At 44.8% G+C, this 132,330-nt stretch overlaps 4 protein-coding genes and 1 non-coding gene across 29 annotated transcripts; 1 reads left to right on the forward strand and 4 right to left on the reverse strand.

Annotated features, from left to right (window-relative positions):
- Positions 1 to 12,327: 12,327 nt before the first annotated feature.
- ZNF8 (zinc finger protein 8) lies at positions 12,328 to 25,634 on the reverse strand. The gene is made up of 4 exons (XM_045532926.1): positions 25,472 to 25,634; positions 20,509 to 20,635; positions 20,146 to 20,241; positions 12,328 to 14,086 (listed from the first exon to the last, which is right to left on the reverse strand). The coding sequence occupies exons 1-4, from the start codon at positions 25,535 to 25,537 to the stop codon at positions 12,663 to 12,665; spliced, it is 1,713 nt and encodes a 570-aa protein (XP_045388882.1). The 5' UTR covers positions 25,538 to 25,634; the 3' UTR covers positions 12,328 to 12,662.
- Positions 21,930 to 22,033, reverse strand: LOC123624938. The gene has a single exon (XR_006730293.1). It is a non-coding gene; the product is annotated as a U6 spliceosomal RNA (small nuclear RNA).
- A 5,843-nt stretch (positions 25,635 to 31,477) lies between the features above and the next one.
- On the reverse strand, positions 31,478 to 48,097 carry ZNF544 (zinc finger protein 544). 6 transcript variants are annotated; one of them, XM_045532920.1, is made up of 8 exons: positions 48,049 to 48,097; positions 47,544 to 47,691; positions 41,066 to 41,465; positions 40,059 to 40,252; positions 39,883 to 39,940; positions 37,079 to 37,205; positions 36,744 to 36,824; positions 31,478 to 34,097 (listed from the first exon to the last, which is right to left on the reverse strand). In XM_045532920.1, exons 4-8 carry the CDS (start codon positions 40,133 to 40,135, stop codon positions 32,113 to 32,115), a joined length of 2,328 nt encoding a protein of 775 aa, XP_045388876.1. In that variant the 5' UTR covers positions 40,136 to 40,252; positions 41,066 to 41,465; positions 47,544 to 47,691; positions 48,049 to 48,097; the 3' UTR covers positions 31,478 to 32,112. The 6 variants fall into 6 exon arrangements, with proteins under 6 accessions (XP_045388876.1, XP_045388877.1, XP_045388878.1 ...); XM_045532921.1 differs by having other exon boundaries at positions 47,529 to 47,691; XM_045532922.1 differs by lacking the exon at positions 48,049 to 48,097 and adding an exon at positions 47,815 to 48,042.
- Positions 48,098 to 51,784: 3,687 nt separating this feature from the next.
- ZNF274 (zinc finger protein 274) lies at positions 51,785 to 69,710 on the reverse strand. Of its 4 annotated transcripts, XM_045531904.1 has the most exons (9): positions 69,523 to 69,710; positions 68,600 to 68,931; positions 68,058 to 68,135; positions 67,159 to 67,285; positions 66,305 to 66,400; positions 57,436 to 57,918; positions 54,780 to 54,874; positions 53,574 to 53,700; positions 53,028 to 53,239 (listed from the first exon to the last, which is right to left on the reverse strand). In XM_045531904.1, the coding sequence occupies exons 3-9, from the start codon at positions 68,088 to 68,090 to the stop codon at positions 53,202 to 53,204; spliced, it is 999 nt and encodes a 332-aa protein (XP_045387860.1). In that variant the 5' UTR covers positions 68,091 to 68,135; positions 68,600 to 68,931; positions 69,523 to 69,710; the 3' UTR covers positions 53,028 to 53,201. The 4 variants fall into 4 exon arrangements, with proteins under 4 accessions (XP_045387857.1, XP_045387858.1, XP_045387860.1 ...); XM_045531901.1 differs by lacking the exon at positions 69,523 to 69,710 and having other exon boundaries at positions 51,785 to 53,121; positions 68,600 to 68,860; XM_045531902.1 differs by lacking the exons at positions 68,600 to 68,931; positions 69,523 to 69,710 and adding an exon at positions 68,441 to 68,591 and having other exon boundaries at positions 51,785 to 53,121.
- Positions 69,711 to 90,645: 20,935 nt separating this feature from the next.
- On the forward strand, positions 90,646 to 109,577 carry ZNF329 (zinc finger protein 329). 17 transcript variants are annotated; one of them, XR_006730153.1, is made up of 6 exons: positions 90,675 to 90,698; positions 107,425 to 107,525; positions 107,863 to 107,906; positions 108,250 to 108,291; positions 108,968 to 109,087; positions 109,316 to 109,577. XR_006730153.1 is itself a non-coding variant. In XM_045532449.1 (3 exons), the coding sequence occupies exons 2-3, from the start codon at positions 92,018 to 92,020 to the stop codon at positions 103,859 to 103,861; spliced, it is 1,716 nt and encodes a 571-aa protein (XP_045388405.1). In that variant the 5' UTR covers positions 90,671 to 90,698; positions 91,977 to 92,017; the 3' UTR covers positions 103,862 to 105,035. The 17 variants fall into 17 exon arrangements, 3 of the variants coding, with proteins under 3 accessions (XP_045388406.1, XP_045388405.1, XP_045388407.1); XR_006730152.1 differs by lacking the exon at positions 107,425 to 107,525 and having other exon boundaries at positions 90,654 to 90,698; XR_006730151.1 differs by lacking the exon at positions 107,425 to 107,525 and having other exon boundaries at positions 90,669 to 90,698; positions 107,863 to 107,946.
- Positions 109,578 to 132,330: the final 22,753 nt, after the last annotated feature.

The following is a 132,330-nucleotide window of genomic DNA, read 5'->3' on the forward strand; positions in this document are numbered from 1 at the left end:
AAAGCAGCTCTAAAGCAGCCAGGGCCACTTTGAGCACCATGTCATGGCAAGAAAGTGCTGAGACACCCAGGAAAGTGCTGGGCACTACCCTCTCCCCCAGTAGTTATCTTGATAGCTGCCTAGTCTACTTTGTAACAATTTTGCTGAGCACTCCAGGCTAGCATAGTGTTTCTGTGATGGGGAACCTGCATTTTCCCCTTATCTTTGAAGTTATATTGAACCTTGGGACTGGCTTCTGGCTAAGGGAACGTGGACAGAAATGATGGACTTTATGCATCATATACCACTTTCTCACTCATCAGCAAGCTGGAGAGAAGAGATTCAGCAGAAGATTCCAGGAGGCCATAAAGAATGGTGGAGACGCAAGATAAACGGAGTCTGGGCCCTGAGTTATTGTTTGGGGAACAGCCTTCCAGGAGGGCCACTTGACCCATTTCAGTCTGTGACATGAACAAAAACTAAACCTGTCATGTCAAGCCACTGAGATGCTGTTAAAGAAAAAAAAATTAACGCTAAAATCATGGGTCTCATGCAAATTTGGTAAAATGAGCATAGGTTAAAGATGTTAATTTAGGAACTGGGCATGCTCTGCTCAAGTCTGTAATCCCAGCCACTCTGGAGGCTGAGGTGGGAGGATTGCATGAGGCCAGGAGTTTGAGACCAGCCTGGGCAACATGGCAAGACTCTGCCTCTAAAAAACAAAAAAGATGTTAACTTGATAAGAGAAACAGTAAGGTGTTATCAGTCCTCTGAAGATGGGGGAAAGGACCATAAGCGAAGAATACAAGGAATGCAGTTCTAGATGCTGGAAAAGACAAGGAGATAGATGCTCCCTTAGAGCCACCAGAGGGAGCTCAGCCCCACCAACATCTTGATTTCAGCTGCTGATACTGATGTCAGATTTCTGGCCCCCAGGACTGTTGGAGAATACATTTCTGTCGTTTTTAAGCCACCAAATTTGTGGTAATTTGCTACACAACCACAGGAAACTAACACACTATCCTTCAGTTCTGCTTTTTTATGTGGACTCCATTATCTAATAGGTTCTTCCTTCATGGGGACAAGAAGGCTGCAGCTCCCCCAGGGGCAGGTGCTCACAGCTTCAAGTTCGAAGGAAATACAGGCACTGTCAGTTCAGACCGAATTCCCAGCCCTGGCCACTCCCAGGCCCAAGGTGGTCACGTGTCAGCCCGAGTAAATCCTGAGGCCAGGGGGATGGACTGTCCGTGCTCTATGTCTGAGTCATGTGCCCTCAGCAGTCCGAACCACCTGAGCTGGAAGTGGGGGCTGCGCCTACTGAGCGAGACTCCGCGGTGGGAGAGCCCAGTGGCCGGAAGCGAAAGCGCGGGACGAGAAGCCCGCGATCTCCCGGCCTGCGCCCACCACCCCGGCGACCCCGCAGTCTTTGTGAGAGCGTGGGCCCCCACCGGGGTGGTAGAGGCAAGGCCCGAGCCCGACAGAGGAAGGGGCGGGGCGTATCCACAGCAACACATGACGCCACAGTAGCGGGCGGCGGCGCCGTCCCCATAGGAACCAGGAGATGCGCGCCAGCGACAGAGCCGCGGCTGCGCAGGCGCAGTGGGGAGATCAGCGGGGCCCGGGCAGTGCCGCCGGACGCAACTGTGCCTGCGCCATTTCAGAGGCCTGACCTCCCCGACCGCCCTCAATTCCCCACGGCTCGAGCGCGGGTGCTGGCTTGTCTGGGGCTGCGCCAAGGGGACGCTGGGGCGGGCAGAGGACGGTGAGCCGGGTGGACGGCCGCAACACAGCCAGCTCGGACCCGCCCCCGCGACTTCCGCCGCCTCCGCCGCGCGGGACAGGGCTGAGGGCCCTCAGGGGCCACCGAGAGCTAGGCCTCCGTGCCGCCCCGAGCGGCCCGGAAGTGGCTCAGCGTGGGGCAGAGGTGACGAGGTTGGGGCAGGAAGGCCGTAGTGCGAGTGTGCGTGTCCCTCTGTACGCTCTGGTCCGCAGCTCGCTCTTTGTGAGCCTCCTAGTTCGCTCCCATAACAGCCGTTCCTCCTGCGTGTCATAAACAGACGTAAATTCTGGTCTCTCCAGTTAGGCGGAAGGCCAGAGTTCACCCCAGATGCAGAGAAAAGAAAGAATGTCTCGTGATTAACTGTGATGATTATCTGCTAGCATAGTACAATGGGTGAATAATCAAAGTGACCTAAGACAGGTCCTAGATCCAAGGGAAGGGGAAGTCGATTTAACAAGACTGCCCAGCTACATGAAGTTAAATTTTACAATGCTTATTTCGGTTGTAGGAAAATGTACTTTGTTCTAACTGATGCTATCTGCTTCTGTAAACCTGCTTACTTTTTACTGGAGTGTTTGAAATAGTTAATCAGATAGGACCAGAAGGTCTTTAAATGATCTCATAACCTTAAAATTGGAAATTGTTACCTAAGATGCCCCAAGGTATATATGTTTAATGTTCTATATGGTACAATGGTAAAGGATATATAAGTTGTTACAAAACTTGTACTCGGGGCTACACTCCGAGCTTAGTAAAATTCCCTGCTGGAGAGTGTGCCACTGGCCAGCTAATAAAGACTCACTAAATTTCAATCAGTCTCTTGTGGTTGACTTTCTCGCTCTGGTCCATAACACTGCCCATTGTTCTTTCACTCACTCATCATTCCTATGGCTTTGTGGTTCCGCCCTAAGTGCCCCAGGCCACCCGCGCAGGGCCCCTGAGCTTGCTCGGCCCGTTCCACCTGCGATCCCCAGCTGGGGCTTTGTGACCACAGCCCCATGCCCAGTGTCCAACCCGCGTTTGGTCGTCCAGGCTGGGCCCTGGGGGTGGGGGCATACACATAGCGTGACCAGTCAGATGAGTGCCTGTTGTTGGGAGATAGGACCTGACCGTCACGTGGTGAGCAGGCGTTCAAGCACAGAAAGGGCACAGGGGCTGGCTGTGAGGACGGTGGGGAGGCTGCAGCAGTCGGGGCAGACAGGAAGGACCTTGGGGGTTCGGATGCTATCCTACAGTGAGGGCAGTCTCCTCTGCCAGGGAGCCCTGTTAGAGGGGTGGGGGACCTGCAGCACAGGCCCTGCGTGGTGAGGGAGCCCAGCCCTGCCCCACCCTTGTTAATGAACCCACAAGGGAAACTGTGTTCTCAGGGTCATTTGACCAGTGGGTACAGAGCTGGGGTTTGAACTCGGGATCCCTGATATCCTGTGGTCTTTCCTGCACATGGGGCTGCCTCTCACCATGACTTTTCCAAACTCTAGAAGAACTGTGAGCACTGAATGCAGATAGGGACTGGTGAGAAGCCAGCTTCATGCACTACTGGTGGGGGTGGTCAATTAGAATATCTTTGGCAAACAATTTGTCAATATATTATAAGAGCTTTAAAATGGCCATGTCCTCTGGCTCAGTATTAATGCTACTTGTCAGAATCCAGCGCCATTTCTAGATGGGGGTGCTACTGACATTCAGAAGGGAACAATACTTCCTTCTGAGGCCTGTCCCTCACACTGTAGGACCCACCCAAGGATACAAGTAAGCCCCTCCCCCAGTCACTATAACATCCAAATACATTCCACACATTTCCAGATGATTCCTGAGGTGGCGGTAACACTATATACCCAGGTCCAAACCACCAGATCAGGAGAAATCTTCTGAAGATTAGACAAAGGTAAATGCTAAAACATTATTAATAATGAATTTTAAAAAGGAAAGCAAAGCTAAACGCCTAAGACAAGGGAGAGACCAGTAGGTAAATTAAGTTATGAATATTTACAGGACTTGAATCTTTTGTAGCAGTTAAAATGAAGCTCATGAGTCTTTAATGATATGAGACAATGCTTTTGCTATAGTGTTAAAGAGTCAAGATAAGAAATTGTATAGAGAATTCAGACAAGTCTTTGCTATATACCATCTCCCTCCCAAAATCTCTCTCCATGCTCTGATGGCCTGGGCAGCAAGGGAGGGTTTAGAGCAAGGGGTGGCCCAGTCAGGGTTAAAAGACACCCCCTCCCCCATTGCTGTGTGGAGAGCGATGGAGCAGGCAACAGGAGGCAGGAAACCCATTAGGAGGTGGTGGCCCTAGACCAGGATAAGGAAGGCAGGGCAGTGGAGGGAAGGCAGCAGGAGCAGGGTGTTTTAGAGGGAGATGTGTTTTCTGGAAACATCTAGCCCTGTGTCTGCCACCTGTACCAGAGTGACTGCTACCCCACTATCTACCTCACCTGGCAACTCTGGTTCTATCTCCTGACCCTTTGCTGCATCTCCAGGCTGCTTGGCCTCAGCAGCTACTGGGTAGGGAGGACCTCTGGTTTCAGTCCTGAGCAGAGGTCCCAGGTTGCTGGTGATTTTTGCAGAGACAGGTTCCTATTTCCAGAGTCATTGCCTCCTTCCCTCTACTCATACACAGTGGTGGAGCTCTGGGCTCCTGGCTTTTATTTTGGGGGCCCAGGCCTGGAATCCTGGAAAATGAAGTATGATGAGCACAGGCAGCAAGCAGCAGGTGTGGTTACAGCCATGCATGTGCTCCTGGGGCAGACATACAGATACGTCCAGGCTAGGCTTTTCACAACCTAGGTCCACCCATGGCCTCCTCATCTCAAATTAAAAACATATGTTCAGGCTGGGAGCAGTGGCTCACACCTGTAATCCTTACACTCTGGGAGGCCAAGGTGGGAGGATCGCTTGACCCCAGGAGTTCGAGACCAGTCTGGTAATAGGGAAACCCTGTCTGTACAAAAACAAACAAACCCACTACGCAAACAAACACCTGTACATGAATGTTCACAGCTGCATTACTTACAATATCAGAAGAGCTGAAATCAACCCAAATGTCCATCAACTGATGAACGGGTAAACAAACTGGTCTATTCATATAATGGAGTATTATTCAGCCATAAAAAGGAATGAAGAACTGACACATTGACGGACTTGTGGACTTTGAAAACATGCTCAATGAGAAAACCCAAACACAAGAGACCACATACTGTTTGATTCCATTTGTATGAAATGTCCAGAATAGGCAAATCTAGACACATAAAGTAGATTAAGGATTGCGGGAGGGTAGGGTGGCGGAGGGGGGAGTAGAGAATGGGGAATGACAGGTAAGGGGCATAGGGCACACTCACACACCTGAGGTCACACCTGCACACACAGCTGGTGTCAACACCTGCAGGACAGCCCCCCCCAACACAGACGCATGCGCGGTGACCCTTGCCTGAGACACATGACCGAGGTCGCGCCCCCCACACCCCAAAAGCGCACGCGCACCGGTCCCCTCACCTCGCTCTCACGGCCTGGCCATCCCTGGGTCCACGCTCCCCTCATGGGCTCCGCCCGCCCACTTGGTCACTCCAGTCATTGCGTGCACACTCGGCCGCAGGCGCCTCTCCGTCCCTCACATTCACACTCGCTGCCCCACGAGAACTGCGGACTCGCCACTGCCGCAGCCTCCTCAGAGTCAAACGACCCGACAGCCCGCGAGCAAAGCCCCGCCGCGCACACCAGCGGCAGGCACTTCCGGCAAGCACTTCCGCTGGGCCGCGGTGTCTGCCCAGGACTTCGCCTCCCAGAAGGCCCTGCGCACCGCGTGCCTGGACCCGGCCTGGCTCGGGGTGAACGGCCTTCTGGGAAATGGAGTGCATAAGGCAGCAGCGCCGGGGAGGGTGCGTGGGAGCTGCGGGGCGTGGGAACCCGTAGTTCACACGCGTAGTTTTGTGTGTTCTTTTAAATATACAGCGTAGGTACTGTTTTCTCTCTCTACGCACACGTACACACATAGATATAAAAGTATATAGTTTCGGGATGTTCTTTATCCTGCACCTTGTATATCCTTCAGCAGATGTCCCCAAAGAACACGTACATTCTTCCACCCATCCAAGAAACGACGTTGAAACCTAATCCAGTCCATACGCTAATTTCTCCTGTTCTCTCAGTAACGTTTAAAGTAGCTATTATTTTTTATTTAAGCACAAATTAAAAACTACGGATTGCACTCTGTTGCCCCATTTCGTGTTGGCTTCAATCTAGAACGGATCCTCAGCTGCTGTTTTTTAAAATGATCTCGACAATTTTTCATGTATCCAATTTAGATTTCTCCATATAAAGTATAAAAAAATCATAATCAGATTTTACACACTTCTGTTTTCTTCCATTGACTCTGAACATTTCTCCACGTCATTAAACATTAAAAAAAACCTAAAGGCTAGTGTTCCATTGTATAAATTTACCGCTTCTTTATCCTTCCCTCTCCCCATTTAGCTGGAATTTGAGCAACTATAAACACATACAGTGAACGTCCCTGTATATTCCTTTTTCTGTATGTCCGTGACTCCCTAAGAATAATGGGTAGCCCTGTGTGATGCAAAACATCTTCCTTAATTAAGGGATGTTCCTGGTTACATTGTGGGCCATGAAAATTCCATCCATATGCAGCAGGCATGTGTGATCTGGTAGGGAAGACTCCAGATGTACAAGCTGACCCAGGTCACTCTTCCTTATTCCCACTACAGTCAGATAATCTCAAGGTGGAATTCAAAAAGTCCTCTCAGCCACCTACCTTTAACGATGGAAATGTAATTAGTGAAAAGTTGAAACGTGGCTAGTGAATGAGGAACTGAATTTCATATTTAATTTTAATTAATTTAAATTACACCTAAATAGTTGTACCATACTGGACAGTGCATTCTGGAAGATGTTCACATTGGATCTTCTTACAAGAAACCTATGGGAGACTGCTTTTCAGACTGGATGCAGATTTCTTCCCAGTTACCACACTGCAGAAACAACTTGAATGCCTTGGAGGATATGCACAGATACCATTGGAAATGGAGGACTAGGCTGTTGGCCACCAGTTGTACGTAGGGGGTTCTCATAATTTGGGCTGACTGATACAGGGGATTTAATCAGGTAACTTGGAAATTTATATGTGCACTACAACCACCTTCCAGGAAACTTTATCTAATCTTACATCTTTGGTGTCATCAAAGAGTTTAAGCTGTTTTACACTCAACTGATTCCATTAACTGAGCACAGACACACATAAGCATAAATAAAACAGGTATGACTAAGACACACAGTCTCTACTCATGTGGACATTCTGGTAGGGATAGGCAGACAGTAAACAATGAAACAAATGATCAAACTTACTTTGAGAGTTGAGATTTTAAATTTAAATTTATTTTTTGAACTGGTAATACTTTTACATGTTTCAAAATTCCAAAAATATAAAAAGATATAGCATGAAAATTATTCCTCATCACTGTCCCAATTCTCTTCCCCAAGGGCAACCAGTATGCTTGTTTACTTTTTACCCTTTCAGAGATTATATGCGTGTGTATGTGTAAGCAAATGCTTCCTCTTTTACACAAATGGAAACACACTATACACTTTTACACCTTGCTTTTTTCCCATTTAATGTATTTTGGAGCTCTTTCTCACATTAGTACAACTGAGCATCTCTAATCCAAAAATATGAAATCCAAAACACTTCTGGTCTCAAGCACTTCAGATAAGGGATACTCAACCTGTATATAAAGACAGTCTTCATTTTAAGGCTGTGGTCTCCATTCCATCATAAATTACTTAGCCAGCTCCCCATCGTGGACATGGAGGTTATTTCCAAATTTTTACTTTTAAAATCAATAGCATAATGAAGAAAACCAAGTACAGTCTGTACACATACAAATATATCTGCAGGGTTCATTCCCAGCAGGTTTTGCTGAGACAAAGGTTTATATATTTGTAATTTAGATAGCAACTGATAAACTACCCTCCACAGTTGTTATCAATTTATACTCCCACTGGAAATGTATGGGACCTCTCCCCTCCCCTCACCACATCCCTGTTGAAAAAGCTCAAAGTTGGCAAAATACTGGGTGGAGGACACATTGTTACAATCCTCATGAAATTTTAAAAGCTACATGAACTTCATGGAGAAAATCCTCAAAAGATAGTAAGAAGCACACGTTACAAGAGAACTAGAAGGGATCCCCCACTTTTTTGAGACAGTTTTGCTGTCACCCCAGGTAGAGTGCAGTGGCATCATCACAGCTCACTGCAACCTCAAACTCCTGGGCTCAAGCGATCCTACTGTCTCAGCCTCCGGAGTAGCTGGAACTACAGGCGAGGACCACCATGCCCGGCTAATTTTTCTGTTTTTTGTAGAGACGGGGTCTTGCTCTTGCTCAGGCTGGTTTCAAACTCCTGAACTCAAGCGATCTGCCTCAGCCTCCCAGAGTGCTAGGATTATAGGCATGAGCCACCGTGCCTGGCCAGGATCCCACATTTCTAAATGCTAGTTAACTATACACATATATATGCCTGTGTGTTTATAAGATTTAGTGTACGCTATATGTATGTGTATACATACATATATTTTAAGAAAAAGTTGCAAGAAAATGAGCAAAATCTCAATGGTAATGGCCATCTAAGGATGGCTGAAGAGGAAACAAATTTTATAGTAAGTTTTCATGCTTTTTTTACTTTTGTGCATTTTCTAAGTTTTGCTACAAAGAATTTGCATGTCTTTTATAAATAGAAAAACTACGTATTCTCCCTAGTTACATAATTTCCCCTGAGGAGTTTCTTATCTGTTTCAAAGTATCTACAAGGAAACCAGTAGGAACATCATGCCTAGAAAACGTGAATTGAAATGAGATCGCCCACCGCTTGTTCCTTCTACTTAATGTGTTTGGCCCCAGTTTACCCAGTGGGGCTGCTACAACCTCAGCCAAGTGCGTTCACTCTGAGAAATATCAAAACATGATCCCTTCAGGATCTGCTGTTTTGGGGTCCAAGGTGGAAGGAATGAGGCAATCACAGGCCTGGCTTCCAGAGCTGCCTAGAACCATGATGTTATTGCCGGGCCTTCCTTTCCAGAGCCGAGGAGCATGTCTCTCTGGATTCCCAAGTCTGCACCCCAACTGCTGGTGGGGCAGAGAGGAGGAACAGTCAAAAGTGAGACTCTGGTCTCGGGCTGTCTGTAAACATTCTGGCTAGGCCACTTGGTAGCATGTCACTTCCCCTCTCAGGGTGGTGACAGTGGGGATGGAATGACGTGAGCAGATCAGAGATGTTTCCATGGCAAAATCGATAGCACCTCTGACTCCCCATGGAGTCAGGAAGGGGAGAGGTCAAGGAAGATTAATTTTCTGGCCTTAGTGATGAGATGGCAGGTGGCAAGAGTTCCCATGAAAGAGACCAGGAGAGGGAAGACTGGTTTGGATGGGAAAACGACAGCTCTGTTTTGGGTATGCTGGGTTAGGGGAGCTTATTGCACATCCAGGTACAGGTGCCCAGAAGCCGACAGCTGCTGTCTGGCCCTGAAGCTCAGAACTCAGAAGCACTAGATTCTGACTTGGGAATGAAGAGCACAAAGCCAGGGGGTGGATGACACCTGGGGAGGTCCTAGAGCACAAGATGGGCACCCAGGACAACACCCCAGGGACCTCGACATTTAGGAAGGGTGAGGGGAGGATGAGAAGTCCTTGACGAGTCGGAAGGATTCCCAGAATGCAAGAGGATGGAGCCTTGCAAAGAGAACAGCAGGCTCGACAATCCTGGAGATGAAGACAGACGATGCCGGGAGGTGACGGCATGCAACCATGGCCACAGTGGTTTCTGTGAAGCCTCAGGGGCAGACAGAGGGGCTGAGGTGTGAGCTGGGGTGAAGGAAATGGGGAGCACAGATGGTTCTTCCAAGGAGAAAGATGGCAAATGCTGCCGTTGCCTATCCATCACTCACTTCCTGAGACCTTTCTCTCCTACCTGGCCCCATCACAGAGGTTAGAAAGCCAATCCCCCTTGTTATCAGGGGTGGCCCTGCAACCCAGCCTTGACCAGAGACATATGTGGGCATGTGCCAGAGGCTTCTTGAAGAGCCTTTTCTTTGAAACATCATTGGAGAGATGAGTGTGGGCCTGCCCTTCCCAACCTTTTTCCAGTCTTGATTGCAGATGCAATGGATGGGGCCAATGTAGTCTCCCTGTGACTATGAGGGAAAGGTTGAGAGAACTACAGAAAACATTGGCTCTAATCTTCGGTGGCTCTGAGCCACTGAAAAGTCAGCCTTCAAAGCCTAACTGGTTTAAGCCACTGTCAGCTGGGTGCTGACAACAAATTCCAACTCCACTACTTCTTAGCTGTGCAACCTTGGGCTGAATACTTTTGTTTTAGTTACTACTAACTTTTGTCCTGTGCCTAATTTTTCTTATCTTTAAAGTGGTACTATCTCACAGAACTATTATTGCAGCACTGTCTGAAGATGCACCTTTTCTTAGCTATACAAAGGGAAGGTTATCTGCTAAGAATGAAACGGAGGTGGTGCAGGCCAAGGTGAGGACTGATAAGGGAAGTACCTGAAGACCACCCAGAGGAAAAGGGAAGTGCAGAGAAACAAACCCAGGCCATTGACAGGGTTTTGAGGAACCCCTAGAGATGAATCACAAAGCTGGCTCTGAGCACCCTGGGAGCCAGCTCTGCTCTGATGAAAACTTCCCACATCCAAAGAACAAAAAATGACAAGAGAAGTCAGACGGCAGTGAGTTCTGATGCTCAACCATTCTGACAGGGTTATGAGAATTGCTGCTGTTTTCCCAGAATGATCACTCTTCAGTTCAATTCTATACCCTGCTAATCCAACATTTCTTCTGCAGTTTATTTTTAGGAAGCAATTTTTACACGTTGAGATGTACTGTGATCAATTTTCCTTCCCTCCAATTTTTGATGTTGATTAGGATGCAACTGTGACGTTCTGCATGATTGCAGCATATGACTGAGTGTGTCAGTGAAACAGGCATTTGGCTTATGGACAGTCAATGATTTGTTTAAGTTAGAAAGTAGGCAGGTTTAAATCCTTGGTTTTTATATCCCTTGTGCTATGAGACACCAAGGACCAATACCTTGATATAGTGTTCTTTCTGTGTCAAGAACAGCATGGACAAAGGTCAGGAACCCTTGCTTTCCTCAGGAGAAAACCTGGAGGAAAGCAGTATGATGATGAAGGTGGAGCTTCCCACTATGGACACTAAAGTGGTCATGTTAGAATATCCTGCTTCATATAAAAATGTGAATGAAAGTCTGGCTTTTCCTGGCACTGAGAGTTGGGAGAAAGATCTTCCAATGGTCCTCCAGCAGAGGTACTAAGCAAGGTGGGGGAGATAAGCTCTGAGAACAGCAGGAATCCAGCAGGAGTCACACAACCTCATGAGGTCCCTCAGCAGGGTGTGACGGGCAGGCTCAGGGTGGGGACAAAATTTAGGTTATTCTGTTTTTGTTTGCTTCAACAAATACAAGACTAAAGTCCTGCCTTTTAGAGATGAAATATGGATGAAATAATATGATTTCTGGGACTGATGTGAAAATAATCCAGTCGCAGGAGAGGGATGGGGATACCAGTGAAAATATATTATTCATGTTTTAAAATGTCCACAATAAATGCTAAAACATTATTCAGAAAAATAAGTAGATTCTCTTCCTTTCTTCCTATTATGAATGCTACAAGATTTACTAAAAACTACATCGTGTATAAACTAGCTGATGACACCATTTGTTAAAATCAAACTTATATGATTGTTAGTACAACCCTGACTAATCAATTTTCAGAGGTTAGAAAACAGTGGCTATATTGCAGGGCTGGGTTTATGCCAGGGCTTCTCCACCTTGGTACTATTGACTTCTGGGGCTAGATAATTCTTTGTTAAGCAGTCTTGGGCACTGTAGGATGCTGAGCAGCATCCCTGGCCTCTACTCACTAGATGCCAGTGGCACCCTTTCCCCCAGTCACTGCAAACAAAAACATCTCCAGACATCACCAAATGTTCCCTGGGGGCAAAAGCCACCCAACTGAGAACCTCTGGCTCATTCTGAGGCAATGGCTTTCAAAAGAACTTGTGACATTGCCCTCACCAACCACAGAATGTAGTGCAATTATATGGGGGCGTCTATGTCATATGATTTGGAGTTGTGCATGGTTGAAATGAAGGCAGGAGCTAAGTATATTGCAATGACTATGAAGCGCAAAGCTGGCCCCAGTGGACCATGGACACAGGTGTGAAACAATCCGCAGTATAGAAAATCAACTTCACACATAAACACAATTGCTGCATGCTTGGAATTTACAAAGAATTTTCTAGAAATGTGATGACGTTTTCTTCAAAACTTATCCAACAGTTAGTCACTACGTTGTAAAATTAAATCCCATACAGGAATGCCTGTCATGGTATTTCCTGGCTAACACCATAGCCTGTACCAGTCCATAAACAAAAGACTATTGCCCGAGGTCTCCTGGTATAACTGGGCCCACACAATGACAAGGTGAGATATCGCACAGACTCAGCACACATTACTCTATCACATTACTCTACCATAAATTACTTTCACTTTAATTATCCTTTACAAAATGGGGTGTATATTGATTTTTTGACATGACACATGTGAGTATGTTTTATTACTTGTTAACTCATTTTAGAGTAACAAAGGGAACACTACAAAATATCTGTTGTTAAAGGGTGCACTTAGTTTGATAGATTTGGGAACCACCAACCTCAGGTGTTTGGGAAGCACCATTTCCACATAAAGTCAGAAGTCATCATCAGTATTTCCACTCCTAGCCCCTCTTTCCATGATTCCACCATGTGGACTCACCACATTTTTGTACCTGTAGTTAAAAGTCACCTGTAGAGTTTGCCTTCTATATGGATTCTCTGATGTCAAATAACATGGAAGCTCCCACAGAAGGCTCTTCCACCCCAATAACGTGCACGGGGTTTTTCTCTTGCATGATTTCATGGATGTCAAACAAGGCCAGCGCCCTGTTTTCTGGCTGTCTTGCCTTTGTCCCACCTGCAGAGTTCTCCCTTGAATTCACGTGCTGATGCCGGACAAGGTGTGAGCTCCGGCCAAAGGACTGTTCACGCCGTCGGTTACGCCCACGGGGCTCCTCCTCTCTGGTGTGAGTTATCTGGTGTCGGATGAGGTGAGAGCTCTGAATGAAACACTTCCCACACTGATTACATTTAAAGGGCCTGTCGCTCTGGAGAGTCCTCTCATCTTGACTCAAAGGTGGGTCACAGCCAAGGGCTTCCGTCCATTCGTGCTTCATCAAAGCTGGCGTCTGCTCAAAGATCAGCCTTTGGCGGCATTCAAATGGCTTCTCCCCAGCGTGCTTTCGCTGATGCTGGGCCAGGGACGAGCTGTGTCTGAAGCCCTTCCCACAGTGGTTACACTCATAGGGCCTCTCCTCGGTGTGAGTTCTCAGGTGCAGGAAAAGGCAAGTGGTCCGAGAGAAGGATTTCCCACACACGCTGCAGGTGTATGGCTTCTCTCCAGTATGTGTCCTCTTGTGGCGGCCCAGGGATGAATTCTGGTTGAAGGCTCTCCCACAGTCCTGACACTCATAGGGTTTCTCCCCTGTGTGAATCCTTCGGTGCACGGTAAGGTGTGTACTATGGCAGAAAGATTTCCCACATTCAGCACACTTATATGGCTTGTCTCCCGTGTGGATTCGCTCATGTTGAACAAGGGAGGAGTTCTGGCTGAAGGCTTTCCCACACTCTTTGCACATGTAAGGTCTCTCTCCTGTATGAATCCTCTTGTGCACTGTGAGGTGTGCGTTATGGTTAAATGACTTCCCACAGTCAGTACATTTGTATGGTTTATCCTGCACCTGGTTTCTTGCAAGTTCTGTAACTGGAACGGCCTGACTGGAAGCTTTGAGGCAGTCACTGTTTTCACACAGCTGTTTTCCTGGGGATGCTGTCTGCTGATCGACTAAGCTTGAGCTATGTTTCGAGTTTGTAACCTGTGAGTCATAAGTACAGAAACAGTCTTTCCTAGAAATCTCTGGGAGTGGATTTGGGTTTGAACTCAGGACACAGTTTTCCCCTAGTCTGAGAGCTTCATAGCCTTCATCTTGAATTGGTGCTTCCTTGAGGCCAAATTCCAACTGCTTCAAGTTATTCTGCTCCTGGCCCTTTGACTCCCAGTTTTCCCCTAACATGGATGGACAAGGAGCATCTCTAAGGAATCCTTCCCTTTCCATGACATGGGCTGGCTCCTCTTCAAGAAGGCCCTGCTCCTTGGGTGATGCCTGGCCTTCTCGTCTAGGCTCCCAGACTAAAAGAAAACCAAACAGCTCTGAGAGGTTGAGGGGAAAAAAAAAGTGGGGACAGGCCCCCTCATGTTACTCAGTTAGGATCCTAGCAACCTACCTTGGCAAGTCCCCTGATTCTCCTCTTTTTTCTTTCTTTCTTTTTTTGGAGACAGAGACTCACTCTGTCACCCAGGCTAAAGTACAGAGGCATCATCATAGCTCACTGCAACCTCAAACTCCTGAGCTCAAGTGATCCTCCTGCCTCAGCCTCCCCAGTAGTTGGGACTACAGGCGCTTGCCACCATGCCCAGCTAATTCTTTCTATTTTTAGTAGAGATGGGGTCTCCTCTTGCTCAGGCTGGTCTCAAACTCCCGAAATCAACTTATCCTCCTGCCTTGGCCACCCAGAGTGCTAGGCTTACAGGCGTGAACCACTGCACCTGGCCCTCCTCTTATTTTGACACCAAGTGCCCTGTCCTCAAACATGTCAACAAATATTTATTGAGCACCTGCTGTTGGCCAGGTACTGACAATGAAGTGAAGCTGTACTGGAACCTAACTTACCACAAACTTAGCACCTTAAAACAACACACGTTTATTATCTTACAGTTCTAGAATACAGAAGTCCTAAAATCAAGGTGTTGGCAGAGCTGGTTTCTCTTGGGGGCTCTAGGGAAAAATGTTTCCTTGCCTCTTCCAGTTTCAAAGGCTGCCTTCATTCCAGGACCCATTCCTTCACCTCTAAGGCCAGCAGTATAGCATCTTCAAATCTCTCTCTCAATGACCTCTGCTTCTATTGTCTTATCTCCTTTGCTGATTGACCCTCCTGCCCCATTCTTATGACTCTTCTGATTACACTGGGCCCACCAAGTAATCCAAGATAACCAGGTCTGGGATTAGCACATGGACTCCATTGTGGGCCCTGCTTCATTCCTTTCCCTCAGCCCTTTTGAGCCCCCCTCACCTCCTCCAGTCTTGCCAACAACACATATTCATTCTTTCAGGGTCCATCTCATGACACAGAGTGTCCACAGCCAGTACCTAGAGCTGACAGGTAGTAGGTGCCAAAAATACCTGTTTCAGTGAATGCTGGAGGGACACACTGAGGGAACAAATGAACAAGAGCTTGACCACAGGAGAGGTGCCAGAGGAGCAGAGACAGGCCAGGTACTAGGCTCCCTGCTCTTTCTCACCTCTGGCCCCCAAATTCAACTCTCTGCATAGCACTCAGAGGATTCTCATAAAATACAAGTTGGCCCATACAAAAACTTATACACGAATGTCCACAGCAGCGCTATTCATATAATAGCCAAAAAGCAGAAACAATCCCAATGCTCGTCAACAAACAAAACGTGGTCCATCCATACAATGGAATATTATTTAGCTATAAAAAGGAACAAAATACTGATACGTGCTACAACATGGATGAACCTTGAAAACACGCTAAGTGAAAGAAGTCAGACACAAAGGTCACATATTGTAAAATACCATTTATATGAAATGTCCAGAACAGGCAAAAACACAGAGACAGAAAGTAGATTAAGGATTGCCAGGGGCTAGGGAAGATGTCGCTAATGGGCAACTTTTGGAGTGGCTGCTACGGACTGAATGTTTGTATCCTCTCAAAATTCATGTGAGGGTATTGGAGATGGGGCCATTGGAAGGTGATTAAGTCTTCAGGGTGGAGCTTTTCTGAATGAGATTAGTGCCCTTATGAAATACTAGAGAGCTTGCTTCCTCTCACTCTTTCTGACATGTGAGGACACAGTGAGAAGGCAGCCTTCTGCAAACAAGCAATGGACCCTTATCAGAAAGTTAATCAGCTGGCATCTTGACCTTGGACTTCCAGCCTGCGGAACTGTGAGAAATAAATGTCTGTTGTTTAAGCCACCCAAGCTGTGGCATTTTGTTACGGTAGCCCAGAATGACTAAGATGGTGATGCAATATTCCGGAATTAGGTAGTGGTGAAGGATGCACTTTAAATGGGTGAACTTTATGTTATGTGAATCATATCTCAATAAAGCTGTTAAAAAAAACCAAACAGATCCATCCACACACCACCACAAGTCAGCCCTAGTCGCTCCTCCACTCACCTTGCATGTTACTTCTGGTCATGGACACAACACCCCTCACTGAGCTCTCAGCCCCTTCCTCACTCTGCTCCCTGCTGCCCCCTGCTGCCTCCTCACCGTTCCTCCAGTAGGTCCCCACGGTCCTCCTCAACCCTCTGCATGTGCTGCTCCCTCTTCCTAGAACCCTCACCCCAGATATCTGCCCACCTCTCCCTCATGTCCCAGCTTGCTGTCACCTTCTCAAACAGGCCTTCTTGCCTGTCCTGGCCTCTCCTGTTCATGAGTGCCCTGCCCTGTCCTTCCCAGGTGCAACTTTCTTCACAACCTTATCACCACCTGATATTGGTAACCACTTCTCAGACCCCGCTCTCCCTCAATGCTAAGCAAGGGCTTGGCCTCATCTGTCATTTTCCTTGCTGCATCCACAGTGCAGGAAGCAGCACATGGTAGGTGCTCAGGAACCTCTGCTGAACAGGCCCTGAGCCAGGAGACTGGCTGGGAGATAACACTGGTGATACTATTAGAGAGATTTAATCCAATGTACCACCGACCCCTATAAAACTCTTAGAAGAAAACATAGTCTCCAGTCGAAACTAATGATGCCTGTGGGAAGAGCATGGAGGGAGACCAGGAGAAGGGGGACTGGAGGCCACTAGTGAAGGGTGAACTGGCCTGGCCGGGAACACAGAGCATTGAGGCTCAAGTTTTGGCCTGCATCAACCTGGAGACTGAAGCCACAGTGCCAGCTGCCAGGAAAACCATCAAGCCCAGTGTTTGGGAAGCCATGGTATCCCCACCAAGAGAGGTGAGCAGCTGATAAAGAGGAACTGAGAGAAGACCTGGGACTGCAGTCAGCCAGAAGGTGACCTGCAGCAGATGAAGCCATGTTTCCCACAGAAAAGAAATAGTAATAAATTAAGCAAGACGAGTGCAGGGGCCAGGGAGGGGCTTGAGATCACGCAGCCAGCCCCAGCCCACCAAAGCATGTGGGTGCATCAGGAGTGGGGATATTCCTGGACCACGATTCTTTTCCTTAAAAAACAAAAAAACCAAAAAAACCCAAAATACTATTCCCTCTTTTAATCAAGTATGTGGGAGGCTGAATAATAGCCCCTCAAAGATGCCTACGTCCCAATCACTGGAACCTTATGTAGCAAAAGGGACATCGCAGCTGTAATTAAGTTAAGCTTCTTGAAATGGGAGATTATCCTGTGGCCCTAAATCTCACCAAAAGGGTCCATGTAGGAGGGAGGCAGGAGGGCCTGAGTCACAAAAGGGGATGTGATGATGGAAACAGTGGTCAGAGTGATGTGCTATGAGGACGGAGGAAGGACCCATGAGCCAAGGAATGTGGGAAGCCTCCAGAAGCCAGGAAAGACAAAGAAACGGATTTTCCCCTAGAGCTGCCAGCAGGAACCAGCCCTGATGAACCTTTGGACTGCAGACCTCCACAACTATGAGAAAATAAATCTGGGCTTTTTCAAGTCACCTAGACTGCAGTAATTTGTTACAGCGGCAATAAGAAACTAATACAAAGTAGTACATGAAAAATACGTTTTTCTTTTAACATAAAGCCTTGAAAATCTTCTGCTTCTGGAGTATTGACAATTGTCTGGATCCCTCCACCACCCTCAGCCCCCTGGAGACAGGGTCAAGCTCTGTCACTCAGGCTAGAGTGCAGTGGTACAATCATGGCTCACTGCAGCCTTAAACTCTGGGGCTCAAGTGATCCCCCAGCCTCAGCCTCCCCAGTAGCTGGGACTATAGGCGCACACCACCACGCTGGGCCAGATGTACATTTTTTTCATTTCTTATAGAGATGGGGTCTTGCTATGTTGCCCAGGCTGTGGATGTTAATTTCTTGAAATAGCCTGTCCATCAAAATTTTGACCCCATACCCCTAACCTGTACAAGCAGGACATTTTGCTTAATATTTATGGCACACATTTTATTATTTTTGCTAAGGCTACTCAAGTGAAGCAGTGGGAGTGGAGAAGGAACAAATATGTAACTGGTTATGAATTAGTTATAAACACCACTGCACTTGGACCAGCCTCACATATTATTTTAGATCCTCGATTTAGTTACAGCCTAAGACTTGTGGGTCAAAGGCATTATGTCCAGGAACATAATTTGCTTCTGACATAAAAGTTTGAAGTAACAGCAGTTACAAACAATAAAAGAGGCAGGAACACATCAAGGCCTGCTGCAGATTCAGCCCCCAACCCCACCCCAGAGTAGCTCATACTCTGTTGTGGAGATACATTTGTTTCCATGCAGGATCAGAAAGACCTAGGTGTCATTAGAAGCATTCAGGTGGGAGGTTGACCTGCAGGCACTGCTGGTTGTATATCCTTTGACCAGATCCTACTTCTTCTAGAATGTGGTCAGGGTACCAACACAGCAACCACAGGGAAGGAATTATGACTTGACTAAGCCAATTATGACAATCTAGACCTACCTCCCCTTTCCAGCCTCCCTAGCAACTAGGGTCAGGGCAGGTGGAGGTGACCTAGTCCTGCCCAAAGAGACTCCAACGAGTAACATCTGGAGTTCTGACAAAAGGGGACAGATGTGGCTGGCACCATTCTTCCCACTTCTTCCCTTCCTTCCTGCCTGGAGCACAGATGTGATAGAGGAAGCTACTGTAGGCATACTGTAACCCCAAGGATTGCCTGGGAGAATCACAGAACAACTGGCTGTGGCATCTCTGAGATGCCTAACCAATGCCAGCAGACTCGGGGCTCCTGCTTTGTGAGAACTATGCTTCCCTCTTGCTTTTAAGCTGCTCTGTCCTGGTTTTAACACCTAAATACAATCCTTATTGACAACAGAATAGAAGACATGTGTGGGGCAAAGGTTTACAGACTCTGGACATGCAAGAACAAAATGGAGAAGATGAAGGCCAGGTTCACACATCAGAATGATCCCATGGAAAGGGCATGCTGACAAGGCTGGTGAGAGAGGGAACGACCTGGAAAGGAAGACAGAGCAGAGGGAGAGGCAGGGGTGGGATTCTGTCCACTGGAGAAGGGGTGAATGGTCTCTGAGCTCAGAGGAAGGGGAACACATGTGAGAAGGCTATGGAGCACCATGCAGAAAAGAGTTAACAGGGTAGGCCCCAAATTGCCATTTTTAGAGAGGTGTGCTCACAAGGTTGGTCCTTGGCTGAATCTCGGAATTTGAATGTGGGGAGGGTTTCCATCACTACTCTAACTGGTAGGAGTAGTTCACTGCACCCACAGTTTACACACACAACGTGGTTTATTCCGAAACCACTGGCTTTCTCCCGGCAGTCTGGAATCTTGGTCTGTGCTAGGCAGTGGTGTCTATTGACTAGCCCCAGTAAAAACCCCTAACCCCTCACACTGAGTCTCTAACAAGCTTCCCTGGCACAAAAGACTTCTCATGTGTTGTCACAACTAACTGGTTGGGGAACTAAGCATGCCCTGTGTGAATCCATAGGTAGAGGACTCTGGAAACTTTTTTCTGGTTTCCTCTGGATTTCATCTGATGGGCTTTTTCCCTCTGCTGGATTTGCTCTGTATACTTCCGTTATAATCAATTGTTGGCTGGGTGCAGTGGCTCAGGCCTGTAATCTCAACACTTTGGGAGGCTGAGGCAGGAGGATCCTTGAGACCAAGAGTTTGAGACCAGTGTGGGCAACACAGAGACTCTGTCTCTACAAAAACTTAAAACATTAGTCAACCACAGTGGCATCCACCTGTAGTCTCAGCTACTTCGAAGGGTGAGGCAGGAGGATGGCTTCAGCTCAGGAATTTGAGGTTACAGTGAGCTATGATGGTGCCACTGCACTTCAGCAAGGGGGACAGAGCAAGACTATCTCTTAAAAATAAAAAGTCATAGCTATGAATATGACTCTATGCTGAGTCTGTGAGCTCCTAGAAAACAGGGTGGTCTTGAGGACCCCCATACACCACCCTTTCCATGATCTCCTGTGGCCTCCTGGTCTGCTCCTGTTAAGGGCTCCCACTTCGTGAGTTCTTACCTGGACAGTGGCCCTGGGTGGTTCCTCTCTCTGCCACCCACAGCTCAGCTCCTTGTTCCAGCTGGGAGATGACTTCAGGTTTGGGAAGCTCAGGACCTAGACACAGGGAAAGACACGGGATGTAGAGCATTGGTTTGGAGAGAAAGAACCAGCCCAGGCTCCAGTCTAGACTCCTGACTGTCAGGACACGTGGGCACCTGACAACAAAGTGAAGGCTTTACATTGGGACAAAAAAGGGTAGACAACCCCCTACATGCATGTCTCACAGGCAGTGAGAACCCAAGGTCATGTCCTCACACCAGTGTCCTCACAACCTATAACCCAGGAAGAATCAGTCATCACAGCTTGAGAAGCAGACCTTACCTATGGAAAGCAGGTGCCCAAAGGTCTCCAGCATCACGTCACGGTAGAGGGTCCTCTGGGTAGGGTCCAGCTGCCCCCACTCCTCCTGTGTGAAGTCCACAGCCACATCCCGGAAGGTCACTGGCTCCTGAAAAATCACACACATTTTCTCAATGAGTTGGACTGTCCCCTTCAGAGTTCTCTGGCAGTGAAGAATGGGGAAAGAGGCAGGTCAGTGTTCTGAGGGAGTTCACGTTATCAGCGATGGGAATCAGGTCTCACTGGGAACCTATTAGGTCACTACACATAGGTGTGGGTTGTACAGCGAGGACATGTGAGAGGATCCAGCAAGATCAACAAAGTCAATCACAGCTGACCTACAACTGATCAGACAGTGAGGGTGGCAACAGATAGAGATGACCTAAACCACTGGCTTGTAGGTTTGTGAGCTAAGGAAATAGCTACTGTTTAAAGACACCATGTTTTCAGATAGTTTGTTACACAGCAACAGCCAATGAATACATTCACTAATCCTTAGATACAAAGTGAGGTTCATTATCCTCCCTGAAAATAGGGGTGTATGGTTGGGGTCAGAAATTTACCTGCCTTCAGGGCCAGGCAGGCTCAGGTGACAGAAGTGGGGCAGTTAAAGAGCCCACAAGGGCACTTACCCTGCAAGTAGTGGGGCTGGAGATGACAGGAGTATGGCCCCTGTCTCAAAGGGTAGCAGGGACTTAGAACTGACTGATTACAGAGAAATACAGGCCCCATGTGGTCAGAACTGCCAATCTTTACAGAGAAGCTGGAAATTAGGTCAGATTTTTATGTGAAAAATTTCATTTTTTTTTTTTTTTTAGACAGGGTCTCACTATGTTGCCCAGCCTAGAGTGCAGTAGTATGATCATAGCTCACTGCAGCCTCAAACTCCTGGGCTGAATCCAAGTGATTCTCCTGTCTCAGCCTCTCAAGTAGCTAGGACTACAGGAGCATGCTGCCATGGCCGGCTAATTTTTAAATTTTTTTGTAGAGACATGGCCTTGCTATGTTGCCTCGGCTGGTCTAGATCAGACTGGGTAACTAACACAGACTGGGTAATTTATACATAAAAGAAATTTATTTCTTACAGTTCTGGACACTAGGAAGTTCAATATTATGGCACCAGCATCTGGTGTGGGCCTTCCTGCTATGTCATAACATGGCAGAAGGCATCACATGGTGAGAAGGCAAGAGTGTGCTACTTCAGGTCTCTCTTCTTATCAAGTAGTCCCATCATCGAGACTCCGCCCTGATAGCCTTACCTAATCCTAATTATCTCCCTAAAGTAGCATCTCCAAATACCATTAACATATGAATTTGGAGATTAAGTTTCCAATACATGAAAATTTGGGGAACACATTCAAACCACTGTAATCCCCTACATCACACCATATATAATTTTTAAAAAATATATGGAATGCTTCATGAATTTGCATGTCATCCTTGTGCAGGTGTCATGCTAATCTTCTCTGTATTGTTCCAATTTTAGTATAGATGCTGAAACGAGCACCATATATAAAATTTAACTCAAAATGAGTCAAAGACATAAGTGTAAGAGCTATAAAACTCTTAGAAGAAAACATAAGGATAAATCTTTGCAATTTTGGAATTGGCAGAGGATTCTCAGATATGAAACAAAAAGCACAAGCAACAAAATATAAATAAATTGAACTTCATCAAAATAAAAAACTTGTGCTTCAAAGGACACTATCAAGAAAGTGAGAAGACAACTCACAGAATAGGAGACAATAATTGTGAATCACATATCTGATAACAGACTTCTATCTAGAATATATAATGAACTCCTACAACTCAATAAAAAGACAACCCAATTAAAATGGGCAAAGAATCTGAATAGTTATCTTTACTTTAAAGAATATATAAAAGAAGACATACATGTGGCAAATAAGCACATGAAAATACGTTGAAGATCATTAGTCATCAAGGAAATGAAAATCAAAACCACAAAGCAAACACTTCAGTTTAAAAAGGGTATTCTGGGCCTGGTGTGGTGGCTTATGCCTGTAATCACTGTGCTTTGGGAGTCCAAGATGGGAGGATCACTGGAGGCCAGAAGTTTGAGACCAGCCCCAAAGACACAGCAAGACCCTGTCTCCACAAAAAAGTTAAAAAAATTAGTCAGGCATGGTGGTGTGCACCTTTTAACCCATCTACTCAGGAGGCTGAGGTGGAAGGATTGCTGGAGTTTGAGGATGCAGTGAGCTACAATCACATCACTGCACTCCAGCCTGGGCAACACAGTGAGACCCTGTTTCTAAAAAAAAAAAATTGAAATAAATAAAAATACATAAATAAATATAAATATAAACAGTATTTTTTTAAAAAGAAAAACATGAGATTTAAAAATACTAAGAAATTTTAGTATAGGTGGCATGTGGTTCTGACAGGAAGCATGTAGAAAGAAGCCTTTGGTTAGGAACAGAGGTCTCTGCTCCCATCCTGTGTCTTCACCTTCCACTCAGAATGCCTGCCAACCCTGACACATGCATCCCATGCCTCCTGCCCCCATCCACCACCATCACCCGCTCTGTGTGGGTCACTGGTGACAGCTCAGATACCAGGTCCAGTGAGTACTGTTCTGTCCCGGCTACAAGACCTCACAGTGGCATCCCACAAGTCCTTCATGCCTCCTCTTGGCTTCCTTCTTGGAATTCCAGCAGAAGCCCAGTCCTTGCTGTTTTGTTACTTTTCTTGCTGTTCCATCTCAGATCCCTATAGTCTCCCTCTTGTCATGCACTGCTGGGGCCCAGAGGGAAGGGGCTGTGCTCAGATCTCCCTCTTTCATACATTCTACCACTGCTGACCAAGCTACCACATCATCAGCCAACACCTAGTCACTGGACCCCACCCCATTCTTTTTCCTACTGCCTTAGCTCAGCTGTAGGTACCTCTCCTACTGCCAACCCTCAGATGCATGAGTGGTTTTCTTCAACCCCATTTCAGTCCTGCTTAAAACATTTGAATGGCTCCTTATCACCACTGGATACAGGATGACCCATCTCAGCTTGGCTACAGTAGACTAAATAATGGCCCCTAAAGATATCCAGCTCTCTTAGTTCCCAGAACCTGTGAATACTACCATATATGGCAAAAGAGACTGTTAGATGTGATTAGGATTTTAAAACAGGGAGATTACCCTGGATTATACAGGTGGTCCCTAAATGCAATCACAAGTATCTTTATAAGAGGTAGAAAAAGGGAGATTTCACTGTAGAAGACAGAAGGCAATGTGACCACTGAAGATGCTACACTGCTGGCTTTGAAGATGGACAAAGGGCCACAAGGTAAGGGAATGCAAGGAGTATAACTCTTATAGCTGGAAAAGGAGAGGAAAAGGATCTTCCCCTAGAGCCTCGGTAGGAAGAGTGGCTCTGCTCACACTTTGATTCCAGCCCGGAAAACTGACCTCTAGAATCATAAGACTATGATTTCAAGCTATCAGATTTGTAATGATTTGTTATGGCAGCCACAGATAACTAATGCACTGGACCTCGAGGCCCTCCACTTCTGGTCCTCTCTGCCTGTGATGGCCAGCCTCCAAGATGGCCCCCCACCAAATATCTCTAGCCCTTGTGCAGTCCCCTCCTACACTGAGCAAGGCTGACTTGTACAATTAATAGGATACTGTGGAAATGACAGAGTGTGAATTCTGAGCCCAGGTCATGAAAGGCACTGCACCTTCTACCTTGCCCTCTCCTGGATTACTTCCTCTGTGGGAAGCTGGATACCATGTTGTAAGGGCACCCAAGCAATTCCACAAAGAGGCTCACATGCAGAAGAACTGAGGCCTCCTGCCAACAGTTACATCAGTGAACTATGTTGGAGGTGGATCCTCCAGCCTTAGACAAGTCTCAGGTGGCAACAATTGGGGCTGACATCTTGACTGTACCTTCAGGAGCCTGGGCCAGAACCATCAGAGATGTCATTCCAGGATTCCTTTCAGAAACTGTGAGATATTTATTGTTGTTTCAGACCATTAAGTTTTTGAGTTCTTTGTTACACAGCAACAGATTACTAATACACTTCCTCTCAGGCCTTTCTTACTGCTCATTCTCTGCTCCCCAATCCACAGCAAGAACAAACTGAAGTGTAGTAACATTTCATGCAAATTTGGAATAACACACATCTGAAAAACCTGCCATGTACGATTACCAATAATCTCACTTTGTGTACCAAATCTGAAATAATGCAAATCCCCATAAACAAACCAAACACACATACACAGAATGTACATAATTTCAAAGTTGCAGAGCTTAAGGAAGTATGAATTATTTTTGGTTTCTGCCACGAGGAGGCAGCATTTTATGAACACAGGCAGCAGTCACTTTGTCTAGAAAGGCTGGAGCTTTGATGGCCAGATGGCCTGGCAAACACTCGCCACTCTGCAATGCAGTGCTTCCACAGTCCCTCGGGGGACGACACTGGTAGTCGCTCCCCTCACACTAACTCGGTGTGTTACCCGCAAGAGGTTGTGCCCCACCTTCACGGCAGGGGGTCCACAACGCAGGAGTCGGGGAGGGTGTCTGCTGACTCCACGCACTAAAACATCTCTATTTGATAACGCCCGCCATCTTGGCGCTCGGCCGACGCTAGTTACAGTCACCCGTCATCACGGTGAACACCTTTTCCCGGCTGGGGACGGTGTCGGGGGCAGCACTGCTGAACGCAGGAGCAGGGAATAGCCCTCGCCCCGTCTGAGGGCAGGAAAGCCTGGACCACCCCGGCGCATGCGCACTCGGGGACCAAGCGGCCCGGTTCAAATACCGCCTTCGCTCTTGGCTGGCCAAGCCAGCGCCTCAGTTCCCCCGTGTGGAAAGGGTATAATGGCCGTGCCGTCCTCACCGCGCGTCGCCAGGTTAAAGGGTCGGGCTCCCTCGGAGACGCCTGGCCCGGACCCCGCTGCCATCGTTACTGTTATTATTGTTACCTGAAGCTGGGCCAACGCCGGCCCCGCGGCCATCACCACTGCTGCCGCTTCTTCCACGGGGTCCATCCTGAACCGATGGGTCGAGGACAGACGGCCAAGGCGACTCCCAAATCCGAAGGCCGCCCTAGCCGACGAGACCACCCGACTCGCCGCCAGCCGGACAATGGCGGCCGCGCTGGAGACGCCGCGACTACAGGGCCCAGAAGGCAGTGCAGCGAGCCGCAGCGCCTGACCAATGGGAGCTTCTGCCCGCCGGGCCTTCAGCCAATGGGAGCGTTCTGGCCGCCGGCCAATGAGAGCTCTTAGCGGGTTGGGCCAGCGGGCACTCAGGGCCGTGGTACCCGTCTTGGCGCTGGGGGGGCGCTGGCGGGCAGCGCGGGCGGCGGCAAGGGGCGCGGGTGGAGCAGCTGGGCTCGGATGGTGACCGGTACGAGATGTCCAGGCCTGAAGTCCTGGGGCCTATTTGTCCTAGCTGGAAATGCGCTGCAGGCCTGGGGTTTTTCCCGCTTTGCTCTGTATACTCCCGTTTTACTCAAAACATACACGCATCAAAATTACTTTAACATTTAAGCATTTTGTTAATATAAGAGATGAGAGAGGGGGTGGCTAGTGACTGGAGCGGGGCACATTGTTTTTCCATGGGGGGTGTTCAACTTGTGATGTCATTTTTTGTGGGTTAGAGTCCTTTAGAAAGTATTAGAAAAGAAAAACTAAAAAGCTGATGTTCACCAAGATGCATTCAAACCAGAACAAATTTTGTTTTGATTAAAAACCAGGCATGTTGCAAGGAAGAGAGCTGCGTATCTGCGTACCTCTACGGGCTGATGGTGTAGTGGGGAGGGACAGGAAATAAACCACAACAGGACTGTTTGCACCATGCTGAAGGTCTGAGGGCAGTGATGTCACCAGTAGGGACCCCGCAGCTGGCTTTCAAGGAACCACACTCTCTTCTATCCCTCTCCTCCTTTTTCTGTCTCTTGTTCCCTACCCTCAGGCCCTGTAGCCCCTGCACCCAAGCCCAGCCCAACAGGGTCAGCAGTACCAGCAGGATGAGCAGGTGTTAGGTGTTAAAAAATTATGGGAGGCCATTGTTTTCCACTGAGCTCCTGCCCTAGGCCCCAACAGTACTGACCAAACCAAAATTGAGTCACTCATGCTAAATGCCACATAATCAAACTGAAACTTTAAGGAAGCAGGTATATCCCCAAACAGACCAGTTTTTCCTGAAAACAGGAAATTCCAGCCTACCTAAGTCAGCATAAGGAAGGCCCCTCTGCTTTTAACCCTTAAAAGACAAATTATAGGCTGTTAACCAGCTTTTCCCCTCTTGTTCTAGTTCCTTGTTTCCACCTTAAAAACCCACTGTTCTGCCATTGCCCAGTGGGACCTCTCATTCTACTTTGTAAAGTAGAAGCTGTCCCAATTCATGAATCACAAATAAAAGACAGTTAGATCTTTAACTAAATTTTTTGTAATTTTTTTTTTTAATTTTATTTGAGACAGAGTCTCGCTCTGTTGCCCCAGTTAGAGTGCCATGGCGTCAGCCTAGCTCACAGCAACCTCAAACTCCTGGGCTCAAGCGATCCTCCTGCCTCAGCCTCCCGAGTAGCTGGGACTACAGGCATGCACCACCATGCCCTGCTCATTTTTCTATATATATTTTTAGCTAGCCATAATATTTCTTTCTATTTGTAGTAGAGATGGGGGTCTCACTCTTGCTCAGGCTGGTCTCGAACTCCTGAGCTCAAACAATCCGCCCGCCTTGGCCTCCCAGAGTGCTAGGATTACCGGTGTGAGCCACCAGGCCTGTAATTTTATCTTTTGATATGCATCTTCATTCACCTGAGCAGGTGGCAGTGGTTGCTGTGGGAACCATAGATCAAGTAGCCTTCCAGCAGACCAAATCTGACTTCTACTGGGAGTCCAGAAAAGTTTTCAGGCAGTATCCCCTTCTCTGTGGGCAGAGAAGGTACCAGGAGGATCTATTGCCTTCCCCTTACCAGCATCCTCCAGGGGATGGAGGAGTGGGGTGGAGGTGGGAGTGCAAGAGTCTCTTAGCATCTCCTGTGAAGTCTGTACGTTCATTTTGGAACCAGTCACTGAGCTCAACTTTCCTTCTAGATCTAATAGTGCTGAATCTGTGATTTGTGATGTTCTGTTATCATTTTTTCTTTTCTAGTACTTGTTTTGTTTTTCTCCTTATCTATTCTGGCTATTGCAGTAGTTCTCAAAGTGTGGGTGAGGGGGGTTCCCAAGACCTTTTCAAGGAATCACTGATTTCAAAACTAAGTCCATAATAATAATGAGACATTGCCTTTTTCTTGCACTCTCATTTTCTCATGCATATAGAGTCTTCCAGAGGCTACTGGCTGAGTAATGTTGTAACAGATTAAAGGCACAAACAGCAATTGGGAATTCAGCTGCTTTCAGTCAAGCTAGATATTGAGGAGATTTGAAAAAATGTAATACAATGCAACTCTTTTCACTAATTTTTGTTTTGGAAAATGTAAGTATTTTTCATAAAGTAAATGCTTTTTAAAAACGATATGTTGTGTTAGTCTGCTAGTACTGTGGTAACAATGTACTGGATGCTTAAACAATACAACTTTACTGTTTCAAAGTTTTGGAGGCTAGAAGTCTGAGATCAGTGTTGGCATAGTTGGTTCCCTTTGAGGGCTATGAGAGAGAATCTGCTGCTTCCCTTTCCTTAGCTTTTGGAGGTTTGCTGGCAATCTTTGGCATTCATGTTCTTGTCTCTGACTCCTTCACATGGCGTTTTTCCGTGTGTGTGTGTCTGTGTGTCTCCAGATTTCCCTTTTTATAAGGACACCAGGCATATTGGACCAGGGTTCACCCTAATGACCTCATTTTAACTTAATTACCTCTTTAAAGCCTGTCACCAGATAAAGTCACGTTCTGAGGTACTGGGAGTTAGAACTCCAACAAATGAATTTTGAGGGAAGACAGCTCAACCTATGACATATGTGAACATATAATGGATTTATTTTGAAAAGTTAAAATAAAATATATTAAAAATTTCCTCAGTTTAAATTCCTATTACAGCAAATATTGATAGATATTTACTACATAAACAAAAACTGTTTAGGGGCCTCAGTGATTTTTAAGAGTATGAAAAGGTCCTGAGACTTAAAAAGCTTCAGACACATTTACATTTGTCTATAGAATAGGCATCTTTTTTTTTTTTTTTTTTTTGGACAGGGTCTTGCTCTGTCCCCTGTGCTACAGTGCAGTGGCATCATCATAGCTCACAGCAACCTCAAACTCCTGGGCTCCAGTGATCACTCCTGCCTCAGCCTCCCAAGTAGCTGGGACTACAGGCACCATGATGCCTGGCTAATTTTTGTATTTTTGGGCATCTCACTCTTAGGCTGGTCTTGGACTCCTGGCCTCAAGTGATCCTCCTGCCTTGGCCTCCCAGAGTGCTAGTATTACAGGCGTGAACCACCTTGCCAGGCTTAGAAAACTTTTTGTAAAGCAAATTTTGGTAATAATTTTGTATTAAAGCCAGTGGTTTGATATGAAGTATTTTAAAAAATTTAAATAGATTCAGATTTTTACTTCCTCTTTGGCCAAACAGGTGTTTTGGAAGATATTCTAAAATAGCCACAATTAGTAATTTGTAATTTTGTTGTGCTAGTAAAGAACATGGTAATGCAAAATGTACTTTTTTGGGTTTTACGTATGGATGATCCAGAGGATAATCAGGCCCTAGGAATGCTTGTGAAGGTGATTTCTCTTTAAACACAAACCTTCAATAAGAATTTACTGGGCTGGGCGTGGTGGCTCACACCTGTAATCCTAGCACTCTGGGAGGCTGAGGCAGGCGGATCCTTTGAGCTCAGGAGTTCGAGACCAGCCTGAGCAAGAGCAAGACTGCCGTCTCTACTAAAAAAAAAAAAGAAAGAAAAAAATTAGCTGGGCCTGGTGGCACATGCCTGTAGTCCCAGCTACTTGGGAGGCTGAGGCAGTAGGATTGCTTGAGCCCAGGGGTTTGAGGTTGCTGTGAGCTAGGCTGATACCACTGTACTCTAGCCGGGGCAACAGAGCCAGACTCTGTCTCAAAAAAAAAAAAAAAAAAGAATTTGCTATCTCAGGCTCACTCTCGTATTACTATTAATCCAAGCTTGTAGGACCTTTGAGCATCCACTTTGCCCTCTATTCCTTAAGCGGTTGCGGATTAGTGGGGATCAGGGATCAGGAACCCTGACGGGCTCAGCCTCAATCATGTGCCTAACACTGGGCCAATGAGAATGACTGAGAGGACCAGGGAAACTCTGATAGACTCAGCCCTGGTCACATGTCAAGCTGTGGGCCAGTGGCTATAGTTAAGAAGAAGGAGCACTCTGATTTGCCCAGCCTGGGTCACAGGGTCATACCTGTGGCCTCAGAGTAGGTCTACTAGGTGGGAGTTGTTACAAGTGTTTCCTAATGGAAGGGACAGTTTTTATGGATGAACACAAGAAATTTCTCCATTTTATTTTGAATGCTAGCCGTAAGCCACAGTGACTACGTAACCAACAGAAATCACGTTTTTGTATCACAGGACAGTATTGCAGATATCTTGAAATACCATTTCACTCATGGCTACAAAATTATGGTAGTTATTAGGAGTATCACCAAATCATGTAATTTAATTCATTAATAAGGAAACTTGACTATTACTTTTTAAGTATTTTGATAACTCCACTTAAATATAATTGGCGCTTTTTTTTTTTTTTGAGACAGAGTATTGCTCTGTTGCCTGGGCTAGAGTGCCGTGGCATCAGCCTAGCTCACAGCAACCTCAAACTCCTGGGCTCAAGCTATGCTCTTGCCTCAGCCTCCTGAGTAGCTGGGACTACAGACATGTGCCACCATGCCTGGCTAATTTTTTCTATATATATTTTTAGCTGTCCATATAATTTCTTTCTATTTTTAGTAGAGAAGGGGTCTTGCTCTTGCTCAGGCTGGTCTCGAACTCCTGAGCTCAAACAATCCGCCTGCCTCAGCCTCCCAGAGTGCTGGGATTACAGGCGTGAGCCATCATACCCGGCTGCCTAACTTTCTTATTTAGTCGTTCAAGAATTTTACTTTTAATTTCAAAGAGTGTGTTCTTATTCTCATAGATTTTTTTTGTTCCCCCCAGAGAAGCTTTGTGTTATTTTTCATTTGTAATCCTTTCTTCATTCACTCTTAGAATAACAGAACATTTTAAATATTTGGTTCTTAACATTTTCTTTGAGGGTTGGTTTTCCTGTTTTAGCTTAGATTCTTTCTTTCACGTTGGAGGCTTTGTTCGTTGCTGCCTCCCAGATATTAAAGAGGCCACCAGAAAGCAGATGGGACAATAAACAGACGGGTGCGAATGGCTCAACAGCATGCTTTGCTTTGGGGTGACAAATGGCAAGAACCAGCTATTAGGATAAAAGTCCTAAAATGCCAGAATAAGACAGCCCTTGCACTAAAGCAAAGGACACTAGATTCTCTAGTCCCTTGGACTAACTTTTTACCACATAACTCCTTCCCTACTTTATTTTTTGCTTACCCACAGCCAGATAATTACTGCCAAGCAAGAAAAAAATGGGGAAGAGTGTGCATTTCACAGAAGAACCCTGCTTTCCCACCTGGCTGTCAGTCTACAGCTCTGCTGGGGGCCACACCTCCACCGCTGCCCCTCCTCACCTGTTTCTGGCCCCAGCCTTTCCCGTTCTGCATCTCCAGGCTACATCCCGTCAACCTGCTCCCATCTTGCTTAAGTTGCAGTGACGGCCTCCCCCACTCTCCTCACTGCTGTTGATTTACTTCCTTCTTTCAGTGAACATGTTGCTGAGTGGACCTACTTAGCCGACCACACGTGTGCATGTCTTTATGTGATTGTAACATTCTGTGTACACACAACTTTGGGTCCTGTTTTCACTTCACCTGGTGAGTATTTTCTATGTTAACATGCCACCAGTTCTGGTTAGAATCTACCTGAGCAACAAAGTTAAGTTAAAGCACAACGGATTCTCTGAAATACTCAGTCTACTTTTAATTCCAATAATAAAATCACTGTGGAATAGTTCCCAGACCCAGGCCTCCTTCAATTTTTGTTCTTTACTGCTGGTTTACAGCAAAGATGGCTGATTTCATATTTCATCACTAAACTCTAACTTCCTCATGTAGTAGTTTAGAGTTTTCAGGGCTCTGCAGCAAAAATATTTTCCAGCCTACCATCATTTCCAGGAATGTGTTAAATGAGGACAGTGTCTGATCATGGTCCTCATAGGTTGTTGTTTTCACTAAATATATCATCTGGAGAGTACAGCTCCACCCTGTGTTTCCTAACTGCTGCCAACACCTCTGACTGAAAGCTTTTCATCAGTGGTCATATTCATAGCTTCTCATCTAAAGACAACAGTACACACTTTTTGGTGTGTAAATAAATCACACAGGCTGCTTTCAGAAACTGCAGATACCCGGATCTTACCACTAGAAACTCTGATTTAGTAAGCTGGGGATAAGCTTAGTAACATGCAGTTTCAGTACACGTCAGGCAATTCTGACTTACACGCTCATTAGACTCCACTCTGAGAGTCCCACTTTGGTCATCTAATTTCTAATAACAAGGGCTTGGCAGGGAACATTCCCATCTTGATTATTCATAGGGTTTCTTGCCCATGAGCTTTCTCATGTTGAATAAGGGATGTATTGTAACTGAAAGCTTTCCCACATTCATTACATTCATACGGTTTCTCTCCAGTATGAATTCGCTGATGCCTAGTAAGTTGACACCGCTGGCTAAAGGCTTTCTCGCAGTGGTTGCATTCATAGGGTTTCTCTCCTGTGTGTGTTCTCTCATGTTTAGTAAGGGTTGACCGATCATTGAAGGCTTTCCCACAATCAATACATTCATAGGGCTTTTCTCCAGTATGCGTTCTCTGGTGTTCAATGAGTCGCGATCGCTGAGTGAAGGCCTTAACACACATGCTACACTGATAGGGCTTCTCTCCAACGTGCATTCTCTGATGTACAATGAGGGGAGACCTCTGGCTGAAAGCTTTGCCACAATGACTGCATTCATAAGGTTTCTCTCCAGTATGTGTCCGCTGATGCACGACCAGCTGAGATTGCTGACGAAAAGATTTCCCACAATCATTACACTCATACGGTTTCTCCCCAGAATGAATTCTCTGATGGGAAACAAGGTGTGAGCTCCCTGTGAAGGCTTTCCCACACTGATGACACTCAAAGGGTTTCTCTCCAGTATGAGTTCTCTGGTGCTCAATAAGGTGCGAGCTCCCTGTGAAGGCTTTATCACACTGACTGCATTTGTACGGCTTTTCTCCAGTGTGAATTCGCAGATGCCTAATGAGTTGAGTGCTTCGAATGAAGGATTTTCCACACTGGTTACATTCATAAGGCTTCTCTCCACTGTGAGTCCTTTTATGTGCTATGAAGTCAGAGCTTTGGCTGAAAGACTTTCCACAGTGAGGGCACTCATAAGGTTTCTCTCCAGTATGGATTCTCTGATGCACAATGAGGTTAGAGTTCCACCTGAAGGATCTTCCACATTCAAGACATTTATATGGTTTTTCTCCAGTGTGAGTTCGCTGATGCCTAATAAGTTTGGAACTCTGGGTGAAGGATTTCCCACACTGGTTGCATTTGTACGGCTTCTCTCCAGTATGTGTCCTCTCATGTACAACAAGGTCATAGCTCTGGCTGAAAGATTTCCCACACTGAGTACATTCATAGGGCTTTTCTCCTGTGTGTGTTCTCTGGTGTATAAGAAGCTTAGAACAACAGCTGAAAGATTTTCCACACTGATTACACACATATGGCTTCTTCCCAGTCTGAATAATGTTATAGTCATTAAAAGATGAGGCCATGGAGGAATCACAGCTACCCTTACATCTGAAGGGGGCCTCACCAGCGTCACTTCTTTCCATTTGTGCTAGGCACAAACCCTTACAATAGGCTTCCCCACATTTGTCACACTCGTACTGCATTCCTCCAAAATCTACCTGCTTGTGTTCTTTCAGAGACACGCTGTGACAGAAAAGGTTTCCATAGTCCTTACAATCACTGCTATGTTCTGCTGAAAAAATTCTACCATGAAAACAAAGGGAGGTACCAAATTTGAGGGAGTCACTACTGACAACATATTCACACGGAGTTTTATTTCCTGTCTCAACGTTTTCAAGTTTACTCAAGTAGATACTCTGACAGAAGGCTCTGGCACACTGACAATTTTCACAGGGCTTCAGATCTGCCCAGGCTTTCTCATGAGTAATGAAAACTGAATTTTGTTTCAACCCCTTCACCTGTGCATTGAGTTTCTGGAAATGTTCATTTGTAGGTAATGTTGGAGGTAGAAGGCTTAAACGTAGACGATGACCTACCCTAAGTTCATGCTCACGATGTTCCCCTTCAGCAAACAGTCCCTCCAAGGTGGGACTCTGCCTCACAGATTCCTCCTGGGCTTCTTCTAGACAGTCCCTCTGGTCCTGCATGTTTCCTAAAGGCTCTGGCCAGGGGTGCTCACCCTGAATGCAGTGATTCATTTCCATGTGGTGGGATGGTTCTTCCCTAGTGTTACCTTTCTCAGAAGCTGAACTTTTCTTTTCAAGTGTAGCCTTGCAGTCTGAAAGAAATCCAGAAAGCCTGTGTTACCACAGAAGCATTAGAGAGGGAGGGCGGGATGAGGGCAACCGCTGAGAATGGATGGATCAGCAAACACGAAAGCAGTGGTAAAGTGTGAAACACAAGCAAAGCGGAAATCCACAGAAAGAACTCTGTCTGCCAGGTGTAAGGCCATTCACCATAGGAAGAAAATACATATGTCCTAATCCCCTGGTCCCTATGAATGTGACCTTTTTGGAAAAAGGGACCTTGCAGATGTAACTAAGTGTAGGATCCTGAGATGGGGAAATTATCCTGGATTATCCATGTGGGCCCTAAAGCCAACCACAAGAGTCCCTGTGATGAGGGGCAAAGGGATTTTGATATGCACAGAGAAGGTGATGAGAAGTCAAAACACAGGGAGACTTGAAGATTGGAAATGTGGCCCCACAAGGAATGGCACATTCCACAGAAGACGGAAAGTAAGGAACAGATTTCCCATTTGGAGCCTCCAGAGGGAGAAGAGCTCTGCTGACACCTTGATTTCAACCCAGTGATACTAATTTAAGACTTCTGACCTCCAGAACTTTAAAAGGAGAAATCTGCACTGTTTTAAGACACCAGACTAATGGTAATTTGTTACAGCAGCCACAGGAAACTAAGAGAGCACCTTAACTAGTGCTTTGTCCTAGAATCTCAGTCTTATGTTCCAGTTCTGGACCTCATACATCTCAAACATCAAAACTGATGTAATATTCTTTTTATAAAAACAAGAGAATAAAGCAAGATGACATAATATTCTTAATGCACTAATTCTCCCATTTCTTCAGGCTGCTCACAGAAAAAAACTCTGCAACCACTCCAGAACTGATCCCACAGACTCTGCAGAAGAGTGTTTTGGTCCTGAAGCAGCCACATGGGCTGACTGGCTGCAGCTGGCCTTCCCCACCTGACACTTCGGACAGGTCTTTAGACTGTCTGAAGCTTCATTTTCCTGGGCAGTAAGCCAGTAATGAAAACACTCAGCTTTCAAGGTTTACTCTGAGATTAATGAGTTAGTGTTCGAACCTTGCACGGTGTTTGGCACTGTAAGCACACAACACTGTTGACCTCGCCATCCTTGTTATTGTCCTAATGGAGATTCCTCTCTCTGGTGAAGACATCTGGCTTCCAAAAACGAGTGTTAAGAGGCTCTCAGCTCAGGATCCTCGTCTGGGTCATCCACGGTTTCCCCTTCATTTGTCATTCTGACCACTCTGGCCATGCAGCTACCCACGGCTAACACTATTCAAGGCCTGTGCTCAAGTCCCCATGCTTCACGAGCCTCCAAAAAGCAAGGACTGTCCATTTGGCAAACATTAACCACACTCTCCCACCATCCCTTGACTTCTGGGAGGACGATCCCTTCATGTCAAAGACCTTTTTCCCTCTTGGACAAGGTTCTCACCTACACCGAGCACCCCTCACACCCAACACGGTTCTCATCCCCAAATCTCTGTGGTTCCTCTAGGAAGACACCTCAGAATCCCTGGGGGAAGGACATTTTCAAATGAAACAATGACCCAATGAAGGGGTATCTGAGGACGAGAAGCATGGAGGAAGTCTTTGGGTGGCTGAGATGTGCCCAGGTTGTGCCTGGCTATTAAAAACCGGAATAAGGACAGCAGCATCTCCATCAGAGGAGTGAAATGAGGAAGCCAGAGTGTCCACACAGGCCAGCCAAGATGAGAGACACTGACAGCAAACACTTCAGAATGATGTTGCCTGAGGCAGGGTGTGCAAGGCGTGGCACAGGGAGGAGGGAGAAGGCAAGCACCTGTGGGTGCATCTTCAGAGGAAGAAATAAGAGGCAGCAGGCAAGAGAGTGACAAGGTAAGAAAGGGAAGGAAAACTCAAGATAAGTTCAGATAAATTCAATGTCTCCAACCTGGGGAAAATGTGAGAGGGTGGTGTGAAGGATACAAATGATGCACTTTGCTAAGTGGTCTGTTAATTAAAAACAAAACAATTAGCTGGGATGAGGAACATGTTCCAACATTGGCGGAGGGTTCCACAACTCTGGGAATACACTAGAGGCCATGAATTACATCCTCTAAACGGTGACCTACATGGTATGTGAGCTATAGCTTGATAAAGATTTGAGAAAATAAAGCACCGAAGTTAAGATGGCACCCTAGGACACAGGAGGCTCCATGGGATGAGAAGAGGTGGGAAGATGGGCCCAGGAAAGGGTTCTTCTGGGAGGGAGGGGCTGTTGCCACTCCCTGGATGTGCAGGTTCTCCCAGAGAAGGGGTGACGCTCAACCACAGGGCAATGGCTGGGCCTGAAGGGAAGTCCCAGGAGCTGCTGGCCTGGGTGGAGGACAGGATGAGGGGGCCTGAAGACCCCCAAACCAGAAAAACAGACAAGGCAGCTAAGCAGTAACAGCCACAGGGGAGACAAGACTAGGTGCAAACTCATGCTTGAAAAACGTCTGATGATAACAATGTGATTCCCTTCAGGATAGGTGGACCCAGATGGGAATGTGGCTGCCTCAGCTCGGCCACAGGCATCAGGGAACACCCAGGGAAGCTCCCCCAAAGGCTCCGTCCTTAGACCCCTGGCTCCGTGGATAGTTCTTGGCCTGTCATCAGCTGCTGAGCTGCTTCTCACAGAGCCTGCTCTCACCTCGGGGAGGCGGCTGCCCCACCCTGCACAGGTCATCTTGTTCCAGCTGGGAGATCACTTCTGGCTTGGAAAGCAGAAGCCCTGGTTGGGAGAAAGACACAGGCTTGGAAATGAAACAGCATGGTCCTGAGCCCACCCGCAGCCCCCAAGGCCATGCCTAGGAAACTCCCCACTGGCAGGATGACAAGTCACAGACCTGCCCCAGGGCAGAACAAGTGGCAATGCCTGGGACCTGCTTCCAGAGTGTTCCAGCGCACCCAGGAACACCTTCAGAACTGCTACAGCTTTGAGTCCCACAGGCAGAAACCTCCTGCCACGGGCAGAGCCCACCTTACCCAGGGAGACCAGATGGCCATAGGTCTCCAGAGTCACATTGCGGTACAGCATCCTCTGGGCCAGGTCCAACTGTCTCCACTCCTCCTGTGTGAAGGTCACAGCCACATCTTCAAAGCTCACGGATGCCTGAAACACAGACCCAGGCCCACGTGTTCACACGTAGGCTCCTGCTATGGTCTAAATGTTGGTGCCACCCCAAATTCCCATGTTGGAAACTAATATCCAATGTGACGGTGTTATGAGGTGCGAGCTGTAGGAGGCAATTCCTTTGTAAGAGGCTTGAGGGAACCTGCTTGCCCCTCCCACCATATGAAGACACAGAGAAGGCATCATTTATGCAAAAGCAGGCCTCACCAGGCACCAAATGTGCTGGTACCTTAATCATGGACTTCCCAGCCTCCAAAACACGAGCAGGAATTTCTGTTGTTTATAAGTTTCCCAATGTTTCTTGTAACAGCAGCCCAAACGGACATGTTCACAGTGTATACTTTTTACTTTGCCAGTCACACTAGTGATCCTGACTTCTGGACTGGAAATGACAGGAACCCCACTAGGAGATCCCCACCCCCACACTCGCTACAAAATCACAGATTTGCTCTAAATCAGGGATGGGCAAATAGCCCATGGGACAGATCTGGGTTGTGGTGTGTTTTCAGAAGGCTAATGCCATGGACTGAAGTGTGTCCTCCCAAATTCATATGTTGAAGCCATTAACTCCCAACGTGACTATTTGGAGATGGAGCGTTTAAGGAGGTAATTAGGGTTAAATGAGGTCTTGAGGATGAGGCCCTAATCTAATGAGCCTGGTGTCCTTACAAGAGATAAGAAGAAGAGACACCAGAGGGCGCTCTCTTCACCTCCACCCCATCCCACCCCATGCAAGGGCACAGCAAGACAATCACCATCTGCAAGCCAGGAAGAGTGCCCTCACCTGACACTGACCATGCTGGCATCTATCTTGGACTTCCACTCAACAGGACTGTGCAAAAATAAATTTTTGTTGCTTAAGCCACCCATCTGTGGCATTTTGTTACAACACCGTGAGCTAACATAGCTAACCACAGACTTTACATTTTTAAAGGGAGGGGAAAGTGGGAGAGGGATGGGAAGAAGAGGAGGACCTACTACACTGTCAGTCCTATAGAAGTACAGCACATACCATAATGTACAGTATATAACACTTGACAACGATAATAAATGACCATACTGGTTTATGTATTTACTCTATTTTTTGTCATTATTTTACAGTGTATATCTTCTGCATTAAAAAAAAAAAAGTTAACTGTAAAACAGCCTCAGGCAGGCCCTTCAGGAAGTATTCCAGAAGCATTGTTAGCTTAAGAGACAACAACTTCACCCATGTTATCGCTCCTGAAGATTTCCCAGGGGGGGTAAGACATGGAGGCGGAAGACAGTGACACTCATGATCCTGACCCCATGTAGGCCTAAGCTAATGTGTGTGTTTGTGTCTTAGTTTGTAGCAGAATTATTTTAATGTTAAAAAAAAAGATTTTTTAATAGAAAAAAGATTATAGAGTAAGGATATAAAGAAAATATTTTTGTACAGCCGTAAAATGTGTTTGTGTTTTAAGCTAAGTGTTATTACAAAAGAGTCAAAAAGCTTAAAAATTAAAAAGTTTATAAAGTAAAAAAGATACAGTAAACTAAGGTTAATTATTAAAAATGTTTTATATATACTTTATGTAGTTAAATATACTGTTTATAAGGTCTACAGTAATGTGCAGTAACATCCTAGGCTTTTACATTCACTCACCACTCACTGACTCACTCAGAGCAACTTCTATCCCTCAAGCTCCATTCATGATAAGGGTCCTATTCAGGTTCATCTTTTATACTGTATTTTTATCATACCTTTCCTATGTCTGGATACACAAATGCCCACAGTACTCAGTATAGGAACATGCTGTACGGGCTTGTAGCCTAGGAGGTACAGGTGAGGGCAGTACCACCTAGGTTTAAATACATGCTATGATGGTCACCCAATGATAAAATTGCCTAATGATGCATTTTTCAGAACACATCCCCATCATTGAGTGATCAGTGACTGTAGTTACCATCTGGCCCTTTACAGAATAGAATACACTTACTGACCCTACTTGGAAGGCCAGGAGGCAAGGGGCTAACAGCCCTGGCCTTGGGGGACAGGCCTGAGTTGGTGTCTCAGTTTCACAACTTACTGGCTAGACACCTGGACGCATCCTTGAACTTCTCTGGCATGTGCTGCCATGACATGGCTATGAAGCCACCCCCAGCATGGGGGAGTCTCACAAGACATGAGGAGCACCAGCCCCCTGGCACCCAGGCAATGCATGTGCTGTTGTGCTGCCAGTGAGGTCAGGCCCTGTGCTTCACCCCAAGTGCTGCACCATGAACCAACTACGGGAGACCCTTCAGGCGACTATAGTGCTTTAAGGGGCCACTGCCAGTGGTCTTAGTGAGGGCTGAGGGCCCAGTGTGGCTGCCTGGGTACAGAGGTCAGCTCCACCTGCCCTCAGGGGCCTGGTGAGCAACCACCACAAGCAAAATATTTAAAGCAGAGACCTGGCCCAGCCAACCAGGCGCAGACAACTCATGCAGGGTCTGGTCCAAGGAGCTCCTGGCTTGTCCATGCAGGAGACAAGTAAGGTGCTTCACTATAGGGAGGCCAGTGGTGTCACCAGGAAGCACCAGCCAGCATCACAGAGTTTTCACATGTGACAGCCGGGGGAGACAGGTGCTATTCCTGGATCCATTTTATGTCTGAGGACGCTGATGCACTGAGAGCGAAGGTCCCCCTACTCACCTTGGGTGGGACTGGCCAGGAATGTGCTTCCATTTCCTCCTGAGACCTGGAGAGGCTGCTGTAACAAGAGAAGAGGTCCTCAGCAGGCTGGGCTGGGTGGAGGAATAAGCAGGGATTCAGCCTCACCTCAGCACCCACGCCCTGGGACCACCCCCACCTGGGTCAAGGGGAGGTACCAGTTCTGCCTCTCCACTGAGGCCTTGAGGTCCTCCAAGGGAGCCAAGGGGGCCCCAGGTGCAAGAACAGGCATCATGCTTGGTGTGGACCTGGGCTGCTGCAGGTGCAGGGTAAGTGCCCAGGGTGTGCTGCCATCTCAGCTGCAAGCCCAGACACACGGCCACTCCACAGTCAAAGCAGGGGCCCACCTTTCCTGTCATTTCAAGAGACTTAGTAAGGGGAGGTGGAGGCTGGTTGTGTAAACAACTGTACAATTTAAAAGACCACAATGAAACCATAGCTGGTTTCAGAAAAAAACAACGGGGGAGTAGGGACAAGGAGGGTATGATGTGCCCAGGAGCACAGCATGGCACCTCTCCCTGGCTTGGGGGTGTCTTCCAGGCAGGCCCTGCCCTGGTCCAAGCTGGGGGTTCTGGGATGCTGCCCCACTACCAGAGCAGGCCTATCACCAAATGTCCCACACTCCTGTTCATCTGATATTCTGGCTGCAGTCACATCACTGTCCCACTGTGAGTCTGGCAAAACCCCCTCGATTCCTGCACCAAACCCTTCCCTACCTCTGACCCCCACCCTTGCCTGGGTGTACACGTCTCTCTGCAGTCACTGGTCACCCGAGAGGACTGGATGTCCCAGAAGTGCACCTCATGCCAGCACCTCTGCCCGTACCAGCAACACTAGCTCCACCTCCACCAGAGGGTGCCTCTCATCAGTATAGCGCTTTCCAGTTCAGAAAGAACTTTGAACTCTGACCCCCTTGAAAAGTGAAACAACTCCCATTTGGGCACATAAGGAGAGCCCCCGTAGACACCAAACCCCTGTAGACACCAAACACTCTGACTCATTACTTCCTGCAGGTGGACACTTGTTATCCTTCTAGGTTTGAATGTTGGCATTTTTCTTATCCCACATTCTCGAAAAAACCCATTTTCCCGGAAAAATCAAGCATCAAGCCATGTGTTGTGGAAATCTTGCTTTCTCCACGCCTTATTTTTTGGGCAGTTCTCACCTTTTGCTTCAAAGGCTTGGGAAACCTCTTCCACCAGAGTCATCCCCTCTTTGCAGCTGTCCAGGTACTGAGGCTTCGTTCAGGTCCTAAGCTCCCCAAGGGTGATGGGGAACAACTTCTGACCAAGTGTCTAAACTGGGCCAGGGCCTCAAAGCGGCCTGAACACTTGTGGCTGATGGAACCACATTGCCCCAGTGACTATTCATTTCCCAGGCGATCTTTTCTGAGAACTCTATTGCTCTCAAATACTTCTGGGGTCTGAGAACTCCTTTCCTAAGCTTAATTCTGTAGGGACACTCTCCCCTCCAGGCACAAGCTTCATGGCAGATCCCAATCCCTCTTCCGAACAGACACCTAACATTCTTCAGGCAAACTGAGGACTCAAGTCTTCCAAGAATAACTAGAAAAAAAGAGGGGGGGGGTGGAACAGTAAGTCAATGCTGAAACAGAAAAGACTTCACAATGCAGGGATTGTATCCTCCAACCTCAGTGCCAGGGCCAGCACAGATAAGGCACCAATAAACACATTAAGAAACTAAATGGAGAATGATTAGAATTGCTATCAGATAACAAGCTGGGGTGAAGTGGGGAGGATGGAGAGAGGAACATTAACACACCACTAAAAAACGTTTAAGGCATAACATAAACCTGTGACAAAATGTTTAGCTTGCAAGCCTTTTAGAGTTGGTGTGAGTACACATTTACCTAACTCTCAACATCAGACTTACTCAAAATTACCCATACCCCCAAAAGGAAGCTCCCTCCATCTACAATGCTGGAATGGCCACAGGTAAGTCACACACCTATCACATGGAGTGTGCAGTGGAGGGCTGATGCAGCAGGCCCGGATTGTCCAAATGCTGCATATTCCAATGAAAGGTGTGGCCCCTGACCTATAGCTGGGAGATAACCTCTGAGCAAACCCTCAGAAGAAATATCTCCCATGCACCAGAAAAAGAGCCCATGCAGAAGGCCCCCCACCAACATACCACCACCAAACCTGTGTCTACCTGCTCTTCTACACTGCCCTCCTTTGACCACCATAGCTGACCCTCCTTCTGTGCGCTGATCAGGGCTCTGGAGTCTTTTTTATCATGACTGTGGTTGATGAGGAACGGCTTGCATCCTAATCCCTAGAACCTGTGAATGTGAGAATGTTGCCTCACATGGCAAAAGGGACTCCAGAAACATGGCAGAGGATCTTGAGATGGGGAGAATGTCAGGTGGGTCTGATGTCACCACAATGATCCTGACAAAGCGGGAGGTGGATGAGGAACTGGGCCAGAAACCCACATATATCCAGGGTGAGAAGTGCATCCCAAGTGGTCTGTCTACAGGAGCTGAGCAGGGATACTGGAAGTATTCCCTGACACCTGCTGCAGGCATTCCCATGTGAACTAAAATAAAATCTCAAGGCTCACCCCCGACTGGCTGACTAAATGGACCCCCTCTTGGCCAAGGAATATCCTAAAACTAAATTGCCTGCCATGAGGAGGGAGGTCAGATATGCCTCATCATGCTCCCCTCCCTTCTTGGAGACATCCTTTGTAACCCATTAACAAGCCTAAGGGTATGCAAGACAAACCTGCAGGTCCTCCACTTATACAACAAATGCATGTCCAGTGGCTTATCTCTGATAAAGAGCTCCTTATGTTAAAACATTCCAAGCCTTTAGACAAAGCTTCATGTCTTTAACCAATTACTAGTCAAAGAATCTTTAAACCCACCTATAGCCTGTTAAGCCCCCCCACCTTTGAGATGGCCCACCTTTCTGGGCCAAACCAATGTATGCCTCCCATGTATTGATTTATGACGCTTCTTGGGCGTGGCTCTGAGTCATGATCCTCAAATTTGGCTCAGAATAAATCTCTTTAAAATTATTTTACAGAGTTTGGTTTTTTTCCCATTAACACCCATCACACTCTGTCAACAACAAAGAGCTGGGACCCACCTTTCAAGCACCTTGAGCTGCTGCACACATCCAGCCCCCACTGCCTGACCCAGTCACTGTTTCCTGCTGGGGTTACCACAGTAGATTGGAGGGGTCCTGCCTCCTTCTTTCCTTTCTCTCAGGAAGTCACAGGGACCACTACAGAAAAAAGCTTGTATCACATTACCCTTTGGAATGCCAGCTTCCCACTGCCCTTGGGTGAAAGTCTAAATTCTTCCACAAGACCCAGAAGTCCCTTTCCAGATTAAAATCACCCAAAAAGGCTGGTTTAGACACTGGCTGCAGACCTCACATGACATTTAGTCATGAGGAACATGTTTCAGCTCCCTGATTCCACTAGCTCCACCCCCAGACATCCCCAGGTGCTTCACCATCCACAAGCATGCTCCTTATCTTGCTAACTCTGCTCCCAAGCCAATTAGAGGCCATGCAAATGAAGCTCTGGGCTTCTGGTATAAGTTCACACACTGACGTGAACTCTGAACTCTGTTCCAACCACATTTAAGATACAAAATGCAAGCACATAAGAAACACAAGGAGGATAAAAAGCAGCATGAACATCTCCATGGTTGAGGAGCAGGAGGCAAAGCAAAGTGATGGTGGGTGTGGCCCTCCAGCTGTGGCTTGCAGCGGCCCTTTAGGAAGCTGATGGGGGTGAGGGTCTGGCTCCTGTGGCTTGAGAGATGAGCCATTTTCCAAGCTAGGCTGCACCAGAGACATGGCCCCAATAAGAAATCAGAGCCACAGTGCCCCAACCCTGTTTGCTGAAAAACTTGTTGGCAAATGCTGCCAGGGACGAGCAAGCTGCTTGCCCAGTGTTATTAGTGTGCTGTGGCACCTGTAACAAATCTAAAAAAATTTTTACCTTAAGACAACACAAACTTGTTCTTTAATTGTTCTGAAGCCCAGAAGCTTTTCTGCTGAGTGCCTTTTTCATTTATTTCTTTCATCTCTTTATGATTTGTTTTGAGAAATGGGTGAGCTGAGGCTAGAAAAGCTCTAGGAGGGCATTTCTATCTCTTTATTTTCCTGTAAAAGTCAGTAGCAGATAAAAGTGAAGGGGTCTGAACCCCGAAGTCACAACTGAGTAAACAAACACCTGGGAAACTGCCTAACCTTACCAAAAAGAAACAAGAACCCCAAATGCAGGCTGAGCGTGGTGATGAGAGCTGCTGGGAAGGGAAGCTGGTACAAATGGAAAACAGCTTGGCAATGCATAAAACCACCTGAATCATCAAGGCCTCAAGTCTAGAAATCCCATCACCAAAAAGATGGAACAAATGTTAAGGCTAAAGATGTTAATCACGTGATAGTGGAGAAAAAAAAATATGGATGTAGCCTAAACTCTCAATGGCAAGGGTCAAGCAATCTGTGGATTACAGGTGGAAGCCATTGCGCCCAGCCAAAACCTTTAAATTAAGTTTTTCAGTAAATAATATTCATGAGGAATGTTAAAAAGTTTTTAATTTTAACTTTCTTAAAAGTTACAAAAATATCATATTCATTATATAAAAAACAAAAGTGCAAGATAAAAAGGCCGAATACTCTGTCTCATTTCCAAAAAACAATGCTGTGAACTATTGTATATCTTTCCAGAAATGTTACTTGCATCTAAAAGCATGTGTTTCTTTTATATTTTATAAGATAAAACATATGAATCATCTTTTTTTCTTTATTTTGAGACAGGGTCTTGTGTCACCCATGCTGGAGTGCAGTAGTGTCATCATAGCTCACTGTAGCTTCAAACTCCTGGGCTCAAGCAATCCTGCCTCAGCCTTTCTAGTAGCTAGGACTACAGACCTCCACCACTACACCCAGCTATTTTTTTTTTTTCTTTTAATTTTGCAGAGACAGCGTCTTGCTATATCACCCAAGCTGGTTCCGAAACTACCAGCCTCAAGTGAATCTCCTGACTTGGCCTCCCAAAGTGCTGGGATTACAGGCATATGCCATTGTGTCCAGCTAAAATAAAATATGTGTTTCATCTTTATACACACAGACACACATATAGAGTCAACATACACCTATTTGGTAGTCTTTTTCAATTATGTTTGCTGGACTCCATTACACACCTCTATATATTCATCAATTGTTTACTTTATTGTAGCTATCTGATAATCCATTGCACACATGTACCGTAATTTATTTTTATGGACATTTAGGGTTTCCCTGTTTTTTGTTTTTTGGCTATTACAAACAGTGGATAACAAATCTCTTTGCATATATTTTGCACATTTGTGTATTTATTTCCTAAAGAAAAATGCTAAGAGGTAGAACTGCAAGGTCAAAGGAAGGCTGCATTTTAAAATCACAGTAAATATTGCCCAAGTTCCTGCAAAACGTTATTGCCATTTATATTACTATGGCTCTATCCATCAGTGTGTGACAGGTCCATTCCCTTTGCTCTTGGATTTAAACACCAAATATTATCTTAAAAAACAGTTAATTCCTCCCTAAATTTAATCTGTAAATTCAATAAAAAATACCACCAGAATTATTTTTTCTTGTAAGAATTCTCAACCAAATTATTTTTTGAACATGACAAAAGTATATTTAAGCTTCTTTAATGAAAATAAAGACTTGTGAGAGAGAAGAGGAGCAAGTGACAGACAGTGACAAACAGGCAGTTCACAATAAAATAAACTGCACAGCTGATAAATGTGAAAAGCTGCTCTGCATTAAAGACACATGAACTAAAATCCAGTGGGGCCTACGACCCCAGCCTCCTGCCCTGCACTTCCTGCCTGTCAGAATCCATGACCTCTTAGGCTGTACCTCCTATGGGCCAGACACTGCACCCTGTCCTTTGACTGAATTCATGAATTTGATTCTCCTTGCAACCCCACAAAGGTGATTATCAGTATTTTCCCTGTCTTGTGGATGAGGAAACTGAGGCAGAAAAAGCTTGAGAAAACTTAATTAAGGCCTCATGGCTGGGGAGTAGGAAGTTAAAAGCTCATAGCCCGTGGCCCTAAACACACTGCCACTACCTCCATCAGACCCCAGCCCAGCCCACTGTCCCTTCTCTTTCTTGGCATCCTTGGCCCTAGGCCCACCTCTTGGCCTCTCTGACCTGGTTGCTCTGTGCAATCTGCCTCATGTTCCAACTACCCTCTCTGTCTACCACTGTGGGTTTCCGAGTCCTGGGTGGTATGAGACTTCAGGAACACCAATATCCACTCAATCTCCATCCCTTTACAGCTGCCCATGCTCTCACTCCAGTTACCTCCCGCCACTGTCTTCTCTGTGCAGACAAACCTGCCTCTTAATTCACTCCAAGGGATAACCCTAGACTCTGCCAACTTCCTAGAGCACAAACTCCTCCAGGCCTGCATGTCCTAGTATGTCCCCTCAACTTTTGAGGTGAGAATTTTTCCTTCTGGTCAAGATGAATCCACATCCCTGTACCCACCCCGCTCTTCCTCTTCCTCTCAGCTGATCCCCTGACAGAGGGACCAACACTCCCAGTCTCCCCCTCCTTACCCTGCCCATGCATTCTCTACCTTCTCACCCTTTAGCACAGACACACACACACACACACACACACACACACACACACTCACGCACAAACGTACACCACACCCGAGAAGGCTGCCCACCTGGGGAATCTCCCACTGCCTGTGTCTATCTCTGCCCTCTGACCTTGTCCTTCTTTGTCTGGAGGCATCCAGTGGGGAGGGCTGGGAACACTCACTCTGCAGCCTGCTTTCAAGGTCCTGGTTCCACCACCTGCCACTGCAGAACCCTGAATAGGCCTCCTGTTTCCTCACTTACAGAGGCCTCAGTTTCCTCATCTGTAGACATCTGGAATAGCAAGCCCTGCCTCATGAGGAAGCTGAATGGACTGAATAAGTTGCATTTACAGAGCTTAACATTGTGCTGACATGCAGAACGGGCCCAACAAATTTAGCCATAATGATTGTATTTGGACATAAAACTCCCCTTTGTTTCCTCATGATGGACCTGGGAGGAGACTGGTCTGGCAGGATCCCTCCGGCTGCAGGGCTGGAACTTCATGTCCAGTCCAGGCCTCCTAGGCTTCCTGCCACTGCCATCCCCTCCTCCACATCCAGCTATGTCATCCACAGCTCCTCAACTCAACACAAAGACTGACCAGGAATTCCTCATCTCCCTTGCACTGTGACCTCCACACTGGCTCCATGCTGGAAAAGAGTCTTCTTCAGCTCTTTCTCTTCCCTTGGCATCCCTCCTTACATTGAGTTATTTCCACAACCAGATGCTCCTCTATCTTCTTAGGCTCTTTAAAATCCAACCCTGTGCCTTCCTCAATAGCACTGCCTTGTAAGGTCCCATTAAGTCTCACCTGAGCACAAATGGAACCCTGGTCTTTCATTCACAGATCACAACATCCCTGTTCTCTCCACACACACACTATCCTGCTCATCTCTGCAGTCTCTAATTCAGGCACACCAGCAACACTCAACCAGTACAGGCCTCCAATACCCCAGTTCCCCCCCGCTTTGCCTAGACTGGCCTTAATCATTTGTTCACCTGGAAAACACGTACTTTCCCTTCAAACTGAGCTCAAGGTCCACGTCCTGGAGGTGGGATGCCGGGGGTATGCAGTAGGCTTCATTTGCGCGTTGCCGCCGCCAGGCTCTTCGCCACCACCTGGTGCACGGTGCACCTCCCGAGGATGAGCCGGGACGATGAACTGAGGGAGATAAAAGGGGACATGAGAGGCCAGCCCAGTTGCACAGCCCTCGGGTCCTCGTACGCCGGCCTGAAACCCCAACACCAGCTGGGGACTGACAACGTACTGCCGCTAGATCCCTACCTAGGACCGCCTCTGAAAACAGCTTCCACCAGACCAGCCCCGGCCGGTCCTAGGAGCAGCCAGGGGAACCCCGGCCCTATCAGCCCCCGGCCACGCAGCAGGAGACTCCGGCAGACACGGCTCGCTCCCCTGGCGCAGCCCGGGTCACTTCGGGTGTGTGTGGCCCCGTCCTCCTCTCCCTGTGACAACAGCTAACCGCGAAAACTCCTCGCCAGCTTCGGAAACCAGGCTTACCTGCGCGCGCCGGGGAATGGCGGTGCTTCCGGTGGGCGGCGGAAGTGCCTGGCTCGGCGCAACGAACCACAACTCCCAGGAGGCTGCGCGCCGACAGCCGTTGCTCGGGCAGCTGCGGCGATGTCGAAGTGGGCGGGAGCTGGAGGCCGGCTATGATGCAGTGGGGTTTTTCCCTTTGACCGCAGCGGGCTGGAAAGTTGGCTACCTGCGGCTCTTCCCTGCGGCGCGCCTGTTCCGCTTGTCCCCGGGAACAGGCGGCTCTAGTTCTCATGCAGCGGCCGAGGCCGAGAATGTGGAGGTCGCGGCCGGCGTCGAGGTCGTGTCTGGACGGGGCTTGCGAGGCCGTTTCTGGTGGAGACTTGCAGCGCCCGGACCACCGGGGGACGAAACGGAGACGGCCCGAGGAGAACCACCAGAGCTGCCTACTCAGAGCCCGAGGCGCAAGGGCGTCCAACTCCTCCCCTTGCGTTTGCAAAGACTCAGAGGCAGGTAAGGGAATGGGAAAGCTTCGCAGTGACAAAAAGGGAAGGCCAGGTGTGCCCTGGTCGGAGTGTATTAAGGGGGGAAGTTGGAAGCACGCTAACTAGAAGCGACTCATCCTATGTGATTGTTTCGGGAAGCATATTTGGCTTTCTCTGATTGCTCCTAAGTGGGACATAGACAAAAAATAGGGAAGCTGGCAGTTAAGTGACCAAGTTCTGACTGGGGCCTATTGCTGCAGAGGTTGTGGGTCAGAGTTCTATTATTGTATATGGTATGGCCATCGTTGGTATATTCAATCTCACTTGTCGGCTAGGAGTGTGAGACCAACCACCTGCGTCCAGTCCTGGCTGTTCAAGGAGGGAGACCACAAGGAAATTTTGCTACTTCTGCCAGACAAGCGAGAAGCATTCTGGACCTGCTCGAATATATCTGTAACCAGCCTTGCTTGCCTTGACCCTCCTGGGGTTGACCTTATCAGTGGCTTTACCCAACAGCCATCACATTTTTACTTGATTATTTCATACGTGGCTAACATGGCCCTGCAATTTGTAGATTCTTCCAGGAAGTCTACAATCTATTTAACTCCGAAAGGGAGGATCTTAGATTCTAAGCTAATCAGAGTGGTCTCAAGCCTTTTCCTGTGTGATTGAATTAGCAAGGGCATTCTGGCCAAGGAGAAATAAGTCTGCTGGGGGTTTCTGGGAAAGTTTCCTTTAGTCTTAAAGATGGACAAAAGACAGCAATGTGTCCCCTTTTGTTGCCTCTGGACAGTGTTGTCTGCATGTGATATGTGAAACTGTCACAACCACACCGGCACCATGAGGAAGCCAGCCCAGGAGGCAAAGTCAACATGCTGAAAATGGCAGAGCAGAAAGATGGAAAGAACCAGAGTCAGTGATGGAATCTTCCTTGAGCCACTTCATTAATAGTGTTTAAACCCACCTCAGAGACTTTTCATTATGAGATAATGAATGATCTTGTTGTTTTGTTTTTTTTCTTCTACCAGGCTAGCAAACAGCAACCTTGTTTTTATTATAGAAAATTTCAAACATACAAGGATAAAGAGAATAGTGTAATGAAATGCTACGTTTCACGCAGGCATCAATCACTCTCAGCTTCATTGACAGTATTTTATATTTTAATCTATCCACACCCACTCCCAGCCTCCAACACTGGATTATTTTGAAGCAAATCCCAGACACATATTTCCATCCATAAATACCTAAGAATATATTTCTAAAAGATAATGCTTTTTTTTTTCTCCCAGAGTAGGCACATCCAAAGGCACAAAGTGTTGCTTAGTGCTGGGGGATATTGGAGGGAAATTCAAGTGAATGGAAGTTTGAGAAACTGCTTTCTTTTGGGGGTTGATGAAAATGTTCTAAAATTCATTGTAGTGATGGTTGTAAAATTGTGAGTATATTAAAAACCATTCAATCATACAGTTGGAGTGAATTGTATGTGAATTGTCTCAAGCTGTTTAAAAACCAATACATAAGGTTACCAACACCTATTGGAAAAAAAACATACAATGGAAAAAAAGATGACTTTTGAATACATAACTACATCCTAAAACATTGGGTTCTTGAAAAAAATAAATACATAACTACAAAATCATTAATTCACCTAAAATATTAGGAATAATTCCTTAATATCATCAAATATTAATATCTAGTGTTTAGATTACCCCAATTGTGCCAACTGCTTTTACATTTTGTTTATTGAAATTAGGGTCCAAGCAAAGTTCACACCTTGCATTTTGGTTAATATATGCTTAAGTCTCATAATTTATGGATTTCACCAACATGTGCTTTTTCCTTTTATTCAGATTTATTTATTGAAACCAGGTAAATTTTTTTTCTGTGGAATTAACCACATTCTGGATTTTTCTGTTGGTATCCTGATGGTGTCTTTTCTCTGTCCCTTGTTTCTCCTGTAAACTGATAGTTTGATCTACAGGGTTAATGAGATTCAAGTTTGTATGTTTGTTGTACAAGGATCCTTCATAGGTTGCATATGTGTTTCTTTTTCTTTTTTTTTTTTTTCTTGAGACAGAGTCTCACTTTTTTGCCCGGGCTAGAGTGAGTGCCGTGGCATCAGCCTAGCTCACAGCAACCTCAAACTCCTGGGCTTAAGCGATCCTACTGCCTCAGCCTCCCGAGTAGCTGGGACTACAGGCATGCGCCACTATGCCCGGCTAATTTTTTCTATATAGATTTTTAGCTGTCCAAATCATTTCTTTCTATTTTTTTTTTTTTAGTAGAGACGGGGTCTCACTCTTGCTCAGGCTGGTCTCAAACTTCTAACCTCGAGCAATCCACCCGCCTCGGCCTCCCAGAGTGCTAGGATTACAGGCGTGAGCCACCGCGCCCAGCCCATATGTGTTTCTTCTTGCTTATATCAGAAGGTTTACTGATTGCCAGCCGGGTTAAGCACATGTCTGTATTAACTCAGTCTTCCACTCAGCAACCCATTAAACAGACATTATATTAACTTCCCCAAAAACAAATAGGAAAATTGAGGCCCAGAGAGGTTAAATAACTAGTCTGAGGTGGCACAGCTAGCAATTGGTCCAGATTTGAACTGAGGTCATCTTCCTCCAGAGGTTGGGCTTTTCCACTATCTGCTGGCTTTAGACTACACTAACTTGGAAATCCCAGATTCCCTCAACTCCTGGTTTGATGTTGGCCATGTCTTCTCCTGGATCCTCAATTTCCTTATTGCTGCCAGGAGGAGCCACCAAGTGTGGCCCACAGAGTTGGGATGTGCAGGCTGGATGTTGGTGCGCCTGGCAGGAACCACTCAGCCTCCCGTGTATGAGGGGAGCTTGTAGACAAAGAGCCCGTGGGGGCTGTGACTGGGTGCTCAGTCCCCAGTGCTCACAAGGGAGAGGCAGACAGGGCAAGAACCCCAGGCAGTCTCAGGAACCATGCATCTTTTTTAAAAATAGGCTTTCAGGTCTGGAACTAAAGCAAAGCTCACCCCATGCCCCAGGAGGCCCAGCTTTTAGGGACTCTGAATCTTAACCATGTCAACCAGGCACCCACGTCTCCAGCATTACCCCCTAGGACAAGTTCCTCTGAGAACGGAGAGCCCAGCAGCCCCCCATCCTCCCAGATGAAGGCCACAGGCTCCTCTACAAAACTCAGTGGCTCCTGATACATGATATGTGCCTGCTCGGCTTGGAGTCACACCCTGTTCAAGAAAAGAAGGGTGACGTTGGCACGGCCAGGGAAGGGAAGGAAAGAGATTCTACAAAGAAATATATAATTTATTTATCCACATTCTCTTTCAAGTTTTTGTCCAAATACATAAATAGTTTACTATGAACACAATATCAGTGCACAGATTAAGCACATGGCTTTTTAAACCTATTAGCAAAATCTGAAAATGCTTATATCATTTTTAATGACTAAAGGAATAAACAAACAATAGCAAATCAACTGACTGAAAAATTAAATCTTTTTTTTCCCTCAACCAATATACTAACAACTCCCCACTCATTTCCTTATTTACTCATTATATGCCGAGTGCTTTCCCTTGTTCTTTGGTCTTGGGAACATCCTCACTCAATGCTTCTCTTTCACATTCAGTCCCAATTCCTAACTAGCCCATGCATGTTATCAGTATATTGCAGGATCAAGTTGAAAAGGCACTGTCTCTTCAACTGGCTTGAGGGCTATGAAGTAGGCTGTTTCTTCTTGCACTTTGTCCTATTGTGGGTTTTCTGGTGCCCAATAAGGTGTGAGCTCTGGGTGAACGCCTTTCCACATTTGTGGCACACATATGGGCGCTCACCAGTGTGAGTCCTCTGATGCCTGATGAGGTGGGAGCTCTGACGGAAGGCTTTCCCACAGTCCTGACATGGGTAGGGCTTAGCTCCAGTGTGAGTCCTCAGGTGCTGGGAGATGGCTGAGCGATCATTGAAGGTTCTCCCACACTCTTGACATTCAAACGGTCTCTCTCCAGAATGAACTCTCTGATGCTGTGTGAGGGAGGAGCTCTGAACAAACCCTTTCCCGCAGTCCTGACACACATAGGGCCTCTCTCCAGTGTGGATTTTTTTATGCACAGAAAAGTATCTTGGGTTCCGGAACATTTTACCACATTCACTACACTTGCAAACTTGGCTCCCCTTGTGAATTCTTATAAATGTAATCTGCTTAACACTCCGGCTGAAGATTTTCCTACCACCAGTGTTTTCTCTGGCCTTTTGCCTTTCACAGTGATTCTGATGAAGTTTTACATGTGAATTATGTTTCATGTTTTTAACCTGAGAGCCACGTTTGCGCAAACATTTTTTAGGGGGAATTTTCTGGGGCAAAATCTGGCTTGTGTCAAGACTAGCATTTGCCTGGGAGTCGGGATTTACACAAGGCTCCTGAGGGAGGACATTGTCCAGAGTGGACCCCACTTGTTTCAACACTGTGCCTGGGACTTCCAGGTCCCCACCCTGCAAGACATCTCCTGAGGTAGAGGATGCAGCACAATCCCTGGAAAATTCTTGTACTTTCAGGCTACGGGCTGGTTCTTCCTCAGGAATGTCAGAATTTGGAATTAACTGCTTACTTTCCCGTGTAGTCTCCCACCCTGAAAAAAACCCAAAAGATGCAGATACCATAAAAAAGTGCTAGGATGGATCTGATGGCACAACATGCATAATTAAATGTTCAAAAGTCACTTGTTTTTCCAAGTAGAGTGATGTAACCTGGGGAGAGACTGAAAAGCAGTGAAGCAGCAAAGAGGGGAACACTGAACTTAGTGAACAAGGGGCAGCACAAGTATAGGGAGTGTTCCCCTAGCTCTCCAAGTTCCTGTTCTCTCGCACACCCCCAGAGTGAACAGACTTAAGGCTGTCTCTGTTCATCCAATGCTCCCAACTCCTACCGGTCTAGAGTCCCAGTTAATGGCTCTGGATGGAGCAATGGTGCCTTGAGGGCACGCCCAGTCCTAGTGCTAGGTCCAAAGAAACTGAAACCCCAACTCAGAGCCCTTGTGGTAGACCAGCCCTAGGACAAGTGAAGTGAGGGCTGTGGCCTTACCCACAGAGATCAGGTGCCCGAAGGTCTCCAGCATCACATCATGGTATTCAGTCCTCTGTTTTGGGCCCAGCAGCCCCCACTCCTCCTGGGTGAAGTCCACAGCCACATCCTGGAAGGTCACTGGCTCCTGTAAGGTCACAGATGTGTCTGCTCAGCAGGGTTCTCAATGGGGACAGAAGAAAGGATGGCTGTGACAGCTCACTGTGCTAGGGACTCTCCTGCTTCGGGGATTTGTTTAGAGACACCTACTTGTTGCTCAAGAGATCCACTGGGTCCCTTCTCCAGGAGCCAAAGCCCCTACTTCACAAAGAGCTACAAGTACAAGTAAGCTACCCTACCCACACCTGTAATGTCACCTACCCTATGCTGACAACTTCCCACTGCAGAGCCTTCTCCCTGTCTTAATATTAATACTGATTCCCTACTTGACCTAGGGTAGGGCAGTCACCCTGGCTGTGCCATGATCGGTCCTTTCTGGGGAGTTGACCATAACTCTGGAAAGATGAGGTCACCTCCACTCTGCTTTGCTCAGATGAGAGGCATCTCGCCTACATGGGGCAGAGCCTGTCCTAGAAGGAATGGGAGAAAGCAGAGCCATGAGACTGGGGATGGTCAGAGATTCTTCCCATCACCTGCGAACACTTGGATGCAGCCTTGCCTGAAGCCTAATCCAGAATACATGAAAAACAGTAAGTAAATTTACTGCTATGCTCGAGTCGGTATTAGTCATTTGCAAATAGCTCTGACCAATGCCACATACATACCGTTACCCTGACGACTGGCAAGATAGGACCTGCCCTGTTTTATCCACACTCTAGCTCTGGGTTATTGAGAAACAAATCTCAGACACTTGTGAACACTTAAGTGTGCAGTTCTGAAGGATGAGGGCTCTCTCATTCTAACCTGGATATAAATGGGGTCTGCATGCCCCTGCCTGTGGTGGTTCTACCTCTCAAGTCTCTGGATACATCTGGTCAGTCCCTCCTTCTTGTCTCATGCCCCCTCGACTCCCAGGTTGCCCTGTCTCCAGTGATGCCGTGGTGGCCAGAGGACAGGGACGCCCTTCACACTCGGGTTGCTTCAGAGCCCAGCACAAACCTAAGAGCTCATGCTTGGAATGGCCTAGCCTGTGGGAGGCCTCAAGGATGGGCCTGCCTCACAGGGGATGCTGTGACCAGAAGAGGATGACCCTCCCTCCCCACTTACCTCAGGCAGCACCATCTCTGGCTGGACGGCCGTATTCTGCTGGGCAGGGACCTCACGACAGTAGGCAGGGTCCTGAGAAGGCTGGGCAGGCAATGCTGGGAGGAGATCAGCAGGTGTGGTCACTCTCAGGCAGGACAAGGGCAGCCAATCTCTGCAACCCACAGGGTATCGCATCCTGCATCCTACTACACCCCCGTGATGTCCCTGCTCCTTCCCTCTTCTCCTCAGCTCAGCCCCACCATCCTCCAGCTCCTGCTCTCAGCAGGTGTCTGACCACACCCAGATGGGTACGGGATGCCTTACCCTGCATGGGCCACAGGGCACCAGTGTCCCCACTGCTGAGACCCCTGGTCCCAATCCTTCCCTCGAAGGAACTGTCTCAGACCCCAGCCCCTCCTGTGAAATGGCTGCCTCATGCCTGCTGCAAGGCAAAGCCCCAATTTCTGGCCTCCAAGCCCTCCTGCCACCTCATGGACTTCCCCAAAATCCAAGACATGCACCCATCTGTAAGTGAACTTCATTAAGTCTCTTCTACCTTAGAAAACAGCCCCACCTGGCCCCATGGCCCCCCCAACCACAGCTCCTTCTGGCATGACCTTTTTTACATGTCCCCACATGTTCTGCGGGCTTCTATAATGCTCCACTGCCACCATCAAGGGGGCAGCTGAGGCTGGCCGGTGATTGGATCTGGGAAGAACACAGCCCACAGCCCAACAATCAGGGCCACTGAGGCTTTTGCTAGAACATTTGGGAAAGAAACATTCCACCATGGGAGGCCCATAAGGAGACAGCCTGCTGGTGGGTAAAGCCAACAGAAGGCAGAAAAGGTGACATATGGGAGAGAAGATGACATATTGGAGCTCCTGGGTCCAGCTGTGCCTGATGCCAGATCATCCTGGAATTTTTTCAATAAATTTTCTTCCTCCCAAGCCATCCTGTGAAAGGATTTGTCGCAGTCACGCCCAAGAATCCCAACGGACACAATGATCACAAAATACAGGATTCTCAGGGTTCTCTGGAAATCCTCTTCCTGCTCTCTTTGATACTAACTGATTTCTTTCATCTGCGAGGTTAAACACAGGATGAACTCACTGACTTTCACGTCAGGAACTCCACAGCTGTCTCCCTGGCACCTGTACTTAGTTTCCTATTGCTGCTGTAACAAATAGATGCAAACTAAGTGGCTCAAATGAACGCAAATTTGTTAGCTCACAGTTCTAGAGATCAGAAGTCTGGTATGGTATGTACCTCACTGGGCTATACCTCACTGGGCTAAAATCAAGGTGTCAGCAGGACTGTGTTCCTTCGAGGTTCTAGGGGAGAATCCATCCCTGGCCTTTTCCAGCTTCTAGATGCTGTCCCAAACGCTTGGCTTATGGCTCTTCCTCATATCACCCCTGCTTCTGTCATCACATCTCCTCTGACTCTGATCCTCCGGTCTTCCTCTCTTAAGAAACCTTGCAATGACATCAGACTCACCCAAATAATCCAGCCTATCCCCCATCTCAAGATCCGTACCTTAATCATATCTGCAAGATCTCTTTTCCATGTAAGGTAATATATTCACAGGGTCCAGGAATTAGGACACAGACACCTTTAGGGCAATTATTCTGCTGACCACAGCACCCCAGACTCTGCATCTGCCAGTCCCACCACCTCCCACCCCTGCTTCTCCAGGATGCCCTGTTCTTAGAATCCTGGCACCCCCCTGTAGGATTCCTCCTTCCCCCTCAATCACAAACATCAATCAATCATTCGTTCACTTCAGAAACATCTTCTGGGTACCCATCACCGTGGAAAATGGAGGTGCACAATGCTGAAGCATCCATACTCTGTGAAACTCAACCTGATGAAGAAATCAAGTCTCGCAGGGTTTCACTCCCAAATACACCCCACATGTGTGCTCTCTCCCCAGCCAGCCACCTCTCTCGGGAGCATGGGGCAACAGCTCTGGGAAGCCAGCATGCTTCTAGTCCCATTCCTGTCCTCTGTCCACCACCCACCACATACTACAGCCTGGTCCCCACTGGCTGTGCCAGCTGTTCTCTGCTCTCCCCCTCCACCGACCTACCCAACTTCTCCCTGATTTTCGCATATACTGTGATCCATTCTATCATAGGCCCTTACAAGAGATGCTCCCTCTGCTTGGCACATCCTTCCCGCACCCCTTCTTTACCTGGCCAAATCCACTCTACCCCAGGTGTCAGCTGCAGCGACTCGGCCTTCGTAAACCCCACCAGGACCGTCAAGCTCATCTTGATCCCAGCATCACATGCACATTCATTTGTCAAATCCCTGTCTCTCCTACTGCACTGCAGGCTCTGAGAGCTCAGGAGTCTTGTCTGTCTGACCAAGTATTAGAGGGCTTGTGGTACAGCAGGGTTCCCATGGGGTAAAAAGAAGCACTTTATCTGTGAGCTTCTATTTGAAGCCTGTGGGCTCCTTACAGAATGCAGTCCTGGACCCCACCCAGGGTTTTCAGTAGCTGACATGGGAACACATGGGGGACACAGATGTCTTTAGTCTACATAGAGTAGGCACAACCCTTCCCCCGACCCTCCCAGGAAGCCTGGAGTTCTTTTCTTTCCTGCAGGGTCCTCTCCTCCAAGAAGCCCACACAGAGCAGGCCCTCTCCCTGCCATTCTACTGTACTCACCTTCCTCCTCAGTTAGCCAAGTCACATCCTCCATCAGGGCCACCACCTCTTGGCAGTCCTTTGGGTGTTTTGACTCCACCCATGTCCGGAGCTTCCCAGGCAATGCGCCCAGGAACTGCTCCAGCACCAGCAGCTCCAGCATCTGCTCCTTGGAACGCACCTCAGGCTCCAGCCACTGGTGACACAGCTCACGAAGCTGGGCCAGGGCCTCTTGGGGACCTGCCATGTCCTTATAACGGAACTCCCGGAACCTCTGGCGAGCAGCCTCAGGGTCTGCTGGATGCCTGCCCAGTTGTTGTCCTGGCTCCCTGAGGGTGTCGGGGCTCAAGACCCCATCTTTAGCATATAGAGCCCATATCTGGGCATTTCGGGGACCAGCCACCTCCTGGTTCAGTGTGAGGACCTCAACAACCTCGATATTCATCAGGGGATTCTGAGCAGGAAGAGAATCCAGCTCAGGGTTGAGCTGAGGCCCAGGATATTCTGCAAGGCAACAGCAGAGCAAGACAAATGGTCAAAAAGCACATGAAAAGAAGCTCAACACCACTACCCATCAGTGAAATGCAAATAAAAATCACGGTTAAATATACCTCACACCCACTACAATGGCTTTTTATCAAAGACGGAACAGAACAAGTGAGGATATGGAAAAACTGGTACACTTATGCACTGCTGGTGAGAATATAGAATGCTGTATGACTCTGCAAAACCAGTTTGGCAAAACCTCAAAAAGTTAAACATATACTTACATATGACCTCAAAACTCCCCTCCTAGTACATATATCTAAGAGAACTGAAAGCATATGCATATAAAAACTTGTCTGAGAATGTTCATAGCAGCATTATGCACAACAGACTCTGGGTTATTTCTACTTCTTGGCCCTCAACTGAGGAATGTATAAACAAATTGTGATCTACCCATACAACCAATTATCCAGCAACAAAAACATTCTGCTAAGTCAAAGAAGCCACATGTAAAAGGCGACATGTTATTATTACATTTGTATGGAATAGGAAAATCCTAGGATACTAGGAACATCTTTTCTTCTAATATGTGATCTTTGACCCTGGTTCCTGACACAGGGCTCCTAAATCCCTTGGGATTTTCTCAGTGATAGGAGCATCTTTTGTTCTAATGAGGCAACTCTTGGTGGGATCCTGGATCACTGTTCAGGATGGGCTTTCATGCCCTTTACACCAAAGGTGTCTCCCACAGCCACCATCTTTTTCTCAGAGATGCCCCTCACTTGTGCCACCCTCCTGCCTGGTACAGTCTTCCTCAACTTCTTCACCTGGTCCACCTTTCCTATCCAGTCTCAGCTCAAACGTCACCTCCTCAGAGTCATCTTCCTGCGTAGTTCTGAACTGCTGCCCGTCCACACCTCCCCAGTCCCCCCATATATCTCACAGTTTCATTTTCTTTGGAGCACGTATTGCCATTTCAGAGTATCTGGTGCACTAATTTACTTATCACCTCCCCCATCCTCTCTAGAACAGCACTGTCCAATGGAACTTCTGTGAAGGAAGTGCTCTAAATCTGCACTGTCCAACATAGGAGCACTAGTTACAGGTGGCCAGTGAGACCGAGGAACCAAACTGGCAAGTTCACTGATTTACTCAGTCACACATGCTAGCAGCTGCTCTGGAATGAATGCAGGCCCAACAAGAGCAGGGTCAAGGCCAGTGCTCTTCATCGCTGTGCTCCAGCCCTACAACAGTACTTGGCCGGCATCATGGCAGGTGCTCAAGCCGTATCTGTTGACTTAACACAGCTTCTAACTGATTTGGTGACAGAAAATTTCATCACCAAGACATTTGGGTTTTTTCAGCTTTCTATCTGGATTTTCCCATATTTCTGTCAAATTCTGGGAAATCTCATTGGCAGCATAATTGTATCCTATCTCGACATTATCTTGGGAGGTCTGCTCCCACTTGGAAGCATGAGCAGGGGCGGATAATGCAGGCCCACGGGCGAGGGAATACCTGGTTTGCACCCCCACCTGCTTCTTTCCATCCCAGCCCAGGTCAGGGGTTTGCATTTCTGGTCCCACAGTAAAAATGGCTCCAGCAGCAGCTCTTCAGAGACTGATGGCTGGGATGGCTGCAGGACTTACACAGAATTTAGTACTTCTAGTCTTCATAAGCCCTCAAAAGACTTATTCAAGTCTTCCACACCTTAGCAACTTATAATTTTCTTCAAATAGGGCCTGCTCATTCCTTAATAATTTATTCTTAGGTATAATTCTTTAAAGTGTTAAAAATCTTCCCTCCATCTGTGTCAAACTGGTTATTCCTGGTATAAGCCAAAACTATTTCTGCAGATTTTTTAACCTGTCACTTTGATGAACACTCATTATTTTAACAGTATTTCAGAGAATTAGATGTTTTTTTAAAAAAGATGGGTAATTGTTATAAGCTACAAATATTTCCTTCATTTCAATACTTTCCCCATTTTGTGCTTTTGTGGAAATACAATGTATACTTTATAGAAAGAACCTGTAAACATGGTAGCCTGTATTATGTTATTGAACCATTCGCATACTATGAAATCTATCCTTTAACAGCAAGATGAAAAATATTCACTGCCCAGAACAGTACTAAGATGCAAGTGGTCAATTTGTTCTAAAAACAGTTAATTTTACTATTTCTCCTAGGATCAATTTTGCCCACTTTATACTTTTCCAGAAATCTTCCCATTTTGTTGTTTATTCTTATACTCAGCAAATAATTACTAAGCACCTACACTGTGTCAGGAACTGGACGAGCTTGTAGTGACACTACAGGAAGGAGACAGACATTTCCATTTTATGAGCACAGTTATGGGCTACACCACTAAAAACTAATGTAAAATCCCAAAGGTACAGAAGCAACAAATAATGAAAAGAAAGTCACCCTCTCACCCAGTTTTCTTTTCAGGAAGCAATCATAGCCTGCCAGTTTTTATAATCTTCCAGCGATGATCAACTGACACAACCATATTTGTGTTCACATATGAATATACTTAAGAAATATTTAATTTTTATATACATCTCTCTATATAAAATATATATATTTAAAAACACATGGTTCATATCAGAACATAAAGAGTTATTTCACTCTTTACAACAGCAGTGAAAAGTGCTTTAATTAATTTTAGCTACATGTGTTCCTGAATATCTGTACAGGGTTCCCCCACTAGGTTTTTTTTTTTTTTTTTTTTTTTTTTTGGAGACAGAGTCTGACTCTGTCACCCTGGGTAGAGTGCAGTGGCATCATCATAGCTCACTGCAACCTCAAACCTCAAACTCCTTGGCTCAAGCAATCCTCCTGCCTCAATCTCCTGAGTAGCTGGGACTTTAGGCACACGTTACTGTGCTCAGCTATTTTTTCTATTTTTAGTAGAAAAGGGGTCTCACTCTTGCTCACGCTGGTCTTGAACTAATGAGCTCAAGCGATCCTCCCAGAGTGCTAAGATTACAGGTGTGAGCCACAGCACTCAGCCCCAAGTATAGGTTTTTAGGTTGCATTTTATTTTTCCTCTTTCCATAGGACTTTTCAAGATAGTTTTCTTTTCGCCAAAAAATGTCTGCTTCAACAGTTTAGTTCTTTTGTTTTTCTTCACACTCAATTAACAGTTAAGGCATTTCAGCCTTTGGAATTAGCCCCAGGTACCAACTTTGGATGCCAGGAAGTGTTCTCCAGATTAAGAGGCTCAAAATTTACATAGACCTTAGAGAGCAAATATGTGGGAGGTGACATAATGTAAAGTGTTCTTCAATAAAAGATCACAAAGCATGTGACCACACTTGGATAGACTAAATTTCAGCAAAAACATGCTTGTTAGCCACTCTCAACCTGGTACCCAAGGATGTGGGCCCCTCAGGGTTCCTTGTGGCACCATCTCATGCTTTTTTTACTATCTCTTACACACTCTCTTGTTTAAAAGCCTGGCCTTGTCTTCGGTATCCTCTTTGAAGACCCTCTTTGTCTCTTGCAATTTCTTCATCCTTTTATTTACTCAATAACAGTTTACTGAATCAATCATTGTGCTAGCAAATGGAGACATATAGGAAAGCTGAACTAAGAAAGCATGCTCACTCTTATTATTTAATATTTGTTCCAGATGATCAGGTCAGATGGTTGAACAAATTAGAAAAGACAAGACCTGTTTTACTATATTGATATACTTATGTTACCAAATCTTTAGGTAGGGTTTGCCTTCTGGATAACATATGGTATAAAAATAGGGTGAGATATCACATTTAAATTATTCAAAGGGTTCTTTCCAGTGTAAGTTTCTTTCATTTTGTTAAATAAGGTGAGGGCTAAGACTGATAATTTGTATCTAGAGATTATATTCAGAGGATCCTCACCCATATGAGTCCTCTGATGCTGAAAACAATGAGGACTCCTACTGAAGGGGTTCCTACTTTGTCATGTTCACAGGGCTCCCTGCCAGTAGGTTCTGTGACACCTGAAGTATTCCCAACAGTGATTATGTTCTTAGGCTATCTCGAGTATGAGTTCTATACGGCTGAGTAAGAGAGCTATGTATGAAACTTTTTTAATGGAAATTACATTTTCATGATTTCAGACATCTCAGATGCAATTATTGGGTGTAAGAACTTTTCCAGTATGAATTCTCTCATGACAAAACCGTGTTAGGGCAGAAGTCTTTCCTGATGTGCTCATATTCCTGATATTTCTTCCCTATGTGAGTTCTCAGATGCTGAAAAACTCACAAAGGATGGAATCTACAGAAGCATTTGTTTCACTTCCTCCTAATAAAACCAATTTCTTTTTATAGAAATGACTTTTTCCTCTAATGTTTGGTCTCTGAAAGGGTTGCCATATTCTTATTTGTAAAGCTCATTTCCTGCTTAATTTCTTGATAAGTCAAAAATGTTAAATGTCACGCAGGATTTCCTATGAAATAATAGTCTTTTTCCTGCCTTGCTTCCTTAAGGATTAAATCTAGTTTACATCTAGAATAAAATAGGTGCACTCAACTGGCTTTGCAAACCTCTTTAGATGTCTCTATGGTCCCTTCTCATTCACTCTTCATTAGCAGAACCAGTCAAGAGACGGAACACTCCAAAATCTCGAATCAAGGTGAAAGCTATTACTTTGTGCTATTAGTGTAACTTTTTGTTTAAAATTATTTCAAAATAAAAACCCCAAAACCAACCTTCCCCCTGCCCCATATTTATACCCTTTGGAAAAGTCTATGTCTTTACCAGATGTCCCAACATCCTTGGCTAATGCCAAAAGTTCATAATTAATTTTTCTCCTTTATCATATTTTTAAAATAAGATATTGACACATGAAAAACAATGGTGGCCTGTAGCCATGGGTTCTGTATTTGTGGATCCAACCAACTGCAGATTGAAAATATTCAGGGAAAAAAATGGATGGCTGTGTCCACACTGAACATGTGCAGAGTTTCTTGTCATTACTCCCTAAACAACACAGTATAACTATTTACATAGCATTTATGATGTATTACGTATTATAAGTAATGATTTCAGATTGATTTAAAGCATATGGGAGGATATGCTTATGTTATATGCCAATACTAAACCACTTTATATATGAGGAACTTGAGCATCTGTGGAGTTTGGTATGTTGGGGGGATGGTCCTGGAACCAACTCCCCCAGGAATACTGAGGCACCACCATATGCAGTAAATACAAGTTACAAATACTCAGAGGAACTCACTTGAAGTCTTCCTTTCACTTATGAGGAACTCTTGACAGCTTTTCTTTCATCCCTCTCAGTCAATTACTCACTTAGCTCCACTAGGTCCACCTACATATCACCCACACCTGCTTCTCTCCAACCCTGCTGCTACTCTCAGGCCACCTCTACCCTGGATGCTACTGTGGCCCCCTGCCTGCCTCTACCTGTGCTGTACCACAGTTGTTTCTTCACAAGCCATCCAGAGGGAGCTGTGAAAAGCAATGTCACACCCCCTCTCGAGAATGCAAAACAATCCCCTCACAGCCAATGAGACCCCGACTCTGCCAAAAACTGTGTCTCCATGCCTGGAGGCTCTTTTCACCACCACTCATATATCTGCAGACTATTTTCCCTCAGGAACTGGCTTAAATCTCATGCTGCAGTGTACCCTGACTACCTCCTCTCAAGTAATTTCTCACTGCTCCCGCCTTTCCACCATGCTCTTTACCTTATCAGTACTTACCTTAATTTTTCATATCTGTGCAACCTGTTTATAAAAGGCCATCATCTTTTAAACTATGAAGTCTACGGTAGCATGGTTTATGCTAGGGCTTTGGTTTCTCACACAAGTGTTTAGTATACTGCATGGGACAAAAGAGGCCCTCTACCATCTAATAAAGAACTCTTTCTGTAATAGAGCAGAGATGAATCGGGCACCCATCACCTCAGGCCTACCTCCCTGACCAGCCTCCCCTCACATGGCCTCTTACTCTGGGATATCACCCCTGAATCTGTCACCTGTGGACCCAGCTCTCCCTAGATGTGTAGAACCATAGGCACCCATAGTGCCCCACACAGCAGCTAGATTTAGGGAACTACATCCAAAGTACATGGCCTGGAGGTGTTCCCATGCAGGATATAGGACTTAAGCGATAGGGAGGATGAGACACAGACCTGTCCCAGCTAGAGTAATCCAGAACCATAAAGACCAGAAGGGACACGAGGAGGCTAGGTGATCAAGGGGAGAAACCAGGGAACACAGAAACCACCACAGGCAGATACAAGGTGCCTGCACTGCTGGGTACTTTGTAGGGGAGGTATAGTTTAGTGACCTGTGCCAATGGTTAGAAACATTTTCAGTGAAGGGGATAGAAGGACTCTGAATGTGGAAAAGAAAATCAGAAAACATTTATGTTAAGCCATCACGCTGAAACATGGAAAAATCTGAAATAGGGTTGGAAAAAAGAGGGGGAAGAGTCACAGAGACTCCAGCCTTTTACACTGTGGTGAACAGGTCATCATCAAAGAATGGGGCCAGGTACAGATTTCACAGCTCAATATTGCCACAAGTGGATAGTTTCAATGGCACCTGAATCAGAGCACACAGAACAAAGGGAAAGCATCCAGTGTGCTTTGTAACCAGCACACTCTCATAGAAAAGCTGAAAAAGATAGCAAACAAAGAAAAAACCATTTCCCCAAAGTAATTTATGAGTACTGACACAAAAATCCTAAAAATAAGTCAAAAAACTCCAGCAGTACATTGCATCAAAGACAGTTCTATGTTTATTATGACCCAGTGTTAACTGCTTAACGGAGAAAAATCCCTATGACCACCTTGGTAGACTCTAGAAGGGAAATCGGGGACGTTACTGATTTTCATTCATTAGAAAAGACTAGATGACTATTTCTTCATGACTAGATGACTATTTCATCAAAGCATGCTAATCAAAACCTAGAAACTTTACCCATTTAAGTCAGGAGCCTAGGCATCCACTCTTAACACTTTCAGCTTCACAATGCTTTGGAACTACCATCCATGATGAATGCAATTACATGATTGCACAAAAAAAGTAAAAAGAATTAACATCCAAAGAACAGAGGAAGAACCTACGCACACCACATTTAAGAGGAAATTCCAGAGAAACTGAACGAACCAAAAAACAAATTAAAAATACTAGAATCCATAAAAGTATCTGCACTATTTGCCTACGTATGATACAAAACCTAGAAGACGAATAAATGCAGACTTGAAAAGAAAAAAATACTTGAAATTATAGAACTTCTGTACAGAAACCACATAAAGGTAGAAAATAAATGTTGGTCTGGGATATAATATTTCCATATTAACATCCAGAATACGTAGTTTCCACACACACAAAAGAGACAAGAAAAAAAAAGGAGGAAAATACATGAATACACAAAAGAAAAAAATACCAACAGTCTATAAATTTATAAAATATGTGCAACTTTGTGAGCTGTGAGGAAAATGAGAACTGAACGTGCTATTTTTTGCCCATCAGGTTTGCAAATCTTTAAAAGACCATTAAAATTCCCCTGGTGATGGAGGGGATAAAGAGCACTCACATACTCAAGCAGCTGTATGTATTTTACAAGATTTTACAGGGCAATTTGTTGCTACCAAATTTTTAGTTACATATTAGTCTATCCTGCAGTTAACTAACTAATGTTAGTGATTTAACTAAAATCAGTTAGTGACTTAACATCATGGTTTTCTTGCACAGGTAACTGATGAAACAAACCTAGGGTTGCGACCATATCTGCTAAGGTGGCCTTACTTGTGACACTGTGCCCTAGGGCCATGTGACTGGTTTGACTCCTTGGATTTGGTCCAGGGAGAATGTAACCTAATTTATGACAAATACATCAAGCTCCAGTATCAAAAAAATAAACAGATAAATAAATCCAACCTACAGAAAAACCAACTTGTATGTGCAAAAAAATGTATACAAGGAAGTTCTTTGGAATAACCTGAATGAAAAATCAAATGTGGACCACACTGAAGTTGTTAAAACGAATAAAGCAGACCTGTCTGCATTGAGTATAGATATACCCCCCAAAATGTGTATGTAAGTTTACATACATACATGTAAATCCATAAAGTCTGGCTGGAGATAAACCAGTTTTAATAATGATTACATGAGGAGAAGGCAGTAGACAATGAATGGAATGGTGTGATGGAGCCCGTCGCCTGCCACCAGCAACAGGTTCACTTTCAACCAAGGAGGATACTTCTAGCTCTGGGGCCAGAGAAAAACTTGGAGCTTGGTTCTGCATGTCTGTGGCTGCTTATCATAGCACTCCACCTGGGGTCTCCCACCCTCCAACTCTTTTCCAAAACATTGGTCGTGGTTGCTGACTAATCACTTGGTCCATTCCCCATGGGGACTTCCCATATGCCTGGTTCTCACCTGGAAAGGTGTCTTGAGGAATTCCTCTCTCCACCAGCCAGAACTCTTCTGCTTCCTCTAACTGAGATACGACATCTGGCTTGGAAAGCTGATGTTCTGCTCAAAGGAAAAGAGACAGGGCTTGGGGGGGAGGTATGTGTTTGGGAGAAAATGCTGTCCTGCTGCCGTACAAGCTGTTCCCACCTTCTTCCCTGCTATGGCATAACATAACTTCTAGTGACCACAACCCCATTCATTCCCTTTGTTGGCTTTTTTGGACTCCCCTGCTAGCAGAGGTGGCAGTGAGGCCCAGTTCCGGTCACCCTGACACAAAGGGAGATGGGTCAGCTGGGGGCCTTCTGGGAAAGCTTTTGCTTGCTTGCTAAATGTAGTATCTGTGAATGAGAGCTGGCCAAGGATGCCCCCTCCCCTCGTTTCTACTTTGAATACAGACATGTTTGGAGCCACAGCCATACAATGACTAGGCAGAAAATGGAAAGGTTTACAATAACCAGAAATAGAAGGAGTCAGGTTCTTTGATGATACTTCTCAGCTGTTGGACAGAAGCACCACATCCTCTGGAATTCTCTTTATCAAAACAGGAAGCATCCACTACTATAGCTGAAAACATCCCTGACAGACCTACCTCCCTGGTATTCAGAGGCTATGAGTGATAGATTAGGTGATGCTTCAGCAGTCCTAATAAAAAGTTGCCCTTTTCCTACAAGTGCAAAGTTAAGCCCTCTCCCTCAGGCTCCAGGGCCTTAACACTCCCACTCTTATTCCTGCAGTCTAAGTCCAAGTAGACACACTTCAAAGGTGCCACATTTGTGCCCCAAAGTGCAGATCTTTATTGACGTGGAGGCTAGCCTTACCCACTGAGACCAGGTTCCTGTAGTTCTCCAGCATCACTTTCCTGTACAGGGACTTCTGTTGAAGGTCCAGCAGTCCCCACTCTTCTCTGTTAAAACCCAGTATAACGTCTTCAAAAGTCACTGGTTCCTAAAATCCAGATTTTTGTTCAGCCAGGGTCTGTTCTCATCCATGGCAAAGACAGACAGGGGAGGCTGACAGAGCCCATGAAAGCACAGAATGGTCTACAAGATGACCTAAGAGCACTTGGGTGTCACATCTTGAGTTTCTGTCTTTGTCTGAAACCCTGAGCAAACACTCAAGTTTGACCCTATTCAGGTCACAGCAAGACCACCACATGAGACCTTGCTGGTGTATGAAAAGCCCTCATGCCCCAGAGCACTCCAGATGTCCATTTCTCGTTAATCTGAGGATTGATGTGTATGTCTCCCAAGGAATTCCCTGAGCTGAATCATCACACCCAAGACTTTAGCTCCTATTGTTTCTACCTCATTTACTCGTCAGGGATCCGATCCATCCCCCATTCTCTTTTCCCCTTGTTGCTGAACTCAGCTCCTCTCACCTTTTGCTTGATGCCAAAATACCTGTTGAAATCTAAATATAAGCCTAATCCCTACTTAGACCTGTCAACTATTCCACCCAGTATAAAGCTTCCACCGAATCGCCTCAACTTGGCCTTTAGAATCCCCTATAATCTGGCCGCTAATTTAACCACACACTTCGAAAGTGAAACCACCTGTAATTGCTCCATCAAGCAGGGTTTCTCATGCCAAACCAATCCCTCTCTGGGGTGCTCTGGGGCAATGAGGGCATCTCAGGGAAGGTGGCCTCCCATCACCACCCACACCCCTGCCCTCAGATGAAGGAGCGGACTCAAAAGCTGAAAAAAGCCCCTACTCACACAGGACCAGGCCGTCGGAAGTCTGGAGGCCATACTTTCCTTCCCCTCAATGTGTCTCTTGTGGGAGTGGGCAGAGACCTGAGAAAACCAAAGTTGGGAGCGGGGAGAGGCGTAAGGGCTACGCCGGAGGGCTATTCACGCCTCTGCTCGGAATTGGCTCCATCAACGGGAAATGACAAGTCCACCCACATGGGAAAACGCCCAGAATGAATCATCACCTCTACTTCCAAACGACAGGACACGACCTTGGCCGAAAGCAGCGCGTTCCTCCCTCCCCCGCGGAGGGTTGTTCACCCTCCCCATGCCCCACGCCGCCAGGGACAGTCGGCTCCCTCACCCCTCACGCCCGGGGAGAGCCATCTCCCCTCGGGGTTCCGGGTTACCTCCAACGTCCCACACCAAAGCGGGAGGACGGCAAGTAGGGACGGCTCCGAGCTCCCGAGCTCGACAGGGAAGGGCCCGAGGCTGCGTTCACCCCCGCGGAGCTGCCCCACCCCGGCACTGGCAGCCCCCGACAGGCGGGGATTTCGCGCCCCACTCACCCGGCGCGCAACGCACAATGGCGCTCGTCGGCCCGCGACTAAGTGCGTCAGCGCGCCGGTCGGACTACAACTCCCAGACGCCCCCGCGGCACAGCCCCGCCGGCCTCACTCCAGCGGCGGCCATCTTCTCTGGCCCGCTCGGGGTGGCACGCGAAGCCAGGGCGGCAGGAAAGGGGCCCTGGGCAGTGCCCTTCGGCGGTGCAACTGGGCAAGGGGAGGTCTCTGGTAAGGGACGTTAGGCCGCAGTTATCCAGCACCTCCGCAGACGGCGACTCAGGCTGAGAGACAGTCGGGTCCCCCACGAGGGCGACCCCAGTGGGGCAGACCGGAAGCTGGAGAAAAGAAAGGCGCGGGAAGGGGGGGTCAGGCCGGAAGTACTGCGGTGGGTGGGGCGGGGGGGCGCATTGTGACGTCGGTTTGGGGAGGAGGAAGGACTGGCCCGGTCGGAAGTCCAGGGGCGGGCCTGGAGGTCACTGTGTCGCACCCTTGTTGGGGGTAGGGCGGGGAGTGTGCGGGAGGCGGGGCGACAGCCCCCCTACTTGTTTGGGGAGGGGGAGAGACCGAGTGGACGGAAAGGTGTGAGGGGAGGGCTGGGCAGTGCTGAAGACCCGCCCATTTCAGAGGACAGGAGGGAGCAGCAGGTCTGGGAGGACAGGAGGCGTGCTGGAGTTCGGACTAAAATCCGCCCGTATCAGGGAGGAGAGGGGCGGGCCTGCCCGGGAGGGAGAGTGGGCGGGACTAGATACCCGCCCGCGGTGGGGGAGGGGAGACTGGGCAGACCGGAAGTGGGAAGGGAGCGGGGCCAAGCGTCTATTCTGGTTCTGCGGAGTGGAGGGAGGGCGAGGGGCCGAATGTGCCCAAGTCCCAGGGCGGCTGGACTTAAGTGTCCAGGCAAGTTCTGGGGAGATCAGGGTGAGTTGTACCTCTGGCATGTAGGGGGAGTGGGCTGGCCAGGATCTTCCGCCCAGTGCTCTCCTGAGGTTCAGTTCGCTGCTGGGAGCCCCTGTACTCGTCTAGGAAGACGAAGCTGCAGTTTGTAGGTGGATGTGGTGTTTGCCGGTCTTCTTTGGGCCCACGGTGCTCTCATCTTCCTTGGGAGCCCAGGACAAAGATTTACTCTCTTGGCTTTTTGAGGAATCCTTATGTGGTGTTTTCTCATCTTCCATGGGCCTCAGGGCCTGGTGTGGTCTTGTCTTCCTTGGGGCCCGGGCTTAGGAACTCTAATGTACTCTCTTCTTGGGGCTCAGAGCCCACTAATCTATCCTCTTCTGGTCCAGGGCCCTGTGTACTCCCCTCTCCCTTGAGAAGAGGTCTCAGCAGTCCTCTGCTTCCCTCTAGTGGTCCTGTACTCTGCCTGCTAAACTTGTTCCAAGGGTTGATAATTTTTTGGTCACTGTGGAGGGTGCACCCTCAGGCTACACATAATTTATCTTAATTGTTGTTGCAGTTAGTAAATCTGTTGATTTTTTCATATTAGTATTTACTCAGAGACCAGGCAGATGTCTTTTATTCTCATAATATTTCCTTGGGTTTTTCTTGGCTATTATAAATAGAAAACCATCCCCATTGAAGTAATTTGATCTCTTTCTTTTCCATATTTCACTTAAAAAAAAAAGCTAATGTTGTATAGTCCTACCCAGTGCGACAGATCCATATTAGTCATGTTTACTAACCATCATTCTTGTTTTGGATGTAAATGGGGATGTTTCTAGTCCTTCACCTTCAAGTTTGATGAAGGCCTTTGAGGTCTCAAGGAAGTAAGCCCCCTTGGAAATTTTTAATTATTTCTTTCTGTTTATATGGTATAGGAGAAAAACATGATTTTTGGTTAAAGGTGGTTTTAAATAAGTGTATTACTAGAGATTGAATTATGAAAGCCATTTTAATGCAACCTTTAATAATTGCATACTCTTTCGTATTTAGCAAATTAAACATGCTGTTTAATATAATTTGTAAAAAAAAAAAGACCCATAATTTCTGAACAAATTTAACTATTATACATGTAAAATGTCAAAAATTTTATGCATCTTTTTTGGTTTCAGAAACATATATAAGTGCCCTGATCCCTTGTTCAAATCCTTCAGGGCCAAAAGTATTTTGGAATTCACAATCATTTGGATTTTAGTTGGATAATAAGGTACATCTAGCACACAGTATGTAACATCTCTAACAGGTCTGAGGTAGTGCCTGGCCAGCAAGTACATGAGTATATCCGTAGCAAAATACAAGAAGATTTACACTAGTTTAAAGAAAGACAAAGTATAAATAGCCTTGTTAGTTCATATACATTTTGCAAATTCATAACAGGGAGAAATTTTTCATTAGAAAAGGTTTTAGGATTTTAAATTGCAGAGAAGGCAGAAGAACATTGTGGATCATATAGAAAAATGGTTGGATTAGCAATAGTAATTGTTTCATTCAATTGTAAAGTTTAATATTCACTTTTCTTCTTAATACAATTCACTTAGACACAGGTTTATTGAGATACTGATATATTGAAATATATTAATATTCTTGCATATCCTTTCTTTAATGTTCTACTTTTGGTTTGTATTAAATAACATATGATTAAGAATAAGATATTTAAAACTACAAGCTGGCCCAAACCACTGTGGCAACTGGTGATGTTCAGCTGAGTCCTAAACCAGCCATGCACCTGAATCATGGACCAGTGATTTGATCTTCATTCACCATGCTCTGTCTTTGTTTCATGATACAGAGCATCTCAAGTTGTTCCATGTGATGGGGACACATGTTTTAAAATAATTTTTAAAAAGAAAGATGTATCTTTTTATCTTTAAAATGTGAGCCTCCAGGACACATCTCTGAACTCCTCAGAGCTTGAGAACTTCAGATTGGAGAAGTATGGGTAGATTAATCAGTGTTTTACCTGTAAATTATTAGTATCATAGCTTTATTTTCCAGAAAAGAAGCTCTTTGGTCTATTTATTACTGCTACTTATTTATTCTTTGTTCATTTTCCCCTATATCAAAGATAAGGTCAATGTCAAGATAATCCACACTGGACATAACACATGGGGGAAAAGCACAAAGTCTGAGCTCTGAGCAGAGGCTTACCACAAACAGCCTCCAGAAAATAGCCTGCCTCAAAGAAGAATTCAGAAATCCAGAATGCAGGACAAACCAGTGAGGCAGGTTTGGAATAATCCAGTCCACACATTTGCACCCTGTTTCCACTAGAGTGGGTTTGGTTGTAAATAAATGAAAACCTAAATAACACTATTTTCTCACAGAATAGAAAATCTGCAAGTGGGTGGTTCCTGGTGCTGATTAAACTGCCCACTGATGTCACCTAGGACTGGGCTCCCATGTTTCCTCTTGCTGTCCTCAGTGTGGGATCATCTTGTTCTTTGGCCACTAAGGTATAGACAAGGAATAAGCCAGCCAGGCACTTCCTACTGGTCCTGAACACAGCCATCTCAATATTTCTCTGCTTTAGGAAGTCAATCTTTTCCTCCCTGATGAAAATTGACTCCCACCCTTTCTTCTTGAGTCTTGTTCTTGTTTACTCCTCTCTTCAGCAACCATGGAAGGATATGTACATAGAACATGAAATTTGCTCTCAGGAATATTAACTTTAGAATCCTGGATGTTCTTGTTAATGCAAATAAGACATGAAACAGACTTTACGTGGTGAAACTATTGGAGAAAAACATAAAAATGCATTTACTAACAAACAACATGAACATACTTAGAAAACCCAACTGAAAATTTTAAAAATCAGTGAGATAAGTCAGACAGAATAAGAAATAGAAATGCATAAGTCACGACACACAAATGCACACACAAAATCTCTATCACCTTAACAAATATATTAAAAAGGAGATTCCTTTGAAAATGGAATCATAAAAACATAATGTATTTGAGATTAATTTGTCAGGAAATGCAGGGACCTATGTGAAGATACATTTTGGAAAGAATTACAAGTAAATTTACATAAATGAAAATGCTTATCATGTTCCAGGACACCAAAGCCAATGTTCTCCCAAATTCATCACTAGATACAATAAAAGAACAAATAGGATTACAATGGAGCCTTTTGGGGGGCTTGGCCCTTGAACTTTGGTTTATACTTCCCTCCTCCTCAAAATGTGAGGGAAGGAACTGATTGGTATCCTTCATGAGAACAAATTGGATTCAAACTCATCTGAAGGAAAATGCCTGCAGAAATTACTAATCCAAAAGTATTCTTTGCTTTTGCCAATAAATTTAGTCTTCAAAGTCATTAATAGCATACAGTTGTAATCACAGAACTTTGGCGCCAGAGGGTGGTGGTAGAGGGAACCATTCTGTGGTTCAGCAAGTTAGCATGATATTTTTTGATTGGAGGTGTGTGGTTTGTTCTGAGCACCTTTTTTCACCCAGAGAGGACTCTTATGCTGCCCACGATGAAGGGCAGGGAATAAGTGGGAGATGGTACCTACGTCTGCATGTGTAACTTGAATCCACTATGTCCAGAACTTGTTTGTACAACGTGCCCCTGGATCTCTGGAATGTCTCCTTGCTATCTGTGCAGCCCCTTGGCCATGCCTCTGAGACTACAGCTGAGGCTATGGGCCCTTCCTGCTGAGTGCAATGGGTCCCTTCTCTTCATGGAGCATCCCCCTCCCAAGGAGTGACTCTGAGTCAGGCCCACAAGGGTCATCCTGAGCCTGCAGAGCCTGGTTACCTGTGACAGCTGCCTCTAGGAATCCCCAAGTTGTGACTTAGCATGACTGAGGAAGAGACTTGAGAGCAGAGCTGGGAGGAGCAGGAAAATGTCATCATGTAAGATGTCTTTTTGGCACAAGTCATAGAATATGCCACCATTCGTTATCTTAAATTGTATTAAATCCAGAGGCAAGGGCTCCTAGTGCTGACTCCTGGGTTCAACTATGGCCCATAGCCAGGCACTGTCCATCTTTTGGCTCAAGCTTCCTCAGCATATTGTCTTGACTTTTCCTAAGGCTCATGTTCTAATGGTCTCAGGGTGGTCTTCATAGTTCCAAGTACCAAATATAGCCAGATGACATTTGGCTGAGGAAGTTGGCATCAGGGAGAGTGATTGTTTTCTATTGTCACTGTAACAAAGTACCAGAAATTTATGTCTGAAAGTCACACAAATTTATCTCACAGCTCTGGAGGTCACAAGTCCAAAATGGTCTTACTGGGCTAAAATCAAGGTGTCAACAGGGCTGCATTTCTTCTGGAGGATCTAGGAAAGAATCCATGTCTTTGCCTTTTCCGCCTTCTGGAGACCACCTGCATCTCTTGGCTCATGGCCCTTTCCTCATCTTTAAAGCCAGTAGTGTCACATCTTCACATCTCTCTCTGACTCTAACATCTGTTTCCGTCATCACATTGCTTTCTCTGATTCTGACTCTGATTCCTGCCTTATGTTATGCAAGGACATTTGTGATTATATTGATCCCACCACAAGTAATCCAGGATATCTCTCCATCGCGAGATCCTTAATGACATCTGCAAAGTCCCTTTTGCTATGTGAGCTAACATGAACAGCCTCTGGGGATTAGGACGTGGACATTACTATCCCTGCAACAGGAAGGAATAGAACATTTTCAGATGCTTTCTCTGTTGTAGACTTGTTCAGACTCCATCAGCCAGGATTGACACATGCATCCATGTCCTGGCCCTGAGAAAAGCTGTAAAGAAGAATGGCTGGTATTTTGGCATCTGGGCAATGAAGGTGGGTGGCACAGCAACAGTAGCTGGCATAGAAGTCTGCTTGGAGTTCATCTGCCCCAGAGGCCTCTCCCTCAAGTTGAGATACAAGGCCACAAGCCAGATATGAGTGCAGCTGATGCTGGAAGTTTCTGGACTTGCTGCTGGCAAAGATCTGGAATGGAGTGAAGTCTCAACATCCAGGGAGCAGCAAGGAGGTGGGGAACCCTGGTTGAGGGTTTGATGGGAATCTTGGGAAGGAAAGGTGGCATTCCACTGAGTATAAGGGAAGAATGTGAGCTCTGACTTGGGTTTAGGAGGGAAGCCAGCATTTCAAAGGGTTCTCATAGGGAGAGAGGAGAACCTCCAGGTTCGTGTGTGAGACGTCTCCACTCATGCAGATACCCTTTTAGGCAGCTATGGGTGAGGTTGTCCCTCAAACTCGGCCCCAGGGGATGACTTCACCGGGCATAGCTACGTGGCCTTATTCTATGACCATTGCCAGAGTGATTAATCCAGGTATGTACAAGCACCCTGGTCCAAGCAAGTCAATACAAGACATTCTCTTGTCCATGGCAATTGGATCAAAATGTTGAACATAAACTGTGAGTGAAGCCCAGCATTTTGATTAAGAGAGTGTGGTAGGCTGAAAAGTGGTCCCCAAACATGTTAGGTCCTAATCCCTGGAACCTGTGAACGTTACTTTATATAGAAACAGGGTCTACAGATGTACTTAAAGATCTTGAGATGGGGATATTATCCGGATTGTGCATGCATCCACATATATCTTTATAAGAGGGAGGCAGAGAGAGATTTGACCACACATAACACAGAAAAGGAAGAGGTGATATGACCACAGAGGCAGAGAGTAGAGTGATGCAGACACAAGCCAAGCAATGCCAGTGGCCACCAGGAGCTGGAAGAAGCAAGGAGTGAATTCTCTCCTGGGGCCTCCAAGGGGAGCACAACCCTGCCAACCCCCTGATTTTGTCCCAGTGATGTTGATTTCATACTTCTGGCCTCTAGGACTATAAGAGAATAAATTTCTCTTGTTTCAAGATTTCTCTTGTCTCTTGTTTTATGACACTAAGTTTGTAGTGCTTTGTTACAGCAGCAATAGGAAAGTAACACGGAGCAAAACCCAGTCTCTTGAGGGAAGCTAAGGAAGCATATTCAGTCTCTGTTGGCAGCATATTTCTGTCAATGGGAGCCAGTTTATGAATAAGCAGTATGGCAGACAGCTGAGGGGAAAGGTGGGGGGAAATTGAGTATTTGTAGACGTTGTTGAACTGCTGCATCATACTGATCATAAAGCTATACTGGCTGCCTAACTCTCCAGGCATGTGAGTAAAAAATCCTGTGATGGTGTTAGCCAGTTTGAGGTGGATTTGCTGTTACTAGTACAGCAAGCATCCTGACCTGTACAACAGCAGTGGCAGATCCATTTGTTTTGTCTTTGTTTTGAGACTGTTTAAAACTACAGCATGGGTCCTTTGTATCTCGTCAACTGGCACATAGTTTTAAGTTTTTAAATTGAAGTATAAGATATAACCCTAACCCTCTCCTTCCCCCTCCCCCAAACCCAATATCTCATACTTGAATTAAATATAAATATATGTATGTATCTATGGTAACAGGCATAAAGTCCTAATCTCTACAGCTTGATGAATTTTTATATATGTAGACACCTATGTATCCATCACTCAGGTCAAGAGAAAATATGTTTTCAAAACTCTATATTACTTCCTGGGCAATATCACCTCCCAGAGGTAACCACTGTCCTGATTATCACCATCAACTGGTTTTTCCTGTTCTCAGACTTCATATAAATGGAATCATGCAGTCTATAGTGTTTTATGTCTGGATTCTTTCACTCAGTGTAATATTTTTGAGATTTAGCCAAGTTGTATATATCAGTAGTTCATTCTTTTTAATTTGTGGAGTAGTATTCCACTATGTGGATGTGCCACATTTTACTTGTTCTTTTGATTACTAATGGACTGCTGGTCTGTATATGGGTTTTGGCTCTTATGACGAGAGCTTCTGTGAACTTCATTTTGTATGTCTTTTGGGGACATGGCTCATACTTCTGTTGTGAGTAATTACTATTATGTTTTTTGGGGGAATTTTCCCAGAAGGAGTACAGTGTTTGAACCCTTAAAACTCTTCTCTCATACATGAGTGATATCTTTCTTGAGCATAAAATTTTAACATCATAGTCCTTTTGTTTCTGGAATATTTACTTGTCTTCTAGTGTCCAGGGTTTCAGTAGAGAAAGCCAGTGCTGCTTAGACCGTCTGCCCTTTGTGAGGGATTTTGGTTGATGTTTGTGAGGTCTGTGTTATCCTTGGAGTATGGACACATCAACAGGCAGTGGTATGTCTTTTGAATCCTGCCTGAACACTGGCAATGCCTTTAGAAATGTGAACATACACACGACTCTTTATTATACCTCTCTTTAAGTTTAAAGTAGAGTGTCGTTGGTGAAACATTGATAAGGTAGTATAAATCTCTCAAATTTGTTTGAAGTGACAACATTTTGGATTATTCAGGGAAAAAATGGATGGCATATCCTTCAGCCCTCTTCTGTAAATATTATAAAACTATACATATGTTGATCACCGTGATGCTAAAGGATGTATGATTCCTGCACCACTACTCAAGTTTTGTACTTCTTTGATTCATATATGATGTAGAAAGGTAGATATGCTGTTATCATTGATAATATTTACATTTGATTATCTATGGCAGTCATATGTATGAGACATTGCCCATCAGGCATAGACCCTGAGGCCCCCTTAAATGGTGTTTCTATGGCAAATTAAGGACATACATAGAGAACTGCTTATACCTGCTGATGTTTGACTGCAGGGAGCCACAAGCACACAGACTTACTATATTCAGGTACTTGCTTGTAGGTCAAAAGTAACGTGCAGACTTTGCCTCCTTTGTGGTCTATCTCTGGTGTCAAAAAAATGGAATTCCAACCAATACCTTTTCCATGTTGATTTTGTTCAATGAGTTTTTCTAATCTGCATGAATTTCTTGGTGTCAAATAAGGTAAAAGCCATGGTTGAAATCTTGCCAACATTGACTACCTTCATAGTGTTCTCCAGTATGAGTCCTCTCATGTTGAATAATGTGAAAACACCTCCTGAGGGCTCTTCCACACCGATTGGATGTATAGGGACTTTCCCCAGTATGAGTTCTCTGGTGCTGCATCATAAGGACTAAGCTAAGTCTGAAGCCTTTCCATGATGACAACATCCCTCATTCTTCTCTTCAGTGTACATTCTGTGATTTTGAGTAAGGAAGGAGCAAAGTGGGAGACTTTTCCCTGAATGATCACATTCATACAGTTTCTCTCCTTTATAGATTCTTAGAGGTAGGGTTAACTGGTCACTCCTTTAAAAAACTCCTTTAAAAGAGTTTCCTAAATTCACTGTAAATATAGACTGTTTCACAAGTATAAATTATCTCATACTGAATAAGAGGTAATTTGTACCTACAGCCATTTCTACAGTGATTACATTTATAGGATTGCTCTCCTGTATGTTCTGAAACATACTGAAAGAAATCTTTTTTAGTATCTCCTGAGAGAGTTTGCTCATAGTTCAAATGGGCTGAGCTCTGTTTAAAGACTTCTCTACATGTATTACATTTATAAGATCTCTCTCCAGTATGACTTCTCTGATGTCAGAAAGTTATTTAGCACAAACAGGGATTTCTCACACTCAGGACATCTGTAGGGTTTGTCACCTGTGTGAGTTCTCTGGAGCCAAAGATGGGGAGGAGGAGCTGCTGTGAATAGACTTTCCCACATTACTTACATTTAAATATATGCTCTCCTGCATGAATTCCCTTACATCTACTGAAGTTTGTGCTACATTTAAAAGATTTACCACATATATTTCATTTGTAAGACTTTTCTACATTATACTATTTACCAGTTCAAGAAATTGAGTGTGTCAACTGAAAGTATTCCCAAAATCATGATTTTCAGGGTTTTTCTCTGCATTCTAAATGGTAATTGATTAATCCTGAACACCGTTTTACAATGAGTCATGTATGTGGTTGTGTTTACTGGTAGGAATATTGTATAGTGGAAGAAGACTTGAATTCTACTTAACATGTTGCCTAAATTCCTTATTATTTCAGCCTTGCTCCTGAATAAGTGTTTTGTCAAGCATCATTTGTTCCACTCATGTCTCCTGGTCCTCCTGCTGCTCCTATAAGTGAACTTTACACTCCTGGTCTCCAAGTGTGGAGGGATGGAGTTCACTCCTCGTGACACTTTCCATTTTCAGGACAGCGTATGGTTCTAAGACAAATGCCTTGCATTCTCATTGTCTCTTTGCTTTTGATTATAGTTTCCCAAACTAGATTTAAAAAAACAGATAATTTTAAGTGCTGGACAGAAAATGGTGAGATTGGGCCAGGTGCAGTGGCTCATGCCTGTAATCCCAGCACTTTGGGAGGCCAAGGTGGGAGGATTCCTTGAGGCCAGGAGTTTGAGACCAGCATGGGCAACATAGAACCCATCTCTACAAAAAGTGAGAAAAATTAGCTAGGCATGGTGGTACACACCTGTAGTCCTAGATACTTTGGAGACTGAGGCAGGAAGATTGCTTGAGCCCAGGAATGCCAGACTGCAGTGAGCTATGATCACACCACTGTACTCTAGCCTGGATGACAGTGTGAGGCCCCCATCTCTAAAAGAAAGAAAGGTGGGGACAGGGAAAGAAAAAGAAAGAGAGAGGAGGAAAGAAAGAAAGAGAGAAACAGAGAGAGAGAGAAAGAAAGAAAAAGAAGGAAGGAAGGAAGGAAGGAAAAGAAAGAATGACAGCCCATTCCCTGTCCCCCTTTTTTGCCTTTAAAAATCCACTTGTAACTGCTGCTAATTGGAGTGTATACTCAGAGCAGCTTGAATTGATCCTCCCAGGTTGCAATCCTCAAGCTTGGCCCAAATAAACTATCTACTTACATTAATTTTGTGTCAGCATCTTCTGTTAGGTTGACAGGAGGATGAGACAAAGGAAGCAGATCTGATCCCCACCGGAAGCCTGAAGGTCAGCCCAGAGAAGGCCAGCCTTGAACAGTTGACCTGCAGACTCATGAGCCAGGATAAATGACTATTGTCCTAAGCCACTGAATTTTGGGGTCAGTTTGTTGCACAGTCTTACTGTGGCAATAGCTGACTGATACACATTCCCTGTAGCAATGTAAACAAAGAGCTTTGCTCCTTGGCTTATTGTCAGACAGAATGGTCATTTTTTTAATCTTTTTTTTTTTTTTTTTGAGACAGGATCTCCCTCTGTTGCCCAGGCTGAAGTGCAGTGGTACAATCATAGCTCACTATAACCTTGAACTCCTAGGCTCAAGGAATCTCTCTGTCTCAGCCTCCCAAGTAGCTAGGACTATAGGCGTGCACCACCATGCCTGGATAAATTTTTTAAATTTGTACCGACAGGATCTTGATATGTTACCCAGGCTGGGCTTGAACTCCTGGCCTCCTGCCTCCACCTCCCAAAGTGCTGGGATTACAGGGTGGAGCCACTACACCCAGCTGTTTTTAATCTTGATATAATGTTACATGACAGCAGAATGAGAACAACTCTATATGGTATGATCTTAAGGGGAGAAAACATGCACAAAGGGAAGAAAACTAGTAAAAGGAAATATGCTGAAATGTTTAGATCATGATCCAAATAAAGCTCTTTTAGTTGACACTAGTCATAGCTTACAGTAAGGAGTTGTGGAAATAAAGGGGACTTGTCTTGGAACTCAAGCAATGAAGAGCTTTGCTATAGCAAAAGGCAGCTTCTGGCCTTCAGCTGCCAGAACTTAGAGACTTGGTGGGGACAGCAGCATCATTAATGGATCCTGATTTGTTTATCTTCCAGTTTCCATGTTCCTAGCTCCACAGTCCTAGGGGAGGGTTGTGAGCGGCCCAGCTAGGGTCAGGTGCCCACATTGCCACCAGTCAGCCAGGGAGGTGCTGTCATGGCAGCTTGCCAAACAGCCACGTGAGTGACTGCTGGGAGGGTGTCCACTGCTGGAGGGGGACAGTTAGTGTCCCCCCAGGCTGTACTCAGGGAGGGCGTTGGGCAATTTCCTCCCCACTTTTCTCTTCTTAAGCAACATTTAAAAATGAATTTTTATGAAGACCATTAATTTAAGAAGATTAAACTGTATTTCTCTTAGATAGGGTCTTTTAAAAATTTAAATTCTATAAGCCATTTATACTATGCCAAAACAATAAAACAATGTATACTCAGAGAAGTCCACCTTCTATACCTGTCCTTTACACACTGGTCCCCCTACCACCTGTGGATAAATAATTTTTTATTAGGTTTTAGTTTATTCTTCCATCTTTCTTTAGATATATATTTGTAATATATAACTATATGTACAAATGTAGACATTTATGTGTCTATGTATATGTATAGCATGCACACACACACATATCACATATATCACATATATATGCCTTCTTCCCACTCCCACAGGGAGGCCCTGCAAGTCACTAGCAATGTGTGGGGACATGTAATCCTCCTTCAGGGAAGGCAGTAAAAAACTGAGCCCAACAATTCAATTGACTGTTTTTCAGTTACTCACTGTCTACTAAGTGCCCAGGATGTGCCAAGCATTGTTGGAGATGCCAAGGTGAGCAGTGAACAGGACAGACAAACCCCTGCCTTTTGTTCTAATTAAGGGAGAGCAAAAAAAAAAAAAAAGGTAATATATAGGTATGAGTAAAGACCTAAAGAGGTAAAGAAATGAGCTGGGCAGATGTCTGGTGGAAGGATGTTTCAGGCAGGGGAACAGCACCTGCAAAGGCCCTGGGGTGGGAGTACGTGGTGCATGGTGGAAGACCAGGGAGAAGAGCAGAGTGGCTGGGGCAGAGCGAGTCTAGGGGAAGGAGTGGACGATGAGCTCAGAGGGGTTATAGGGCCTGGTCCAGCCAGGTCTTGCAGGCCCTGGTGCAGATTTTGGCTTTTACCCTGGGGGAGCGGGGTGCCCTTGAAAATTCTGAGCAAAGGAGGGAGGTGTTGTGGGATCCCTCTAGCTGCTATAGGGAAATAGACTTAAGGACAAGGGTGGAAGCAGGGAGATTGTTATAGCCAAGCCAGGTCCCTTGCCCACAGCCCAGTAAAGGCCAATATACCAAGACAGCAGGGGTTACAGCAAAGAAAAAGTTTAATTTCAAAAGATGCCAGGCGAGGAGATAGTAGTAATTTCTGAAATCCATCTCCCTGAGAATTTGGGGGCTAAGATTTTTAAAGGTGGGTTGGTGAGCAGAGGACTAGGGAATTGGGTCTGCTGAATGGCTGGGGATGGAACTCATTGGTTGGGAAGCAGAAATCATCTCAGCTGGGACATTTCCTGGGTAGGGGGTCTCAAGGCTTGTTGGATCAGTTCCCACGAATGTGCATGGGTCCGGTTAACATCAGTGGGTACCCCTGAATGCAGAGTCTGAAAAATATCTCAAAGACCAATCTTAGGCTTCACAACAGCAATGCTACCTATAGAAGTTATTACGGAAGTCACAAATCTTGCCCCTGTCAGGGAGGATACGTGCCACTTAAGCAGAGAGCAGTTACAGCAATAAGGAATTGAGGGAACAGTGGCTGGTTAACTTCCGGCTATATCCATACTTTTATAAAAATCAGACTTTTATTACTATTTCTGCCTTATGGCTTTACATAATTTTAATATAGGCAGTTTCAATGTTGGTGACACAATCCCCAAAAAAGATCATTGCAGCTTAGGGCAGAGTAGCAGCCAGGAAGGCAGTCAACAGCCTGCATCCTGGGTAAGGCTGAGCCTTACACTGGTGAGACCTGCTGCCCAGTCACAGGCAGGTTATGAATGAGGGGAGTCCAGGGACTGGTAAAGCTTTGGCCTGCAAAAGGAAGAATAGAAATGCTGGTGACAGAGAAGGGCCAGCCTGTGAAAGGGGCAGGGGTGGGAGTGCGGGGTGAGACTGGAGCTTGATTTGGGGTAAGTAAAACACTCGTTAGCCCCTTTGAGTGGAGCGTCAAGGAGATAGGCAGCCGCTTCAGTCTGGAGGTCAGGGAAGTCTGGGCTGGGGCTATAGGCTAGAGAGCCATCAGCAGTGGGGAATCTGATAAAACGAGGTGCAGACTAGAAGAAGGGATAGGGAGGACAGGGGTCCCCTGTGGCGGCAGAGAAGCTAGTTGTGAGCACCACAGGGTAAACTCTGAATTTCTTTCCCAAGCCTAATGCACTTTGCCCTTTGTGGGCTCCTTCCTCCATTAAAAAAAAAAAAAGAATAAAAAAGAAAAATTACATTTTATGATTGCATTAGTGTAAGGATGAATACAGTCCAGGTTGAATAATATTCATTTTTAATTCTAATTTTAAAAGAAATGATACCATTTTTGTGGACACTGTGTTTTCTGTGTTTGTTGGAGAGGTCCATGAGTCGAAAGAATATCAGAGGCCACATACCAAGGAGACTAAATCTGACAGAACTGGGGGCAGAGGTCAGATCAGGCATGGCCTTGGAAACTAAGTAAAGGATCTTATTCTTTAGCCAAGAGCAGTGGGTGTGCCAGCAGAGGAGATGTCACCAAGGATAGACATTTGGGGTGGCCACTGCCCAGATGCCCCTTCAAGGAGGGACCTGCTGCCATCTGTGGGCTCTTTTGGACAGCCAAGGCCACTCTCCTTTCCCAGTGATCTCTGGCCAGTGAGTGAGCAAAGACTTGGTCAAAGGGCTCGTAGGTTTGCTTTCAATGAAGGAGTTCTCTAACAAGAGGGTAGTCTTTGCTCTGGAGCTTACTGCTGGGCAGCATTGTAGTCTGACAGTGCTTCCTGCCCAATCGTGCTTTCTCCCCTTTTCGTTATTTTTCTTTCTCTCACTGATGTTACTCCCCAATAAACCTTTTGAACTTCTTTTCTCTTCCCTCCCTTCTTTCCTTCCTTCCTTTTCTTCTTTCTTTCTCTTTCTTTCTCTCTCCTCCCTTCCTTCCTTCCCTCCGTCCCTTCCTTCCTTCCTTTTCTCTCTCTATCTTTTTCTTTCTTTCTTGACAGTATCTCACTACGTTGCCCAGGCTGGAGGGCAGTGGCTATTCACAGGCATGTACAAAGGCCCCTTGGCCTGAAACTCCTGGACTCAAGCCATCCTCCCACCTGAGCCTCCAGAGTAGCTGGGACTACAGACCACCATGCCCAGCCTTTTGCACTTCTAACTCTGTCTGTGTCTGCTGACTCTGAACTGTGACACCTGGAGAAGCCAGATAGGAAAATCAGAGGAAGGGGGCGGGGCCTTCTACATAAAAGTTCATACACAATGTGAAATAGACTCCAGCATAGAAATGGGTAGACAATGCAAAGTGGCCAGTCCCCTCAAAAATTGGGTATCTAATGAACAGACATACAGGAAATGTGCAAACAGGCTGGTTATTAAGGACATGTAAGTTAAATGAACAACACATTTCAATTTCTCAATTGGATATTGTGGTAGACAAAATTCTAAGATGGCACCTTATGGCGCCTCCTGTTGTTACACCATGATTAGTTTAAGTTATCTGGCAAAGCTGAGGGAATTTGCAGATGTCCCCAGTCAGTTGGAAGCCTTTAAAAGAGGGCTTAGTTAGAGACTCTCTCCTGCTGGCCTGGAAGAAGCAAGTGGCTGTGAGCTCTATAGCTGCAAGGAAATGGATTCAGCCAACAACCTGAATGAACTTGAAAGCAGATTCTTCCCCAGTAAAGTTTACAGATGAGAATGTAGCCAACTGACAGCTTGATTGCCATCTCTGGACACCCTAAAACAGAGGATCCAGTTAAGCTATGCTCAGACTCTCAACCTGCAAGAACTGTGAGATAATAAATGTATGTTGTTTTAAGCTGCTAAGTTTGTAGTAAGTTGTTACACAGCAACAGGAAACAATAGAGATATGCAAAGATTAAAGAACATGAGTCCCTGCTGCTGAGCATGGATGGTGGTGGCCTTCTCACGCTGCTGGGAAGGGAAATTTCATAATATATAACTATTTAAAAGATTCATACCATCCTCCCTAGAATCTAGGAATTCCACTTCTAGAAATTCTTCCTAAACGTGCTCCATAAGGTAGTAATAATAGCGAATTTGCATTGAGGGTTTATGGTGTGCCGATCACACAGATACCAGCTAACGCAGTCCTCACACAGCTCTCTACATTACCTACTCTACTCTGATTTTCAAATGACAAAGTTTTAGAGAGTTGAAGTCTTTTGTCTGAGTGTATGGCGCTAGAAAACATCTGTACTAATAATTGGCAGAAGCCAGTCTGTTTGAATCCATAGTCACTGTTAATCCCGTTTGATTATCATCAAAATAGATCCAATAATAGATACGTGGGTAATGACAAAGCACATATGGTCAAATGTTAGTTATCTAATCTAGGGGCTGGGTACAGTGGGTGTACACAAAATTCATTTACATTTCCTGCATGTTTGAAATGTTCTTTAAAAATTTTAGGGGAAAGTAAATCCAATAAATTTAATGTTTCTGAAATTCACACCTCTTTGACTGAGGGAATTACCCCTCTGTAGTTTCTAAACAAACTGTCTCTAAGCCACTGGGTTTCCGTGCATTGAAAAATACTCTGACAGGAACACCCGGGGTGTGGGAAAGTAAGTCTGGGTCACAGGCCAGGGTCGGGGCTCTGTGGGCATCTTGGCGGGGGCGGGGGAAGCACCATAGGGGGTTCAGGCTTTGCAGTCCTGAGTCGGAGTCTGAGGAGTTATTGTCGGAATCGTTGTCGGAATCGGAATCTGGGCAGTTGGAGTCAGAGTCTGGGGAGTCGTTATCAGAGTCTGAGAAGTTGGAGTCGTTATCGGAGTCTGAGTCGGAGTCTGAAAAATTGGAGTCGGAGTCGGAGTCCGACTCTGGACACCGCGGGTGCCCAGCCCAGCGCCTCGGCCGCGCCCAGGTTCAGAGAAGGCGGCCAGTCAGGCCCGTCGCCACCTCCCCACACTGCCGGCAGAGGGCGCCGTCGCCACAGTCAACGCGACCCGCGGGAAGAAGAAGGCGGCACCCGCGCCCGGGGCCTTCTGGGAAATGTAGGCGGCTGACGCACAGGCACGCGCAGCTGGAGGGCCGGATGGCGCGCGTGCACAGCGGGGTCGGCGGCCGCCTGGGGGCGCTGGCAGAGCTGCGCAGGGGGCGCTCAGGCCCAGAGTCGCGGCTTCTCCGCGTGTGGGGCTGGGGCTGGGGCTGGGGCTGGGGTGTCCCCGGCCCCCGACCTGTAGCCTGCACTTCAGGGACGCGCCCCGCCTGAGCGTGCCCTAGGAGCCGCCTGTCCTATGGGCACCCGGGCGGTGACTGCCCCGCCCCGGGGCCGCCTCCGCCGCAGCCCGGAGTCTGGGGGAAGCACGGATGGGGCTGGGACTCTTTCTGAGTCTGCGGTGTGGTTGGTTTAGTGGCTGCGAAATGTGAGTCCCAGGAAGTCAGCGGAAGCGGCACAGACCATGGGGCTCCCCTGGGGCATCCGCGAATGCCCCCTGGAAGAGACCACGAGCAGGAGGCAGAGTCCGGCAGCGGGGCGAGCCACTCAGGAGCAGAGATGAGAGGATCACTTGAGCCCAGGAGTTTAAGATTATAGTGAGCTGGGCAACAGAGCATGACCCTGTGTCTCTTAAAAAAAAAAAAGTAATATTTTGAAAGGAATCTTTTTCTAAGCAGTAGATTCTTAAAGTCACCAGCTGCATTAGCCTCTAACAAGAGAGTCAGCCTGTCCTTTGAAGCTTTAAAGCCAGGCATTGACTTCTCTCTAGCTATGAAAGTCCTAGATGACATCTTTTCCCAACAGAAGGCTATTTTTGTCTACAACAAAAATCTGTAGTTTAGTGTAGCCACTTTCCTCAATGATCTTAGCTGGATCTTCTGGATAACCTGCAGCTTCTCCATCAGCACTTGCTGCTTCACCTTGCACTTTTATGTTATGGAGATGGTTTCTTTCCTTAAATCTCATGAACCAACGTCTGCTAGCTTCAAACTTTCTTCTGCAGCTTCCTCACTTCTCTCAGCCTTCATAGAATTGAAGAGTTAGGGCATTGCTCTGGATTAGGCTTTGGTTGAAGGGAATGTTACAGTTGGTTTGATCTGTCCAGATGGCTAAAACTCCCTGTCAGCAACAAGGCTGTTTTGCTTTCTTATCATTTGTATGTTGACTGGAGCATTTTTAACCCATTAACTGCCATATGAGTTGTATTTAACTCATGTTAGTTTTGAGCCTAGGGCTTCGTGAAGCATATGTAACTCACATGTCTTGTTACCTTGGGAGAGGAGAGAACTATTTTTCAAGTTGCATATAACTCACACACAGAAAAACAATAAAAAACAAATTTTTCATTGAATTAGAAAGGATCATTTTGTTTTCAAAGTTTTTATTCTATTTTTGTGATAAAACACTGTGGCCTCAAGGAAAAAAATTTTTTTTCTAGTGTGGCAATATGTTAATTCTCTTCAAGAACTTTTCCTTCGCATTCACAACTTGGCTGTTTGGTGCAAGAAATCTAGCTTTTGACTTATCTTGGCTTTCAACATGCTTTCCTCACTAAGCTTAATCATTTCTAGCTTTTAATTTAGACTGTGAGATTTGCAACTCTTCTTTTTATTTGAACACTTAGAGGCCATTATAAGGTTATTAATTGGCCTAATTTTAATATTATTGTGTCTCAGGGAATAGGGAGGCCTGAGGAGAGGGAGAGAGAGATGTGGGGGAACAGGTGGTCAGAAGAGCAGTCAGAACACACACATTTGTTGATTAAGTTCACCGTTTTATATGGGGACACTTTGTGGTGCCCCCAAACAATTACTACATCAAAGATCACAGATCACCATAATAGATACAATAATCATGAAAAAGCTTGAAATATTGCAAGAATTACCAAAATGCAACACAGAGATATGAAACAAGCACATGCTGTTAGAAAAATTGTACCTATAAACTTGCTAGAAGCAGAGTTGCCACAAACCTTCAATTTGTGAAAAGTGCAACATTTATGAAGTTCAGTAATGCAAAGTGCAATAAAACGAGATATGCCTGTATAGTCATTATTTCTAGGCTGCAGGGTTTTTTATCAAAGCTGTCAGTTGTCTCATTCAGATGCTCTCTCCTTGCTGTATATGAGGGTAGCATATGCTGGAACAAGCCAGAAAAGTCCAGCTGTTGAGCACAATAGAGGTGCATGCAGGTGCTTCTGTCCAGGGCACCTTTTTTCCACAGAGGAATTCAGAGATGGGCTCCGTCCATCCTACAACTCCATTATCCCCTAGAGCCTCAGGGTTTCTGCATCCAGAAGAGGAGACCTAGAGCAGAGGAGGCACCCTGGAAATGACCCACATCACTTGTGCCCACTCCCTTTGTTCCTTAGTTGGTGAGCACCAGCCAAGCGGCCACACCTGGATACCAGGAAGCCTGGGAAGTGGGCCCCTGCCTGGGTAGGCACATCCCAGCAGGACCTCCACCCTCTGAAACAGAGCAGGGTGGTGCCAGACACCTCCAGCCCCAGGTACCTGTCCACATCTTTCCCCCACACAGCACTCCCTTCCCCAAGGAGTGCCACAGTCCTGTCCAGATGCAGCAGCCAGTCCAGTTCCAGAGGACCCTGGGGATCCACTGACCTTGAAGCCAAAGGACCCATTGTGAGCCACACCCAAACTCCCAACACACAGGGTGAGCAGAGGCAGGGCTCTCACAGAAAGGGCAGGCCCAGGCGTTCAGCACTGATGAAGTCCCACCCTGACCTCAGGGTGGCTCTGGGAGCAGTTCCCTTGTCCTCTGGGATCCTTGGCCTGGCCTCTGGGAGGTCCCTTCTCCATTCTCCAGGCACCATGGGGAGTGGACAGCAAATGTATGCCCTTCACGGAACTGCACAGATTTTGCAGCCTGGTGTACCTTGGAGCTTGAAGGTTGTTTTACATTCTTTGCCTTTGTAGGGCAGGGTCATGGTTTCTTTGATAAAATAGTTCCCTCAAAAATTGGTAGGTTTCTGACCATTTTGCTTCCAATATGTTTCCTTGCCAATAACCACACCCAAGCATTTCTTGGAGACACAATGGTGTATTCTGCACTACCAGTTTATTTCCTCTCCTCTGTCCCCCACCCGCCCAGTTTAGTGGCCACCTTGAGGCCACTAGAACACTGAGTTTGGGTAAAGGTGAGACCCTTATGGGGATCTCTGCCACCAGGCTCAGTCCCTCTGCTTAACTGTCAAGTTTTAATGAGTGTTGTCTGCTTAGAGCCTTTGTCAGTTTCATCTCCTTCTGTCAGCAGTTGGTCACCTATCTGGCCATTCACTCCACCAGCCCTAGCCTGCTGCTGGTCTTCCGAGTTATTGCAGCCAGCAGTTTGCTTAACATTTTGTGACCACGGTAATGCAGTCTCCAGCGTTCTAGTCCATGGTATCTATTTTCTCACTGCCTGCCCTTTAGGCTCATGCCATGTGTTTTAAGTTTTTGTTAGAGCAACATCCTGCTTCAAGGTGCCAAATTCCACAGTAGCTGGTGTACAAGTTTTCTATTGCTGCTGTAACAAATTACCACAAACCTAGTGGCTTAACACAGATTTGTTATCTTACAGTTCTGCAGGTCAGAAGTCCAACACACTGCTAAAACCAAGATGTAAGCAAGGTTGTGTTCTTTTCTCGCTGAGAATCTGTTTCCCTGCTTGTTCAGGTTGTTGGCAGAATTCAGTTCCTTGTGGTTGTAGGACTGAGAGCCCCATTTCTTGCCAGCTGTCAGCTGGGAGCTGTTCCCAGACTCTAGAGGCTGCCAGCATTCTTCAGCTTGCCCTGGTGAGGCAGCTCCCTGGACTGGCAACTCCACACCAGGGAGCTGGAGCAAGAATCCTGACAACCAGTTAGCCATCTCTGCCACACTTGTTTATTTATTTTTTTAATCTACAAAGTGCCACATTATTAAAATAATATGTTTAAATCTTCCCCTATAATTGTGTTTTTATGAAGTCTTGCTAGTATTTCAAATATCATTTGTTTCTCTCTTTTGCTGCTGTTAGTTGGTAATAGCAATGTACAACTATCATGTCCATTAGGGTTTGAAACTTGATTGCCAAGGCCCAATCAAATAGGAGCTTTATTTTTTCTCACCTGACAAAGAGTCCAGAAATAGGCAATCCAGAGCCAGTGACACTACTTGAGGAAGTCACAAGACCAAGCTCCTTTTAACATCCTCCTCTGCCATTCTCAGTCTGGGGTTTTGATCTTGTGGTTGCTGAATGGCTGAGGCATCTCCAGGCATTTCCAGCCATGGATAGGGGGTATGCTGCCACTTAGCTCTTCCAGACACTCCATGTGATGGAGCCCAGCTTGTATCTCGTGCAGACTGTGTGACATGGATGACCGAAGTACAAGAGAAATCAAGGTTTCTAGATGTTTAGCTACTACCATCCTTCATGAAATTGGGGTTCTTTTAGTAAGGAAAACAGGAGAATGGACTTTAGGTTGGCAGCTAGCAGGGTCTACCTGGCTTGAGCTTCATATTTAATTGTTGTGTTACTTGGAGCCTAAAGTTTCTTAATGTCGATTTTTCTGCTGGATGCTTGGAGTTTATTTTCCACTGTTTGCAAGGCAAACAGTTGAGGTGTGTCAGGAAAGCTCGCTAGTGGCCTGGTCAGTAAAGAGAGGGCCCTTGGGACTTCCTTCTGTGATAATAAGATGCTTGGGGTCCTGAGAAGCAGTTCCTGCCAGGGAGACCTGCTGGTGCGGGAACGTCAAAGCACATTTCCTAACTGCTTATTATCGATTCTTACATCTTGATTTTTCTATAACCCATGTAATGATTTGTATTGTTAATCTTCTATGTGAAATCCTTAACCATCCTATTAATTCTAAAAATGTGTAGCTTCTGTTTTGCTAAGGAATTAATTATATTGTTAATGAATAATGAGGCATACTTATCTGCATTTTCACCTATTTTTCTCAAAATAAAAAAATTAATAAATTATGGTATAGAAATATTTTAGCAAACTACACAGTAAATAAAAATAAGACTCCACCACAAAACAATGATAGCATCAGATTAAAACCGTAGGAGAAAATAAATATCCGCGAGTCCATGCCAATATAAAAAGATAATGGGGTAAGAAAAGAAGTAAGCGGGAAGAAGGGCAGCAGGACCGACGCGCGTAGCGAGAGGTTGCGGGCGAGAAGTCGGGAGCGCCGGGCGGCTGTGAGAAGTCTGGAGCGAGAGGACTGGGGCGCCGGGCGGGGGAAAGAAGTCGCGGGCGAGAGAGCCTGGAGCGCTCCGCGGTCAGCGAAACCGCAGGGCGAGGAGGAGCCGTAGAGCCTCCGGGGACGCGCACATCCGGGGACGCGCACATCCGGGTCCCGGCGTTCGCGCACGCGCACCCGCCCTGAACATGGCTGCTGCCGGCAGTCCGCAGTGAGTCTCGCCGCGCCCATCGACCTTTCGGTGCTTCGGTTTCCCCACAGCCTAAAGGACGGCGTCAGGGGTGGGGGTCCGCGGGATCCTGGTGGGGCGGTGAGCGGCGCGTCCGCGGGTGGGTTTCACGCGGGTAGTGGGCGCGTCGGGCTTGCCGGGGCGGGGGTCTGGCCCGGGGCGCGGCTGTCCTCGCGGGTGTGGACGCCACCGGCGGCCAAGTTGCCTTTGGGCCGGCGTGGACGCTCCCCTGAGCGTGGGGTCTCCCGGAGCTGGTACGGACGTCCCTGCTCTTCCTTTCGCGTCACCTGTGAGTTCCGCGCTCTCACCTCGAGCTTGCCTTCCCTGTGGGCGTCTTGTCGGGGCCTGTTGGGTGTCCTGGCCTGGCCGCTGGGGAAACCCCTGGGTCTGCCTCTTTGCTGCTGCCGGGTTGGAGGAATCTGTGTAGGTGTCGGCTGGTCTCTGACGGAACAGGCGACGTTGCCCCTAAGGGCTGTGCCATTTTCCACTGAGTCCCGCTGGTGTCAGGTCGCCTGTTCTTTTTCCATCTGGTATTTGCAAAATCACAGTTTGCTGCAGTTTCAGTGAGGATCGCGGTTTTTTGTTTAGTGGCCATCTCTACTAAAACAGGAAAATTAGCCTTGTGGCGGGCGGGTGCCTGTAGTCCCAGCTACGTGGGAGGCTGAGGTAGGAGAATTGCTTGAGCCCAGGAGTTTGAGGTTGCAGTGAACTAAGATAACACCACTGTACTCTACCCAGGGCAACAGAGCAAGGCTCTATCTCAAAAAAAAAAAAAGGAGTGAGACTTTTTATTATACTTGGTGATCAGATAGCTGACTTTATTAGGACAGGGTTAAAGTTGGTGGCAGATGAATTCTTTCTGTTAATGAGTTTGTTGTTGTTGTTGTTGTTGTTTTTGAAACAGTCTCGCTCTGTCACCCTGGCCAGAGTGCTGTGGCGTCAGCTTAGCTCACAGCAACCTCAAACTCCTGGGCTCAAGCAATCCTTCTGCCTCAGCCTCCCGAGTAGCTGGGACTACAGGCATGTGCCACCATGCCCGGCTAATTTTTTTTATATATATATATATATTTTTAGATGTCCATATAACTTTTTTCTGTTTTTAGTAGAGATGGGGTCTCGCTCTTGCTCAGGCTGGTCTCGAACTCCTGACCTCGAGCGATCCACCTGCCTCAGCCTCCCAGAGTGCTAGGATTACAGGTGTGAGCCACCGCGCCCGGCCTGTTAATGAGTTTTGAACAAGTACGGTAAATGTTATCCTAGGTGGTGCAGAGAGATGGTGGGAGCCATGTGGATGGGCATGAATGGCTGAGGTCTGGCAACTGTTGATTTCAAGTATCATCCAGACTCCAGGCCTTGAGTGTGTCCCTCTGCCCTTCAGAGGTGAGTGCCTGGAAATGGAATTCTATACAAGCTCAGCTCTTCCGTGTAAAAACTGTTATTTCTCCCATTTATGGTCTTAAAGTACCAGAAATTTGCCTTATGGGGTCTAGACCAGTGGTTCTGACCTTGACAGACTCAATACACATTTATTTTTTTAAACAGCTTTACTGAGATATAATTCATATGCCCTACGATTCACTCTTTTAAGGTATACAATTGAGCAGTTTTTATTATATTCACTAGCTCACATATCCATCACCATAATCAATTTTATATTTTCATCACCCCCCAAAAAGAAAATGCATCCCCATTATCAGTCACTCCCTGTTACCCTCGTCCCTCTCAGCCCTAGGCAATCACTCATCTACTTTCTGTCTTATGCATTTGCCTATTGTGGACATTTCATTTAAATAGCCGTACAACATATGGTCCTTTGTGTCTGGCTTCTTTAACTTAAGCAAAATGTTTTCAAGGTTCACCCACAAAATAGCATGTATTTGTACTTTGTTCGTTTTTATGGATGAATTATATTCCATTCTATGTATTTACCACCTTTTGTTTACACATTCATGAGTGAATGGACATTTGAGTTGGTTCCACTTTTTGGATATTATGAACAGTGCTATTGTGAACATTTATATGCAAGTTTTTTTTTATGAACATAAGTTTTCATTTCTCTTGGGGTAGCCACCTAGGAGTAGAGCTCATTATAGACATTCTAGTGGCTATGAAGTAGCATCTCACTATGGTTTAGATTTGCATTTCTCTGGTGGTTAATGATATTGAGCATCTTTTCATTTGTTTTTTACCTGTACGTATATCTTTGGAGAACTGTCTGTTCAGATCTTTTGTCCATTTATTATTAAGTGGGCTATTGATCTTTTTGTTGTTCAAGTGTAAGATTTTTTTCTGCATACCAGTCCCTTATCAGATATGTGATTTTTTAATATATTTTTTTAATTTCAAAATATTAAGGGGCAGATATGTGATTTACAGATATTTTCTCCCATTCTGTGGGTTGTCTTTCACTTTCTTAGTGACATTCTTTGAAGCACAAAAGTTTTTTTATCTTGATGTAGTCCAGTTTGTCTCCTTTTAATTAATTAATTAATTAATTAATTTTTTGGTTATTTGTGCTTTTTAGGTTATATCCAAGTTTCCAAAGATTTTTTTTTCTCCCCTTCCCCTTCCCTCAAGTTTCCAAAGATTTAACACCTGTTTTTATTTTAAGAGTTCTAAAATTTTAGCTATTATGTTTAGCCTTATGATCCATTTTGCATTAATTTTTGTGTCATGCCCACTCTTTATGATCAGTATTTTGCAATGCACCCTTAATTTACAAGTAATATTAAATACTCATGTCATTTTTAAAATACTAAAGCCCTAAGTCCTTGCAGAGAATCAATAAAAGGAAAGGCATTTATATTAAAAACACATGTTTCTGTATTTAAATGCTTGGGCGTAGCTACCCTAGAAGACATAGGAAGCAGTCAGGTGCTAGAGACTATTTATTTGGATTAAGAGAAATAGGACAGTTAGAATTCATTGTCTTTAGTGAAACTGGATGAGGCAAAGAATGGATAGATGCTGCTAGGATAGTAAATTTTAGGGAAGTGGACACAGACCAGGTAGATTTAAATAGGAAAGGAAGAGAGTTGGTGGAACCTTGGTGGAAGCAGGTTTTAAACGCTTACAAAGTAAGACAGCCTAAGCTGTCTTATCCACAGGCAAAAGGTCATTTATTCCCTGTGTTTTGACTAAGAACAGCTTCACTAAAATGTATCACAGAAAGCAGTTCTCTAGTCCTGAAGTCTTAGCATGTGCTGGGACAACATTCAGTGTTGAGAAATCCGTGGAGATGACCTCCTCTAGTGGCAATGGGGAAGAGGACAACTTGGGGAAAGAATCAGTAAAACTGGGGGCTTTAAGAAGTGTGTACAGTGGTCATCTGAGGGTAGGGTCAGAGAAAGAGTAGGGGGAAACAGGGGACCCCTAAAATATGTGAACATCATCAAGGTGAATTTTTTTTTTTTTTTTGAGACAGAGTCTCCCTTTGTTGCCCCGGCTAGAGTGCCATGGCATCAGCCTAGCTAACAGCAACCTCAAACTCCTGGGCTCAAGCAATCCTTCTGCCTCAACCTCCCAAGTAGCTGGGACTACAGGCATGTGCCACCATGCCCGGCCAATTTTTTCTATATATTTTTAGTTGTCCAGCTAATTTCTTTCTATTTTTTTAGTAGTGATGGGGTCTTGCTCCTGCTCAGGCTGGTCTCTAACTTCTGAGCTCAAATGATCTACCCGCCTTGGCCTCCCAGAGTGCTAGGATTACAGGCTCACGTGAGCCACCGCGCCCGGCCAAGGTGAATTTTTTACAACATAATTTTTGTACCATTGTACTGCTAAAATAATAATAAATGTGTAGAAGGACAATAATATATTTTGAAAACAGCCTTAACGAAATTCAGTTAGATTCTTGCATTAAATGTCCTAATTTATTATTGTTTTACCTAAGCCTGTCCTAATGTCCTCCCGAATACTTGTGATCATTTGTTATGTCACTGGCACTCAGACCCTAGTCAATTGAGGATATCTTAGTCTGTTGGGGTTACTATAACAAAATGCCATAAACTGGGTAGCTTATAAACAATACAAATTTATTTCTCATAGATCTGGAGGCTGGGAAATCCAAGATAAGGTATCAGATGATTTGTTGTTTAGTGAGGGCCTACTTTCTGGTGCATAGATGGCACCTCCTAGCTGTGTTCACACATGGTGGAAGGACCAAGGGAATACTCTGGGGCCTCCTTTAAAAGGGCACTAATCCCAAACAAAAGGGCTCTACCCTCATGGTCCAGTCACCTCCCCAAAAGACTTACCTCCTAATATCATCATCTTGGAGGTTAGGATTTCAACATACAAATTTTGGGAAGGAACACAAACATAGGGCAATGGGAGAGGGTGTAATTGGGATGGCCAGTTTTTGACAGAATTCAGAGTAGGGAATGAGTCGGTGAATTCGGGGCAATGTCTGAATTTATTGTAAGTGTCCTTCTCTTAAATCAAGGCACCATTCCCCTAATGTCTTATAACACATGTAATATTCTGTTCTAAAGTACCCCAGGTTGATACCTGCAGGAACTTTGGTCCACAGAGTGGCCTAGTATATCATGTGGGATGATCCTGAGCATGGCAGCAAATCTGGCATCCTTGGCCGAGGCTCATCAGATGCTAGCAATTCCCCTTGCCTCAAACTTTGTGACAACTTAACACCTCCAAATATATCTGGGTGTCCCAGGGGAAGTACTGCCAAGGCTAGAGCTGAAGGAAACTTGTTCAGCTCTCTTCCCTGTAGGATGTCTGCCCTTGGCATCAGTAGCACTGTTCTTGAAGGCTTAAGTTTACTTATTACTGCTTTATTGAGATATAATTTATATAACATAGATTTACCCATTCAAAGTACACAATTCAGTGGTTTTTAGTGTATTCACAAAGTTGTGCAATCATTGCTATTATACTATCTAATACCAGAACATTTTCATCAGCCCAAGAAGAAACTTATACCTGTTAGCAGTTAATCTCTATTTTCCCATTCTCTCCCCCAGCCTCTGGTAAGCACTAACTGACTTTCTGTCTCTATGGAAGTGCCTATTCTGGACATTTCACATAAATTGGATCATATAATATGTGGTCTTTTATGTCCGACTTCTTTCACTGAGCATAATATTTTCAAGATTCATCCATGTTGGAGCATATGTCAGTACTTTGTTCCTTTTTATGGCTAAAGAATATTCCATTGTGTGGGTATTTCACATTTTGTTTATTCATTCATCAGTTGGTGGACATTTATTTGGGTTGTTTCTACTTTTTGTTTATCATGAATAGTGCTGCTGTGAACATTCATCTACAAGTTTATGTGTGAATATATGTTTGCATTTTTCTCGAGTAGATAACTAGGAGTAGAATAGCCAGATAATATGATATGTTTTACTTTTTGAGAATTGTCATACTGTTTTGCAAAGCAGCTGCACTGTTTGAGGGTTCCAGTTTCTTCACATCTTTGCCAATACTTGTTAATGTCTGTTTTTTTTTCATTGTTTTTTAGTATTGGCCAGACTAGTGAATGTAAAGTGGTCTCTCACTGTGGTTTGATTAGTGCTCCCTAATGACTGATGGTGTTGGATCATCTTTTCATGTGCTTATTGGCCATTTGTATGTCTTCTTTGAAGAAATATCTGTTCAGATCTGCTATGGACTAAATATTTGTATCTCCCTAACATCAATATGTTGAAGTCTAATCCCCAAGGTGATGATATTTAGAGGTGGGGCCTTAAGAAGGTAATTAGGTCCTGAGGGCAGACCTTTATGAATGAGATTAGTACTCTCACAAGAGGAGACAGAAGAGCTCCTGAGAGCTTGCTTCCTGTTTCTCTGCCATGTGAGGGCACAAAGAGAAGGTGGCCATCTGCAAACCAGGAAGAAGTCCCTCACCAGAACCTGATCATGCTGACACTCTGATTTTGGACTCCCCAGGCTCCAGAACTGTGAGAAATAAATTTCTGTTGTTTAAACTACCCAGTCTATGGTATATTTGTTGTAGCAGCCCAAACTAAGGCAAGATCCTTTGCCTATTTTTAAAAATTGGATTATTTGCCTTTTTATTATTGAGTTGTAAGAATTTTATATATTCTAGATACAAGTATATAAATATTTTCTCCAATTTGGTGGGTTGTCCTTTTACTTCCTTGGTGACGTTTAAGTCTTCAACAAAGGAAATATCTGGCTGGTTTGAGTGCAGTGCTGTTTACAACTAAATGATTCCAACCAGTTACAGATTTCTTTGTTTCTTCCCCTCTTACACTGCTTCCCTTGACTAGCCTTAAATGAAGGAAGGAAGGACCTATTTTAGATGAAATGGACATTCCCTTTGCTCCTCAAGACTGGTTCCCTTCCCTGTCCCCAAGACAGTCATGATCACAGCTTTGGTAGGTGTCTAGCCAGGCCATTATTATATTTTTACTTCCAGAATATATATATTTTTTGAAACAAAGTCTCTCTGTGTTACCCTGGCTAGAGTGCAGTGGCGTGATCATAGCTCACTACAACCTCGAACTCCTGGGCTCAAGTGATCCTCCTACCTCAGCTTTCCAGAGTGCTGGGATTACAGGGGTGAGCCACCACGCCTGGCCTTATTTGCAGACTATTTTATGTGTCTAAAGGATTTCCCTAAGTGATATCCTTTATATGTATGATTTATCTCATTTCTTTTAACCATATACATGCATTCTCCTCTTCACATACCTGCAGGAAGATGTTCTCAAGTCTTGTTTTCACAAGATGACCAAAGGCCGCCCAGGCCACCATCTACCTAGAATTCTCAGCACAAGAAATGTGTCATGATAGCATGGCAGCCTCAGGAGGTTCTCTCAGTGGGAGGAGTCCTTGTAATGTCCAGGAGTGGCAGCTGGAAGCATGGTCCTCCTGACCAGCTGGCCCCTCCACATCACTGTTGAATGCTGTGCACATAGCAAGTGTCTAAGGTCTTGGCCTTGGCTTAAAATTGGATGATTTTTATGTTTCCTCTTTAGATGTGATATTTACCTTAATTCCCTATGTTCCCAGTTAAGAATTTTCATCAGGAGCCTGAGCTTTCCTTAAAACACTTTCTGAACTTATTGAGATAGAGTAAAGGGGTCTACTATTTAATCTGAGAGTATTTTGATTATCGGTGTGGGTGAGATTTCCTCATACTGCTTTCTGAATGTATTGCAATAAGGTGTAAGGGAACTGTCTTCTTTAATCTGGTAATAGGGGGAATTGCAGCAATAGATGTTCTGATGCTTCAAAGTCCTTGCATTCCTAGGATAAACCCAACTTTGCCATTTTGGTAACTTCCTACTGTTTCTTAGTTGAATCTCCATTTCACAACTAATATCACTTTCCTTCTTGCATTTTTTTATGATCACCCTTTCCAAAGATATGCCTATTTCATTAGTCTTTTCAAATAACAGACCTGGTTTTCTTCATTTTCTCAGCTATTTTCTTGTTTCTAGTTTCCTTAATTTCTGCTCTTATTTTTATTATCACTTTCCTTCTACCTCCTGTTGGTTTACTCCACAGTTCTTTCCCTTCAGTCTTAGTTTGAACAGTGAGATTGCTAATCTTCAGGTTTGTCTTCTTTTTACTTTAGTCAATTTTAATCAAGTTAATGGTAAGCAGTATAAGTACAATTACATAAAAATTCCCATATTTTACATATTTAAACTGTTTTTCATTGTCTTTACTTAAAAGGTGTTAAAAGGTGGCAGCCACCCTGAAACTTCTTTCTAGTGATGCAGTAAGGTACATACTGTTCTGAATTGCCACTCACGTTGAATTTATGGTTTATCCAGTAAATTTATGAGCAGCAGATGGTTTTATTGTTGAAAGATCATCAGTCATATAGTGAAGCCAACAAGGCCATTTTGGGGGCACCATGCTTCATCCACAAACCAAAATGTGTTTTTGCCATTCATTTCGGTGGTATATACAAGCCATAGCTGATGGCCTGAAGAAAATTTGTAGATAGCCTTGGAGGCCACCATGTCTGCTGACCTGCTGCAATCCATGCATCAGGACCCATAGGAACTTCATCTTCAGTCTTTTTTAAATATAAGCACTGAAGACTGGGATCTATGTTTGCTGCATCCTCATTTGCCACTTTGTAATGTGCCATTTTCATTGTTGTGCAGTTCCAGATGTTTTTTAATTTCCATCAATTTTTCTCTTTGTCAATTGCTGAGAAACAGGTTTTCATTTTTCCAAATGAATAGGTGTTTGTTTTACTCACTGTCTTCTTGTGTTTTGTTTTCTTCCTGTTACTGGTTTTTAACTACCTGCATTATAGTCTGTGTTGTTCTGTGGTCTGACTTTTGTTGAACTTGTTCTTTGGTGTGGTTTATGGTCAGTGTTAGCAAATGTTCCACTTGTGCAAATGTTCCAAATGTTCCACTTGTGGTTCTAATTGGTACATGACTTTTCATCTAGCCGTTGGTCAGGCTGGCTAATTACATTCTCTCCTACTTATCTCTATTTAGTTTTTCTGAATTTTCTTTTCTGAAAGAAGTTCATTAAAACCTCCCATTATGGTTGGATTAGCTGATTTTTTCTTGCAATCTTGGATAATTTTGCTCTGTGTTTTGAGATATGTTGTTACTGTTATATTGCCTTGTGATCCTTACTTGAAGTTTATCTTTGGTTTGTAAAGAGCCACAAGATCTTTCTTTGGTTGGCATTTGCCTGTTCCAACTTTTTGCTTTGTCTTGTGTCCTTTTATCATAGGTAAGTCTGTTACAAACACATTTTTTAGTACAGTCTGACACAGTGTCTTTATCTGGCCCATTAAAGCCACTTATACTTACTGGTAACATCTTACTTTATATTTTCTATTTAGCCTGTCCTTTTTGTACTGCTTTCCTGACCAGCTTCTTCTGGATTGATCTGGTTTTATTATTCTTCTCTCCCTCTACAAGGTTGGGGCTGGATCATACTCTGTTGTGGGGCCATCCTGTGCATTATAGGATGTTTAGCAGCATCCCTGGCCTCTAGTATCATCTGTCCCCTCGTCATGACAACCAGAAACATCTCTAAACATTGCCAGGTGTCTTCTGGGGGTAAAACCATCCCTGGATGAAAACCACTGCTCTGTAGGCTTGGAAGTTTTACATTACATTTATTCTTTGATTCCTGACTTGGCCAGGTCTAACATTAGTCATGAACAATATTAGGGCTTCAGAACGCTTACTTTCATTACCCCTTTCCCATCTTACAGGCCACTGCTGTCCAGTATTTCTAATTCCCTAAGTCATTGTTACTGCTGCATTTAATGTGGTCAGCACTGGATTTCATTTAAATATGCATTCATCAGTTCCTTTTGTTTTCATTCCTTCTGTGGTTTTTCCTGAAGAATGACTTTTTCTAATTATTTTGGCTAATGTCCTTGGAGGTGAACTCTGCTTTTGCTTTTTGAAGCTGTCCATCTTACCTTCACTCTTGAAAGACAGTGTGTCTGACTTTTTTTTTCCTTCAGCACTTTGAAAGTAAGCTTCCATTACCTTTGGTATTTTTCTACTTAACTTTTACTATTAAGTGATCTGTCATGATAATATACATCCTTCACCAGCAGTCTGTCTTCTCCCTGCTGGCCTTTAAGACCATCTCCATAGGTATGGATTGAGTTCATTTATCTTGCTTTCTGAGTCTGGGATACCTACAAGTGGAATTGCTGGGTGGTGAGTTATGCCCATTTTATGTTTTAATGCTGCTACCAAGTTGCCCTGCCAAGCAGACTTACCACTTTACTTGGCTGCCAACTCTTCCCACATGACCTGCCCTAGCTTTATGTTATCATACTTCATTTATATTTACTCATATGAAATGGGAAAATTTTGTATTCTTTAAGTTTGTAATTGCCTAAATGATGGAGAGAATGAGCAAATACTCATTTTCATGACATTTCTATTTTCTCTCCACGAACTGCATCTTTGTATCCTTTGCACATTTTTTTGTGTGTCTTTCAATAAGAATTCTATATAGATCTGGAGCCCCATATTTTATAGTATCTTCTTTCCATCTGGCACTTGTGTCTTAACTCTTATTATTGTTTATTGTATGAAAATTTTAAATACTAATATCAAACTTGTTCATCCTTGTCTGTATGGTTTTTTTTTTTTTGAGACAGTCTCTCACTCTGTTGCCCAGGTGAGTGCCGTGGCTTCACCTAGCTCACAGCAACCTCAAACTCCTAAGCTCAAGCGATCCCCCCGCCTCAGCCTCCCAAGTACCTAGGACCACAGGCATGCACCACCATGCCTAGCTAATTTTTTTCTATTTTGAGTAGAGACGAGGTCTCACTCTTGCTCAGGATGGTCTTGAACTCCTGAGCTCAAGCTATCCTCCTGCCTCAGCCTCCCAGAGCACTGGGATTACAGGCGTGAACCACTGCACCCGGCCTGGTTTTTGTTTTCAAGCTTTGTTAATCAAGGTTGTTGTCTCACTCATGAAGGTATCCTACATAATTTAGTTTATTTTATATAGATTTTATATATTTATTTTTTTATAGACAGGGTCTCACTTTGTCACCCAGGTTGGAATGTAGTAGTCCAATCATATCTTACCGCAACCTCCAATTCCTGGGCTCCAGCTATCATTCTGACTCAGCCTCCTGAATAGCTGGGACTACAGGCGCACACCACTATACCCAGATGATTTTTTTTAACAGTTTTTGTTAGAGACAGGGTCTCGCTATGTTTCCTAGACTGGTCTCAAACTCCTGGCCTTAAGCGATCCTCCTGCTTCCCAAAGTGCTGGGATTACTGGCATGGGCCACTGCACCTAGCCTGTCCTACATAATTTAAACTTGACTTTATGTTGATGCCTTTATCCATCTGAAATTTTAAAATATATATATTGTGAGGGTCTGATTTCCTTTTACTTTAAAAAATATAGAGAACAGTTTATCTTAATATGAAGTCAAAGTAGCAGGAGAGGGTGGTGAGAGGAAGGTTAGTAATGATGAAGACATGAACAGCTGCTTACAGAATACTCTTCATTCCCTACCACAGGGCCTGCCTCAGACATGATCCAGTTTTCTTAACAACTCTGCAGGTGGTCACTGACAGATCTAGGACTTAGACCCAGAACTTTCAGGTCACTGAGCCTGTGCTGTGTCCCATCCATGAATGCAGAACTCTAACCACAGGGAACTGCATATTCAGTGCTGTTGTAAGCACCTTGTGAAGTTGGGGCATTGGAAATGTGTACTGATGGGCAGTGGGCATCAGGGACAAGGATGCAATGGCCAAGATGGAATTCCAGTGTGAGCTATGATGCCAGTCTCTGGTCTCCTACATATCAAACTAATCCTTTTGGTGATATTTACCCCTATTACTGTTCCTCCTGCCTGCTCTCTAGGAAGATGAAAATGCTGTGGGACTCTTTTCAAATCTGTCCTTGGCTCTCATTTTACCTCCCCTTGTATAGTTGTGAATTTTAAAAGAGAAACAAGTAAAAATACATACTTGGCCCCTCATTATTTTCCATTCATCTTCCAGATGTAGTTTCATATACCTAAGTCTGCCTTTTCCTTTTCAGCCTGGGGCATGAGACTGAAAATGACAGCTCAGAATATTCGTGAGGAAGAACTATCTTGTGCCATAGAAATGGAAGGATTTGCAAAGGAGGTTCCTTGTTTCTCCATTCTAGGGGATAGCTGGGACTGTGAGAACCAGGAGGAACATTTGAGGCAATCAGCTTTAACTCCAGAGAAACCAGGGCCTCAGGAAGCAATTAGTGAATATCCTGGTTTTGGGGAGCATTTGAGTGCAAGCTCAGACCTTTCATCAGCTCACACAATTCCTACAACAAATGGCTTCCATATACAGGACTCAGATGTTAGAAGTTTGGATTGTGACCTGGCCTTACACAGTTGTCCCAAAAGTTATGCAGCTAAGAGAGCTAGTGACAGTGATGCCTATGGAAAAGCCTTCAACTATTCCATGGAAGTTACTCAATTTGGAAGAAATCAAATGAGAGGGAAACCTTATAAATACTCTGAAAGTGTTAAATCTTTTAACCATTTTACCTCTCTTGGTCATCAAAAAGTAATGAAAAGAGGCAAGAAACTGTACGAGGGTAAGGACTTTGGGAACGTCTTTACTCTGAGCTCATCTCTTAATGAAAACAGGAGGAATCACCCTGGAGAGAAACAGTATAAATGTACTGAATGTGGCAAATGCTTCAAACGGAACTCATCTCTTGTTTTGCATCACCGAACTCACACTGGAGAGAAACCTTATACCTGTAATGCATGTGGAAAATCCTTCTCCAAGAACTACAACCTGATTGTGCATCAAAGGATCCATACAGGAGAGAAGCCCTATAAATGCAATAAATGTGGGAAAGCTTTCAGTGATGGGTCAGCTCTAACACAACACCAGAGAATTCACACGGGTGAGAAACCTTATGAATGTCTAGAATGTGGAAAAACCTTCAACCGAAATTCATCCCTGATTTTGCATCAAAGAACTCATACAGGGGAAAAACCATATAGATGTAATGAGTGTGGGAAACCCTTCACTGACATCTCCCACCTCACTGTGCATCTCAGAATCCACACTGGTGAGAAGCCCTATGAGTGTAGCAAATGTGGAAAGGCTTTCCGTGATGGCTCATACCTTACCCAGCACGAGAGGACTCACACTGGAGAAAAGCCCTTTGAATGTGCGGAGTGTGGGAAATCCTTCAACCGAAACTCTCACCTCATTGTGCATCAAAAGATCCATTCTGGAGAGAAACCTTACGAATGTAAAGAGTGTGGGAAAACCTTCATTGAGAGTGCATACCTCATCAGGCACCAAAGGATTCATACTGGCGAGAAGCCCTATGGCTGTAATCAGTGTCAAAAACTTTTCAGGAACATTGCTGGCCTCATTCGGCACCAGAGGACTCATACTGGTGAGAAGCCCTATGAGTGTAATAAGTGTGGCAAAGCTTTCAGGGACAGCTCCTGTCTGACCAAGCACCAGAGAATTCACACCAAGGAGACCCCATATCAGTGTCCAGAATGTGGGAAGTACTTCAAGCAGAACTCTCACCTGGCAGTACATCAGAGACTCCATAACAGGGAGGGACCCAGCCAATGTCCTCAATGTGGGAAAACATTCAGAAAGAGCTCATCTCTTGTCCGACATCAAAGGACACACCCTGGAGAACAACCCATTGAAACATAATGAACATGGGCCACAGTCTTCTCCCAGCTTGCTCTCAGAATCCTACATGAAGGTGTGTCTTCAGATGTGCGTTCTCCCTGGTCAGTAGAAAAGATTTTTTTTTTTTTAACAGATGAGATCTTGCTATGTTGCTCAGGTTGGTCTCAAACTCCTGGCTTCAAGTGATCCTCCTGCCTTGGCCTCCCAAAGTGCTGGGATTACAGGCGTGAGCCACTGTGCCCAGCACAATTCTTTAAGCTATCCAGTGAATTGATGAATGTGAGACATTCCTTAGCCATATTTATTAAATTTATTTGTTGGGGAATTCCTGGAGGGAACATAAGATGGTAATAAATGTGGACAAAGCTTCAGGGATGATTCAGCCTATACCAAACATGACAGCACATACGCTGGAATAAAATGTGAGCATGTGAGGAAGATACTTCCATTGAGATATCCACTCACTTCTGCATCAGAATGCTTAAACTAGAAAGAACCTGTGAAGGTATTTGGTATGTAATTGGTATGAGGAATCCTTTAATAGGGAGTTTCCACCTTATTGTACATAAACAAACTCTTAATAGAATCAGATCTTTTAAACATAATCAGGAAGAGAAGCTTTTGGTAGGAGCTCTTACTGTCTTTTCTGTATCAGCAAACAGGTACTGGTGAGAGATCCTATACAACACTCCACCCACAGCACTACAGAATTATAGTTAGATTTTGCTATTTGAAAGCATTTGTGTGTTTGAGTCTTGACAGAATGCTGAGGACTTGTTTAGGAAGGGGAAATTCAATGAAGAAATTGCTTATGACTGAACAGCAAAGTTGTCCCTCTTAAAGCTAAAAAAAGCTCATGTTAAGATGGAAAGGGCTGCTTCTAATAAACACAATTTGTTGCTTTAGTTGTTGAAACAAAAAATACTGAGTTGTTATGTTTACATTATCACCCCCCTTAGCACCATTGTTATTCATTTAGGACACTTCTAATTTGTCCCATTCAGCTTCTCTGAACCATAATTATAAAGGTTTTGTTGCCATGTTGAAAATGCCTATAGTATGGTAAAAGAAAAAGAAAAGGCACAAGAAGGTTTGCTATCTTTATAGCTATGTAATAGCTATGTAAACATATGTGCACATATGAACGTTGATTGGAAGTGGATGATGGAGAAATAAATGTGGTTTTCTTATGGAACTGGTATTGTGTGTGTGTTTTTTCCCCTCTATTATAAATTATACATTTTGGTATAATAATTTCATAATGACTAAATAAAGTGAAGCCAAAAGGTGAACTAGGGGTTTCTCTGGAACTTCTTTGCTAGTAGAGGCCAGATCAGGGATCCAGGGCAGCTGGAAGCATGGTGGGGACACCCAAGCAGAAGCTTCTCTGGAACCAGAGCATCCCACAGCCCAGGGCATGAGAATCATTTTCTTCTATGGAACTTGGATTATGAGGGGTGCCATTGTGGAGAAGAGAGTGGGTCTTAGGATGGGGAGCAGGAGGCTGCAGAGAAGTCTGGGATGACCCTGGAATGTCCCTTCCAAGGTGGTGCATTGCTGGCCAAGTGAAATAGTCAAGCTGGTCAATACAGCCTCAAAGCTCTGTGAGTGGATCCCCTTGGAATTTTGACTTGCCCATATCTTGTATTCCCTGGCTCCTATGGGAATACAAGTGAAGGCCACTCTGAGCTAATGAAGGCTGTGAGTGGCATGAGTTAGAAACTCAGCCAAGCATCTGTGGTTTCTCCATGTGGGTGCCCTTCTCTTACAGGAAGAACCTCAGATAAACCTCACAGGGGAAGTGGAGTGCCCATCTGCCTCCAGTGCAGCCCATCCTGTGGTCCTTGGATGTGTGGGCAGGCGGCTTTTTGTGAAGACTGGCTGGTCCATGTGTATGCATGTCCTTTTCTTTCTGTAAAGATAAGGTCTTTTCATCAGATTCTCAAAAGAGTGGGTAAGAAATCCTGATCCTTAAGTTTGTTGGAGTTGAGTTCTGAACTGCTGTCTCAAGATGAGCTTCTTTGAGAGCATATCATGCCTCAGTGCATGGCACGTGGCCTCTTCCCAGGGAGTGTTAGCTGAAGAGACATGTGGAACAAGTTTGCCTGCCCCGTCAAATCCATTTCTCTCCAAGTGCACCCTTTCTCTATAAATGCCCCAACCACTACCTAGAGTTGCAAGCCAGGAGATGGGAGAGAAAGGAAAGAAAGGAAAAGAAACCTCAAAGAGAAGGAACAAGGTAGCAGTGTCTAGAAATATCCCTCGGCAGATTCAGTCCAGTCTCATCCTTGACACTCCCAGTCTCACATTCAGCTGTCTTGTCCCCAGATTTCTTCACCAAATACTTCTCTTTTGGGTCCAAAGGGTGGGCAGAACTTTGGGCTGGATTTTAGCTGAAGTTTCAGGGGTTTAAAAGGATCCCACTATGCATGCAGTCAAGCTACAATGCCTCTCCCCAAGGGGAAAAGTACAGCAGCCAGACAGTGAAGATAACAAGTACAGGACTAGAATGGGTGAGCTCCCTGGGCTTGGCAGCATCAAGGTTCTGTGACTGTGACCTCATGTCTCCAGAGTGCTGAGATTATATGGACCTGACCCGCAGGCCAGCAGGGAGGGCCTTCCAGCAGCCATTGCTCTCTCCCAGTGTGTCTTCTCTCATGTCTGCTGTCGTAACTGCAGCCTCCACAGCACAGCCTTCCTCCTAAGATGCAGCTGACCTGCACCAGCCCATGTTGGCTGTGTCACAGAGGAGGGTGGGCAGCCAGCATTGGTAGCTAGGAGAGAGTTAACTCCAGTCATGAGAGATGGAGAGAGGAGAGAGGAGGGAAGAGAATGGCCCTGGGAAAGCATTTGGAGAAATAAAGTCCCCCATGCATCAGTGATTGCTTGGTGAGGCCCTTCACTAGACCACCTCAGATCAAGAGAGGGTGGTGCTGTGTCCCAGGGACCCTGGCAGCAGGGTGGGGTTTGTGTTGTCCAGAAGGTTGTCCAGAGATTTGTGTATGTGTGTTTTCTATGTAACCCACATAAAGAAAAGTACACTGACTCTGCTCAGCCCAACTTTAATTAGGCCCCCTGAGTCCTCTGCTCGATGAAACCTGACCTTGGGCTTCTCTCTCTGTCCTTGTAGGATCCAGGTTAAGAAAGAATCCTGCTAAGTTAAAATAGTTTAGCAAAAATCCTCCCTCTACCCTTGATATCTGATTGAATTCCTCATCCTCCACCCTCAATATCTTCTCACCATGGTCTGCCTTCAGCAAAAATTATGGCCTAGCAAGAATTCCCCCCTTACCCCTGATGTCTTCTCTTAGTAATTTTCCATCCACTGACCCCCATTTGTCCTTATCGGAATTGGCATTGAGTCCAGTCTCTCTGAAGCCCTACCTACAAAACCCCATTGTAGTAGCCCCCTTGAGTAAAGTCTGCCTTACTGTGTGTTCTATATGAAGGAATTGTGCAGCAGGTACTGTTGCTCACGATTGTATGTTAGACTCATCCATGTTGCTCTATATAGTTACAGTTTCTTGTCAATCTATATTCCCCTGAGTACATACACTTTGACATATTTATCTATTCTACTCTAGAGCATTGGTTCTCATCCCATGGTGATTTTGCCCCCATGGACATGTGGAGACATTTGGGTGGTCGTGATAGAGTATGAGGTGAAGCTATCGGCATCTGGCAGGTAAAGGCAAGGGATGGCCCCCACAGCAGCATTATGCAGCCCAGATTGTGAACAGTGCTGAGGCTGATACGTATATATTTCTTGTTCATACTTTACAAGAACTCCATCCTTAAGAAAAAATGGTCTCACATTCCCAGGATATGTACAGTCATTTATAAGTTACAGATCTGTAGTAATAAGTGTATCTTAAGGCATACAGAAATCCCTGGGGGCCTGTCCAGAACACCCAAGGGCTGAGCTAGGCACTCCACTTTGGCATCTGCTGCTCCAAGTAAAATATGCATGTGTTATAGTGTTAATGTCAGCAGTATCTCTGCCTCTTGGTTTCACATTTCAGATTCTGGGACCAGGGCTCATCTCTAGACCAGCTGTGGCCAGACGGTAAGCACCCTGAAGAAGAGATGTCAACCACAGAATTGGAGTGAGTCCATGTGATTTTGTTGTGAACTGTTTTCTCCTTACTCTTTCATTTTTTTAAAACAGTTTTCTCAAATGAGCAGGAATCACTGCTATATTGAAAATGAAGTAGTCCCCCATATTCCTGGGGGGTACATTCTAAGCCCTCCAGTGGATGCCTGAAACCTCAGATAACGCTATCTATATACAGTTGTCCCTTGCTATCTGTGGGGATTGGTTCTGGGACGTACCTCAGATGCTCAAGTCTCTGATGTAAAATGGTACTGTATTTGCATATAACGTATGTACATTCTTCCTTGTTCTTTAGATCGTCCCTAGAATACTTACAATACCTAATAGGACGTAAATGGTACGTAAATAGTTACACTGTGTTGTTTAGGGAATAATGACAAGGAAAAAAGTCAGTACATGTTCAGTACAATATTTTAAAATATTTTCAATCTGAGGTTGTTGAATCCATGGATATAAAGTAAGGGTTACTTGGCTGGGTGTGGTGGCCCATGCCTGTTATCCTAGCATTCTAGGAGGCTGAGGTGGGAGGATTCCTTGAGGCCAGGAGTTCAAGACCAGCCTGAGCAAGAGCAAGACCCCACCTCTACAAATTAGCCAGTTGTGGTGGCGCATGCCTATAGTCCCATACTTGGGAGGCGGAGGCAGGAGGAATGCTTGAGCCCGGGAGTTTGAGGTTCCTGTAAGATAGGATCATGCCACTGCATTCTAGCCAGGGTGACAGAGAGAGACTCTGTCTCAAAAAAAAAAAAAAAAAGAGAGAGACAGAGAAAGAAAAAGACAAAAAAAAAAAGAAAAGGGTAACTTGAACACAAGCACTGCGATACTCTGACAGTCAATCTGATAACCAAGATGGCTTCTAGGCTAATGGGCTGATGGCATATACAGCATGGATGATTCATGTCCTGGGCAGGGTGGAGAGGGGCAGCATGAGATTTCATCATGCTACTCCGAATGGCATGCAATTTAAAACTCATGAATTGTTTATTTCTGGATTTTCTATTTAATATTTTCAGACCAAATTTGACCGTGGGTAGCTGTGAAAAATGAAACTGTGGATGAGGGGGGGACCACTTTATCCAGTTACAGACAATGGAAATTCCTGACCAAAGAAGAAGCTGTGAGATGTGGACTGGGTGAGTTCCAAATGGATTCCATGGTAGCCTGGCAATTGGGAGTGTGATGTGAGTGGGACATGGGACAGACAGGATGTAGAATGTTATTCTAGATTATTGGACTGGGCCCCATCTAACACACAGCCCTTAAAAGCAGAGAATTTTGGCTGGAGTCAGATGTTGAAGAAGGAGAAGGTAGGGAAATTTGAAGTATGGGAAGGACTTAACTCACTGTTGCTGGTTTTAAAGCTGGAGGGGCCACAAGCCAGCAAATGTGGGTGGTATCCAGAAGCTGACAGCTAATCGACAAATGGCAAGAAATGGGGACTTCAGGCCTACAATCACATTGGGTTTGCCAACAACCGGAATGAGCCTAGAATTGGATTCTCCCCCAGAGCCTCCAGATAAGAGCCCAGGCCCACTATCACTTTGATTTCAGCAAAACCCACCTGGACTTCTGACCTACAGAACTGTGAGATAATAAATTTGTGCTATTTCAAGCTGCTATTAATTTGTGTTAATTTTTTTTCTTTTCTTTTTTCTTTTTTGAGATAGGGTCTCACTATGTTGCCCAGCTTGGTCCTGGATTCCTGGGCTCAGGTGATCCTCCTGCCTCAGCTTCCTGAGTAGCTGGGACTACAGGTGCAGGCCACTGTACCCAGCAGATTTGTGGTAATTTTCTACAGAAGCAAGAGAAAGCTAAAGAAAATCCTTCTCTGATGTGCCTTGTATTCTTGCAGCTGGCTCCTTGCTAAGGTTCTGGCAGGGTCACCACCAGCCCACACCTTGCTTTCATACAAATTAGAAAATCAGCTCCCTTGGGGCAAAAGGAAAACTCTCCATTTGCAGCAGCTCTTGCTTTGGAGACACCAAAACTGGATGCTAGGCTTCATCCACATCAGATCTGACACCCAAAGCTATGAAAAACTAAGGGGCGGCAGAGACATGGCACATCACCCCTTATAGGCCCTACTGACTCATGGCCAGTAGAGCTAGTTTTAGCCATTCATGTTCAGACCCTGCACTCCTTCATTAACACGATCCTTCATTAACACGACCATACTGTGGTAGGCTGATGATGATCTCTCCCAAGTAGGTCTACATCCTAATCCCTGGAACCCTTGAAGGTTAGTTTATATGGCAACAGAACTTTGAAGATGTGATTAAGTTAGGGATTTTGCGATGAGATTATCCTGGATTGTTGGGGTGGGCCCTAAGTATAATCACAGGGTCCTTGCGAGAGGGAGGCAGGGGTTCAGAGTCAGAGAAGGAGAGGTGACGATGGAAACAGAGACGGGAGTGCTGCACTCTGAAGATGGAGGAAGGGGCCATGCGCCAGGGAAGCTGAGAAAGGTGAGGAAAGGAGTTCTCCACAGAGCCTCCAGAAGGAACCAGCCCTGTTGACACCTTGACTGTTAGCCCAGTGAAAATGATTTCTGACTTTAGCTCTCCAAGCCACAAAGTTTGGGGTAATTTGTTATAGCAGCCATAGCTAATTAAGAGACTTCCCTTTCTAGTTCTTCTCAAACTCTAACCTTCCCCAGTCAGTGACATATTCAGTATGTGTTCCCTTGCCCAGCAAGTTAATAAACTCAGCTTAAAAAAAGAAAAGGCCAGGCGTGGTGGCTCACGCCTGTAATCCTAGCACTCTGGGAGGCCGAGGCGGGAGGATCGCTTTGAGGTCAGGAGTTCAAGACCAGCCTGAGCAAGAGCGAGAGCCCGTCTCTACTAAAAATAGAAAGAAATGATCTGGACAGCTAAAAATATATATAGGAAAAAATTAGCCGGGCATGGTGGCACATGCCTGTAGTCCCAGCTACTCGGGAGGCTGAGGCAGAAGGATCGCTTGAGTCCAGGAATCTGAGGTTGCTGTGAGCTAGGCTGATGCCACGGCACTCTAGTCAGGGCAAAAGAGCAAGACTCTCTCAAAAAAAAAAAAAGAGAAAAGAAACAAAAAGCCCTCTAGGTCACTGTTGACTTCTTTGAGCGTAGATATGGCCTGCTAAGCTGGGTGTCTTTTGTGCATTCGCACAGCCAGGAATTCCAGAACTAGATTAGAAAAGCGAATCCTATTAATGAGGATTAGTAAAACGGAATCTCAGAAAAGGATGAAATGCCTCTTACCTCTCTTCCCAATTCCCTCCCCCTTGGTTGGCCAATTGCAAGACACCTTTCAGCATCATAAAACAAGTCCAGAGCCCACAAATTGTGGAAGTTCCAGATGGGCTTTCCCATCCCATATAGAGACTAGGAGGGTGGGGATACATGTAACTATGGCCAGCATGTTCCAAGTTTCTATTAATCCACATACTTCTCTGGATTTATTAATGCAAGACATCTCGAAGGAAAGGAAGGAGGTCTAGAGTGTTACAGAGGCAGATACACGTAAGAGTCATCTGTGAGTCTTATGGGAGACATGAGGAAGGGTGGAGGCCCACCCCACCCAGGTCTTACCTTGGAATATGTGAGAGCAGTGAGAGTAGGCTGGTCCATGGTGTGGTTATCTGTTTCTCGGAACACAAAAGGGTGGGGGGATTTCTCCAGAAGCACAGGTCTGTGATAAAATCCAATATTGTCTGATCGTAACTTTTCATTTCTCTTGGGTAAATACCCAGGAGTGCAATTACTAGGCCATATGATCAGTCTGTTTAACTTGGTGAGAACCTGCAAAACTCCTTTCCAAAGCGACTCTACCCCTTTTGTTCCCACCAACAACAAATGAGAGTTCTTGTCACTCCACATCCTCACCAGCACTTGGCATATCGATTTTATTTTTAATTTCAGTTCTGATGAGTGTATAGAGGCTATAAAAGTAATTTTACCCTCTAAAAGGGCAGTTTTTCTAGTGATGTGTTATATCACCTAGCTTAAGCTAAATTATGCTGAAGTAACAAGTGACAGCAAAAACCTCAAAGGCTCATAACACCCAGGGTTACATGTCTGCTGTGGCTTGGCTCACTTTACTCCGCATTGCCTTCACCCCAGGGCCCAGGCAGTCCCCCTCCACCTGGGGTATTGTGGGCCTCACGGCAGATGGAAAGAGGACAGGTGGATCTACATACACAGAGGCTCCAAAAGCTTCTGCTCAGCAGGACACCACACTTTCACTCACCTTTCATTGCTAAAGCAAGTCCACAACCAGGCCTGAAGTCACTGAGGCAGGGATGTACAATCCTCCCTTGAGGAGAGGCAGCAAATATTTTCATCCATAATACAGGTTACCACCGTTATCTTAATTCATGATTTTTTTTTGGCATGGCAATAATGTCTTAATAAATAGCCCCATCACCCACTGGCTCCATCTCTTCCCATCTTCCAGTTCCAGTCACAGTGGCCTCCCCACTATTCCTAAACACGCCAGGCATGTTCTCATCTCCCAGCCTGTGCAATTGCTGTTCCCTCTGTGGTCATCTTTGTCCCGCAATACCTTCCTCACCTCCCACAGATCACTACTCACATATCTTCTCAGTGTGGCCTTGCCTGACCTCTCTATTTAAAATTGCAACTGCCCCTGCCCAACATACACACTCCCTGTCCCCTTTCCCTGCATTATTTCTCCCTAAAGCATTGACTACCATCTGAAAAATAACACATTGTATTTGTGTATCTCTCCCAATGGACTGTAAACACCTTGTTCTGTTTTCTGCTGTACCCCCAGCCCTTAGAATCCTGCAGCAGGCACCCAATGTGTGTTTGTTGAACCAAAAGAGTGACATGAATGTGAACCAGCACAGTGAACAATGGGCAGCCGTACCTTTGGTATACATCTTTGTTTTTCTATTCTAAAGTGATCCTTCCTCTCTGGAAAAAGAAAAGAAAAGAAAAAGAAGACTTGGAATGTAAAGAAAAGTACGGACTCAAAAAATAGCATCTGGAATCTTACCCGTCACCAGCAATCATTATTAATGTCTTAGAAAATGTCTTTCAGTTCCATTCATTCAATCAACAAACATTTGATGAGCATCTCAGATTTGAGCAGATTGGCCCCATAGGGGCTAATGGTGAGCACTACAGACGATGTGTTCACGTGGAGCTGTCTGAAGCAAGATGGACATCTATCACATAGTCATGACAACATCAGTGTGTGAACCATAATAGGGAAAAGAACAAAAAGAACAGAGGGCTTCAAGAGGAGGAGGGATTAACCAAGGGGTGGTGAGAGGGGGAGCAGCATGTGCTGATTCAGGAGGGGACAGGGGTGTGGGCAGAAGACACACAGCCTTGTAGGCCTTGGAGCATATTACCTGAGCAGAGAAGAGCACCCAGGATGGGGACCCAGAGACATGGGAAAAACAGGGAAACTAGGCAGCCAGATGAAGAAATGGTTGAGAAGGGAGGAGGGAAGCCAGGCTGGGCCATGTCATGGACTGACAGAGGGTGGGATTTAGGGAGGAGAGACCCCCTCCACTGTGAAAAATACCAGGGAGAAGCAATAAGGGTGGAATCCCTTCACGCGCAGCAACTGGAGAAGAGAGAGACAGGTGTGGAGAGCAAGACTGCCTTTGCCAAATAAAAAATTCACATTTACATGAGCAACACCTAAAACCTTGAAAGATAATGGGTTGAGAGTAGTCAAGTCCTGGTAGAAGAAAATAGCAAATACTTAAGAATATGGACGTGTCTAGGCTTAGAGTAACCAAATGAATTCAAAAGAAACTGGTCATTTCTGGTAAAATGGATTAATTTTTAAGTGAAAAATTTTTAGTGTACCATTCAGTGGTTTTTATTATTTTCACAAAGTTGTGCAACAATCACAGCTTTCTAATACCAGAATGTTTTCATCACTCTCGAAAGAAACTCTGTATCCACTAATAGTGCCTCCCCATTCCCCCCTTTCTCCAGCCCCTGGCAACCACTAATCTTTCTGTCTCAATGCATTTGCCTATTCTGGAAATTACATATCAATGGAATCATACAATATGTGGCCCTTTGTGACTAGCTTCTTTCACTTAGCATAATGATTGATTTCAAGGTTCATTCATGTTGTAGTGTGGATCAGGACTTTGATCCTTTGTGTGACTGAATATTTCATCATATGGCTATATCATATTTTGTTCATTCATTAGTTGATGGACATTTGGGTGGTTTCCACTTTTGGCTATTTTGAATAATGCTTCTCTGCACATTTATGTACAAATTTTTTGTGTGGATATATGTTTTCAGTACTCTTGTGTAGATACCTAGGAGTGGAACTGCCAGGTCACATGGTAACTCTAGGTTAACCTTTTGAGAAACTGCCAGACTTGTCCAAAGCTGCTGCATCATTTTATATTCCTACCAGCATTGTTTAAGCATTTTGATTTCTCCACATCCTTACCAACCCTAGTTATTTTTTGTCTATTTTATTATAGCCATCCTAGTGGGTATGACGTGATATCTCATGGTTTTATAAACATTTAAAATAGTTAAAATCCAGTGGTCATACCTCACATTATACAAAGAGCAGATTTTTTTGCAAAGGGAAACATCATAAGTATTTTAGACTGTGCACCATATAATCTCTGCTACAAATCAACTACACAGCCATTATAGTGTGAAAGCCATTGTAGACAATCTGCAAACAAATCTGAACACAAATGGTTGTGTTGCAATAAAATTTTATTTATGGGCTCTAAAATTTGAATTTCATATCATTTTCACGTTTCATGAAATATTCTTTTTTTTTTTTTTTTTTGAGACAGAGTCTCGCTGTGTTGCCCAGGCTAGCGTGAGTGCCATGGCATCAGCCTAGCTCACAGCAACCTCAAACTCCTGGGCTTAAGTGATCCTACTGCCTCAGCCTCCCCAGTAGCTGGGACTACAGGAATGTGCCACCATGCCCAGCTAATTTTTTCTATATATATATTTTAGTTGGCCAGATAATTTCTTTCTATTTTTAGTAGAGACGGGGGTCTCACTCTTGCTGAGGCTGGTCTCGAACTCCTGACCTCGAGCAATCCACCCGCCTCGGCCTCCCAGAGTGCTAGGATTACAGGCGTGAGCCACCGCGCCTGGCCAAAATATTATTCTTTAAAATTTTTTTAACCATTCCAAAATGTAAAAACCACTCTTTTCTCTTGGGCCATATATAAACAGACATGGACTAGATTTGACCCATGGGTTATAGTTTGAGGACCCCTGCATGTACATAAATCATTTCCTGAGGACTACTGCTCTAAGTGGAAAAGGCAAAATGATAAAGCTTCCAGATGAAAAGACAGAACTTGTGTGTGATCTTGGCATATGCAAACATTTCTTAACCAAATCAAGGAAGATTGATAAACATGGTTTATTAAGAACTTGTGTTCATTATGTAAGGCATCATATCTAGAGGCAAAAAAAAAGGATAAAATGAAAAAAGTATAAAAAAAGAACTTTTATTCACTATGCAAGTGGAAAGGCAAGTGACAGAGTGAGAGAAGACCACTGTGGCTCATAGATCCGACAAAGGTCTGGTTTCCAGAATATATAAAGAACTCAGCATCTCAATAAGAACGAAAACCTGAAAGAAAAGTTGGCAAATGACTTGAATGGGCACCTTCACGAATGAGGAAATCCAAATGGCCAATAAATGCATGCAAATGTGTCCAATTTCATTACTCACCAGAGAAACCACAATGAGATAACACTTCACACCACCCTAAGGGCTACAATGAAGACAACTAGTACCATGTGTTGAAAAGGATGTGGAACTGAGACTCTTATTTACCACTGTGGTTCATGAACTAGTCTTGCCTCCTAACCTGAACATTTGCACCCAGGAACAGGCAGCTGCAGTCCTAGCTATTCACCTGACAGACGTGCAAACACGGGCTCACCGAAAGACACACACTGGATGTTCACAGCAGACTCCTCTGTAGTAACTCCAGATTGCAAACAGCCCAAATGGCCGTCCACAGGAAGAAAGATGAATGGAGTATTATACAACCACGTAAAAGAGGACGCCAGGGCCACCAGGGCAGCTGATGACACTAAGAGGAAGCGTTAGGCACGAAAGAACCCACGAGCACGACTCCGCGTGGATGAGTTCGCGGGGGACCGCGCCTGTCCGTGGGGGCCCGGAAAGCTCGGGGTGATTGAGGAATCTGCAGTCTGGGGGACAAGCGGTGTTCGTCTGCAACGGCTCCCGGCGTTTCTCTGTGGTCAGCGGGGAGGGAAGACGAAAACCAGGGTGAGAGGAAACGCAGCGCCCCGTTCCCCCTGCCGGGGAAACCCGCCCACAGCGACCTCTACCCGGCCTGCGAAGCCTCCGCCCGGGCCCCGCCCCCGACGACCAGTGTGTCCGAGAAAGCAGCGTCCGGGAACCCAGCACTTGCGCATGCGCAGAGCCCGGAGCTGTGCCGACATGGATGCTGTGGCGGTGAGAGGTGAGTCCGCCCTCTCGCGGCCAGTGGGGCCTTGGTTCCCCTCACACCCCCCCGGAGTCGCGGAGACGAGGCTTAGGCCTGGGTAGGGGGAGCATCAGGGGATCCAGAAAAGCTGGGACTGGGTGGCGGCCCTGCTCCGGGGGGCGCTGGCTTGGAGTCTCGGGCGAGGCTGGGGGCGCGGGCCTCTCAGCATCCGGCGCGGACCCTTCTCTCTTCGTCCCCCCTCTGAGGGGGTGGCGGGTGGCGGGTCCCCTCCTTTCCCCCTTTGCTTGGCTCGGGCCCCCTGGTCTTCTCCCTTCTCTGCGAGCGCGTGTCGCCATTTCTGCCCCCGGAGTGTGGACATCTCTCCCTTCTCCCCCCTCACGGGGTTTGGGTTTGGACTACCTATTCTTGCGTCCCGCTCCCAAAGACGCTTTCCTCTCTTTTCGTCCTACTTCCCCAACAGCCCTGTTGCTGCCTCCTCTCTGCTCCCCAAGACCACGTCCCCTCCCTGCGCCTATGGGGGTGTGTGAATGCTTCCTTTCCTTTCCCACCAACTGTGAACTCTGCCGACCAGGCTTCCTCTCCTTGCTAGGTGCTGACTCCACTAACGTGCTCTGCATACCTCCCTCAGGTTTGTAGACTGGGTTGCCCCTCCCCACAAACCTCTCATGCTCAGAAGCTGACCCCCAGGGACAGGAATCCCAGGCTTTAGGGTCCTCATCTGAGCATCTGGTTTCCCCCAAATCCAGTCCTTCTAGCCTCTTGTACATAGTGACTCCTTCCACCCACAGTCCTCAATGCCCACCTGGATGTTTCTCTTTTCCCCAACCCCCACATCGTCCCTGTCCAAAATTCCATTCCTCTATCTCTAAGATATTTCCAGAACTCAACGATTTCATCACACCGCTTCTCCCTGGTACAGGCACCTTCCTGCTCCCCGTCTCCTCCTTCCCCAGGATGCACTGGGAGCCTGTCAGATCATGTCCCTCCTCTACTTTAAACCCTCTCCTCACCCAGTAACAGCCAGAATCTTTACAATCCCAAGGACTGGGCTGCTAGCGCAGCAACTGTTTGCTGCTGGGATGCAGGTGATAACGAGCTTGCATCAGAGTGAAAATCAGAGCCCTGGGTTCTTCCTTGGGCAGTTCATTCTCTGAAGTTGCTTGGTTTTTGAGTTGTGGGCAGTGGGTGGAGATTGGGACAGTCAGGGATACCAGCCCTAACTCAGACACTGGATCAGACCTACCTCAGACCTGGATCATCCAGGTTTCTGTGCTTCCTGAGTTTGAAGAGTGAGTGAGTGATAGTGACACATTCTGCATTTGATTCTTTGCCTCTGTCTCCCCAGCTAGAATGCTCACTCTACAAGGTGGGGTCTTCATCTGTCTGATCCACTGCTGAATTATCAGTGCCTAGAACGGGGCCTGGCACACAGTACAAGTATTTGCTGAGTGAATGAAGAAGGGCCATCCCTGCGTGACCACAGGAAGCTAACCCTTGTTGCAGGAACTTAAGATCACAGAGGGAGCGTGTGATGCATCCAGCACTCATTTATCTAGTGTACCCAGGCCTTTGTTAGAACTTTTCCCTTTATAATATCTGCGACCTCAAGCAATATGGAGTGTGGTTTGTGTGTGTGTGTGTGTTTTTGGAATTGGCATGCTTGATGTGGTATGAACCTTTGCAACCTGCTTCTCTCACCAACCTTGTACTAGATGGAGCTTTCGGTGCATACAGTTTTCACTGCTATATGGTATTCCACCTTGTGATGATTTTAATTTATCTTGCCCTCCCTGCTAATGGACATGGAAGTTTTCGGGCTTTCAGCATTTCCACCAATGCTTTAGGGGTCATCTTGAACATGTATGCTTGTAAGGGTTTCTCTAGCCTTGTGTTTTTCAAACTTTTTTGATACAGACATTAAAAGAAACACATTTACATCATGGCCTACGTACATATGTAACTGGATTTGATGAAACACCACGTACTAAATGTGAGGTCGTCTGATGTTACTACTGAATTTAAATTTATGTCATTGTAAAAAGTGTGCCACTACTCACTCACCACATTGTTTTGCATTTAAAATTTTTATTTTAACCTAGTGCTTCTGAATTGTTCTCCAAAAAGGCTGTGCCATTTTTGTATGCTGACAAATGCATGTTAATGATGTGGGAACTACCCATAATATAATGTTAAGTGGGAAAAACATAAAAAGGACCTAAGTTATATATAGTTTGACTCCACCTTTGTCACAATGATTCTCTGGGAGGAAAACAGGAAATAAATGCACCCAACTTAACAGTGATATTATAGATGATTTTTATTTTCTTTGTACTTATTTATGTTTTACAAATTTTCTGCAGTGACCATGCATTATATTAATTTTTCAGTGATTTCAATAGTAAAATATTTAAATGGAATTTGAGGTTTTATTTAAATAGTAAGCTCTCCTGTTGAATCTAAAATAGAATTCTATTTTCATTTACTTGCATCTTATCAGAAACATATTTAGCTCATAAAGAGATTAAGTAGCTTTGAACTAGGAACCATTGCCAGCCAGGGGAGCTGGTAGAGGGCAAGAAGAATCTGTGAGTGGTTTGAATGACTTTGCCTTACCCGGACCCCAGTTCTTAGAGGCTGACCACCTCTGGCCTTCGTGTTCTGTCCTGCATCAAAACCTACCATCTAGAAAGGACTTTATGAGCTTTGCATTTTCCCAGGGTGGTAACTTCATGGTATTTTTTTAAACAGCTCCCACTTAGCATCATATTTTTCCCCACTAGAACACTTATAACCATCTCTTGAACACCTTTTGAGAAAGCTATTATAAAGTCATTCTCATCAAGGTGTTAATGAATGCTAATCCTTGATGGAGTACCTCGCTAAGAAGCACTTATATTTCCCCTGCCTACTTTCTATTTTGACAGGTTTCTAAAATACTCTAACAGAACAGTAGAAAAAAGAGTATAATGAATGCCTGTCACCCAACCCTAGATTCAGCAATTAGTGTTTTATCAGATTTGTTTTATATGCATGTAATGTATAAGTTATATATTGTGTGTTGATAATGTATATTATGTGTGTATATGTGAATATATACATATTTGTGTATATATGTATATATATTTATATGTCGGGTATATTATGTATATATATTTTTGTGTATATGTGTATTTATGTGCATACTACATGTATATTTATGAGTATATACATATGTATATTCACAAGCCCATGTGTTTTTATATTTATATATGTGTATATGTATGTTTACATGTATATGTTTTTGTGTATTTACTTATGTGTGTATATGTATGTATATTTCTTTATGTGTTTGTAACCATTTGAAAGTAAGTAAAATGCTTCACTACTAAATATTTCAGGACATATATTCTAAGAATAAGGACATTCTTTTGCATAACTGTATGATACCATTGTCACACCTAAGAAAATGAGCAATAATTTCCTTTTATCCTCTGATAACCCACACCTTTTCAAATTTTCCCAGTTGTCCCTAATAATATTATGCTATTATTTTTGAGTCAAGTCTTATTAAGGCTCTTGCACCGTTTCTTTTTAAACTTTTTGTTCTGAAATGATTATAGATTCACAGGAGGATGCAAAGAAATATACAGAAAGGGGGCCAGGCGTGGTGGCTCACGCCTGTAATCCTAGCACTCTGGGAGCCCGAGGCAGGTGGATTGCTTGGGGTCGGGAGTTCGAGACCAGCCTCAGCAAGAGCGAGACCCCGTCTCTACTAAAAATAGAAAGAAATTATCTGGCCAACTAAAATATATATATAGAGAAAAAATTAGCCGGGCATGGTGGTGCATGCCTGTAGTCCCAGCTACTGGGGAGGCTGAGGCAGTAGGATCGCTTAAGCCCAGGAGTTTGAGGTTGCTGTGAGCTAGGCTGATGCCACAGCACTCACTCTAGCCCAGGCAACACAGCGAGACTCTGTCTCAAAAAAAAAAAAAAAAAAAAAAGAAAGAAAGAAATATACAGAAAGATACAGTGTACCTTTCCACCTAACCTCTCCCAATGTTAAAATTTTGCGTCAATGATAGAATGATTCCTTGTATCAAACTCAGTAATTGACATCGGTACAACCTATAGAACTTATTCAGATTTCACTAATTATACATGCACTCATTTGTGTGTACAGTAGCTATATGCAATTTCATGATGTGTAACTTCGTGTAGTCATGAAAATTAAGATACTTGATTGTACCTCACTACTGAGAATTCTTTGTGTTGCTCCTTTGTAGCCATTGCCACTCCCTATTGCTCCATCTCTAACCTCTGGCAGCCATCAATCTATTCTCCATCTCTGTAACTATGTTAACAAATGTTATATAAATGGAGTCATGAAATATTTATTCTTTTGAGATTGGCTTTTTTTTTTACACAGCATAATTTATTTGAGGTCTATCCAAGTTGTTGTATGTATCAATAGTTCCTTCTTTTTTACTGGTGAGTAGTATTCCATGGTGTCTTAGTCCGTTTTGTGCTGGTATAACAGAATACTTGAGATTGGGTAATTTATAAAGATCAGAAATTTATTTCTCATAGTTCTGGAAGCTAGAAGTCCAAGATCAAGGCATAAGCTTTTGGTCTGGTGAGGGCCTTCTTGCTGTGTCCTCACATAGCAGAAGGATGAAAGAAAGTGAACCCACTCATGACCTAAACATTTCCCAAAAGGCCACACCTTCCAACACTGTTGCATTGGGGATTTAAGTTTCTAACACATGAATTTTGGAGGGGACACGTTCAAACCATGCAAATGGTATGGATGTGCTAAGGTTTAACCATTCACCCATTGAAAGACATTGGGGTAGTTTCTAGTTTGGGTCTATTGTGAATAAAGTGACTGTAACATTTGTGTATAAGTTTTTTTGTGAACCTTCATAAGTCTTCATTTCTCTGGGATATAGGCCCAAGAGTACAATTGCTGAGTCATATGGTAGGTTCATTTTTAGTTTTATAAGAAACTGTGTAATTATTTTCCAGAGTGCCTTTACCATTTTATATCCCCATCATCAATGTATGAGTGATCAAATTTCTATAAATCCTTAAATAGCATTCAGTGTTAGCATTATTTTTTTAATTTAGCCATCCTGATAGGTATGTAGTGATATCCCATTGTGGTTTTAATTTGCATTTCCCTAATGATTAATGGTGTTCAACATCTTTTTGTGTGCTTATTTGCCATGTTATGTCCTCTTTAGTGAAATGACTATGCGTGTCTTTTGCCCATTTTCTAATTGGAATTTTTGTCTTTTAAATATTGAGTTTTAAGTGTTCTTCACATAGTCTAGATAACAAGTCCTTTGTCAGGTACATGATTTGCAAATATTTTCTCCCAGTGTGTAATTTTTTTATTCTCTGAATAGGGGAACAAAAGTTTTAATTTTGATGATGTTGAGATTATCATTTTTTTCTTTTATTGGTCATGCTTTTGGTGTCAAGTCTAAGTCCTAGGTACCAGAGATTTTCTCCTCTGGATTTTTTCCTTAAAAGTTTTATAGTTTTATGTTTTACATTTAAATCCTTGATCTATTTTGAGTGAATTTTTTTTTTTTTTTTTTTGAGACAGAGTCTCGCTCTGTTGCCCGGGCTAGAGTGAGTGCCGTGGCATCAGCCTAGCTCACAGCAACCTCAAACTCCTGGGCTTAAGCGATCCTCCTGCCTCAGCCTCCCGAGTAGCTGGGACTACAGGCATGCGCCACCATGCCCGGGCTAATTTTTTTTTCTATATGTTTTTAGTTGTCCAGCTAATTTCTTTCTGGTTTTTTAGTAGAGACAGGATCTTGCTCTTGCTCAGGCTGGACTTGATCTCCTGAGCTCAAACAATGAGCCTGCCTCAGCCTCCCAGAGTGCTAGGATTACAGGTGTGAGCCATCACACCTGGCCTTGTTTCTAGTCTTAAAGGAAAAGCTTTGTCTTTCACCATTGAGTATGGTGTAAGTTGTGGGTTATTCATATATTTCCTTTATTATGGTAAGGTAGTTTCCTTCTATCTTTAGTTTGTTGAGGGTTTTTTAAATCATGAAAGGATGTTGAATTTTTCCATTACTTTTTCTGCATCATTTGAGATGATCATGTGGGTTTTCCCCCCGTTTCTTCTGTTACTGTGTTGTATTGCATTGATTAATTTGCATATGTTGAACTATCCTTGTTTTCCAGGAATAAGTCTTACTTGGCCATGGTGTTTAATGCTTTTTATATGCTGTTGAATTCAGTTTGCTAGTATTTTGTTGGGGATTTTGTCAGTATTCATAAGGGATATTGGTTTGTAGTTTTCTTGTACTGTGCTTGTATGACTTTGGTATCAAGATAATGCTGGTCTCATAGAATGAATTAGGAAGTGTTCCCTCCTCATTTTTTGGAAGAGTTTGAGAAGAATTGATGTTAATTCTTCTTTAAATGTTTGGTACAGTTTCGCCATGTGAATGACTGCAAGAGCTACTGTTGAATGATAGAGATGGTGCTGTCCTGCTCACATGGAATTCAGGGCCAAACAAAGCAGTCTGCAGTAATCAAGGTCAGAGTAGTGGTCACCTCTGGGAGAGATATCATGGGTCTCTGTGGTTGCCCAGCTGTGGACACATACGAAAACCCGTGGAGATATATCTAAAGACTCAGTGAGTTGCCTGCTTTGAATTTCTTATTTAAAAATAGGTTGTACTTTAAAATAGAAAGATGGTTGTAACTTGGACCACAGTGGTGGAGAAGATGTGAATTGGTGGGATCCTAGATGTGTTTGCAGGTCAGAGCTGACAGATTAGGTGTGACTTTTGAGAAAAAGCAGAATGGAGGATAATGCCCAGGATTTCCCTGAGATGATGGAGTGGCTGTTTACTGGGGTGGGGGAGTCTCAGGGAGGAGCAGCATGGTTCAAGCTGCCAAGGAAGGACTCGGGCATTCAGCCTTTGGTCTCTTCAGGGTGCAGTGCTGGCTGAGCTCTAAGGCTTTGCAGAGGTAGTCAGTCCAGTATGTTATCTGGATTCAGAGGAGCAGCGTGGATGGGAGAGGTGAAGTCAACATGATGATGCAGGTGGGAGGAGAGAGTGGAAGATGATTTGTGTTTAGACAGATGGAGAGCAAAGCATCATGAGACACCAAAGATACATCCTGGAGACCATTGGAAATCAAGTTCCCTTTGGTGGTGTGACTTCAGAAATATGGTTAGATCCTTTCCTGAAGCTTCTTAAAACAGAGTCACATATGATACACAGTTATGTACAGAAAGCGGTGGCATGATCCTGTTTCTTATCATGTGATTCTAGCCTTTCTCAATGGAAGTTACTGATGAAAGTAAGCTCTGCTGTTGTTATGGTGCTTTGAACTCTGCAGTGACACAGAAGTGTCTGGAGATTTATCAAAGACTAGGACTGTGCTTTTACTAGCCTTAATTACTACAGAGGGTTTTGATATTGCTCTGGTTTGCTTTTTAAATACTGAGTCTGGGAAACCCAACCCAAGAATTTATCTCCTAGAGTACACCTCCTATACCTAGACATTTGAGTAAATTCCCCTCTCCTTGAACTCCCCAAATCTCCTTTTTCCTGACTTTCTAGGAGAGACTTTCCTTCCCATAAAGCTCCAAGCCACATAGCAGGTCCCAGGCTGTTCCCTGACAAAGTGTAGTGAGTGATGATGCCACAGAGGAAGTCCAGCCCTTGTTACTTCATGGTGGGCTTGTCGTATGGTAGGATTTATTCTCAAATGTGATACTTCATGGGCTTGATTCCACAATTAATTTGTCCAGCTATATCCTCATAAAAATGAGGGCCAATTCTTACAGAACATCTACAAATAACTGCATTGCTGTTATAATTAAAGAGGCTCAGGGAAAGTGTTTAATCCTGAATTCTGGGGGAAGGGGAGATCAATGAGAACAAAAAAGCATTTAAAGAATGTTTTACTATGCTGAGGGTGGGATATAGAGCACAAAGCTGTCAAAGAGTAAAACAGTGAAAATAATACCAAATACATATTCCAAAGAAATGACCCCCATGTGAATCCCTCCATTAGTTTGTTCATTCCTAATAATGTCACTGGCTATTGGGGCAGCAGTCTACTTTCATGACATCATTGCCTGCTTTGGTTCTAAAAATAATCCTGTGAATCCTAACTCTATTTTTCGGTTCAGTCCGAGATTTCATTTGTCTAAGCAATATCAGCTAAAAAACCCATATCCATATATCATCCATAATTAGAAGTACTTGGTTCAATCATTTCCAGGTAGGCTCTGAGGCTTGCCTCTGAGTTTCTGTTCTGTGGCTTTTAGCACAGTTTCTACCTGGGAGAAAAGCAGAAACCACCAGCGGTGATGAGGAAATGGAATGGCTGTAGTTAATTTATCCCAGGAACCAGCAATATCAGCATGGGGAGGAGAGAAAATACTTTGTTGGGGTATGGTACAGCATTGTTTTGTGATGGTGGGAGCTACCTTCCCCATGAGGATATGGACATTTCTGGACAATGAAGCCCTTGGCAAATATTCACAATCTTCTTAGCTTTCCTAATAAGCGAACAATATTTTTATATTATTGACATTTCCCAAATATAGAATTAGATAGGTTAGGGATCAGAGACACCTTGAAAATTTTGTTTTCTGAGCAGTGTCTGATTCTGGAAGTGCAAAATTAAAGAGTTATCAGAGGTGATTGGTCTCTCTATTAGAGTTGCACAGCTGTCCAAGGACAGTTAATATTGTGGGGCTACCTTTTAGAGTGATGACCTGGTGTTTAAGAATCAACATGCCCCCCCCCAATCAGCATGGGAGAAAGCAGCATAGTTGTGAAGAAGCCTGGTTCCTTCAGAAGAGAGGACTTTTTAAAAAATTTTTTTTAATAATTAAGCAAATTTTTTTTTTTGAGACAGGGTCTTGCTCTGTTGCCTGAGGCTAGAGTGCAGTGGTATTTCCATAGCTCACTGTACCCTCAAACTCCTGGGCTCAAGGGATCCTCCTGCCTTAGCCTCCCGAGTATCTGGGACTACAGTTGTGTGTCACCAGGACCAGCTAATTTTTCTGTTTTTTGTACAGACGGGGTCTTGCTCGTGCTCAGGCTGGTCTCCAACTCCTGGGCTCAAGCAATCTTCCCACCTTGGCCTCCCAATGTGCTAGGATCACAGGCATGAGCCAAGAGGATTATTCTTAATTCTCTCCTCCTAATTTCATAATTAGGAGAAATCAGCCCAAACCATGAAGAGATATTTGGTGAGTTGCAGATTCTCTGCTGTCTGGGCTAATTACGCAGAAAGGTAAGGTGAATGACAGATGAGAGTATGAGAAGGAGCCCTGAGTGGAATATGAGTTTAATCATCAAAAAGAGGCAAGATTTTACATTTTCCACACCTGTGACATTTGTTCTCCCATAATACCTTTTATTAAAAATCATTTTCACTTGGTAGTTCCTGGGATCCTCAGAAAACAAAGGAAACATTAAAAGCATTACCCTGAGGACAGGGGGAAGTAAGCATGGTTATGAAGGGGCAACACATAGGATAGATGCTTTTGGTGTTGACTGTTGTACATACAGTAACCTGCATAGGTGATAAAATGATACAGAATTTAATGTATACACAAACACATACCAATGAGTTCAAGTAAAATTGGGGAAATCTGAGTAAGATGAGTGGGATGCATGAAAGTTAGTATTCTGGTTCTGATACTCAACTATAAATTTGCAAAATGTTACCATTGGGGCAACTAGACAAAGTGTATTAGGGGTTGCTCTGTATTCTTTCTTACAAATGAACAAGAATGTACAGTTATTTTGGTAAAGATTGCAAATTAAAAAAAATAATGAAACCAGTACCCCATCTGAAGTTCTGACTGCACAGCCTAAGATACATACCTTACTATTGGGCTTTCTTAGCCAAAGGGGAAGACTGAGGCATAAGGAAGAAGTCCAGGGATCAGGGTGAGGTTGGGTTCATAGATTTGAGACATTTATGTGATGTGGATTAAGGATGTGGGTTTGTGGTCAGACATGGGGAGATTGTGTGTCCTGGCGAGAGCCATGAGGGTGAGGGGATCACATGGGTCTGAGGCCAGAGAGGCCCTGCGTTGTGCTGCAGGTGGATATAGTCCAGCTGGGAGTCCAGAGTGAGAACTGAGAGAAAGGGGACAGACGTTCCTCAGGAGCTGTGAATCCCTTCACTTGTTTGAGAGCCCCATAACAGCTGTGTTTGTGGAAATACTTTGGGTTCCTGTTGGGGCACCTAATGACAAAGTGGTTTAGCCAGGATTGACCTGGGACCATGAAGTCCCTGACCTGCCTACATCATTGACCTAATGCAGCCTCTCAGAGAAGCCTCTGCTGGCTGGGGTCTGTGCATGGATTTGAGGGTGTTGGGGAGCTGCATGTTTATTCCATGAACATAGAGATATAGATGGTTTTTGGGATGCCAATGGGTGTGTGACTTAAAATTTTCACAAAGTAAACATGCTTTGGGTCTGCCTCTTTTGTGCAACATTATGCTTGAAGGATTTACCCATTTTTGCTATGCTCTTGGTTTATTCACTTTTCTTGATATGTAGTATCTCATCATGTAAATAAACTACATTTTATTTATCCATTCCCCAGTGGGTAGACATCTGGATAGTCTCTAGCTCTCCAGCTATCACAGTGTTGCTGTGAACATATATATGCATTTCTCTTGGCTGTACACCTACAAATGGAATTGCTGTGTCTTAAGATGTGCAGAGAGTCAGGTTTACAGATACTGGCCTCATTGATTTTAATATTTATATGCCACAATTCTGAGTCAAGCAGTTTTTTTCTCTAAGATTCAAGAATTTTTCTCCTTTTCGCTCCAGCCTGGGACACAAAAGTCAAATGGAAGCATCAACTTATGTTGTTGGGGAAGAACCATCTAATTTTGTTAAAATGGAAAGAATCATTGGGGATGATTCCTGTTTATCTGCATTAGGAGAAGTCTGGGAATGTGAGGACCAGATAGAAATGCTCCACAGAAAACTAGAGGAGCATTTCAGGGAAATGGGATCCACCCAAGAGGACCCAGAGGGTCAGGTGAAGGGCTATGGTCCTCATGAAACTGTGGAAAACACAAGTCTTTGCTCAGTCCTTGCTTCATGTCAAAGAGGTCCTGCAACAAAAGGTTTCTATGAACATGGCTCAGATTTTAAATACTTTAGTTATGTATATAATTGTTGGAAAAGTTCTAAAGGTCACATACTTGATGATTATAGAACAGCCACCAGCCACGGTGGTCAACCTGACCACCTTGATGAATGCCTAACAGGACATGAGCTTTCAAAATGTAATGAGGATGGTAGCTCCTTCCATCATGCTGTGTACTTTACTGAACTGTATGTAATTGTCACTGAAAGGCAGCCACACACAGGGGAGGAATGTGAGGTAGTGTTTGATTGGGGTGCATGTCCTGATAAGCAGGAGGGAAATAACCCTGGAGATGAATGTTATGACTACCGTGAATGTGGAGGCTCCTTCAGGCAGAAATCTCACTTAATCAGGGTTCAGAGGACTCATACTGGAGAGAGACCTTATACCTATAGTAACTGTGGACAATCCTTCTCCAAGAACTACAACCTGATTGTGCATGAAAAAATCCATACAGGACAGAAGCTCTATAAATGCAATAAATGTGGCAAAGCCTTCAATGCCAGCTCCGCCTTTATCAAGCATGAGAGGACCCACACAGGAGAAAAATCGCTATGAACGTGACCAATGTGGGAAGTCCTTCATATGCCACTCTTCCCTTGTTTTGCACCACAGATCTTATATTGGGGAAAAACTGTTCAAATGTAATGAGAGTAAAAAACCCTTTCCCATGTCTCACCTTATGTTCATTTGAGAATTCACATAGGAGAGAAGCCCTATGTATGTACTGAGTGTGGAAAGGCATTCATGGATGGCTCATGCCTTGTTAAGCGTGGGAAAATTCTTCAACTGCAATGGTCATCTCATTGTGCATCAAAAAATTCATTTTGGAAAGAAACCCTACAGGTGTAAAGAATGTGGGAAAATGTTCACTGAGAGTGCATACTTCATCAGGCACCAGAGGTTTTATACTGGTGACACATCGTGTGGCTGTAACCACTGTCAAAAACTTTTCGGGAATGTTACTGGCCTCATCCAGTACCAGAGGACTCATACTGGCAGGAAGTCCTACAAGTACAATCAGTGTGGCAAAGCTTTCAGGGACAGCACGTGTCATAGTGCCTGTTTAACAAAGCACCAGAAGATACATGCTCAAGAGACGTTGTACCAGTGTGTGAAATGTGGGAAAAGTTTCCAGAGAAGCTGTGCTCTTATTAGACACCAGAGTTGGCACAGTCAAGTGACTCCTGAGAGAATTCAGTGAACATGGGTAGCAATGACTGGATCTGATTCTCTTTGCTTACTATCAGAGACCTCATAATGAATACTTCATGTTACTTGAAAATAATGCACTTTATCTCTTACTTATTGGAACAGAAACTCTTGAGACATTGTGTCTTTATAAGAAATTAGGAGAATTACTCTGCTATGTTGCTGAACTTACTGAAGAGAAGCCCTAGACAAATATGCTATAATAAAACCTTCAGGAAGTGTTTGACACATCACAATGAAACCTCTTGAATGTTGAGAGAAGGGACTGAGAAGGTTTCTGGAGACTTACTTTTCACAACATTTTTTTTTCTTTTTCTGATGTTACATGATGTGCAAATGTTTATTCAAAAACTTATTTTAACAAAACCAAAACCTATGAACAGAATGAATGTGGCAAGCATTTAAACTGGAACTCTTCTCCTTTTTTTTGCATCAGAAGATTCAGTTAATGCAATAACTTTGAGATTTCAGTAAGAAGTCTTGTCAAAACTTTTATGTAGGCCAGGTGTGGTGGCTCACGCCTGTAATCCTAGCACTCTAGGAGGCCGAGGTAGGTGGATCGTTTGAGCTCTGGAGTTCCAGACCAGCCTGAGCAAGAGCGAAACCCCGTCTCTACTAAAATTAGAAAGAAATTAGCTGGACAACTAAAAATATATATAGAAAAAATAAGCCGGGCATGGTGGTGCATGCCTGTAGTCCCAGCTACTCGGGAGGCTGAGACAGGAGGATCGCATGAGCCCAGGAGTTTGAGGTTGCTGTGAGCTAGGCTGATGCCATGGCATTCTAGCCTGGGCAACAGAGCGAGACTCTGTCTCAGAAAAAAAAAACAAAAAACCGGTGGCTCACGCCTGTAATCCTAGCACTCTGGGAGGTCGAGGCGGGTGGAGCCACCTCACATGGTAGAAGGGCAGCAAACTCCCTGAAGCCTCTTTTACAAAGGCACTAATCCTATTCGTTAGAGTGCAGCCCTCATGACCTAATTAAGGTCCCATCTCTTAATACTATAGTACTGGGGATTAAGTTTCTAACATAAGAATTATGGGAGTGTCATTAACATTCAGACCTTAACAGGTATACTTTAAGTAACTCTGTGCACATTAATGCAATAACTTAGATTAAGTGGCACAATTCCTTGAAAGATATAAACAGTCAAAACTCTTCAAGAAGTAGGTAAACTGAATAGATTTATATCTATTGAAGAAATTGATTTTTTTTTTTCCAAAACAAAGTCCAGGCACAGATAGTTTCATTGGCAAATTCTACCCTCACTCTTGAGAAATGATGCTCATTGCACACTTCCAGAAAATAAAAGAGGAAACACCTCCCAGCTCTTCTTATGAAGCCATTACCTGCATACTAAAACCAGACAAAGGTAGTACTAGAAAACTATAAACTGATATCCCTCATGAGTGCAGACATAAAAATTCTCAATAAAATATCACCAAATCAAATCTTGCAATACATAAAAACAGTAATGCAGCATGATGAAGGAGTTTATTCTAGGAGTGTAAGACTGGTTCAACATTTGAAAACCAATGCAATCCACCATATTAACAGACTAATGAGCAAAAACTACATGATCTTGTTAATAGATGCAGATAGAGAATTTGACAAAATTCAGTATCAAAACTAGGAATAAAAGGGGGCTGATCATGGTGGCTCACGCCTGTAATCCTTGGGAGGCCAAGACAGGAAGATCACTTGAGGCCAGCTGTTCAAGCCCAGCTTGAGCAACATAACAAGACTCCATCTCTACAAAAAAAAATTTGAAAATTAGCTGGGTGTGGTGGCACGCACCTGTAGTCCCAGCTACTCAAGAGGCTGAGGCAGGAGGATCACCTGAGCCCGGGAGTTAGAGATTATAGTGAGCTGTGATTGTGCACTGCACTCTAGCATAAGCTACTGAGTGAGACCCTCTCTCTGGAAAAAAAATTAATTTAAAAAAGAGGAACTTCCTTAATCTGAAAAGGGCATATGGGAATAACTGATGGCTAACATCATAATTAGTGGTGGAAACCTGATTTTCCCCTATGAGTAGAAAAAGGCACGATTGCCTGCTCTCCCCATTGCTGTTGAAAATCATTCTGGAAGTCCCAGCCAGTGCAGTTAGACATGAAAGAGATACCAAAAATGTGCATAATGCAGTTCTCATCAAATTGCCTGCAAAGTTTTTTGTAGATGTAGACAAACCTATTTTAAAGTTTATATGGGAAAGCACAAGACTAATAATAGCTAACACATTTTTTTCAAAGAGTGGGAGAAGTAACTGTACCCAATGTTAAAAGTTACTATATAGCTGCAGTAATCAAGAGAGTGTGGTACTGACAGACACATAGATTAATGGAACAGAATAGAGAACCTAGAAATAGACCCACAAAGACATTCCCAATGGAATTTTGATGAAGGAGCAAAAGCTATTTAATAGAAGAAAGATAGCCTTTTCAACAAATGGTTCAAGAGCAGTTGGACATCTGTGGTGTAATAAAACATATATTCAATCTTTGTCTCTGGATCCTGGCACAAAGCTAAAAGCCTTGGAATTTCTTGCTTGATAGGAGTGCCTTTTGGTCTTCATAAGGAGCCCCTTTCAACCGCACCTGAGTTTATGCTAATGAGGTGACTCAAGGTGGAGCCCCTAAATGACTAGATAGGGGGTAGTCACCCTAAAGAAGGTGAGAATTCTCATCTATACAAGATTTAGAGAGCATATGTTGGTAAACATATCTGTGTGCTGGGAGGGTGGGATGCCCAAACCTTACCCTATGTATCTCTTCCATTTGGCTGTTCCTGAGTTTTATCCTTTGTAATAAACCAGTAAACATAAATATAATGTTTTCCTGAGTTCTGTGAGTCACTCTAGCGAATTGTCAAACCTGAAATGGGGAGACATGGAAGCCCTTGAATTTGTAGTTGGTCTAGCAGAAGTGTGGGTAGCCTGTGGCTGGTGTCTGAAGTGGGGGCAGTCTTGTGGGACTGAGCCTTTGACATGTTGGGTCTGTGCTAATTCTGAGTAGTGTCTAAACTGAATTGTCGGACACTCAGTTAGTGTTGGAAAAAACCATACATTTGGTGTAAGAAAAAAAGACACTCCAATGTCCATAAGGGGAAAAAAATAAAACTATAAATATTTTCGAAAAAATAGAGGAGGAAACTCTCAGGACTCAGGGCTAGGTAAAGAGTTGTTAAACTTGACACCAAAAGCTTGCTCCATAAAATGAAAATTGATAAATTAGACATCATCTAAATTAAAATCCTTTACTCTGCTAAAGACACTGTTAAGGAAATAAAAAGATGAGCTACAGACTGGGAGAAAATATTTGTAAACTATATATTGGCCAAAGAACTTATATCTAGCATATATAAAGATCTCTCAAAACAGAATCTTTTTTTATTAGAAAATGGGCAAAAGACACGAACAGACATTTCATTGAAGAGGATATCCAGATAGCAAATAAACATGAAAATATGCTCAACATCGTTAGCCATTAGGGAAATCAGATTAAAACCACAGTGAGCTATTACAGCATACGTATCAGAATGGCTAAAATGACAAATAGTGGTAACACAAATG

The sequence above is a fragment of the Lemur catta genome, chromosome 19, assembly GCF_020740605.2.
Source record: "Lemur catta isolate mLemCat1 chromosome 19, mLemCat1.pri, whole genome shotgun sequence".
Taxonomy (NCBI): Eukaryota; Metazoa; Chordata; class Mammalia; order Primates; family Lemuridae; genus Lemur; species Lemur catta.

Coding starts and splice junctions, on each gene's coding strand:
- ZNF544 (XM_045532920.1), bottom strand. CDS start 40,135: ATGATGCCTGTTCTTGCACCTGGGGCCCCCTTGGCTCCCTTGGAGGAC. Junction 39,941..40,058: donor TCAGTGGAGAGGCAGAACTG/GTACCTCCCCTT, acceptor CTCTTGTTACAG/CAGCCTCTCCAGGTCTCAGG. Junction 37,206..39,882: donor CCTGGCCAGTCCCACCCAAG/GTGAGTAGGGGG, acceptor TCTGTGTTTCAG/GCATCCGTGAGCTTTGAAGA.
- ZNF329 (XM_045532449.1), top strand. CDS start 92,018: ATGGCTGAGGTCTGGCAACTGTTGATTTCAAGTATCATCCAGACTCCA. Junction 92,097..102,224: donor TGTCCCTCTGCCCTTCAGAG/GTGAGTGCCTGG, acceptor TTTCCTTTTCAG/CCTGGGGCATGAGACTGAAA.
- ZNF274 (XM_045531901.1), bottom strand. CDS start 68,090: ATGGCCTCCAGACTTCCGACGGCCTGGTCCTGT. Junction 67,286..68,057: donor TTCCGACGGCCTGGTCCTGT/GTGAGTAGGGGC, acceptor TCTGGATTTTAG/GAACCAGTGACTTTTGAAGA. Junction 53,122..53,573: donor CGGGCACCTGATCTCTGTGG/GTAAGGCCACAG, acceptor GGTTTTTTTCAG/GGTGGGAGACTACACGGGAA.
- ZNF8 (XM_045532926.1), bottom strand. CDS start 25,537: ATGGACCCCGTGGAAGAAGCGGCAGCAGTGGTGATGGCCGCGGGGCCG. Junction 20,636..25,471: donor CGGCGTTGGCCCAGCTTCAG/GTAACAATAATA, acceptor GTGATTTTTCAG/GAGCCAGTGACCTTCCGGGA. Junction 14,087..20,145: donor CACCCAGGGCCACTGTCCAG/GTAAGAACTCAC, acceptor GTTTTCTTTTAG/TCTGGGAGCCTAGACGAGAA.